At 39.6% G+C, this 144,179-nt stretch overlaps 1 protein-coding gene and 1 pseudogene across 1 annotated transcript; both read left to right on the top strand.

Moving 5' to 3' along the window:
• Positions 1-8,443: 8,443 nt before the first annotated feature.
• Positions 8,444-8,562, top strand: LOC118607091 (annotated as a pseudogene).
• A 31,032-nt stretch (positions 8,563-39,594) lies between these two features.
• Positions 39,595-136,726, top strand: PRDM6 (PR/SET domain 6). The gene is made up of 8 exons (XM_016145290.2): positions 39,595-39,901; positions 40,398-41,010; positions 50,157-50,464; positions 103,202-103,329; positions 106,866-106,990; positions 118,073-118,415; positions 126,591-126,767; positions 133,561-136,726. Exons 2-8 carry the CDS (start codon positions 40,413-40,415, stop codon positions 133,673-133,675), a joined length of 1,794 nt encoding a protein of 597 aa, XP_016000776.2. The 5' UTR covers positions 39,595-39,901; positions 40,398-40,412; the 3' UTR covers positions 133,676-136,726.
• Positions 136,727-144,179: the final 7,453 nt, after the last annotated feature.

The raw sequence follows: 144,179 nt of genomic DNA, 5'->3' as shown, positions 1-144,179 counted from the left end.
TATGACATAAAATCTAATCATTTTTTGAAGCTGTTTCCTGTGTAATCAGTTAGAATTCTGCCCATGTTGTATCCAGTATCTATATATGTCCATTAGATTGTTTGTCAGTCCTGCATTTCATATCTCTATTCTTACTGAGTCTTTATCTGTTCGTTCTAAGAGTTACTGAGAGAAGCATATTAAATAAAACCTCTTGTTATGACTGTAGATTGTCTATTTCTTATAGGTGTACAAATTTTTCTTTACATATTTTCTCGATATGATTTGAGGCAGCTTTATTGAGTATAAACAAATCTAATATTATCTTTTGATGGATCAAATTATTTGTCATTATGAAGTGTCATTCTTTATTTCTAGTAATGCTTTTTGCCTTAAGGTCTGATACTATCTTTTTATTGTTGTTGTTACTGAATGTATTGGTTTATCTTTTTTATGATTCTACCTTTAGTCTTTCTGTCCTTGTATTTTACTATATCATAAATAGCATAAATTGTTTTTAATGAAGTTCAATCATCTTTATCTTAAATAGACTATGTAGCCTGTTTACATTTATGTATTTGTTGATATATTTAGATTTAAATCTAACATCTTAATATTTTCTTTCTATTCATACCTCGTGTTATGTTTTTGTTTCTTTTCTCACTTTGATTTGATAGAACAAATTTTAGCATTCTGTATTCCTCCTCTACTGATATGACAGTTACACATTTTGTTATTCCTCTTTCAGAGGTTATACTAAAGATTACATCATGATTCTTGAAATTTCAAAGCCTAATATTATCTGTTACTTTTACTCTCTTTCTCGATAATACAAAACCTCAGGACACTTTACTTCTATTTTCCATCTCTGGAATTTTATGTGATTGTTGTCATATCATGTTTTTTATCTTTATCCCCCAAGACATATAATCATTGCTGCCCAATAAAGTCATATAATTTAGATTTATCCACATATTTACATTATCATTGCTCTTCACTACTTCTAGTATTTCTGACTTTGTACCTGCCTGAAACACTCCATTTGGTTTTTTTTTTAAGTGCTAGTCTACTGGTGAGAAATGATTTTATTTTTGTTTGTCTGAAAATGTTATTCTTGATCAATATTCTGCCCAATATAAAATTATTTTCTTTTAGCAGTATATGTCATTTCTTTTGACTTCTAGCTTCTATTATTTCTATTTAGAAATCTGCTATTAGTCCAACTGTTACTCCTTTGAAGGTAATATGTCTTTTTTGAAATTTGGATTATTTTAATATTTTCTCTTTGTATTTAGTTTTTAAGCAGGATTATTAGAATTTGTTTAATTGTGTATTTCTTTCTGTTCATCCTACTTGGGATTCATCGGGCTTCTTGACTCTATGACTTGATATCTTTTATAATTTTGGAAAATTCTCAGTCATTAACTCTTCAAAAATCACTTATTATCAATTTCATGATCTGATACAGTTACTTTCATTTGTGTGCATTCCTGTATAGTCTCTTTCACATGTTTCAAAAAATGTTTAAAGTGATATAATCACTTTAGTGTAAAATTCTACAATTAAAATTAATGATAAAATATGACTAAATATTAAATGTATGAGCTATGTATTACATGTATGTAAATGTGTTGCATGTATAAATTAGAAAAAGGAGTGGATAATTTTTTGGCAGTTATCAAAATAAATATCAAAATATCGTAATAAATAAGGTAGGTATAAGATTTTCGTAGCTTGTTCCTTTTGTTGTTGTAGTTTTGATTTACCACAAAGACTGCTTGTGTTTTGTTTATTAATGAGTTATGAGTAGTAGAGAGTATAGTTTTATCATATTTAGTTTTTTTCTAGTTATCGGAGCTAGCTTTAGATTTCTGCTACTTACAAAATAAATGTGGCTCTCAAAGCTACATTTCAATGTCTTTCAAAACCCTTTACTATTTGCTCACTGCTAACTTTCCCCCTCATTTATGTGAATAACATCTTATTTGAGTCAAATATTACCTTTTCCTTAAACTACAATGGAAATGGCACAAACTTTTGTTAAATTAAGTTCACAGTTAGCAAATGAATGCTTTTTGGATATTAGCTATTTTGAATGGTGAGGTTTTGCCTAGGAAATTTCTTTCAAGCATTAGAACGCAGGAAGCATGCAGTAACCTTAGATCATCAGGAGACACTGGAGTCCACTGGCTAAGACTCAGGATCAGTTTGAAATTACTGAGACTTTCATATCGTCCTAGTCTTTAATGTACATAGCACATTTTTCTAGAGCTAGTCATTTACCCAAATAGTCTCTTCTTCTCAGTCTGCCCCTGCCAAACTTTCAGGGTTAAAGTCTTCAAGAAATTAAAAAGAAATCTTTCTTTTCTTTGCCAAACTGGATGAAATTTACCAACACTCAATGACAGGCAATGACCCCATTCTCAACCTCCCTAAGCTCCTTTACCAACCAGCACAGAAGCAGTCACATTGACATTTGCTGACACTTATCCATACTGGACACCGGGGTACAAAAATGAAGATGTGAAGATGCATGATTCCTGTCCTCAAGGAGCTTCAAAGGCAAGATGTGTACATGAAAGGGTTTAAACTATGTACAATGACATCTGTTGCATGCTAAGTGATGGCCTGAAGTGGGAGGTCCAGCTCTCTGAGAAAGATTGCGGAAGGGAAATCTAACCTTTATTGAGTTTCTATTATGTACACAGAGCCTTACATACAATATCCCCTTTACCCCTGTGAGGTAGGGTATTGTTAGAAACAGATAAAACTGTGGAATGAAAGTTCATCTGAAACTTTAATATGCTTCTGTGAAGTTCAAGTGTGATGGAAATTTCACAAATAGTAAGTGGTCAAAAATAGTTTATTTTGTGAACATGGAAGCATAGTTGGATTTGAGTATGATAATTAGGAAGTGATAAGAAATGACAAGGAAGTGTATGGTTCTTGTAATTTAGAATAATCAAATTACAAAGAGATTGATTAAACATTGGTCATAGTCCAAAAATTAGGGAAAATTTATTTATGCAAAGGAATTAAAATCTAGCTCTTTGAAACCCTAATGACTCCTACTTCATGCTGCATTGATCTGTGTTGGATGTGTCTACCCTGATGGTTCAGGCAACCTTTTAAAAAAATTCTTTGGAGACAATTTGTTATTAAATTGATCTGTATATTTATGTTCTCTCCTATTCACTGTTATTTACTATTCACCAAGGCTGCCAACTTTTAAACAGTCTTGGCATAAATGTTTCTAAACCTTTGCTGATAGATGTGTTGTATCTAACAGTTATGGAGTCCATTAACACGAAGCACTAAAACACAAAAAGAAACAAAGAAATTTATAAGCATATGAAATGCCCTCACCAGAGACAGTTGAAATAATAAATACAAAGTCAAAGGAATGTTTATGAAGTTACTATGAGCAGATTTATCTACTTCAAACAAACATGTTTTGTGGGACTGAATTATACTATATATTATGCTGAATTTAAAAGGTACAATACAAATTGACTTTCATTTATTGATGACTTCTCATCATGTTTAAAGGCACCCTAATATTGTAGAAAAAGAGACAAATTTTACTTTAACTACTTCTGTCATTTACATTCTTGGTAATATTAGTTACCTAGATAATTTTTCTTTAAAAATTAGAAATTTGGATAAGCTCAAACTATTAATATTTTTAAGTGACATTAAAAGACTTCCAGCATTACTGTTTTACAAAAACCCAATTCTGAGCTCAACTGCTGGTAGCAACAAAAGTCTAGAGGGCAATTTTTCCTTGGCTGCAACTTGAGATATAATTAGCATCCTCAGAAACAAACATCCCCCCACCAAAAAAAAAAAAAAAAAAAAAGTTGGCAAAGTCAAATGGTGGCATCTATCTCCTCGTTAAAACATCAGATTGACAAAGTCCATATGTGACTCTGTTTCAAAAAGTTCCAGCTCTTTTAAACAATGGCATTCTTATCATTTTGTGTGTTCAGTGCTGGCCATGAGCTAACAGTGTGTGTCAATTTCTCTTTCAATATCTTTCCTCCATCAACTGATAAGCCAGTCGCTTCTAGGATTTCTGGTCATGAGCATTGCTTAAGAAAGAAAGCTGATAATACGTATTTGAAATTGTTACAGAAAACTTTCCTTCTCATCTTGTTTTGTTTGTTTGCTTGTTTGTTTTTTTCCTGTTTGAAGGTAGGTCTAAAGGCCACCAAGCTTTCAGGTTGAGATGGCCGCCAGGACACTGGAGTGGCAGTTTAATATGCTTTCCTTGGAGAGAAAAGATACTGAAATTGTAAATCGAACCTGTATTCACTGTCATAGGGTTAATCCATGGCCATAAAATTAGAGTCAAATATAAGATAAACTGCAAGCCACTGTTTTCACATGTATCTATACAAACAAGCTAATGCATTATTTTAGGAGGGAAAACAAAATTCTTAATTGCTCCTTAAACATGTGGCTCTAAGTATGGGCCTATTAAAACAAATACTTTTGAGCAAACTAATTTTTCCCATATGGACTTTTTTTTTAATAAAAAAGTTAAAATTCAGGAAAATAAAAGGAAAAAAAGTCGGTCCTAATTCCCCAAAGTAAGTACTGTTTTTTAGTGTTTTAGTGTTTTGTTTTGTTTTGTTTCAGCCTTTTGGTTATTCTGTTTACCTAACTTTTCATTTTATTTTTTCATTAACAAATGATATGGGATGTCTTTTACGATGCTATGTAAGTTATGAGTTCAAAACATATTTCTTGAAGAAGTAAGATGATTTACAAAACTGAAAAAGCATTAAATCTTGTCTCTCCTGTAGCACAACAACAAAAAATTGTTAAAAAGAAAAGATTTTTCAAATCTTGTAAACCCCACAGTATAGTTTTCGAATGTAGTAAAATCAAATTTGAAAAGATAACAGAGAGAAGGAAAAAGAATCCCAGCCTAGGCAGGGAGGGTGCACGGAGACTGATTCCTGTCTCTGAAAGCACTCTGAGTCCCCCACCTGCTCTTAGGACTCCACCAGCATCTTGCAAACCTCTGCACGCCTCCTGCCTCCTCCTGCTGCTGCCGCCAGCCAGGCCAGGATGGAATGTGGCAGGGGTCTGGCAGAAATGCCCTGCCCCATCAACCCTGCTTCTAGAATCTTGCGATATCAGAACAGGAAGGGCTTTAATCCAGCGCCTCTCACTTGACAGATAAGAATGCAGAGGTCTAGGGAAGCGAAATAACTCCATACAGGGGTGGCTTAGTCACCAGCAGCAATCTTCCCTCCCCCAGAGTCTGAAGGGGAGCAGGCCACTTCTCCACTTCTCTATGGCTGGTCTGTGCGCCAGGCTGCCAGCAGAGGACTTCCCAGCAGCGGTGGCCACGGTTGACCTATTTTCAAGCATAAGCCCAGATGGAAGTTTTTAAATAGGGAATAAAGAGAATTTTTACCTCTCTTTCTGGCAAGGGCACATCATAAACTGATTTGAATGATTGTGAAAAGCCTCTATGGGTTCCATTCAATGAGAGAACATGCCAGAGACAATAAAATCTTTCAAAGCTTGAAGTAAATCTTAGCTTGTAGACTCTTGTGCCTTGAAGAGGCTTTATAAAGGTGATATTTTGTTATAAGTAGATGATTTTTAAGCTACAATTTAAAAACATGACATTACTAATTTCATTCAAGAGTTTACTAAAAATTCCTGCCTTCCACTGCAGTTATAAAAATAGTTTTTCAATTTTTCTGAACTGCCAATAAAAATGTGGGAAATTATTAGTCATAATGATGGTTGTGTTTGCCTTGTGAAGATCGGTATTGAATGTGGAATTTCTGTATAATTACTGGATGTGGAATTTCTGTATAATTGCCTAACTGCATCAGTTCTGAATTTACCTCATTCCAGTTTGCAGTCCCTTTTGTAATGTGGCTTTGCAGCTCATTTTATCCAGAAGTAGTATTCATTCCTCCACCCCTTGAACTTGGGCTGGCCTCGCTTGCTTTGACCAATAGACTGTGATGGAAGTGAAGTGGTTTGAGTTCCTCAGCCTTGGCCTCAAGTGGCTTCACAGCTCAGCTTTCATTTCTTGGAGCACTGAGAAAGACTGCCACATAAGGCCGTGGGTCTAGCCTGCAGGAGACTGAGAGGCCACATGGACTAGACTTGGCACCAAAGCCAGCACCAACTGCCACTGCCAGACGTGTGAGGGGGGGCAACTTAGACTTCCAGTTCAGCCCAGCAGCCAGCTGCATGCAGCAGTGTGGGTGGTGAAGGCCAGACTGGCAGAGGAACTGCCTAGTCAACTCAGGGAAGTGCAACAGATAATAGGTTGTTGTTTGAAGACACTGAGTTTTTTGGATGATCCATTATACGGTCATAGATAACAAGTACTCCCTGTCACAATCTTTTAATCTGTAATTACGATATAGGAGCTTATTTCCTTAAGGGAATTCTTGTGATTACTCTGCAATGTTCCATTGTTCTTCATGCAGAGAGACAGTCTCCTTGTTAGGAAAGCTGTTGACTTTCTTAATAAAAGAACACTTCAGTCTTCCAAGGGTAGTAGAGAGAGAGAACCTCAAATAGGAAGGGCTACTTCTCCCTCTCTCTGTCATCACTACTGCCACCCCAGCATGGATACACACTGGTCCCCAGAAGAAAATGGACCTACACACGTGTGTGTGCACACACACACACACCCCAAGGTCACACAGCTAATGATGGTGGAACCTGGACTCAGGCCCAGCATATTGGCTCCAGAGTCTATATAGTTAACAACTACACTCCACTGCCCAAAGAGTCACATATGGTGACTCCTAGATGCATCTATCTTAGGAGCCCTGAGTCCCAACCCATTCTAGTAGATTTCCTGCTGCACTTGCTCCTTATCTAACTCCCATCTCCCCTTCCTGGCCAGACACTGTTTTCCCTCCACCATCTAGAAACACCCACCTGTCTAGACTCCCAGAGTCCAGGCCGAAGGGTGGGAGCTTCTTCATCCCAGCTGAGTAATGTGGGGAATTCCTAGTCCCTTTAGGATGTGGCAGATATTGTAGCCTCACTCAACACATTTTCTAACTTTCCTCTAGTTGTCTCCTTGTACTGTGGAGTATGGAGCATTAGACCTACATTCCCCAGGACTTCCTTGTACTAGTCTCTACATGTGCGCTAACCTTCACCAAGAATACATGCTGTTTAGGATGAGGAGGCAGAGATGGCAAATATGATCAGTGTCTCAAGATCAGATCTGGCAAGTGCAGTGAGGGAGGCACCTGGATTTCCTGGTTCAGCTTTGTTGAAGATTTTGAAGTCCAGGGCATGTCCAGGGTGTTGCAGGTGACAGTGGAAGAGAACTTTTACTGGAATAATCTAATGGAGTAGTTGACTGTTTCTCCTGGCTGCTTTGAAACTGGCTGAGTAAAAACCAAGCCCAGTTCTTTTACCTTTGCAGAAATTCTATAAAGTACCTACTATTTTTAAGTAGCTAACATGGATTCTTCTGTCTGCGATCAAAAAACCTGACGAATACGAGGAGATACTGCCCCCTCAACCATAGGAGTCACCCCTACAAACAAAAAACATTGGAACAAGTAGCTCAACTTCCATATGAGTAGCTTCAAGGGCATTTCCCTTTGATTCCAATTTCTACCTGCCAGCTCCATCGAAAGAGTGGAAATTCAGAGGTGATACTGGGGATAACAGGAGTAAGGCCATCAAATCTGCTTCACGAAGCAAATGATGAGTCAGGGATAGGCCTAGCCAGCAACAAAGTCAACCCACAGACACCTCAGGTCTTATCGAAATGAGAAAGAGAATCCACATCTGAAAGCAAGATAGAGTTTCTTAGGGAAGGAAAGCCAGGATACCAGGTCCGAACCGAGCTCCATGGACAGCATTTGACAGGGTCAGGAACCCTTCATGAAGAACCCTAGCCCCCTCCCACAGGCTTGCATGTACTGATTTTTGTGGCACAATACATAGAACATGTCTTAAAATGTAATTGGTGACCTTTTCCCCTGTGACATGAGGAAATGAGGGAATGATATCTCCTACCCAGATATGAGACTTTTTAAAAATTGTGCTTTGGCTCTCTCATCCTAGGAATGAAATAACTTTTATACTGAATAAGCTAATATCAGCTCATGAATATATTTTGTTTTAAGACATAAAATGAATCGGAAGTAATTTTTCTCGGTCAACATAGCATAAAAAAATATGTGACACTGATTCTTTAGCAGGTCTTTTTCTGAAACTGAGAAGAGGAAATGCAGGATGTTACAAGAGATGTCAGTTTTTTGGCACTTTCAACATTTTAATTACTACTTCTTTAAAAAATAAGCGCTGAAAAAATCGTTCCTCTGAGTGACCATCTTCTTTTGCTTGTCCACATGAGGAGACACACATGCTAACTGCATGACCATAGATTGCAGCAGATTTCAGTTATGCTACAGAAATCTACAGATTAATGTTTATCTAAAATATCATAATAGTCTATGGCCATGCCACCCTGAATACGCCCGATCTCATCTGATCTCGGGAGCTAAGCAGGGTCGGGCCTGATTAGTACGTGGATGGGAGACCACCCAGGAAGACCAGGTTCTGTAGGTGAAAAAACTAAATAATAAATAAGTAAATAAAGATTTTGATTGTCTTACATAAAAATGCACAAGGCGATTGATCAGGGTTTGTCTACATCAAATGCACAATAAAGTATTGTCGACTGTTTTAAACTTTTATTACTACACATATCATGTCAGGTTTTGTTTCTGGAAGCTCCTTTCTCCTTATTGTTTAGTTCCCATTTAAAGGGAAATAGTCTACATTTACCTTTTTCTCTCCTAGTCATTTCCGTTTTCTCTGTTGGAAGTTAAAACCTAACACATTATACACAATACTAAATTAATTTTTCTTCTTCCTTTCTTTTTTCAATCACTTTTTCCTTTTAAAATTCAGAACTTCTAGTCGTTACCTCATGGTTTTATCTGATGTAGTTACTTTAGCTGATTAAGGTAGTTTTTAACATAAGTCTCATAGTTATATAATCTTAAATTATATGCTTCTCACAATTAGAAAAATATTTACAATGGAGTAGAAACACAGCACAATAGATCTCCCTCGATGATATGACACAATGAACACATTTGTCTAATTTTGCTCTTTTCTGAAACCGTGTAAAAACTAAAGAAAAAATATTTAAAATAAAAGATAAATTCACCAGGGCAGGGTGGATGCAACAGGAGACAAGAACGACATCTTGTAAATTGGAAAGCAGGTGGACAGGAGGCATCTTAGCAGGGGCAGGAAACCGAATTCTAAACCTGGAGTGGAAAAAGCTGAGAACAAACCCGACCGCCGTGCACGGTCCTCAGAAGGCTAGGGACTGGCAGCAGCAGGGACTTCTGGAACTGGAGGCGGAGGTTGGGGTGAATAGCAAACTAAGGAAACATGATGAGAGCTGTTGTGGAAGTGAGTAGACCCTCCTGTGAACCTGGCTGGCTGCCCCTCCACCCCGGAACATGCCCTTCTCCCAGCCCAGCAGGATACTGGAGGTTTATTTCCTTCACAGGGCAAACTGGTAGGTGTCAGGCAAGGCTACAAGTGGGGCGACCATATTAAAACAAGGAAATTAAGCCAATTTTGTGCAATGAATGATGAGTCTGTTCAGCCTTTTCTTCTATTTAACTCCCTCTATGCAGGAGAGATAGAAAGTATTCCAAGTGGAAACTGACTAGCCCTAGAGAATAGATGTAAAGCTACTGATATCATAAGTTCCCAGACAACCCAGACAGATCATCCTACAGTAAAGATCAACATGGATGAACCTAAACCAACCACCTCAAAACTTCCAATCAGCTTTCTTATTCTCCATATTAAACATAAGCAGACAGCCACTGGTTGCCAGATAACTGTAGAAAAAAGCTAAAATGAACCAACAGGGGAAAAAAAAAAAGAAAACAAACAAACAAACAAAAACAATGCGGAGAAATCAAAGAAGAAAATAAAATAATAAAACAAAACACCAACCAAAGAGATCATTAATATCCTTAGGGGGTTCTGAGGAGATACTGCATTTAGGGAACATAAACTACTGGCAAAAAAACAAACAAACGAACAAACAAAAACCCACTAAAACCACCAAATACACCAAAAAACAATAAAACAAAACCCCAAGAACTTTTAAAGGAAAATATTTTTTAGAAATTAAAAGCATAATAGCAGAAATGGTTTTAGACTTGGAATTAGAAAGATTGAATAAATTTTCTAAAAAATAAAACAAGATAAAGAAATGAAAACTAGGAGATTAAAGATAATAAAATTAGGTATTTAGTATAGAAGTTCCAATAATAAGAGTTTCTTTAAAAAGAGAGAGAATATAGAAAAAATAAGGGAAGGAAGCATCAAAAAATATTTCAAAAATATTTCCAGAACTGAAGAACATGAATCTCGATGGATGAGTCCACTATATGTCCAGCACCATGAATCAAAAGTGTTCTGCATCAAAACACATCACCTTAAAATTTCAAAATACCAGGAAAGTTCTACAAGTTTCAAAAAAAGGAAAAACAAGTCACATACAAAGGATCAGGAATCTGAATTATTTCAAACTTCTCAGCTATATTACTCGGAGCTGAAAAAGCAATAGAGGAGTGATTCCACATTCTGAAAGGAAGTTATTTCTAGCCTAGAATGCATTGGCAGCCCAAATATCGATCAGATGTAGAATAGAGACATATTCAAACATGAAATTTCTTTAAAAAAAAGTTTATTTTCCATGCACCCTTTCTATGGAGACTGTGACCACCAAAGCAAGGGAATAAATACAGCAATAAAAAGAGGACACAGTATATGGTATGTGGAGCTGGAACACAGCAGCATGGTGACAGGAATCCTCACGAAAGTTGGGAATAGGATGCCTGGGTGACAGCTGCAGGCCAGGTGAGGAGGGAAACCGGTCCTGATTGAAGCAGTATGACACAAGAGCTAGATGTAGTCTTTTATGCTGCTTTTTTTCTCCTCATGAATCTATTAAAGGCTGTGTCCCACCAAAATAAGAAAGTACACCAAGCAGGAGACCCGAAGACAGGGAATCCAAACAGAAATTGACAGTTCAAGGATGATAGCCAATGCAGAGTAAAGTTCTCTGGGAGGATGTCTTTAGAAAAAAAAGTGTCTGTCTGTGTGTGCACTGATAGATTAACTGATGAAATTGGTCCATGAATGAAATATTTTAATTAAAAGGCTTTTGGATGGTGTAGGAAGAATTAAGAAGAAACTAAGCAAAGAACATAAGCAAATGAAAAATCAAGGCAAGTATTAATTTCAGAAAAACAAAGAGTATATAACATTGAATTATTTAACCCAAAATTATACTATAACGATACTGGGAGGATGGGGGATGTGAAACAGATGGATAGTGGTGTAAGAAAATTAAATCTTCAACTCCCGCAACAGGAAGTCACGTGATAATGTCTAAAAGAGAAAGCAAAGATAACATCACTTTATATTTAGTATTAGTATATAGTATTTAGAAGTAAAGTATCAGGATATTTGCAACTTAACTTTTTAAAGAATTCCTCAAAAATATGTGTATAATTATATGTATTATATGCTTTCTGAAATTTTTATAATAAAAATTATAAATTAAAACTTACGATCTAGATGTGTAAATTCTGGAAGTAACAGCTCAAAGTGGGGCCCTCTGAAGACAGAGTCCAGAAGAGTGGCAGGGGTAAGTGAGAGACTGGGACTTTTGTGAGAAGCCTTTTAGTTGCTACTTTTTGATTTCTAAACTATGAGCATGACTCACCAAGATAAAAATAAAACATTTTTTTAGAAATTTTAAAAGGCTCGTGGTTCAATCACATTCTACCAAGACTTGTGGGCAAGTCCTTAATCACAGAATACCAGAGGATTCTGAACTATTATTTGAAGAAGGTTCATCTAGACCCTCTACTCGAAGTCAACATCACTGATTCTCTCATCAAACACAGGCTTATTTGTTTATTTAAACGTTGTCTTTCATCATTAAAAGTCCAAAACTGTTTCTGGATTATCAAATTGCATTGAATAGAAACAAGGATGAACGTTGCTGTTTTGTCACAGAAATTTGCACTTGCATTCAGGTTTATTCTCTTCGCAGTCAACTAACAAACCTGGTCTTCCTAGATTCCTAGTCTCTAACATGGAAAAAACATGGAGCATATGCAACAAAAATAGCTCAAATGTAGAATCACTTGGGGAATAATTTGGACTTACATAGTTAAATGAAAAATCTCCAAAGTCATATTCGCCAGAATTACATCCAAGAACAACGTTTTATTTAGCAACTAACTGAGATGAATAGCAGCTTCAGTAGCTCTAAGCAAAGGCTCTATTCATCAAATTTAAGGACACAGGCAAAGGAAATGGATTCATTTCTGGACCTGATTGAGTTTCCACGGTTAGATGCATTGGAGGGAGACACGGTCTGAATGCCCCAATTCTGTGGTCGTTGCCTGCATGCAATCTGGTCTGGAACACCCCACCCCTGTATCCTCAAGTCCAACCAGGCTCCCCACATGGAAGAGACTGTTATCTCTATAGCACTTTTAGAATAATCAGTGAGATCTTTAACAAATACCTGTGATCTTTCAATGGAAGTACGATTTTTCTTTTAGGAGATGCCTGTATGTATGAAATAGGAGATGCATAAAATATTGGCATACCTTATGAAAAAAGGGCCCACCTTGGTGCCTTGCATTTAGTTCGTGCTTTAGCCATGCTCGTTAAATCAGTCGAAGGTCTCATGTTAAACCTGTTATGTTTGACACAGTTATAAGATTTATTTTCACCTCCTCATCATCATCCTGAGTGTCTGCTTGGGAACTAGAGGCCCTTCTCCTATGACATCTTATCACTGCTATTTCTATAGTTCTTTTGAGTCACTGGTGCAGTTTCTTAACTCACTTCTAGAATGTAAACTCTGTGAAGGCAGTGACCACATCTGTCTCATTTGCCCCACACAATGCAAGGCATATAGCAAGCAGATGGAAAATACTTGTTATAGTAGCAGGTTTGAGTCTGGTTTTCTCTGAACACACAGGAAGCTTGTTTTATATCAGGATGCTAGGTTCCTTACTTAACTCATTAACTTGAGTGTGTAAGCCTTGTCTCTGGACTCAAAAGACCCTGGATTTGAGCCCCAATTTTCCCTATTAGCTATGAGACATCAGACTATTTATTTAATCTGTCTGAGCTTCAGTATCAAAATCTCTAAAGAAGAGGTGATAGTAACACCTTCTCAAGATTTTGGTAAGAGTTAATTGAGATTGTGCATGTGTGTGAGTGTGCGTGCACACACACATGCGTGTATATAGACACACATCTGTCTAGGCTATATAGAATCTAGTACTCAATACTGTTAGACCTTTACTGTTCACAGCCCGAGTTACTGATGTGTAGAACTACTTGAAAGTAGTAGTAAGAAGCTGCAAACTATTTTTAATGGCTCAAAAAGACTAATAGAATTGTTATATTTGCTTATAATGTTAACTAAAATGTTGAGCTCCTCTGAGAAATGTATCAACTTACTGTCTCATGCTAGTCAGCAATTTTTTTAGTACTACATGTCTAAGGTTAATTAAAACTGAGAAAATGAATTATTCATATATGCAACTTAATATATAAACTTGGTTACTTGGAACTGCAATGGACCCTTGGATATTCAGAACCACATGTTTTGGGCCTGGATCACAATTCCAGGATTATGATGGGCTTAGAGAATTTGAGGAACTGAAGTGTGCACTGCTGGACACTTCGAGTGTGTTTAATAATAAAACTAAACCAGTTAACAAATACCTGTGATCTTTCAATCATAATGAGAGCTTATATTCTGGTTATATGAAGCTATTATAATTTTGTCTAAACTCATAACAACTGCATATGGCTAGTTTGTGTTAGAGGATTTTATTGTAAATTACTAAATAGTAGATAATGAATAATTTTACCACAGCCTTTATTTCTAGATGACCAGAATCTCACAGTGGCATGAAATGTCTCTGGCATTCTAAAGAAAAATAGTTATATTTAAATAGTCCATACTATTTGTGAAATCCTATAAAACTCTCAACTCTCTTGTACTTTGTTCTTTAAAATGTTTTAAGAAATTATCAGCTAGTGCATTTTGGGGAGATACTATAGAGATGTAATAATAGAAAAGAGCAACTATTTGTCAGCCTCATAAAAATGCTAAAAATTCTAACAATTTCATCATACTTCACTTGTTTATTATGAAATTCCTATGGGACTGTTTATGGTACGAAAGAAAGAAAAAGAGGGAAGAAAAAAAGATATCTTTTAATCTTTTGGTAGTATTTCCTAACTCCTTTAATATGTAGATAATTTTTATGTTATTTTCTATTTTTAAGTCAAATGTCTCATTATCCTGATTTGAATTAGACTGAGGTCAAACTGAAATTTGAGGGAGGATATTTTTTACTATCAAAGCAATTAAACATTAAGCTATTGCAACCGTAAGGCCAATTTATGTTTTCTTAAACTAAAGATGTTTTTACTTGCCCCGCCCATATTTTTATCATTACACTGCTGAAAATATTGTGACAACCTGCTCCAAGGGAAACTGATATACCACAAGTACCTATGTGTCATTTGTGCCCGTTAGGCATATAAAATGGCTCATATATTTCTGTCACCTGTTCATAAAGAATTTGTGATGTATGTGTTATTGTTTTCCACCAGGGTCAATTCTATAATGAAACTCGATATTTTAGAATAAATTTGTAAGATGTTACATACTTATTTGGATAAGAATTGTCTATTTTAATCTTTTATTTTCAAAATAGAAACTAATTAAAAATCGAATGTTTTGTGTAAATTTACCACAACTTGGATCTCGTAAAAATATGAAAGGGAGGTCTAAATTTTCTTATGGAGTGTACATATATTTTAAGGACTATTACCTCAAAGTAATACTATCTAGCATTTTACATTACTGTTACATGATACAAAAATGTAATAAGCAACATTTCATTTTTGTTCCTACAATAATGCTATCGAGTAGGTGGTACAAATATTATTGATGGATTGATCTTACTTTATGGATGAAGAAACTGAAGCTCACAGGAGTTGAAGTTATTTGCTCATAGTGAAATGCCTAATCGGCATTAAAATCAAGACTCTATCCCTGGTCCTCTTACACATAGTTCTGTATTTCTTTTTCCTTTAAAAAAATGTTGTCAAATTTACATAACATGAAAATTAACAGTTTTGCGTGTTTACATCACCATGACTTATTTATTTTATTACTGGAACTCTATAACTTTTGACACCCTTCACCCATTTTGCCCAGCCCCCAACTACCACCTCTGGCAACCACCAATCTGTTCTCTGCCTCTATGCGCTTAATTTTTTTTTTTTAGATTCCACATATAAATGAGATATTTGTCTGTCTGACTTATTTCACCTATCATGATGCCCTCAAGGTCCACCCATGTTGTCACAAATAAAAAGATTTCTTCCTTTCTTATGGCTGAATCATATTCCATTGTCTATATATACCACAAAATTAATAATTTTAAAGTATACAATTCAGTAGCATTTAGTGCATTCACAATGTTGTGCAAGCATCACCTCCATCTAGTTTGAAAACATTTTCATCACCCCAAAAGAAACCTCCATAGCCATTAAGCAGTCTCTCCCGGTCCTGGGTCCCACCAACCTGCTTTCCATTTCTGTGGGTTTGTCTATTCTGGATATTCCATATAGATGAAGTCATACCTTATCTGACCTTTTGTGTCTGGCTTCTTTCACTTAACATGATGTTTTTGAGGTTCATCCACATCGTAGCATGTACCACCACTTTATTCTTTTTCATGGATTGTAATACTGCCTTTTATGACTATACTATAATTTCTTTATTCATTGATAGATATTGGGATTGTTTCCACTTTTTGGTTTTTGTCAACAGTGCTGCTAAAAACATTTGGACATTTGTTCAAATAATGCCTATTATTGCTAATTGGTATGTGGACTGTTTTCATTTTTTGACCATTATGAATAATGTTGCTATGAACATTCATGTACAGATTTTTGTGTGGGCACATGTTTTTAATTCTCTTGTGTGTATATCTCAGAGGGGAAATGCTGCGTCATAAGAGAATTCTATGACTAACTTTCTGAGGAACTGCCAAACTGTATTTCACTGCAGCTGTACCATTTTACATTCCCATCAGAAATGTATGAATGTTCTAATTTGTCCACATCCTCACTGACAGTTATTTTCTGTGTGTGTCTGTGTGTGTCTGTGTGTGTGTCTGTGTGTGTGTGTGTGTGTGTGTGTGTGTGTGTGTTTTAATTATATCCATCCTGGTTGGTTGGTATGAAGTGGTATCTTATTGTAGTTTTGATTTGTATTTCCCTAATGACTAATAATATTGAGCATCTTTTCATGGGCTTATTGGCCATTTGCATATTTTCTTTGGAGAAATGCCTCAGTCCCTTGCCCAATTTTAAAAACTGGTTTTCTTCTGTATTTCTTTTTTAAAAATGTAAATTATGCTTTCTCCACTAGAATTTCACATTTGCTCCTTTGGAAAATTTACCTTCCTGCTCCATAAGTGTGTAATTATGTAGGGAAAATATAGTTACACATTCTTGAAATATTTTTTATATTGTAGAGCTCTGTGTATGTTCGTAATAGGGGGTCATCTTTACCTGTGAATAAGATATATAAAATCCTCCACAGGTGGTGAGATTATCGGTTTGCCCATCACCATAGTGCTGTCCTCAGTCTGGGGGTGCCTTTCAGAAGAACCAGGGCTGCGTGGTAGGGTGGATGGCAGATTTGGGAGCATGGGTTTCTATTTAACTTGGACTAGGAAGAGGCAAAGTTGCCTGGTTTGCTGCCCTGTGTCAGAAGATAAACGGCACCTGCTCTGGAATGAAAGGTGAGGATGGGGGTGGTGGCAGGGGTGGACATGAAGGGAGAAAGCCAGATATTCTTCTGAGCTGGCTGTAACAGCCTCCGGGGCGAGCAGGTATTAATTATCATGGTCAGACAGTTGCTCCAAGGAGTCATGATAATTTTATACTGTTTGTATTTTGTGTAACTATTTCCTTTTTGTCTGTCTCATTACTGAGTATGTTGCTTTATGAAAGTGCCAGTCTGTCTCAGGTGTGCTAAGGAAAACATGGGCAAAAATTCTGCGCAGGTTTGGGCCAGTACTTTGAAGGGGAAGCAGGTCGCTCCTAGAGCCAAGTGAGGTGTGTGGTGGCTGCAGTGGAAATGAGGGTGCGAAGACACCCGAGCCAGGGAGAGTCTCAGGAGCCCAACTTCGGGCTGTTTCCTTTGCGACCCCTTCTGACATGCCTCTGTGTTTATCCCTCAGAAGGGTCTATGTTCTTTTGCAAATGTGACTAGATAATACTTTGACATATCAATTTACAGACATTTCTTGTATTTCCCCAGTTCACCTCCCTCCTTTTAATCAGATGCTTGGCAATCTCAGGAAAATGAGGTGACTAGCCAAAAAGCAGAAGCATGCTATAAATTACTTGTTCTTGTGCTCCAAAAGCCCAAACATTTAGGGGAGCTAAGAAGATTCTGGGTTTGGGCAAAATATTTGGGTGAGGGAGAGGTTTTCCTTTTACCTTCAAATTTGAAAAAAAAAAAAGTATTTTTCTGGTCTGGGGTTGGGATGGGGAAGCTAAGTAGGGTACAAGGGTATGGACATGTGACTGTGGGTCCCAGACAAGAGGGGACCTCTGCCCTGTCTTCCAGAAGAGCCTTGAGGGCTGTGAGGCCCCAGGGAGGGAAAATTTGTGTGGGGCGTGATGGGCTGAAGAATGCCTCCCACCAAATTTACACATTCTAAGTCCAGAATCTGTTAATATGTGACCTTGCAAGCCAAAAAGAACTTTGCAGTTGGATGAAGTCAAGGATTTTGAGATGGAGAGCATTAGCCTGGAGTACCCAGGCGGATGCAATATAACCACAAGATCCTCACTCGGGGGAGGCAGGTGAACAGAATCAGCCAAGGAGACGAGATTATCTTACGCCTCTGGTTCTGAAGAGGGAGGAAAGCTCCAGGAATCCAGGAGTGCAGGTGGCCTCCGGAAGGTGGCAAAAGAAAGTAAATGGATTCTCCCCCTCGAACTTCCAAGAGGAGCCAGTGCTGGTGACTCCTCGATTTGAGTTGGACTTCTGACCTCCAGAACTGTAAGGTAAGACGTTTGTGTTGTTCGTGGTAAGCCCCTGAGTTAGTGGTAATTTGTTACAGCAGCGCTTGGGAACTTAGAGGGGGAGAGATGAGATGACCAGAGACTGTGCCGTGCAGCTTCTGCACCCCAAGTGGGGCCCAACAGCAGCAGGAATCAGCAGGAGAGCTTAAGAAACTACACGCAGGGACAAGGACAGCCCCAACTCTGACTGTGTGGACTGGTGACCGAGGACCAATGGTCTCCCACACCCAGTGCCCTGGCATGACAGGAGCACCTCACAATATCCTGTCACAATCTTAGGGAAGGCTAGAAGCACCCTCCAAGTGAAATTACATTTCTGTCACCTGGCCTAAATGGGCACTTAAACTATAAATAAAGGAAGAGATCATTCTTGTACACCCAACTTGGGGGCTGAAAGTCCTACTCTTTACATAATGTTTTTATTTCAAGTTGAGGGGACAGAGCGTCCACTGTGTGCCATGTGTTTGACATGTGCTAGTTACTTTTCACAGCACAATGAAGTAAGTACCCCTCGTTATCAATTTAGTTTGCTCCGGAAAATGTGCCAGATAGAGGATTTTTGGAATATGAGAGACTATATTGCATTATCTTAAATGCAAAAAAAAATTGTAATGAGTTCCAGGGTTATCCAAAAATTGTAATCGATTTGCTTTGAATATCAGCAGACATTTTAAATATCTGTACAGAAATCCATCAAAGATTTCTGCATCATACGAAGCATTAAGAACACCACTCTTCTAATTATTAGACACATCAGTGGATATTTTGTGTTTGATACACAATACTATACAGTATCACATACCAACTACATTATCCTCTACAGAAGTGAACTAGAATGAAAATAAATAATATGCATATATGTTAAAGATGCGCAATGAATGAAAATAACAGAAAATGAGCAGGGGTCCCCAATACCTGGGCCACAAGTTGGTACCGTTCCGTGGCCTATTAGGAACTGGCTGCCCAGCAGGGGGTGAGTGGCGGGCAAGAGAGCAAAGCTTCACCTGTATTTGCAGCCGCTCCCCAGCACTAGCATCACCGCCTCAGCTCACCTCAGATCATCAGGCATTAGATTCTCATAGGGAGGGCCAGTCCCTGGTGCCAAAAAGGTTGGGGTCGGCTGCTCCAGGGTGATGGCTGAGGTATGACTGTGGTGCTCACTACAGCCACAAGCCCAGGCTCAGGTGTGCAACACAACTTTTCCCCTGCTGTGTCCATGAGAATTCCTCAAAACCCGGGTGACTATATACAATCCATGGTCAAGTGGAGACAGTTTTTATGAGTGAAAGAGGAGCTGTTAATAATTACACTGGGATAATAGCTGAAACTAGAACTATCTGGGGCAAAGTGGGACATATATGGTGAATCTTAGAGCCGTTCTGCAATTTGGAGGACGAATTTTACAGGTCTTTACGGTAAATACTTGAATAGTGTTCTCTTAATCCTGTTTTCCAGACAAGAGTAAGTGCTTACTCAAAGAGAGTAAGCACTTGCCCAAGGTTACAGTAATTCTGCAGTGGAAATTCAGACCCAGGTCTGTATGCTTCATGCTGTGGTTTTTGTGAGTGATTTCAAAGGCTCAACTTTGATCTCTTTTCTGAGACTGCAGAGAGCTTGTTCTAGCCCCACAACTGGCCAGTTCCCTAACTCACACCGCCAGTGCTGATTTTAAGGGGCCAATTCGAATGGTCCTTTATCTTGAGAGCCTGAGTCTGCTTTGGTAGTTGTGCTGCAGCAGGGGAGATGGAACATCATTCCACCGATAGAGTCATTGATCAGTTAACTCTTTCAACTGATATTTATTGCTTTTTCCTTCTAACCATGATTATTTTCATGACCCCTTTATTAGTTTCCTTAGGCTGCTATAATGAAGTGCCACAAAGTGAGTTGTTCAAAACAACAGAAAGTTATTCTCTCACAGTTCAGGGGCCTGAAATCTGAAATCAAGGTGTCCTGAGTCATGCTCCCTTCAGAGTTTCTTAGGGAGAATCCTTCATGGCCTCCTCCAGCTTCTTGTGGCTCCTGCTGTTCCCTGACGTGTAGAAGCATAACTCCAATCTCTGCCTCTGTCTTCACGCAGACTTCATTCCTGTGTGTCTGTATCTTCATGTGGCTCTTTTATAAGGATACCAGCCAATGGATTTAGGACCCACCCTAATCCAATAGGACCTTATCTTAATTTAAATACTAACATCTTTGAATACCCTATTTCTAAATAAGGTCACATTCTGAGGTTTCAAACGGACATGAATTTGAGGGGGACACTATTCAACTTCGCACAACCCCCCCCCCCCTTTACTTCTCACAAAATCACCACTTTTCTGCTCTTGCTAAGGCATGATTGAGAGTTAAACATCACCAGAATATCCGTATGGGAAAAATCTTGGGTGCCACAGTCTGGTGATAAAAGATGGGGTGGAGGCAGGGTTAGGGGGCTTGTTTTGAAGCTATGTTTGCATAGCTCTTTTTATGAGATTGGAGAAAAGTCCATTTCCTTTACGATAAATAAGGTTAAGGGTTAGGAGAGTCTGATAGAAATTCGAGAGCCTTAAAATCATCCAGAACCACTTCTTGCCATTACCACTATCAGAAGAGAATTTTAGAAAGAAAAAAAAAAATCTTTAAACAAATAGGTGAAGTTGAATAGATATGACTTGAGCAATTTGATTTTTAGAGTGAAGGAATTTGAAAAGTTACTCTTTGTATATTTTGCTCTCAACTTGTCTATGTCAGATCCTGAACTGAGGAGTCTTGTCTTATGCTTCTTCCTTCCCTTTTTATTTTACATTTTCTTGAATGTGTCATATTCTTGTCACATCCAGCTATCACATTGTCATGGGCCAGATACCTTGTGTATCATTTAGTTTTCCTGACTTGCTTCAGTGCCTCTGAAGGAATCCGCCAGGTACCTTGGTACAAGGCACCCTCAATAGTCACAAGACTATGTATACCTTGTGAGCAAGTACTGCCCCTATCCATCATGGCATGTCCTTTATTTTACAGTGGGCCTGGCATGGAGGTGGAACTCAACCACATGTTTGTCAAATGAGTGAATAGTCTATGTGAGAAAGAGACAAATTTTACCTCTTCTGCTAATAGGATGTGCTAGTTCACTTTTGAACGTTCCCCTCTTCTCTCTAGGTGGCTAGATGGAATTACACATTTGTTTCTGTTACTGCCTAGTAGCCTTGGCTGGTACCTTTGCTTTTATGTGAGCAGGTAATTCATCGCTCCATCTAATAGCTATTACTACTCTGTGGGCCTTGTAACAAAGAGAGCGTGAACTGCAAGTTAACTGTGATCTGAGTTGTCTAGATACCAGGTACATATTCAGATGTAAAGCCCCTCATAAGTGTGTAGAGGAGATGCCTTGACACATGCCAGATGAGATTCGGCTCAGATTCCATGCAGAATAGGCATATTGCCCTGCTGTCTTGTAAAATTATTCTGGTTTTTACAGTAAGAAAATAGTTTAATGAAGCTCATGTTCCATTAAGAGTGTAAATGTCTTCCATGAGGGGGGGGGATTATGGGTAATTCATGACCCAACCTAGGACAAATTATGAATCATTAAAACCAGCATACCTAATCTAAGTTTTCAATACTTAGAACTTTGGAATCACAAATCTCGAATTGTTATCATGATAATTAAGGCAGGCACACTTTGACCATTTCAAAATTTAGTTCTTCAGGGGAATTGTTCACAAAAAAAAACACTCTACTACCTTCACTGGATGTCTAGTCTAGAAAAACATTAATGATCATTCTCCTTTCTCAGGTGTCTCTTGTTTTGCCCACTATTAATTTAAGTTTGAAGGTAGAGGGATATCTTGAACATTATATATAACATGTATTGCATTTCAATCCAGACAGAGGTGAAGATTTTCAACCCACAGAAAATCAAATGAGATATCTAACTCCCTCCTCTCATTTTCCACATGATAAATGACATGACAACATTGAAGTGTGAGGGGTGGGCAACTTTGGTCCTTTATTTATCTAGATTCCCTTCTTGATCCTATATAACAACTATCTGAAGAGACTTCAGTAGGATTCAAACATCAAATGATGGTGTCTTCTGTCATTGTTACCACTTACCTTTTTACCACATTTTACAAAATTTGTATCAAATTGTATTGCTAAGGAACATAGCTGATCACTTAACCTAATTGATGAACTCTCCATTCAGTTTTGATCTCATTGATACAAATGCAATCATTGTACTGGGCCAGTCGAGGTCCTGCATGTGGCCCTCAACACTGCAGCACAGGACCTGAGCTGGGAACCTACTTGTTTGTTCCGAGGAACAGCAAAGATGTCCGTGTGCCTGGAGTTGAGCTGACAAGGGGGACTGTAGGAGATGAGATCTTTCAAAGACTTTAATAATAATGCACTCAATATTCCTAAGGAAATTTCGATTTCCATTATTTTTTAAAAATGTAAGAATTGTAAAGTATTTGGTGGAAAAAAGAATCGCTCTGACTTTATCAGTGATTGTATCAAGTTCCCTTTTCTTAGCTCAAGAGCAGGAATGTTCAAAAAGAAGAAGGGGGCAAGAATAAGAAGGAAGAGGAGAGGAAAGAAAGGAAAAGGAGCGAGTTCGCCCAGCCCGACCTGACTTTCCTGGTCTCTCCTCTCATCCCCCGCTAAGATCTCTGCCCCCCTTTACCCCCCTTTGCCCCCAGCAGCTAGATCTACACAAGACAGCCCCCCTTTGCCCCCAGCAGCTAGATCTACACAAGACAGGATGAAGCTGGAAACTTCTCTGAGACACACCTGCTGTTTGCCCTGCCTGTGGATTCACAGCTGTCAGCCAGCTGCTAGTGAGATGGCAGGGCTGAATCATATTTTTCTGACCCTAATGAAAAGAAGACATTATGGGGAGCTTTGTATCCAACTTTTTCTTATTGAACAAATATCTATCGAAGTCCTACTATGTAAGCATTAATAATAGAATAAGATACCCTTACTCCTGTGCCCAAGGAACTTACATGCCCACATCAAATAAAGGCTATATTCTTCAGGTGCTGGAGCTGCAGTTTTTCATCTGAAACTGAAATAAGCACAAGAAATGCTTCAACAGCCTCTGTGCACCCCAAAGACCCCAAGTGGAGAGTAACTATATAGTGTGTGCATTGGCACTTCAGGTGGAAAAGAAGAAGACTGACTCAGGAAGCCCTACCCCACTAAGGCTATGATGTTCTTTAAGAAACAATGCAACTTTAGAGAATGAGTCTTATTATTTCTACAACAACTGGCATCTTTCTATTCCTTGTTTCTCTCCTAGACTCAGATTCTTGCTCTCCTCTTCCAGAGAACTAGCTCTCACAGACCCAAAGACTATCGCAAATTCATACTACCCAAGAGAAAAGATCTAACTGGTTGGCCAATCCCCTCCAGATCTGTGCCTCTGGGCAGAGATCATGGACAAGTCCACTTAGGCCTGTGTAGATAGCTGTGATGGGGTCAGGCTCCCATTCTTGACCAAATTAGCAGTGGCCAGTGCACTGGTTCTTCAAGATACACTTACATAATACATCTACTGGGAACAAACTTTTCACAGAGGAGCATGGAAAGGGCAGGCACAATGAAAGTTTCCTAGAAGACTCCTAACTTAATTTTCGCAGCCACTGGCATTCTGTTCCTTCAGAGAAGTGAGAGGATTTCTCTATTCTTCACCTTCAACCCTTTATTTCTTTGTTAGATCTCTGTCGACCCTGGCCTACCACATTCTCCACTCTACCACAATAACAGAACAGTCAACTGTGCAGAGTTTTCCTTCTGAGTGTGTATGTTTGCTCACTTTTCACTCAGAAATCTAGAAATCGGGTGTAGATAATAAATGAAAGTTTTCCTCATTGTTCTAGGAGCTGATGTCGTGTTATTTCCAAACTCTGTATTCCACGCACAGTTCATGAGAGCCTTGTAGTTCAAAATTTGATTTCCTTTTCAGATTATTTGGGGCTTTGCTAGGACTGGCCAAGGTCCTGATTTGTTCCTCTGTGTCAGTTAGATCACATAATGTTTTGTATTTAGGTTTCTTCACACCATTATTATACCCAATGGACCTCATTTAGAATGTCACAGTATCAGCCCTGTGTGAGATATGAGTGCATTCTGCCAATCCACAGACATGTGCTGGCATTTCCTATTTAAAAGAAAATGGACCACACACTTCTTGCTTGTGTGAATCAGGTCTTAAATGGGAGTTATTAGACCATAGGGAAGATTTGTAAGAGATAATGATAGTGATAATTTCATCGGTTATTTCTTTGGAAGGGAGAAATCTCTTAATTTTCCTTCTTTCATTGGAAGAACTGTTTACAAAAGTGGAGTTCAACACGTCCAGAGGGCTGTGTGAGGGCCATGTGGAGATCTCGGGGGGCAAAGACCTTCTTCTTTAGGAAGGAATTAGGAATATAGACAGATGCTAAGGGGGAAATAATTCAGTTTGTTGTTATTTATGTCTGCCATTATAAAAGAGTGTGCGCTCTGTATACTTAGGGCACAAGAAAACTCTTGTGATACACAGAGGGGAGCTGACCTTGAACTTTCTTTCTAAGTCTGCTAACCTTATATTCTATCCCTGCCATAATCTCTGAACATCGTGAGCCATTTGCTGACTTTAACCCTTCTGGTTTTGCCTTTGACAAGCCTCCATGTGGTGGGGGCTTGGGAACAATTCATCCATTCATTTGTATGTTTATTTATGTATATACCCTTGTTCCTTCACACACTCATTCCACAGTGATTCAACAAGTATTTGATGAGAGCCTCTACATGTCTGCAGCATGTCAGGTGCTGAGTGGTATATAATAATAAAGATAAGTCACAATCCTTATTCTCCAGAAATTTATCATTTTATTAGAGAGACAAAGCTAGCACATATTTTGGAGCTTAGTATAACACATTGCAGTTCAGAATGTCAGTGCCAAAACAATGACCCAGATCGTAAGAACTATAGGAGCTTCCTGAAAGGTGAGTGTGAGTGGTTCTGGCTACCTGGGGAAAGTAAGACTTGAGTAGGACCCTAAAATATGAGGGCCTTTGAAATAGGGAGCAGCAACCTCAAATCAGGAAACAGAAAACGCAAATGCAGATCATACATGATAATGGTGCTTATAGGGGAGGGTGGAAAGACCGTTCTAGCAAGAAGAAAGGGGCCATATCTGAAGTTATGAGAGATGAATGACAAAGTAGATCGGGCCAGACTGATGAAGAGGTTTGAATGAAAAAAAACAGTGCATTTCAACTTTATTCGATATAGGTCTTAGGAAACACTGGCACTCGGAATAGAATGAGATGTTGCTGGAACCAGCTGAAGACAGTTAGTGATTTCACCTTACCCAACAGTCAGGTGATGAGCGGGAAAGTACGGGAGACCTTCCTTAAAAGGCAGTGGAAAGGGGGAGGGGGAAAGGGAGCTAAGAGTAATGACGTCTAATTTTCCTAACCCTATAAAATATTGAAGGACTTTCTGACACAAGTTTACATGGATAAGCTTTAATCAGACACCCTTAGCCATGAGAGAAAGCCTTGTGCGTAGTGGCTCATTTAGGAAGGAGAATGTATTGGCTCACATACCTAAACTGTAGGAAGGGCTAAGGACGTAGCTCAGGGCAAGAGGGAGGAGTTTTATTTACCACTCCGGTAATTTTACATAAAATTTAAAACAGTCACTTTTACTTGTTCTTTGATTAATATCCAAATAATTCACATATTTAATAAATTTCTGTATATCTTTATTAAACATTTAGCACCACTTACATATCTAAGTTCCCATAATTTCTAATAAGAACAAATTTACTGGAAATAGATATAATACTTAAAATGAAATCATAATAACAAAGACTTATATAGCACTTGCTATATGCCAGGCACTGTTGTAAATACTTCATATATATTATTCATATAATCCTGTGGAGAAAAAGGAACACTTGTACACTGGTGAGATTGTAAATTGGTGTAGTCACTACAGAAAACAGTGTGGCTGTTCCTTAAAAATAGAGCTACCATGTGACCCAGCAATTCCACTTCTGAGTATTTATCCAAAGAAAACAAAAACACTAATTTAAAAAGATATATGCACCCCTAGATATATTGCAGCATTACTTACAATGGCCAAGATATGGAAGTAACTGAGGTGTCCATCGACAGATGAATGGGTAAAGAAGATATGGTACATATATACAATGGAATATTACTCAGCAATAAAAAAGAATTAAATCTTGTCATTTATGACAATATGGAGGGAACTAGAGGGTATAATGTTAAGTGAAATAAGTTTGATAAAGGAAGACAAAAACCATATGAATTCTTTTACATGTGGAATCAAAAAATAACAAATAAAACAAAACAGACCCATAGATTTGGAGAACAAGATGATGGTTGTCAAAGGGACAGGGAGCGGGGAGACAAAGAAAAAGTATGAAGATGAAAATAAGAATGAATTTAGTATGCCAGATCCATTTTTCAGTGATTCTGTTGCTAATTAACATTTTCTTTCATGAGTTTTTGTTTCTCAAGATAGAAAATAATACATATAAAATTTAAAATCTTTTAAGAAAAGACATAAGGAACTCCTATACCAGAACAAGAGTTTCTCTCTTTAATATCATAGGAGATTTTACAAATAATGATAATAATTTTAAAAACCCTCACAATCTAAAGGAAGGAACTAAGCAAAGGATATGAATAGTTCATTTTATTAAAAAGAAATTTTAAAATACATAAAAAGATATTCATTTTCAATAACAAATGAAATAGGTATTGCAACCTCATTGACAAACCAATTTTACCCATCAAATTGGCAAAGATCATTAATTTTGGTAACAGTGTCTTGGTGAGAATTTAGGAATACATTGCTAGTAGAAATGTATGAAGGGCTCTCTCTCTCTCTCTCTCTCTCTCTCTCTCTCTATATATATAACAAATTTATATATAATAAAATATATATAACAAAATATATATATATAAAACAAATGCACATACCCTTTGATCCAGCAGTTCCACTACTGGGATTGTGTTCAGAGGAAGCTGTATATACTTAACAACCAACTCTCCCCCACCACACTCCCCCAAATAGAGGAATGGATCTTTCTTTCTTTCTTTCTTTCTTTCTTTCTTTCTTTCTTTCTTTCTTTCTTTCTTTCTTTCTTTCTTTCTTTCTTTCTTTCTTTCTTTCTTTCTTTTTTTCTCTTTCTTTCTTTCTTTCATAGACTTTGCCAATTTTAATGGCGTAAAATTTCAAGCTATTCTAATATTAACCAGCTTTGAAAATTCCTGAAATTTTAGCAAACGGCTCTTAAGAGCACATATGAACCTGCTTTTATACACCATTGAATACTCATCAGAAAAAATGAAAAGGTATATGTACCAACTTGTACCATTGTGTGTATAACAAAAGATTTTAAATGATTTGATGACCATCAGTTGATAATTGCTTAAATTAATGATTAGATCATAAAGTTATAAAAAAATTGAGAAAGCTCTTTATTTACAGATATGGAACAATCTCTAAGGTATATTTTTAAGAAAAAAACTAAGATTTAGAAGAACATATATCATAAAACATTTCAAGAAGGGGAACTATATATGCACAAAAGATCTCTGGAAGGATTTGTAAAACTAGAATCACTGATATCCTCAGGGGAGGAGAAATGGGTGAGTCACATGCATATGCTGATCAGTACTCTGCTGAACAGTCCAGGGGGCTTCTGCAGATCTCTGGAGTTCATGCTTTATGTAGCTCTCTCTTGAGTCCTCTGTTCTACAAACTCTAGCTGCTTTGGACTCCCCAGAATCTTGGCTCTGTCTCCTCAACTCAGGAAATCTGCTAATCTCCACCTGATTTCCTCCCCCTACCCCACCCTCCTGCCCCCTGCCATGTCCTGGAGACTGTCTCAAGGCAGCAAGCTAGGGTGCTTAGAGAGCTCACGTCATTTGCTTTACACTTCTCAGGGATCACTGTCTTTCATTGCCTGATGTTCAATGTTTTGACAACTATTGTTTTATATATTTTGTTCAATTTCTTAGTTGTTTTGGACAGGAAGTTCAATCTGGTCCAGGCTCTGTTATTCCATCTTGGCTGGAAATGGAAGTTCAACAATTTTTTTTTAGAAAAAAATAGAATATATTCAAGTCCTCAGTATAGAAAAGGATTTCTTATTGAAACATTGAACATTGATGAAACAAAATCGATTAACATTTTATATTAAAATTAAGAGCCCATGAAAAGAGTAAAATTATAGTCACAGAAGGGGAGAAGATACCTACAATGTATGTAATTGACAAACAACTTATGAAGAGGCCATAGGAAAACAACCCCTCCTTCTGCAAATTAGGTTCTAAGAAACTGAACACAAAATAAAAATTGTGCAAGAGTAATTAATAGGCACCACATGAAAGAGAAACTCTAAATAGACAATGACCATATGAATTGCTGTCCAACTTATTAGTGATTAGGGAAATGCAAATTACTGTAATGTCAAAATGTCAAAATTTGCCACCAGATAGATAAAAAAAAATTGAACTACTAATTCCAAGTGTTAACAAAGTACGGTATAGCAAGAACTCTCTCTTCCTTGCTTGTGGGAGTACAAATTAATGTACCAATTTTGGAAAACAGTTTGGCACTTTCTAGTAAAGTTTATACAAACCTCTGATTCAGCACCTGCACTCATGGGTCTATACCATACAGAACCTCATGCATAAGTGTAACAGGATACAGGTTTAGAAATGTCCACAGAAGAATTTTTCATAATAACCAAATAGTGAAAACAGTTCAAATGTCTATCAGGAGTAAAACAAACAACTTATATTATATTCTTACAATAGGTAACATTAAAAATGAATGAGCTGAGTCACATTAAACAATGTGGATGAATCTTACAAATATAATTTTGAGCCAAAGAAGCAAGATTCTAAAGAAAGCATTCAGTATGATTCTATTCATAAAGTTCAAAAACAGGTGAACTGGAATATGTTATTTAGACATACACTCTTAAGTAGTAAAACTATAAGGGAAAAATAAATGTTTTCCTTAAAAGGTAACTTATATCAAAGTGAGTATTACATGAAATAGTACATGAAAAGCACTTACCCCATGAGTTGGTACACAGCCTATACTCAATAAGTTTTAGCTGAAACTACTATATTCTGAAATGCAGTTCGTTTTCTGGCAAACAGCATGAACTTGGGCTGAGGGTGAGAGGACGTTAAGTTAACCAGTTAATTCCAAGATGAGTGTCCTAATGATCAGGATAGTGACCTGCCATTAAGCCTACTTGTTATGGACTCAAAATAAAATGTATTTTCCCTGAAGTATTTCTTTTTGTGTAAAATATATATGTTCTCAATCATAATTATTGATTTCATATCCAGCTTTTTCTTACAGTCAGAGAAAATACATTTGGGCAAAGCAAATAAATGCGCATTTAAGAGATCAGCCCAGAATAAATATCTTGAGAGTGACTAGAACCAAGTTGCAAGAGAAAGGATGTGGTAAATGGTCAAGGGGAACTTGGAGATGGCACACTGAATGTCCTGACAACACAGGCTATATATGGTTGTGATTCCTAAACATTTAGAGGTAAAAATATAATCAACCTTGGTTTTTAGCTAGAATTGAATAAGGAAACTGGTGGCATAATTTTGGAAGTACCAACTGTCCGTGGGGCCAACTATCCCCACCCTATGGAAGTGGGAGGGGAAAACAAGAAGACAAGAAACGAACAATTAACCATCTGTGTCTACATGCCATGTGCTCACTGCTGAGCCATATGTGTTAATTGGAATTACCTCTAGGATACCAAAATGTAGGGTACACAAATTTTAAACAATTTTTAAAAGGTAATGTATATATTAGATACAGTGAGAGTGCTTTCTATGAATATTTTTCCCAGACTAAACATATTGGATGCTTATAACAACACTGGAGATGAGGTCTGTGGGGTACAGTAATGTTAAGTAACTTACATAAGGTCTATGTAATTTCCTTATGTAAGTTAACCGACTAATTTCTGTGTTGGAGCTAGGTTCAAATCCAAATGCTCTGATTTAGAGTTATATTTACTAACTATATCACTTAACTATTCTACCTCATTAACAGTATACATCTTCCTAAAGCATACAAACTATGAGTTTAGCACCTAGTTAGGAAGAATTATTAATAAAAATAGGGAGCCAGGAGGTGGTGTGCCTAATTAATAAAACCTTTCTGAAAACCACATCACAAATTACATAGATGATTTAGAGGTTTGTGTATTGGTTAAGATTGCATTTGGCTGCAAGCATGGGTTTGTCTTGCTCAATAAAAAATCTAGAGATAGACAGTCCAAGGCTAGGATCGTAGCTCCGTGATTCCGCAAGGGACCTGGGCTCTTTCTATATTCTGGCTCTTCCCTCTTTAGCCTGTAGCTTTCTTCCTCAGTATGGCAAGATGACTTCTGTACCTCTGCTTAGTGTGTTTGTGTTCCAGGATGAAATAAATAAGAGGTAAAAGACAAAAATCAAAAGTCTAAAGGGCATGACAGCTGAAATTATCTCTTCTTAAAATCTGTCTTAGAACTTTCACCCAAGAACTTATATTTATGTTTTATTGCTGCTTCTAAATCAATCCTAGAAAGTGAGTAGGGAAAAGAGGGTTGCAAATGGGAACTGCATCAGTCAACTCTTGGTGTGTGCTATAGGGTGATTTGCCCTCGGAGCCAAAATTGTTAGTTAAGGCTCTTCTCCTAAGACATGCTTATGGTGGATTCAGCAGGAAAGGCCAAGTATTGTTGCCCATTATCCAAGAAATGGTTTGAAATTTGCTATAAACAGCCTGAGGCTTGCCAATGGCAATATTCTGTATAAAGGAGGACTCGCAGCTCTCAGTAGGCAACATCTTTGTAGGGGAGGCGACATGTGCTACTCCCTTGTCAGCATTCATTCCCACTCTTCTAGCAATAGCACCCTGGTTTTCTTTTGAAAAACTATTCTTACCCAATCTCAGTCTATGTGGTTTGGTTAGGGCTAATATCCAGGCCTAGCCAGTCAATATACTGCATTTCCTTGGGTGCAATGATTAGTTTGGGGATAGCTGAATGACTCAAAATATCCTGTTAAGACTCAACTCCAGAACTTTTGTTGAAATAATTGGGAAACAAGTGATCTTTTCCCTGGGATTGCTATCTCGAAGAATAAGGTAAACTTGGAGCTGCTGGGGGACAGCCACATGGTAGATTTTGCCTGAGATTAAAGTCAGAACAGGGGAAGGCAGAACCAAGAGATAAAGAGAAAGACCGAGACTTCATGAAGTCGTTCGAATCTCTGAGTCCATCTCTACCTGAACCCCCATAACCTTGTTTTTCATATATATGTAAGCCATTGAATCTTTTTTTTAAAAGCTGTTACCAGTTTAATTTCTGTCACTTGCAGTTGCAAGAGTCCTCAGTAATATAAACAGATGATATCATCCCTGATTCTTCTTAACACGCTTCTTAGACCTTGAGGACACATCGTAGTGGTCCTGTATCTTCGCACACACATACACAGTTACTCAGAGACTCACACCAACTTGATCCTCTCTGTTGGGGAGAAGGGAGCAGAGAGTTCCTGCTACCCACTTCCACAACTCTAACTGGAAATGAGAAGACACATAGCGCCATTTGTGAGATCACAAGTAAAGTAACATCTACACAAATGAAATGAACATTTGTACATGTGCCCGCACTTCCGATCCATTTTTACCAAGAAAAAAAATCATTTGAGTATACTTGCATTCATCTTATAAAGCATTTGCGGTGGTGGGGGGGGCGGGGGGCGGGGGGCAGGGGAAGGGAGTGGGCAGGGGTTAGCTTTATAAAGCAACCCATGGAAATCTGTAAGAGAATGTGACCAATAGAAAATCTTGAAGGTGACAGAAGGTGATGAGCTTACATTAGAAGTTTACTAGAATGCTTGGCCTTCCCTACTGGCTCCAAGACAAATATTATGTTGAGGAAACAATTGTGAGAAATGCTTCTGTTTGAAAACATATGCTTTTGGAGCAAACACTTGATTTTGAAATCTGCACTTAAACTATTAGCTTGCTGCCAAATAAAATACTTGTCCACCCAAACATATGTTTCAACTGAAAAATGCTTGCCAATGTAGACAGACAAGAAGAAAATGCTTAACAATATTTTTAAAAGCCAAATTGTTAATTATTGAATGTTCAAAATGTTGATTTTTAACCAATGTTCCAGTGTCACTTGTCAATTACTGTATTATAAAAATAATGGACTAAGAATGTACTATATGATCATGAAAAGCCTTTTTAAAGTTCTTTTTTAGACTCTTCTTGTCTTGTCAATGAAAAAATGACTTTTTTCTTCGAGTCCAAAGATGTCATTTTTCTGTAATTTCTTTTGTTTTTATTTCTTTTGAAGGGGAATTAAACACAGTTCGTCTGTAAGTAAAAACCATATAGGAAATGTATCTGCCTATTTCAAAACATTTTCCTATATAGATTTTACTTTAGAAGGATCTGGTTCACTGGTCTTTTAAATTTCTCTCAGCTTTAGTCTATATAAATATATTTCATACTTCTTTACAGTTTAAAAAGAGCAGGTCAGAGAATCACAGCTTGTGCCATCCAGAGCCAGGAAATGGCATTACCAAGCTTATCAAATCATAGTCCAGTGCAATTTCTGCTGTACCAATGGCTTCATTTGTTTTCTTAGTTATCTTAGTAGTAAGCTCATGTTCAGACTTAAACTTGAACATATTGACTCAGGACATTCTCATGAAAACATCTTTCTGAATCTATGGACTATGCCCAAAGGGCCCCCAAGGAGATGGGGTTCTGGCTCTTAGGATGGCTAGCCATTCAACTGTTATTCTCACGAATGGAGGATGAAAAGTCACCTGGGCCTCCCAGTTTATTTGTGTAGAGTCATATCTTTGGGTCTTTGCTTAGGCCATTCCCCTGTCCTAGAGTGCCTTTCCTAAGGTCCTCTCTACCCACCGAAATGCAGAAAATCTCTATGGCCCACATCTTCTGTGAAGCTTTGCTTGATCATCTCCTAGCCCAAAGCTTAAAGAGATGGTTTCTTCTCCTGAACTCATGCCACTTGGGTCCGGATCCTGGAGAGGAAAGGCTGAGCTTCTGAAAGATGTCCCCAGTATAAAGGACTGAAGGCAGAGGTACTGAGCTGCACGCTCTTTTGGTTTTCCACCCAGCAACTTGCATAGTGTCTTTATTTTGGTCTAAGCTTTCCAGTTCAAAAAAGGAAAATGAGAATAGGTTCTTTTTGCTTTTTAAACTGAGGGGCTCTTAAAAAGAGAACATGAACTCACCAGAAATAATACAATAAAAACAAGCTTTAGTATCAATCTCTGACATCAACCCAATCAGGGGAGTTTAGGATGGGGGGCAGACAGGCTTCCCAGGGTTCCATAGGTGTATGTAAGACAGCATGTATATATGGGCGCATGGGATCTTGTTTCTTCAGGCTGGCCTGGGGGGAAGACCTTAGTGGCCCCTCATTTATGGGGCTCACTGGAAGCCATTCTGCCTCCTAGAGGCTGTGGCCAGGCACTGAGGGGAACCCACTATGCAGTAGGAACCACCAACCCTCAGAATGTGAACCAACCATGGCATATGTTCCTAATTTCAAACAGATGTACAGCAATATACTTGCCTCGCCCTGATTGCAACTTAAGGCCTACAGGCTTCAACTAATTTAGGCAACAATCTGGTAACCAAAGGAAGACTATTAGAACCAGGTAGCATTCGCTAGAACTTCAAAGGAGACTGTCCCAAAGATCCCTACCAATAATCTCTTGTACACAGTAGGCGCACATTAGATATTGTGTAGAGCTGTTAATTTGTAGGTAACTTCAGTTCAGCTTATCTATTCTTACAGATTCTTGGAAAAATGGAAGAGTAAATTCCTGGGGGAAGGGTGGGCATGAAGGAGATAGTGAAGGGAATAAACGAGTTTCTGAAGGGATAGTCAGTTCTCCTTGTCTAATTATTTCTTTCTTCCTTTACTTGTCAAGACTTAAAGAAAAAACAACAGCTGTTTTTCGCTCAATGGCTATTCATTAAATCTTTATGGGACCGAACTGCCCTGATATGTTTTAAACTTACAAGGCCTTTGCAAGTAATAATAGCTGATTTCCCTAGAAACGGAAAGGATATATTTAGAGGCTTTCCTGGGAGAATGAACTGGCCCCAGGAATTGGTAATGGACTGCAGAGCCTTTCACCTCGAGGTCAGTAGGTCAAATCCAAATCAGTCCTGGGGTGGCTGAGAGGCATTGTTTGAGTGACAGCTGTTGGGTGACCAGGGCGAAAGGAGCTGGAGGGTTCGGTTGCATTTCAAGTGAAGTGAACAGGTGCTGTCTGCAGTGATCCTGGCGGAGGATAAAAGAGAGCAGTCAGAAATAGGCTGAGCTTGGTCTCCTAGTCCCAGAGACTGCCTCTGACCTGGCAAAGTTAGGACCTCGCCTTCTCAGTACTGTTGTGACGGGAGGAAAGCTGAGGAGACGACATGTGTAAAACGTCAAGACCTCAGAAGAATGGCGAGGCTCATGCTGCACTGTCTAAGGAAACAGCAGACTTCGGCTTGCTAAGATTTCCAGTGCCTTCCACCCCATGCTCCGTATTCCCCACGCCCTTTCTTCTCATGGTAGCTGCCACTGTTTTCTGTCACTAATGACAAATAAATGAAGATGCAAAAAGATCAATGGGAAGATGGCAGTGATTACATTAAAAAGTTGTGGGTTTTCTTGTTTTCAGTTTCTCAATACATTTTACATACCACATACTTTAGACTCACAGCTTTCAAGAAGTAGAGCATAATGAGTGGTAGGGAAGGAGGTCAGAATTTGGTAGCTGCTTCATAAAAAGTTTAATATAGGAAGCCACATTAGTCCCATCCTTTCATTACGCTGTTGAAGACACTGAGGCCCAGACATTGGGGCGTAGGTCACTGTAAGGCTATAAGTCACCAGCAACAGACGTAACTTTAGCTGATATAAACAGTGAACAGATGTATTTGAAATGATATCAAGTAGCTCACAGAATCTTGTGGGAACCAGTAGGAGCAAAGGCAGCCAAGTGTAGCCAGGGGCTGACCTGACGAGGTAGAATCCTTACTCAGGGCCTTGGAGAGGCCTTTCTACTCCATTCATCCAGGGCCATTGGGAATGCCCTGGTCTAGGCACAAAACTGGCATTTTCTGGCTTTAAGTCTCTATCCAAATTTCACTGTATAAGAGAAGCCTACCCTGACTACTATATTTAAAATAGTAACATCCTCCACTTGCTATACTGTTTTCCTTTCTTTATTGTTTTTTGTAGCACTTACTACTATCTGACAATTACTTGATTATTGTTTACTTTTTGTTTCTACCCCACCCCCCACAAATGTAAACTTCATGAGGATGTAGACTTTATGGTTTTGTTTTAATGGCACCAAAGTCCCTTTCTGAGAGGATAGATGTCCACCAGAAGGCACCTGTGCTCTTAGGAATAGAGCTTCCTTTAGACTCGAGGTCTGGCAAGTTGCAAAGCTCCTCCTTTGGGAACTTCATGAGTGGTGGAGGGTAGTCTCTTTCCAGAGATTTCCCCCTTTGCCTGTGTTCATAGGTCTTCAGTTAGATGGCTCTTCCTGGAGCAAAGGAGTTTTCTGAATAAGTGAATGAAGAGATGTAGAAGTGGGGAAACAGGCTACTTACTGAGGCTAGGATCCCTGTGCAGTTTCCATGCCACATTTTTTCAACCAAGTTTTTGAGGGCAGGCTAGAGGGGACCTGTCCACGAATCTGGGTAAACAAAGATTCTTCCTAGCTGTATCGGGCCTCTTTTATTTTCCTTTTACTCCTCCACTCATTTCACCTGCAGCCCAGTCTCCTCCCCCCCCCCAACCCCCATCCATTTCCCAGGAAAATAAATCTCTGGGGGGAGGCTGGGAGAGTGGATCTCAAAGAACCCTTCTGAATAAATGTCTATATTAATGAATTATTAACTCAGCCACCCATGACCTTAAACCTAGAAGCAGGAGAGCTGAGGGCAGATAGGAGAGCTGTTGAATCCTTTATTGGAGTTCTGTCAGAGGAAACCGACCATTTGTTCCCCTCCTCCATCAGGAGAAAAAAAAATTAATATGAAAGGCAAATGTGAAAATTATGTGTCAAACGAAATCGGATAGAGGGGCTCTCAGACAGAATCCTGTTCTTGCTTTCCTGCCCCTTCCCGTCACCCCCTTTCTGCTCTGGCCTCGCACTCCCTTCCTCCCTCCCAACTAAGGGGTCCAATGGACTTCCTAAGGATAATTTTCGGGAAAAAATATCGCTCGAGAAAATGATGAATTTGGGTAGTTAATTTATCGATCCCGGCTCCTCTCCCCACTTGTTTTATTTTATAGGTCATTAATCAATGAAGAAAAACAGCATCGTGTCCCCCCCCCACCCCCATTTGCATTTAATACACTCACACTCCTTATTTATTCCTCTGGAACAAATTCCCAGCAAATATTCATCCATCGATTTGGGAGCGATGGATTTTTATAAAAGTTTGATCGTTTCCTGAGTGGTCGAAGTGATTTGTTTATGCATATGGCCTTCCTCTCAGTAATGAAGAGGAGGGCAGTGGGTTCGAGGGGTGCATGTCGGCGGCTCACTTTCCAAAAGCCCCCGAGACATGCCAGGGTGGTGGTAAGTGAGCGGGCCCAGGATGAGAAGGGCGAATGGGAAGCGGCCTCTACAGCTTGCTTAGTGCGGGGGCAGCCAGCTGTCCTGCCTACGCAGTTCCCAGCGGTGCTGGGGGGTGGGGGAGGTAGGACCGCACTGACCTCTGCCCCAGCCAAGCCCCGCCTGCCTCTTGGAGGTCACTGTACGAGCAGAGTCCCTGCTTGGCATTGTGGGCCCACCACACTCCCTTCAAGACGTGATTCCTACGCTGCTGGACTCCCAAGCCTCTGAGCACCCCTTTGAACTTTCGGCCACCTCCCACATGCGAGTTCCCTAAGGCCTCTGGGTCCTAGGGTCCCGTTACCTCCAGACCAGAGTACGCCAGGGACCGCTGGAAGTCCTAGAATCTGGCGGGTCTGGGACCCCACCATGCACACACGCATAGTGGGAAAGGGGGATTCCGCCACAGTTTCTGCTTCTCTCCCTGGCCCCCGTAGCAAGGGACGTCTAACCTCTCCCAAGGTGCGCCCCTCTGGTTTCGGTCTGGACAGTGAAGTAGAGGTTTGGCTAGAGTGAGCAAGAAAATGCACTTGGCGCCTCACTGACTCGGATTTGAATTTGCCGCCAGCACTCATTAATCACGTGACTTTAGACAACCTACCTAATCTTTCTGAGCCTCAGTGTCCCCATTTGTAAAGTGGCGGTTAATGATGATGCCTTCTCCGCATGGTTGCTGGGCGGACTAAATGTACTTGAAGCGCTTTACCCGCGCCTGGCAAGTGGAAAGCGCTCACTAACCCGTCCGCTAATCTTATTACTGACTCCCCTCGCCACCTGCCCACCCCCGGCTCCCCCGAGTGTGTGTGGCATAAGACCTCCAGAGCAGTTGCTGCAACCAGGGTCTCAATATCTCAAAAATTTCGAGTGTGTTTGGGGGACAGCCAGTCCTGGGGGCCGGTTGTTTATAAGTAGCCGGCTTCAGCAAAAACAAGAAGGCAGCGGAGCCGCTGCCACAGCGTACGGGATCCCATCCCCGCGCTCCCTGCCCCTGCTTGAGAAGAGAGACGTCTGTTCGTTTCTCAGCAATGAGCCTGGAGAGTGAGAGAGTTTGCTCTTTCTCTCCAGGCCCAGCAGCCGCTCCTCGGCAGTTCTGTGAGCAGATTAACAGAAACGGGCCTGAAACTTCATTCTCTCCTCAGTGGAATTATTCGAAGCCCGCGGAGGCTGCCTACTTAGCCTCGGCATCCACGGCTCCGTGGGTTTTCCCTGTGGTGTACTTGGGTACTATCAATCTATCCAGAGATGACCCGTGACCTTGTCACAACGATGCCAGTCAAAACATTTCGGTCTAACCCTGTTTCAAGCAGCATCGAAGCCTCCTGCGGGAGACCTGGACAAAGTCTAAACAGTGCACTTCCCAGGCTCAGATGTAAAGATTGGTGGGAAGACAAAAAGACACAAGCAGAAATCAGGAAAGAATGGCCAGTAATTGTTCAGAGCGATGGTGCTAATTAAGTTGGTTTCTTTGGGCAAAGACAAATGTCATTTTTTGCTCTTTGAAGTATGGACAGAACTCTGGTGAAGAGAAAGTGCCTGGGCGGATCAGTTTCACATACCCTATCTGTGCCCTCCCAATCGAGTAACTGCCTGAAGGAGCAGGGGGTGGGTGCCTAATTCATGGAAATGAGACAGAGCATGAAAGGGCGCGCCTGGCCCAAGGTGCTGGAGTGGACTAGGTGGTCGGTGGGGCTGCGTTCACACACTGTTCCTTGGACACCGAGTTTTGGGGCAAGAGACCTACCTATACATGATCACTCCTGGGCAGTCCTGGGCAGCCAAAGGCAAACAAGCCTCGCCAGGGTCCAGGAGCAGTTGTACTACCAGACGTAGCTCTGGATACTTGCCTGGGATGTCAACAAGGCGAAGGACCGAGCCCCCCAGGAAGACAACTAGAGAGTGAATGGGCTGAGCGCTGGGTGGTGTGAAGCTCCATTGCAGCCGCCTCCCAGGCGCCTGGCCAGGCTCGTGTCCTGCCAGGACCAGCTGCCCTTTAGAGACCCTCGGTCTTCCGTCTCCCAGCTCCACAAAGCCTGCCTCCTCCGCGGCTGACCCAGGGCTTCCTTCCAGAGCGCAAACCGCTCCGCCTGACTCCCCTCCCCCTACTCTCGCAGCCCCTTTACAGGCTTTATGTTAGACATTTCGTGGAGGGCTAGTTGACTCTGGTACCCAGCAGTTCCTCCTGGACAAACTGAGCCGAGCAAAAGCGCAAACTCAGTCCCGAGACTTCGTCCACTCGCTTGGCTGCGCGCGCCTGCCGATATGCGGACACTCGAGCGCGTGCGGAGATGCACTCCGCGTTTCCACGGCTTTCAGGATCAGTGCAGTGAGCCGGCGCCTAGAAAAGGCAGTATCATGAGCAGAAAGAGACAACAGGCGAGCGGGAGACGTCACGCCAAAAAAAAAAAAAAAATGGTGGGTGGGGTGGGACAGCAGAGGAGGTATTTGTGCGGGAGAGGCGCACGGGTAGTATGTGGATCCAAACGAGTTAGAACTTCCTTCTTCCCTCTCCCCTCCCCTTCGTTCTTCTGGCCTGCCTCCCCCCTTCCCCCAATCTCAGTCTCTCTCTCAAATCTCTCTCTCTCTCTCTCTCTCTCTCTCTCTCACACACACACACACACACACACACACACACACACTCACACACTTGTATTTTGTGCTGTCGTAAAACCCACGTGTCCAGCCGGGAGGCTGCCAGAGCGTGGAGCCAGGGAGCCGGGACGCGGTGGCGGCCCAGCGAAGCAACTCACAGCGGCTTCGTCCGGAGCTCGGGTCCGCCCGCGCTCGCGCGCGGCCGGCGGCACGGCCCTTGGGTTCTCCGCGGGCCTCCGTAGCGCTTGCTCGCTGCAGGGGTCCCGGTGGCAGGATCTTTAGCTCTCTGCTCCAGCGCTGCCTTAGGGGCATGTAGCGCACCCAGGGCGCACACGCTCCTGCACGGTCCCAGAGACACACGCACGCTCGCACGCACCCGCCAGCGGCTGGGAGTTTTCAGGTAAGGCGAGGCGGGTCTGGGGCAGTGGGTCTTGGGCCCCGGAGATGGGAGGCTGGAGATTCCGGGCTGGGGGCGGGGGGCGGGGGGCGAGACTGACCCGCCTCCTAGCGCCGGAGGCCAACGCGGCTCGGGCACTGCGCCACTCCGGCTCGGGTCGGCTCGCGCGCCGGCTAAGGGCGGGGGTAGCGTCCTGAAACCGAGTTCTGCGGGGCAGCACCCTCGCACCCAGCTCCGCGAGTACAGGGTGAGAGCTCGGAGCCTCCGGCTGCGAGGCCAAGCAGCGTGCACACAGCTTCCTCCGTGCGGCGCCGCGGCTTCAGAGTAAACTTTGGGTCCCAGTGGAGTTGAGAGTAGGGAGCCACCGAACCGGGCTGCCGCTGGCGAAGCCACGGGCTCTGGCTCCCGCTTCAGGGTCTCAGCGGCCGTCCTGCACGCTCCTCTCGCCAGGCCCTGGGCCCAGCTCACGCGCACCCTCCTCTCTGCTCTCTGCCATCAGCGTGAGGCGTCGGACATGCTGAAGCCCGGAGACCCCGGCGGCTCGGCTTTCCTCAAAGTGGATCCAGCCTATCTGCAGCACTGGCAGCAACTCTTCCCGCACAGCGGCGGCGGCGGCCCGCTCAAAGGCGGCGGCGCCGCGGGTCCCCTGGGCGCGCCGCAGCCTCTCCAGCCGCCGCCGCCGCCGCCGCGGCCGCCGCCCCCTGAGCGCGCTGAGCCTCCGCCGGACAGCCTGCGCCCGCGGCCCGCCTCGCTCTCCTCCGCCTCCTCCACCCCGGCTCCCTCCTCCACCTCAGCCTCCTCTGCCTCCTCCTGCGCTGCTGCCGCCGCCGCCGCCGCCGCCGCGCTGGCGGGTCTCTCGGCTCTGCCCGTGGCGCAGCTGCCCGTGTTCGCGCCTCTGGCCGCCACCGCCGTCGCCGCGGAACCACTGCCTCCTAAGGACCTGTGCCTCGGCGCCTCCTCCGGCCCGGGGCCCTCCAAATGCGGCGGTGGCGGGGATGGCCGGGGCGCCCCGCGTTTCCGCTGCAGCGCGGAGGAGCTGGACTATTACCTGTACGGCCAGCAGCGCATGGAGATCATCCCGCTCAACCAGCACACCAGCGACCCCAACAACCGTACGTAGCCGCAGCCCGCGCCCTCTCTCCAGCAGCGCTGGCGCCGTCCAGGGCGGGCGTCCGTCGGGGAGGCGGGTTGGACCAGAGGGACCCCTGGTAGTGGGTTGTTCCAAGCCGCCGGCCCGCACTTCTCAGAGCACTGTGGCAAAAGTTTTCTGACGTTAGAGAATGAAGGAGAACCGATGGGGTGGCCGAGTGGCACCTCGGGGTTACCTCTTCCTCTCCCCTCATGGTCTGCTTCGCAGCCCCTAGTCTTTAGGGCTCGACTTTCTCGCTGGCTGGGGCTTTCAGATCTCCATCCTCCTTCGGGACAGTGCCCTGGCGGGGCCTACAGGCAGCGCGCGAAGGAGAGTACGGACAACGGGCCGGCCAGGCCATAGCGGGGTCAAGAGAGAGGCTTAGAGTTTCTGGAAAGCGTGGATTCCAGGGGTTGTTTCTCCTTCCTACCTTCGTTTTGCACTTAACTGCGTCAGCTCATTTTCGAGCCGCGGGGTTGTTTGGAGGAACAGCCGAGAGCTTTTGGCTGGCCTGGCCTTGCAGGAGTAGTGTTGGATGATACCGGGTCAGTGTCTCCCCGCAGGCAGGCAATATTCTTGGGTCTAATATTTATTTTAAAAAGGAAGGAAAGAAAAAAATGCCTGCTGCTTAGTGAGAAAAAATTTCCGTCTTCAGGGTAGGGGCATTCCCTGCGGATCCCACATTCTCTGTTCACCCTTGACTCTGATACATTCGCAATCTGTAGCCACTCTTGCTAGCTAACTTACGTTAAAAAATTGGGCGACAGTAATTTAGTATAAGAAGCTTACTCTCCTTGTCTCCCAGGTAAATGGCAAATGCCTAATTAAACATCAGATCTCATCCAGCCTCGGTTTCTATATTCATAATTTCAAATGCTCATCACAAGTACAGTTCCATTTTGAGATTTCTGAGTAAAGACTAAATAAAGACTGAGAATGTGTATTGTCTTATATTTGCTTCTTTTTTGTAATTTCAAAAGCTATGACATGTTTACACATAACATGTTGGGAGTAAGTAATAAATATACTTCCAGAGACCCCTGTAGAGAATATTAAGCAGATTAAGAGAATCAACTTGAAAGCAATACAGGATTTGAAAGATCAGCGCTTGCTCACCATTTCCTTCCTTATATTTCTTCATCTAGCTTCTGTGCGAAGAATGCTGTTCATAAACATTTATTATTGTTCTATTTTGAAGTACCTTCTTGCAGAATGTTTACCACTCCGTGAACTTCTTAATTCGTTGTAAAAGCAAAATACATTCAGTTTATAGTTATTCGAAGGACTCCCAAAGTCATTACTTTGATGAAAAACACTAGACAAGAGCTTAGAGATTAAGGTGTATTCATCTTTTCATAATGGTGGGAGATAATTGTTCTGCTGGAGGTAATTATTACTAACGAAAAGAACAGTTGTATTTACTTTTTTCCTTTCTGAAATGTGAGGGTAAAGTGCTGGTTTAAAATGAGGGATTCCGCTTGAATTTGTTCTGCAGTTAAGAAGGCGATTGTATTTCAGAGTTTCAGAGAAAAAGTAAAAATTATGTTGTCGTAATGGATTTCAAAAAAGACTTACCTCCTACTGAATTTCTTGAGTGTGTTGCTTTCAGAGCAGTTCTTTTACAATGTGAAATAAAAAGAGAAGTGCTTTGGAAAAGGCATTTCTTACTGCTAAGTAAAGTTACAGTGGGCTGAGAGTGCTTCACCAAGTTTGCAGTTTCTCTTAATGAAATCGGTGCGGGAAAAGACACCAGCAGTGCACCCCAAAGCTCTGGATGTGTGTTTTGAACTCCCTTATACTCTTTACAAAGCGGTCTTGAGGCTCAATAGATTTTCACCAGAGAAAAATCTAGACTAATCAGAGAAAGAATTGGGGTAGATTCCTGATTATATGTGGCTATTCGAACCAGTTTATTGCCTAGGTAACTTTTTTCTTCTTGCTGCAGGAAATGAAGTATGATTTATTTAAATTATTCCTATTGTGTTAGTCTTCTGGTGTTTTCTTTTGAGTGAACGGACTGCTTCAATGTGCAACATGCAGGAGAAAAGACAGAGGGGAAAGGAAATCAGATTGTCCTATTAAAGTTACACTTCACCGTTGCTTCCTAATTAAAGGGCAGTTGAGAAAGAAAACAGAAAGCAGAGGTAGCTCTGTGTAATGCTGAAAGACAAGGTCTCCCATTCTTTCAGGAACTCTCTGGGCCAGCGTAGGCACTCATTTTAAACCACGGGGAGGTGTTTTGCAAAGATGAAGTGAGAAGTGATTGAGTTTAATCTAACTAGGAGTTCAAAAGAAATAAAAAATCCAAAGGGTGAGAAACTTTGTTTCCCTAGGCAGGGGAAGTTGGTATATTTGTTACTTGAAAGAAGGTAGAAACCAGAGCTTCTCCCCCTTCCCAGGTTGTGTGTGAGGGGAATGGGGAGGAGTGGGAAAGGCAGGGAAGGGAAGCATCTATTGATTTATTACATGTAGATTCACATATAGATTTCTCTCATTTTTCTTTTCGTCTTTTGCCATTTCCTTCTAAAAGAACTCAGAGAAGCGATCGCTTAGAATTGCTTCATTTTGTTACTTTGTATTGAGCCATTTTCTCTTTCTTACAAGGCAAAGAAAGGGGCCTCCTTCCCTAGTCCCTATAGAAGAGTAACTTTTTGCCTGGGATCAGCAACCCAGTAACACTTGTGAATCAGTAACAGTAGTTTCATCTTGAGATTTTATTGGCACTATGGTAAATGCCATAGTTAAGGGTCTTATTGCTCTTTCCCACAAAAAGATTTTAAAACAGTAGAAACTATACACTCTAGCCCGAGCGAGTTCTTTCAATATATTCTAGTTCGAGTGGGCTCTTCCAGTATATTTCTGTAGTCTAACTTCATGTATTCACTTTATTCAATGGTTGAAGTACATGTTCCACTGAAGCTCGGAATGCTTAGCTGCCTCTTCTTTCATTTCTTTAAAATCCAATGGGACAGTGTGTAATATAATCAGGGGATGGGGACCTTCCTCTTCTTGTATCACTGCCCTCATTTGCTGCCGGGTTGCCTAAACCATTGATTCCAATCAGGTTGTGTGGCAGTGGCCTCTTCGTGGGTGCTGGCATGTTGTTTGAGACCCTGTCACTAGTTTTGGAAAGTAGTGAGACGTGGCCATTAGGAGCACCTGACTTTTGTGTTTGTATGGAGAAGGCAGAGCCAATTTAGCATTTTCATACCTTTTTGTGAAGCTGTTCCTCCCCGGGTACCTGGCAGTGAGGCGGAAGCTAAACCCTAACCAAGTCTCTCTGCCAAGAGTCCGGACACTTAAAAACTGTCTCCTCTCGATCTAGGGGAGCCCTGCTACACAGGGAAAAGCCCCAGGAACAGCAACGGGCATTTGCACAGGTGTACCAGTAGGGCCGGAGGCTTTCCAGTTGGTAGCCACCACTCCAAGGGTTTGGAGAGAGAAGGAAATCTGGGCGCAAAGCTGATTGTCTGGTTGAGGGGTCAGGGAAAGAGATAAAGGAGAGCAAGTATTTCTGAACTTTCTTCATCTCTTCCCACCCAGCTGGAAAATGCAGGTCAATTTTGGGAAGCTGGGGAGAGAGCCCAGTGACCCACCAGCAGGCTTTTCTGCCACGGAGGCATTCGCTTCACTCCCGCCCAGTGTCCTCTGTAAAGGCCAGTGAGGAGGGACTTAGACTTCAGGTCTGGTCCCTGGTGGGAGGAAGGCTGGGCGTCAGTGTGTGGGCTTTTGTGTTGCTCTGTTTTTCTTTTTCTCTTTTCTCTCTTTTTGTGTGGAGACCCAGCCCTATCCCATAACACACATGATTAAGTTATTTTACATCATTCCTTATCTAGCGCCCTGAAACTGAACATAGAGCCATATATTAGATTGAGGTTAGAAGAGGTGGCGACTGTTTATTTAAGGTGATAAAATGGTCCATCAGCAGTAATCTCCATCGATATGTGCCACCAGGAGATGAAGGATGAGGGGACAAGCCACAATTAATTGCCCTATAGTTTTGTAGGAGCGAGTGGAGCCAGCTCAGGCCCGCTTCGATCTCCTCTCACGCCTCCTATTCATCATTTCCACATTGTATATGGTGGCCTCGCAGGGGCAGGGCCAGCGAGGTTTATCTCTGCGCAATATTCTCTCACCCGCACACACAGGCGCTCCCATTTAATTTATTAATACAGTCATCGGGAGACAAATAAAATCTACATTCCCTTCCCTCTCCTCTTTCTTTTCCTCCCCACTTCGTTCCTCCCTCTTGGTCCCAGGGCCCAGCCGGCAGCGAGGCCGCGCGGGGAAAATGCCTCTGCCTCCGGGATTTTCCAGGGGATTTAATCTCGCCTAGATAGAGTCTTAGATGAAGGTTCCGAGTGAGCCCGGTCTCCCAAGGTGTCCCAACCCTTTCCTGATGGTCGGGGTAGCCCGCCTCTCTTCTGGATCTGCTTGCAGACCCTATCCGAGGAGCCTAGAATACCGCTGCCAGGTGGAAGACCCCAGCCTGATAGGTGACAGGGCGCAGTGGGTGCTAAGGAGTGTGCTGGCAACGCCACGTTTGGCCTTGTGAAAAAGTCCTTCCTTGGCAGGGAGGGGCTGAGGCCTTCGAAATGTAGACTAGGTGCAGGGGCTGGCCGCCCATCCAGTACTTCACCCATTGCCGCCACGTCTAGTCAGTTGCGCTGGAGGGCTACGGAGAGAGTGCGTGCTAGATGCGGCGCGGGGGTGCGAGGGCGGGGAGGCGTGAACCCTAGTACGGGAGGTTCCCAGCTACTGGCTCTGCCTGCGTCTGCCTCTTCGCCCAGCTCCCTTCTACCCTGCAGCCTTTGCCTTGGTTGCGTGCCCCCTAAGCGAACTCAACGCTGCCAGCAGGCGGCACTCCTGGGGCAACGTCACCGGGCGGGGATCGATGGGCGCCGGCCCTGGCCCCTCAGGGTTCGACCTGCGGGACTGAGGGTCTGCGACCTTGGTGGCGGTTGTGGAGAATTTATTGCCCAACGGTTACTGCTGCCCAGGCGGGGAGGCAGGCTTTTTAGTAGCTGCTTGTTTCTCTTTCCAGAGGACAGGTGAAGGCCGCAAGGAGGCCTTGGGGACCCCAGACCGGGCCTGCCACTGGTGCTTCCCATGAATCCAAGCTCCGCCTGCACCCACACGCACCTGTTGGCCTCTTCAGAAACCAAAAAAGCCTGATAATGTTTTATATTTCACCTTTCCTAGCATGAGAAATTAAAATACCAGAAAAAAAAAAAACTTGGCCTGTTTTGTCCCCTTTACTTTAACATAGGTCCACTCTCAGTTATAAAAGTAGTATATGCACTTGCACAAACATTCAGCAATACAGAAAGATATAAAATGAAGAGTCAAAGTCTGCCCTTCACCCCACTTGGCCTGGCCTGCTGAAGTCAGTAGGTGAACAAGTCTCTCACTTAATGATACCTCCTCCTTCCCTTATTCAGAGACCCGGAAACAGGAGCATTAACAAGTCTGTTCAAGATAGAAAAGGAATCTTGATCCTTTGTATTCCTAAATATTTTGTAATGCTAAAATGGCATTGCAAAATATCTTGCTTGAAGAATATGATAATATTTCTCACAGATATAGAAAACCCTTTGTAAATAATAATTACAAATTTGTACAAAAACATACCCTGACTTTGAGAGAAAGTAGGAACAGTTATTTGCCTCCTTTTTATGAATACAAATAGACTTGTATTATGTATTATGTATTACTTGGCATGGAATGCTGTGTGTAATATATATATGTATTATATATAGTACATACATGTATAGTTTGGGTATTTAGTCCACTTTTTTCTCAGATCTTTTCATGTAGGTGTTTATAGCTTGCTGTCTAGAAAACACTCTGTTAGAATATGTTTGTCTACTTGTGCCACATTTGTCAACTCCGAGTAATCAGTTACTTGTTTTAAACATCCTCAAGCTCCTTTGGGACTCTAAGACATAAGTCGGAAGCCAAATGTTTTCAGTGTCAGAGGATTTTTATATTAAAAAACAATAACATTAGGATATAACTTGTATTTTGATGTAATTGGTCAACTTTTCTGACAGAATATTTTGATATAACATGAAGTGCTTTACAAATTAAGAAGATGCATGTTGGGTGGGCTAATTAAAGTGGATTGGCCTTGTCTGCTCTGCTGTGGACCTAACATGTATGTAGTCTTCCAAATATTGTGAGAACCTCAGCTTTTCACTCTGCAAAATGCAACTATTGAATTTATTCCAACACTTCGTGGAGACAAATGAAACTTAAGATGATAGTTTTAGAGAATTTCTTAGAGAAAGAGCTATCCATAGTGTTATCATGTATAACAAGTTTTGGGAGTATGCTTGCTGTCTGTGGCAGTAGTGGGTGAAATTGGTACTTTGCTCCTTATTTTATTACTAATGTGGTTGGTGTGATGTTCCATGGTGTGGAAATATCAGAACTTGACAGACTCTCTGGTATGAACTGTTAGGGGAGTGAATAATAAACACTATTGCTTCTCATCCTTTGTTTCATTAAGCCAATCAGAAAGGGAAAGTCAGTTAAGCAAAAACGTGGGGTGATTTATTTTTATTTTTAAGGGCATATTGCCTTTGCTTATTGTCATTTGTTTTTAAGCTATTTTTGCTGAGGTGCTGAAAAGACGTCTTTGAGGTTAGGTACTAAAATTCAAAATTATGGACATTATTTATTTTTCAATTTATTCTCTTACTGTAACCCCAAATTCAAGAGTATGGGAAAGGGAAAGAGAGAGAGAGAGAGAGAGAGAGAGAGAGAGAGAGAGAGAGAGAGAGAGAGAGAGAGAGAGAGAGATCCATAATTCAATCATGCTACAGCAATTTTTGGCTCCCAAATAGTGAATTCAGTGAAATATTTCAATTCTATTGATTGAGTTATAAGTTTGGAAATAAAATTCTCCCAGTTCTCATTAATCTTCCTAGATCTCTAGGTTTGGAGGCTCTGGAGTCAGGCAGACCTGACAATCTTTCTCCATCACTTTCTAGTTTTTGCTCCTTGGTCAAGTTACACAGTTTATGAAGCCTCAATTACCTCATCTGCAAAATGGGAATCATGACACTTGGATAATATGGAGATTGAGTCAAGGAAGGTGCCTACCACATAATGGGCACTTGGCGATTATGAGTTTTTGTTGTCTTCCTTTCCATTCCCCCTTTGTCTTAAAGTTTTTATTTTCAAAGTCTGAAGCTTGAACAGGCTGAAGTGTATGTATTCTGGTAGGGTTGATGTGCAAATAGGCTGGGAACATGTTCTACCTAGGCCCTAGGGTCAAAAGCAGAGCCTGGCACAGTTTTTACTGGAAGTCAGTGTTACTGAAAGAGGGCGAGCCTTTGTATGATAAAGGTTCAGGGGCATGGACACTCTACTACCTACAGAAACAGGTTGTCACTTTTCACTTGAAAAGCCCGAAGATCAAAGATCGTCTAAGAAGCAGTCAGAAGGTCTTCTCATTCCATGGGCTCTCTTGGGAGGAGTTGAGATAGGGTGCTCACAAAGTTGACCCTCAACCCTTTGTGAAGCAAATGGCAAAATGAAGGTTCCAGCTTTCATTTACTGTGCTGGGTTGCGATTAGGTGTTCCTTTGGAAAAGTTCCTAAATAACTTACTTTATCACAAGTTCCTTGCGCAATTCATCTATTTTAGCATGAATAGGGCACATCCTGGGTGACCCACCAGGACTGGCTGGGACTAAGGGCAGGCAGAGGTGACCCGAGCGCCCCCGAGGGCAACACTCCTCCCCCAGTTCCCTCAGCACTGGCGCATCCACCAGTACCTAGCGCTCACCATCTCTGCCTGTTGGGATTTGCTTGATAACGCGCTCAGTGCCGCAGGGCTCCTTTGCGTGAGGGCACCGCTGCTACCCAGGGAGGCTGGGCCAGGGAGACCAGGTCGGGCAGGCGGCGCCAAGAAGGTCTCCCTGAGGCAGGTCCGGCAGCCCGGGCGCAGACACAGCGGCTCCGCCAGGCCCATTAATAACCCGGAGGGCGCTGCAATCCGACAGCGCGGTTGCCGCAGGCCCTGCTTCCTGGGGCCGGCTGGCCTCTTACCCCGAGTCTGAGCCTAGGCACGCTGGGCGTCCACAGCCTGGCCTGGAAGGTGGGGGTTCCCTTGAGCGCTAGGTACTCTCGAACGTGGCGGAAAGAGACCGCTTTACGTCAACGCTCAGTTTATAAGACAAGATCTCATTTACCCTGGGCATCAACCGCCTGCGCTGGAGTTGGGACCCTCTCTATTGAACCATTATCCTGATCATTAAAGACCCATAACTTTCTCCTCCTCCCCCCTCCCCCACCATTTCTCCACCATCATTAAATTTGCTATTCGTTTCCTTTTGGCTTGTGGGAAGAGCTGGCAGCAAGCATAGCCAGTGAACAGCCCCCATTCCCACCTGTCCCCACCTGGCTGGAGTGCCCAGCGTGGGCGCTGCGGGGACACTCGAGAACCTCCAGCGCTCCCTGGGTGATCGGTGTTTGGGGCGCTCTCCGGCGCTGCGGGAGTGGATCCAGAGGAATATGGAATGGTGCTTCGTGACAGATGGGTCACCCACCTGCCCTGGTGATTTTTAAAGTCTCTTCTATAATTGTAAAAAGAGGACAACCAAATATATCCAGGCGGCCAATGTAGAATGTCTCCCGAGATATTAGATTGGTCAAGAGATGGGCTTTCTTTGTCGAGATTTCTTCATAGTACAACGATAAAGATAAACGGGCTTTGAAACACTCAGCAGAAAACCCTCGGGAACTGGGGCGAGGGTGACAGAGCCTAGAGACGGAAGGGAAGAGGGAGGGAGGGAGAGAGACAGAGGCTGGGAGAAGCTGCGAGCCGTTCGTTCTGCAGAGACAACAGCGACGCCATCCCCGCCCTGCTCTGAAGGCTTTTGGGGGCGCCCGGGGTTCCGACCCAATACCAGGAGGATTCGGATGCAGTGAATTACAAGAGACGAGTTCGGGTTCACCTCTTCCCCTACTCCCAGTGGCCTCGGAACCCTCACCTTGCCACCTCCCTAACAGGTGGCTTATCTGGGCGGGGATGCTATTATCTTAGGGGTTTACTCAAGGATGAGCCACCAGAGCGCCGGGTTAACCTCTGCCTTCCTTCCCTCCTGCGTGTCTCCGGCAGGTTGTGACATGTGCGCGGACAACCGCAACGGAGAGTGCCCAATGCATGGGCCATTGCACTCGCTGCGCCGGCTCGTGGGCACAAGCAGCGCCGCCGCCGCCGCACCCCCGCCGGAGCTGCCCGAGTGGTTGCGGGACCTGCCGCGGGAGGTGTGCCTGTGTACCAGCACCGTGCCGGGCCTGGCCTACGGCATCTGTGCAGCACAGAGGATCCAGCAGGGCACCTGGATTGGGCCCTTCCAGGGTGTACTCCTGCCCCCGGAGAAAGTGCAGGCCGGCGCCGTGAGGAATACGCAGCATCTCTGGGAGGTAAGTCACCCGCTGCCCAGCACCTGGCCACCCAGCCAGAGCTTTGGTCAGTAAAGAGTCTGGTCCCTGGAGGGTGGTGACTTCTGTGAGAGTCTCCCTTGTTTCCTAGAGAGTAATAGTGGAGAATAAATTTCTCTGGTCATGTAAATGCCTGGTGTCTGTAGCATCTGCTGTAAGGAGGTACAGAGCCTGGCACAACAGCAACCCAGGCAGAAAGACAGGGCCTACAGATTTCTGAAGGTGGAATCATTTTAATGAGCCTCTATTCCAGCTGGGATGAATTTGATCTTTGATCTCCCAGGGTCTTGAGAAAAAGAGAAACCAGATAGATGAGGAGATGGAACAGAAGAGGTTGGACATTGGGGGTGTGAGCTAAGTGAATTTTGTGTCCCATTCTAAGCTCATCTGACACGTTTTTGCACATTGGTCAAGAAGAAACATAAGTATAAATAGGAGTAAAGAGTCAGGCTCATTTTGTCAAATAAAAACAATTTTGTAAACACTGAATCTGAGAGACTGCAACATATTTCATAACTTTCGAAGTGCCTGAAGTGAGCAAATTATAGTATTGTGAATCAGAAATCACAAATTCTGGTTCTTCTCTGATAAAGTACAATGATGCAATCTTTAAGGAGATAGAAAATCAAGACAGGTAAACTCCGAGCACTTTGGAATAACCCAATCGATGACAGTATTCAATGGCACAATCTTACCTGACACCATTACTTTAAAATCAACAAGCTGTTTGAAAATGTTAACATGAGATTTCTCTCAAAACTTCATGGTTGATCATTGAGGTCTGTTCCTGAAGAGACTGACCCTTAGCTAGTAGGTAATACCCCCACTAATTACCTCCTACCTGTGGAGCTATTTATGAAACACAAGATTCTAGAAGTCTTATCCTTCAGGGCAGTATGTAAATCTGACTGAGGCTGGGCAATATAGTGGAGTGGGAATAGTCAGAAAAGAAAGCTTCTGTAATGCTAGCAACCAAGTTAGCATAGACTTAGGGCTTCATTACTGGGTTATTTCTGCAGCAGTTTGCCCCTCATCCTTCACTCAGTGGCCCATGAAGATAATTTTCAATGTGAGCTGCCTCATATTCACTAACTAAAACTCATGTGACTCAATAACCGACCCATGTTTTTGTGGAGCATTCAATCTAGCCAGCAGTATGTTAGGTCTTGGGGATTGTGTTGTTTTGTGAAAAACAGACCTACTCTCCAGAACCCTTATGTGACTATTGGCAATGGGGTGCTGAGGCCTGTGTCTGCACAGCCTCCTTTGATGGAGGAGGAACCAAGTGTAAGAGCTCACAGCCTAGCAGCCCCAGATGCCCACAGGGTGGATATGGGCTACCTACCTTACAGTTATCTGCCGGTACCCTGCATCCAGGCTCCCAACTTCCATTTCACTCCTAAACTATTGTTGGAAAATAATTATACATTTTCAGTCTTGAGGGAAAGGATTCTTGAATGAAGAAAAAAAGTCAGGCATATTTATTTTACTAAACAGTGCTTTAAAAAAAAAACCCAGAAAATTTTACAGGAAAACAAGACAGGAGAAAATGGCTTTGTACACAGTCAGGTTCGAAGTTAAAGCTTTTGGATAGGAAAAATGACAAGTGAGAAATAATCACAAAGAATCTGGTTTTGAAATATTTCCTAGTTGTTTTTTTTTTTATTTCTGACTAATTATTTGTAACCTCTAATGCGGTTTAAAGTTTATAAAACACTTCCTAGCACTTTTCATGTGCTAGTGGTATTATTAGGAGCTCTTAATATCATATATTTAAAGATCTGCCAATACTTTTCTAAGGAAATAAGAAAACAATTGTTCAGTAGTACAGATTTGCTCCATTTGAAACTGTTAAAACCTAACACCGTTGTCCACTGATGCCTCGGGGTTAGAGTGCCAGGGGACAAAGCCATGAATATGAAAAAAATCATTTAGTTTATTTATTTATTTATTTTTCTAAATGGCTTTGGATGATGGGGGTGTTGGCAGGAGACCACTACACATATAGAATGTAAATGATATACATTAATACTGAAAAATGGAGCCTTTATTTTACACTTTTATTTATACTTGATAAAGTTAAAATTCTTTTGTAGTAATTACTTTTTGTTGTTGTCGATACTTCGGTAGACATAAAGTGAGTTTTACCTGTTTGGCTGTGTGTTGGAGGTGGTGGTGTATAGAGTTGGTTCTGTGTTCTAAAAATGAGTTGCTAGATGTATGCTTGAATGACGTACAGGTTCCTTTTCCTAATTCAGGACAGTCTATTTGTTTTTATCATCTGTAAGGACAGTTAGAATAATACACGTTTAGGATATCGAAGGGATATTAAAATGCAACTGTGCAAAAATGTATCAGTCTCCTGGGAGATTATATAAAATACCACTAAGTGGGGCCAGGTAACTTAGTACTGATGTCTATTTGTAAGGTAAAACACTTACTTTAATAGGTTTCAGATTTTTATTACTATAATTATTTTTAAGATATGAAGTATAAGTTTATTTTTAAGCATTATGATTCATTTTTATGAAATGCGACTATTTGAATTAAGTTGTATTTATAATAGAAGATTCTAAATGTTGGATTGTTTCTTAAATTTTAGTCTTTCCTTTTAAACTTAAATTCTGTTGTGAAAAAATTTTAATCATTATTTATATTAGAAAGAATCAGTAATTGGAGTACATTGTAGGCCTATAGGAAACTTTTGGCAATAATTATTTAATGACTCATGTAGAAATTATCCATTTTTAAAACATACTCTTTTAGATATCTTCCAGATTATCAGATTGACATAAAGCAGATCTTTAAAAAATTAAAAGCAGTTGAACATGACTATTTCATTTTAAAAGTCAACTGTAATCGTTTCTCTTCCTCTCATTTTTTTCAAGTCACTTGCTGATGAAGAAATGTCTTTATATTTAGAGTTCGATACTCAGGTCCTGATGGATCTTACCAGGGTTACTTATCTTTATTTCAGTACAATAAATGGATTGCTAATCTTTTCCCGTCACAGTTTCCAAGTAGATGATGGATTTTTGTTTCAGTTTACAGTTCATTGTTTTTAGTATGGTTGTACTTTATTATACACATGAAGGCTTATTACAAAAAAAAAATCAGATTTACCATAGTTACTCCTTTTGTTTAACAATTAAAAGCTCTATTTTTTTTGCAGAAAAATGACTTTTTAATATTTAACATCCATCAGCTATGGAGAGCTTGTTTGATTGGTTTGTAAGTGTGCTATCATCTTTTAGTTAATATTTTCTTTGCATATAATCCTGGTTCTTAAAAACACAGCAATTTAAAGAAAGATAAATATTATTCAATATGTTTTGACTCTTTTGGGTGTTTATGGGAAGTTTTACAAGTTTTTCTTTCCTTTTATTTTTAGCAATAGTGAAGGTAATCTTTTTTTGTAGTTTAGGCAATCCACAAGCTAAAAGCCAAATTATTAGTCTTTGTTTTGGCCCACTTATTTTATGATCAGGATTTTAATATGTTTTACAAAAAATAATAAATTTGGATAGTTTAAAACAAAAACATTATAGGGTGGATTAAATAATCACTAGCCTTGCTTACATACATTCATTCCAGCAAGACTTGGGTGCATGATATATTTCCAGCTCTTTGGACATAATGGGAAAAATTTTTCTGAATGTTTTGCAAAGAAAATATAGTCTTTCTCAGCAATTAGGTCTTGTTGATGAGAGCGAGATAATTTTATCCTAATGTGTTTTCTAATAAAGAAGTGAAAAGGCACATTTAATTCCAACATTTATGAAAACATTATCTCAATTATTAATGTGCTCTTTTCCCTTGAGATAAATTAATCTAGTTGCACATGGTTTCCTCTTTCTGCTTAACATCAGAATTTAATATGACTGGACTCAAGGAATGTACACAGTGTATACTTAAATTCTACTGGAATAAAATACGGAAGTTTAAAATAAAGTCACCGTTTAAGATAGGCTAGGATTACTCAGGCCTTTCAACTCAAAGTCTGATTTGACAAGAAATTTTAGCAACAATGACAAAATAAATTACACTTATTTTCACCATAGAAAAATTATTCCGTGAATTGAAATAATGTAGTGACTTGTTAGGATTATAGTCAAGGTACTAGAAAGGGATTTAATTTTACAGAATCTGTCGTCTTTTTGCCTGAGTAAGTTTGAGTGTCTCATTTTCATCGGCACTATGTGGGAACTTTCATTATTTTTCTTCAGAAAATCAAGGGGGATAACATAATATGGTTCTTTTTGTGGTTTGATTTTGTGCCATACTATTTTAGGTTTAATAAAAGTTTTGCTTTTAAGCAAATGGTCTATTTTTCATCATTACCATTTAGCTTAGGTCAAAAGACATTAATGAAAACAAATATTAAAAATATATTACACGTTGCTAAATGTTTATATTTCAAAACCATCATAAGTAATTGGTGCTAGAAGGAAATGAATCGATTTTATATTTTAAATGTATTATGTATGTTTCTATAAATGGTTCAGTTCCATTTATAATACTGTATCCATTTGTATGTATTTAGAGGTCAAAATTATTTAAAATTAATTATCTTAAAATAATTTTTAAATTAAATTAAAATTATTTAAAAATTGTTTCAGTGATAGTACTATAACTATATACTCCATATTTTTCTTTATAGACTTTGGTTTATTTTGGCTTGATTCATCAAAAAACCAGGGGATAGGATTGTGTGGTTGTCACAGTAATATTGAACTAAAAATTGTGTTTCTTAGTAATTCATCATTTAATTTATTAGACTGATTGTCAGCTTGGTTTTAAATATGTCAATTTCATGAAAATCCAAATAATTTCTTCTGAAAAATAAACCATAGTAATGTTACTATTATGTTTTAAATTATGCAGGGTAGCAGCTGGTGTATCTCTTTGGCTTTGCCTCATTTGATTTGAGGATGTCTTTTATAGTGGTGCCCATTTGATAGAGTGTGAGCATTTTGTAGTTTTACATAAACTGTAAAACCATCTGCCACTTCTTGGAATGGTTTCCAGCTTTGTGTTAAAAAATCAAAACTGAATACTTAAAGTTAGCTTTGAAAAGGTCCATTCAAAGTCCTGGTCCTTTTGGCTTATGTATCCCTCTGTACAGTGCCACCTTGGTTTTCTATGTCCAAAAATGACCCTGCTTTGAAAAAAATTTTAATAGCCATTTGGATATTCTCATGTTAGTGTGGTTTAATCTAAGTATGCGTGTGACACTCTAGTGCGTTAGTTGTAAATGCTTTATAAAGAGCGATGTGTTCTGTATTTGCAGAACTATTTTTTCATTAGTTCAGTTGATATATTGTTTACAGAGTTCTTTTATTGTTAGCATTTGTCCATGTAAAGAAAATAATTCAAAGTATTTCTTGGTTTATAACTGCATGTTTTCTTACATCATATAATTTTTCTCTTTTTTCACACTGACTTAAAAGTGGCATTAAAAAATTCAAATCGGAACCTCAGAGGTTCCTGGACAGATGAAATCTGCCCCCCTCCCATCCAATTACTGCACGACAGCAAGTGATCTGACGAAAATGTGATGATGGTAACGCTGGGCCTGAGAAGCCTGCGGGGGAACCTTTCTATTTCATTGTGTCAATTAAGGCAGTTTTAATTATTTGAGTAAATCTATTGTGTTACCCAGAAATAGTTGTAATATAATATTATGGATTTTAAAAATTGAATATGAAAACTATTATTTAGCTGAGAATTTATGTCCACAATATCAAAATCCTCTCTTCTCAGAGGATGGATGTGATATGTTTGTACTGTGGGAAAAACGTTTTGCCATTTTGAAGAATGTCACACATAGAACAGCTTTGAGACTGTCTCACTCTCTCTTTTTCTTTCTTTTTTTGAATCATATATACTCCAAGATTTCATGAGTTCAGACATTCCTTGTGTATTTACACAAGAAATACAGACTCTGGTATAACTACTTAGCATAAAGGCCAGAGAAACCAGAGCAGAATATGCTTTTCCTTGTAAGCATTTGCCACCTCACTCAGATAAGTTACAGAATTCCATTATCCAAATTGTTACACATGTGTGACAGAGGTTGACCTTTCGTCATGTCAATCCTTTTTGTGTAGGCCCCAGGCTCCAGCCTAATGGCTCAAACCCTGATTTACTCACTGTAATAAGGGCAGGAGGTCGAGCAATTGTCAGGCTGCCTGTTCGTACTCTTCTTGGAGCCTGGTTGAAGGCTGTTAACACAAAGCTTTTCAAAGTGAATTTACAACCAGCACCACTGACAGAGGCCAATCAGTGCACCATAAATGTCAGGTTAGTGAGATTGAGCAGTAAGTAAAGTACTGACAGCACACTATTGGCTGGAATCAATTGGCCAAGGTTTAACTGAGAAGAGCAATCTACGTGTGGCGGGCGTAGGGAAAGAGCTAAGTATAGTCTTGGTTTCCATGTGGAGTCTGTAGATTTACCTGTTAGTGGGAGCGTAAGGGACGCCACCCATTTGCTTTAGTACATCCAGAATTATTCGTGTTGATGTGCTTCACAATCTGGGAACTGAAAGTGGCCGAGCCTGCTGACTCTGAGGCTTGGTGGTAAAAAAAAATGGCCCAGCATTAGACAGAAAAGAGAGAAAAACTATTACAATATGGAAGTTGTCAGTACTGGGTACACATCAGTACATTACATTTCAGTGAAAGGTAATTTGTTCAAATTCCAAAACTAAAACAGGGATTTACATGAAGGCACAGACACAAATAAGCCCATTCTTTTGCTCTTCTCGAGGCTTAGCAGTACACAACTTTCATGAAAGTCACTAATGAGTGATTATGGGTCGAGGGTCTGAATATCCATGAGATGTGGTTTCCCCACCAGACGGAATGTTTTTATCATTTTGTGTAATGACAGCCTGGACAACAATTCATTCAGCTTTGAAGGCATCAGCATTAAAATGGAGGAATCCATTAAGATGCTGTATGCAAGGATTTATAAATTAGGCAATTTCCTTGATTATTGCAATCATTTACAGAATTGATTGTTCCAGTGTGGTATAGACAGATTTCAGCAACAATCATTGACAACAAGCACATTCTCTGATATCTATAGCTACTGGTCACTTAACCAGGTCACTATTCCTCATCCTCCCTGCTGTTCTTCGTCTCAAGGTCAGGCAGATTTTCAAAGATGCTTCATAATTATGATGTTTCACTTGTCTTCAGAGGAGACTCACCTAGACCGTGAAGGTAGGTGCAGGTTGCTCTAAAGGTTATAGAATTGTTTTTAATCTTAATTTTGGAGGAGGGTGTTGATGATCCAGTTGTGCTTCAGTTCAGTAGCACAGATTTTGAGATGATGCCAACTTCAAAGGAAGTAATTTTTGCAAATTGCAGCTGTAAATACTCGTTTGATTGAAGATTTAAAAGTCAATAATGTGTTTTATTTGTTGGTCCTTAGAGTTCTAATTATCTAATAGATATATCTTAGAGCCACTGGATTTTAGATCAATTAATTCTGGAAGCCGTAATAAAGACATTGTTACAAGTATGAAATGCTCAGAATGCTGCAGATTTTCCTATACAAGAACACACACAAGTTCACTTGGTGCTTAATCACTAACCACAAACCACAAAGTTGCCTTTATTTCTGAAATATCAGAGACAGACATGCAAAATGTGTCTATAGAGCTCTTTCCAATGAAAGCTAGCCATGAGGTTTATGCTTAGTACAAAATGACTGACTTTAGACATTTATTTTTAATCATGATTTTGTTTTCTAATCACAATTTTCCTTTTTTGAAGCTCTCACACAAGCTGGAGCTTGAAATAATAACACTTTAAAAAATTGTTTAACACTGTTGAGAAGGCCAGAACTTTTCGTTTGTCCTGATTTGCATACATAATAGTTTGATCTCAAGGTAGTTCTTTGGTTAAAAGGGGAAATGTTATGTTTCAGGAAATCCTGTGGCTTGGTGGCACCTTGAATTTTTATTTGGCTGTGGTTACTTAATAAGTAAAAAGTTCATTTTCATTTTTAATTAGTTGTAAAATTCCCTGCTTAAAAATTCAGTGAAAAGACAATATTTTCAGTTCTCTTGATATTATCTCCTCATTTTTATTTAAAACATTTTACAGTATTTCTGGTTTCTGTTAAGATTTGAAAGCCATGCGACTAGGTCTCCCTTGGATGAACTATGAATGAGGCACTTTGTATTATAGATGTTTTTGGCAGTGTCCTTGTACATTTATTTAATAAACAAAAATCTGCATACGATTGTGAAATAATGATATAGGATTAAGCCCATTTTATTAAAATGAACAGTGTTTTTTATTCTCTGTGATCCTTTTAAATTAAAGCTGCCCCAGATAACAAAGTGTCTTCTATAGAAACGTTCAGTGTAATCTAGTTTAGTAGAAACTTAAGTGTTTTTAAATTAGAATCAAATTAAATGTAATCAAATCATGTTTTCAGGGTCTTATAAAGCACTAAGAGCTTAGTGTTGTTAGCGTGCTTGGGAATATTAATGTTTATCACAAAAGTAATGTAACTACATTCTCAGATATTCATGCAAACTCCAAAATGGTAGATAACCCATAAGTAAATTTTAGGTTAGAGTACAATGCTTTCAGAATCTGTTGTGTTTGCCCCAAACTAATATTAAAATTCATTCGTGATGTAAAAAAATGCACAAATAGTTCCTGGGGGAGAGAGTCCTGCAACATATTGGGCTACTGAGGAAGGCACTTAATTTCAATTTATTGCAATTAATTGCAATTTAAAATTTGACCTGCGTAATCTATAAAGTGGAAAATCTAATCATTAGGCTTTCAAGTGGTGGAAATGAACTTTTCTATTAAAAGTAATTAATGTTCGTCATAAGAAATTCAAACTATTTAGAAGTAGAAAGGAGCCGTAACCATTCTTGATGACTAATATAATATGCATTTATTTCTTGAATTATAGTTTTGGTAAAATACTTACTTGCACTATCTCCTTGATACATTTAAAAATGCAAAACACATTTTTAAAGCAGCACCCGTGGCACTGTTTTCATAGGTTTTCCCGCAAATTTTTAAATTTGGCTCACCCATGAATAGATTTGGTTTTTGTGTCTAGTCCTATTCTCCCCTCTCTGTATCTTTCCTGGTGGGAAATTTCATTTACAGTCTGCAGAGCCTATTGATATTATAGAAACATTCCTAATGATGTTTTCACATATTTTATAGCACATGTCTTTAATAAGACCAGAGCCTTTTGGGGGTCTATATGGAGATTTTAATGGTACTTAGAGAGGAAAGAGAAAATTTTTGTTTTCCATTTTTACACATGAAGGTGTTAGCAAAAAAAAGATTAGATCCTTTTGAAATGCTTTTCTAAGTAGGAAAACTAATTTATCCAGCCGTATGTGATACTTCAGTGAAACCCTTGTTCCTCTATTTCTCTATTTGTAAAAGAGAGTCATACTGGACTATTATGCAAATTAAGAAGATGATATTTATGACTTTTATACACAAAAGAGATTTTCCCTTTTCAATTGGAATTTTAATAGTAATTTTGAAGTCTCTAGTGGACTCTGCACATAGTTATAAAAAAATCTCAAAAGATTATATGCAGTAGACCATGACACACAGTTTGCATTTAATCACTTTCTGCAAAATCAGGCTTAAATAAAATTTAAATGCAAATTTATTTAGTACTGCTTATAAGTAAAACAAATTATATATTAAAGGGATACCATATAACATGGATGTAAAGAATATTGGGTGACTTTATTTTCTAAAATTGTGTTCCTAATGGAGGACAACAAGGGTAACCACAAATATCAGGCACGTGGAGGACATTTCTTGGATGTACATGATTTCAGTAAGTGAAATCGCTCTTAATCCTCATGACAGAACTGACTTACACTATGAAAGTGTAAGGGGAATGATTGAGTCATAGAGAGAAAAATCGCAAGGAATCCCCTAAACCTGAAGGGCTTTTGACCGTGGACCTCAAATCAGGGGCAATTCGTTATGTAGGTTTGACACTGGATATTGAATTCTAAATAGAAGAACATCTCGATGCCTAGCATATTGCGGCTTGCCAGTAAATATTAAATGACAACAAATCAACATAATGGCACATTTGCTACTGTCCATAAAAAGGTGTGTGCAGCTGTGTATGTACCAGTGAATGCTAATGTAACAGCACATCCTGCAAATTCTGAATGTGTCGATGTTGACTCCATGGGAAGCAAGAATTCCAAGTGACCCTGCAGTTAGAAATTTTTAGGTGAAAAAGTAAGCATAAATACTAAAACATATAAAGAACAAAAATTTAGACTAAATTTAATATTTTTCCTAATATATGTTTATTTTATAGTAATCACTTCTATTATGGTATCTGAAGCTTTTACTTAGATGGTCATCTAAGCAGGGATGGTAGCCAAAATAAGTGACAAACAATTCAGCTTAGACCTTGCCCCATAAACCTGGATACTTGCAGTCATATCTGAGCTCTACAGGCAACACATCAGCTCCAAATCTAGGATAGCTAGTTGAGCTTTAACAAAGCTATTAAACAAATAAACAGTAAGAATAATAATCTATCATGGGTATAAAGTTTTGAGAGATGAAAAGCTTCTGGACATTGCACAACAATGTGAATATACTTAACGCTACTAAACTTTTCAAATGGTTAAAATCATAAATTTTATGTTGTATTATTTTATCACAATTAAAATAATAATTTACATTTTCAGTCATTTTTTCCTCTAGCTCAGTAATTCTATAACACACAGGTGCAGGTAGCTGAGCAAAATTCAATCTGGGCACCTGCCCCTAAAATATTCTGATTCGTAGTCCTGTACTGGGGCCTGGGAATCTATTAACAAATGTCCCTTGTGGTCCTGGAACTACATTTTAAGAAACAAAATGCCAGTCTCCACCTTTCTCCACCTTATTCCTGTGGTTGTTGGCCTCCCTTCCTGCTTTTTTCCTTGTTTTGGCTACTCTTGAGCTCACTTGGCCTTTCTTCTGCTTCAGTTCTACACCTGGTCTAGTCTTGTTCCTGTGTTAATTGTAGTCTCAACCATGCTTTCATTCCTTGTCTAATCTTAATCTCCATCCATTTCAGGTCTGTTCCCTTACTACCTGCCCTTCAGATAGGTAGGTAGGTAGATAGATGGATAGATAGATGGATAGATAGATAGATAGATAGATAGATAGATAGATAGATAATAAATGAAATATAAACATTAAAGAACTGCTAACAGCAAAATCAACTCCCATTGCTTCCACTTTTTCTGTATTTCAGAAGTTTATCTGGCTAAGTGTAAGGAAGTAGCCAAAAAGACAGAAAGCTTTACACTGTGTGTAAACGGCAGTATGTAATTAGCCACTGGGTAATCAAGGTGTGCTTCAGGAGGAGGAGGAGGCCTACTGCAAGGCATCTGGTCTTCACAGGCCCTGAGTTCTAGCTCTCACTGGGTCTGAGATATGTGACTGCAAGCAGACAGCTTTACTCCCTCAGTTCTTAGGAGCACTGCATCCGACTACACAGCCCTTTCCATTTCTCCTGCCAGCCCCTTCTGTGTAGTCCTATATCATATAGAGAGGCCATATGCTCCTTTCATGACATTTGAGTTTGCAGTCTGTAAATTTTCCATGTGCCAACTTTATCTGCAAGTTTGCTGATCTTTTTCTGTTTTCCTCCTTGGCTTCACATTTCTGCCATGGACAGAGGTAATCTGTGAGCATGAAGCCTATTGTCTGATTTTACCTTCTCACCCTCAGACAGCTCACCTGCTCTTGCTGTTCCCGTTGCTCCTAGCGAGGGATGGCTCTCAGACTCCATTTCCTGCACTGTAAATCCTATATTCTCAGTTGTCTGCGGGACATCTCTATTTGGCTATCCTGACGTTGTTTCAAATTGAATTCACTAACCACTCCCACCCCACATCTCCTCAAATAGGTGTCTCTTTCTCCTTAACTTACAAGTGCTCTCATAGACCTCTTTGGTCTCTAAGCCTAACATTTTGGAGTTATTATAATGACTTTTAAAATATGTTTATCCTGGCAACTAACAGAGAGTCTAGCAAATAAAAGGCACTAAATAAACACTGTTGATCTGATAGAAATTATAAGAACTAATACAATTAGGCTAAGACTATGAGCCAGGCACTCTGCTAAGAACTTTACAGGGATTATCTTAATTCATCTTCAGAATAACCCACCGAAGTGAAGAATACTGTTGTCATTTTTCAGATAAAGAAACTTTTCAGATGAAGACATGAAGAAGATAAGTAACTTGCCCAGGTTGTAATGTAGTAAAGGTAGCATTCCCACAAAGGTGCTATGGGCTGCAGAGTCCTTGCTTTTAACCATTCTGTTACTGTGCTGCCTTTCCCCTTCCACTATCCAACCACGGCTCCCATTACATCACAGGCCTCCCGTCTCTGCCATAGACTTCTCATGCAGTTGACCCTGGCTCTGGACCTGGATGTGAGCTCTCCCTCCTTGGTAGATGCTGCTTTGGTTCTCAAGACACAGCCCAACCAGAGCTTCACAGAGGCCCATAGCTCAGGCCTTTGACATGATTAGTCTACCTTGTGGTCTAGGACCAGGCTCCATACTCATCATCCCAGAAAGTTCAGAGTCTCCAGCATTCAAAGAAGCACATTCATTGAGAAGCTGCTGTGCACGAGGCATTGTGCAGGTCACGGAGATGGGCAAGACCAATTCTGCCCTCAAGGACTGTAGGGTTGTAGGACCATGAATGATTCTAGTCGGAAACAGTGTGCAGTAGGACTTTTAGAGGAGGTTCACAATAGGAAGAGGTGACTTCCTGCTGGGAAGATCAGGGAAAGAGAAGGAATTTGACCTGAGGACATAAATGATCGATACAGGGAGATGGGAGGAAAGATGCTCTTGGCAAGATCAGCCCCACATTGCTGGAGCACCACAGCCCTTCCAAGTCCAGCTTCAGGCCTGTCCACTCCTTCACTCTAAGTGAACTGCTTTCTGCTCTTTTCCAATGTCTTGCTAATTTCCAGTGCTGTGATTTAGCCCAAGCTGTTGCTGTACATGGAAGGCTCTTCCTTCTTATTCTGATCAACCTGTATCTTTAACTTTTTTAGAGTTACATCTCCCAAGAATTTGTGGTGAACCAATCCCAGGTTCCCATCACTCTTCTCCGCATGCTCTTTCCTTCCACCATCCCCCCGACAGCTGTGGAAGTTTTGCTTTATCACCTAATATTGCATCCCTGGTTATTTTGATCAGCTCATATTTGGAACATACTTAGACTAAAAAATTATTTGTTGTTTATTTATAATTCATTCATGAGTGGATATCCTGTATTTTTATTGGCTAAATTTGCCAGTCCTATTGAGGAGACAATCGAGGAGAAACCAGATGGAAAAAGAAATGAACCTTGCTACTGTCTGGGAGGTCAGTGTGCTGAAAGCCAGGTGAGTTCAGACGAGCATGCTGGGAGATGAGGTCAGAGGTAGCTGGGCTTAGATAAATTAGACTATGGGAAAAACTTTGCCTTTATTGTGAACAAAGTAGATAACGAGCGAGAAGTAGCACAAACTGATCACTGTGGGTGCTGTGTGGGAGCAGTCTGTGGTGGGGCAAGGCTGGGTGCTGTTAGGAGGAACTCTGAGGACAGGATGTGCTGGAGAAATAAATTAGGAGTCGTGAGCCTATACCTGTTATTTAAATCCATAGGATGTCTTGAGGTCAGCTGGGGGCATTTGGGTAGGCAGAGCTTTGACTAGAGGAGGTCTCAGGTGTCTCCAGTTCTATAAATCTTCGTGAACTGGATCTGTAGGTCAAATGTGGATTAAGGACCATGTAGTTAGGCACAGTTTGGATGCCTCATCTTGTTTTCCTCTTCTGCAAGTAACGTGAACCGTCTTCACTGTTGCCTGTATGATTGACATGACAGTGAGGCAGTATCATGTTGCCACTCCTAAATGTGTTGGAATCTGTGAACCATGAGGTCATTATATGTTCCAGTCGGGGTCTGTGCTGGAATCCTTCCCCAGAGAGTGGGGTGCTCAATCCCACTCACCTAAGTTTTCTACTAAAAAAAAAAAAAAATCTCATTTATCTCCTCTACACAGGCTGCGACTTCTCTTGCATTTTTCATGTGGTTCTTGTGAAGTCTTTATTTATTTTTTTCAGGGTTACAAAGGTTAAACGTATTAATGAAAGGGCATTTAGATAATGCAGAAAATATTTTTAAATATTTTCTTATTGCACTCAGTGTTTTCTTTTAATATATAGATGAAAACATACTGTTTGCCCCATAAAATTATAAGCATTTTCCCCATATTGAAAATCCTTTGACTATACAGCCAATAAAAATCATTGGCTGTATACTATAAAAATGTATTGGCTACATACTTTTAATATGGTTGAATCTAACTGTTGGATATTTGTGTTAATCCTTCCTCTGTCCATCCCTCCCTTCCTCCTTCCCTCTTTCCCTCCTTTTCTTACTTTGAAAATATTACTAAGCATTTGATATTCTCAGTGTATTGGATCACATCTTCCAAAATACCTGCAGGAAAAACCACACAGAGAAACTCCCTTTATACCAACAACAAGAATATTAGAAACAACAGCAAACATTTGTCCATCACTTTCTAACTTGTAGGAGATTTCACGACCGGCTCCCGGATTTTGTTGCTGCAGCCTTTCAAATGCAGGGAGCGCTCTGTCCCGCCTGGTGCTAGTGGAATGGGGAGGCTGGATCCAGGAGGCTGCCTGCTCTTCCTCAGAAGGCCTGGAGCTGGCTCTTTTGACCTGTAATGCTGCAGGGGAGCTTTCCATCTGTCCAAATGTTAGCCTGGAACTAAACGCCTCCACACGGTGATGAAATCCCTAACAAATGTAGTGACAACACTGAACATAAGGCCTTAATTTTTTTCCAATTGCTCGCATTTACAGTTAATTCAATTTGAATTAAAAGTCACCTCCCTGCGAATGACTCATGCACTCGTTATTGTGAGCTTTGTTTTCTAAAATGTACAAAACAGAGAGAAATTGGTTTGTAAACTGGGCACAGCCAAGGTAATCTTGAACTGGCTTCCAACTGAGAAAGTTGTTTCATATCTTTGCACATCTCATATTCCAGGACTGGAGTTCTAGGAGAAAATGGAAATGTCTTTAAAAAGCACCTTTGGCTATTTGAGGGAATAAATATGTAAATCAAACTTAATCATATAGCAAAGTGAGACAAAAATTTTCCTTTATTCCGGGACCTTTTGCTCCAGGCCAGCCGAAACCCTTATCCAAGTGCAACCTCTGGGCCTAGAGGGGCAGGTAGCTTGGGGCTTGCAGGTTGTGATGAAAGTGAAGAAACTGTTTCCAGTGCAGATCACTTTTACCCTGTGTAAAAGACTGGAGAGAAACAGTAAGGAAATACCCAGAAAACAACCATATAAATAGATAATTGCTGAAATATTTGGATAATTTTGAGAATAAATGTAGGCTAACATTTTTGGACAGTGAAATCAGCTTTTCATAATCTCTGTCTCCCAGCCAGTAATTTCCTTGTTCTCCCTAATTTACTTCACTTCTCTGTAGCTGGCAAATTCCTATGTTCCGTACCTCACACAAACTAGCTTCCCAGCTACCACGTTCTGCAGTGAGACTCTTGTCTTGCCCTCGGCTTTTAGGCACAACTGGTTCTCGCCACCCAGCCAGGGAGCTCAGGAGCCCTAAAAGGGCCTTGGGCTTTCTAATGACATTTCCCATGAGGCCTCCAGGGATGCTCAGTATCCCAACAGTTGATTTAATTTCGGACCCATGTCTAGAGTGACTCTAGAGTTTTGCAACTTTGAAGTGGGTTAGGACTGCGGGAGAGCAGTGAGTATACCCAGGCAGTCTCTGCTTGGAGGCTATGGCTAAAGTGGCCACAGCCAAGGAGGGGCTGCCCTAGAAGGCAGTGGGTCATTTGAGGTGTCTCTGGTTTTTGAAATTTTTTTCCTGGTCGAGGGAGAGGAGCAGCAGTGACTTCTGCTTCTGAAAACTCTGTCTAGTGGCCTGGCATGATGGACATTTTCATGTTTTTGACTTTGGATGGCAGCAAGTTTGTGCCTAGAAAGTTTAAAATGGGTGCTTTAGGGACACATTAGAAAGGACTAAATAACTAGTCGGAAGTAATGTGGGTTTCATTTCTGTGTCCCATCACCTTTCCTGTTTGGCTAGAGTCGCCAATGGATTTTTCTCAGTCACTCTGCTGACATAGGATCTCTAATGATAGAAGTTCTATTTAAATCTTGCTGATGTTGCCAGAGTGTGAATTTCGTTCATAGCAACTGTGGAGCATGTTGCATAGGGATGGATGTAAAGTCCTGGCAGCATTTGCTTTGCATGCATGGTGACTATCAAACAGAACTGGACCAGAAATTGCGGAGATGTGTAAAGTGTTAACGGACGCGGCCCTGTTCTGGAGGTGTTTACAGTGTGACTGAGGAGAGCCATTCATCCAGTCATTCAACATATATTTGATAAGCTTTTCCTATGTGCCAAGCACTGTACAAAGTCATTGGAGGATAGTGTTGTGCTAGAAAGACAGTCTGTGCCTGGGAGAAGCTTACAATCTATAAGAAAGATATCGAGTATCTGACAAAGATATTTAAATAAAACAAGGTAAGGTGAGTATGATAGAGTACCTGATTGTGAAAATCCAGAGGGATAACTGAAGAGTGAATGAGGGATCAGTGGGGAGGAGAGTCAGCTAAGCCTCTATAGGAGGGTGTGCACTCAAGTTTTTCAGGGATCAGTGTGCATGGAATAGTAACCAAGAGGAGACATGGAATTTAGGACGGGAAGAATAGTGAGAGCAAAAACCCAAAGGTGGAGTAAGCAGGTCGTTTTTGTTCAAAAGGTTGACTCGGTCCATGGGTCTCTCTCTCTCAGTGGGGTCATGGTAAGAAATGAGGCTGAAGAATCAGGGAGGCACATCAGTGAGCTTCATGAAAACCAATTAGAGACTTGAGCGCTGAGGTGTGACTAGAAAACTACAGTGTAATCTTTCCGAGGATGACTTGAAGAAGGCAGGTTGCAGATGATGCAGATGAAGAGGACATGGTTTTAACTCAAAAGATAATATTTCAGTTGGTATAACTATAGGTAATGGAGATCTCACTGACATTTGAGATCGTCCCTTCATTCAAACTGAAAAAGATTATGATAAAGCAAAGGACATCTCTGAATCCCAGAGAATTTCAGTGACTAAAGCACAGTTTATCTTATACATGAGTTGTCAGTCAGGGTGCACAGCACTTTTTTAGGGCACTTAAACGTCATCCTGTCTTAGGTTTGGTATGTAACTCCAAGTAATGAGTAATTAGATGGATGAAGTAGTAGGGACATATGGTGTTTGAAAGGGGAATAGAAACCTCTTTAAGGTAGATAACAAGTTTGAGTTAGAAAGGTTTTCCTTTTTTTCTGATGATGATTGTGGTAGGGTCACACACAATTTTATTATCTTCTGTTGGAACAAAGAAGAATATCTTATGTTTTGTGATGAATGCATTTTGTTAGAGTTGGGATCTAATTGTTTCTGCCCTTACACAATCCTTCAACAAACAGCACTGAGCTATGCCAATGTAGAAGGAAAAAAAACAAAGAGAAAACCAGAACAGGGGTCCCCAACCAATGAGGGCGACCTGTTAGGAACCTGGCCGCACAGCGGGAGGTGAGTGGCAGGAGAGTGAGCGAAGCTTCATCTGTATTTGCAGCCTCTCCCAGCACTAGCATCACCGCCTCAGCTCCACCTCAGATCATCAGGCATTAGATTCTCATAGGAGCACCAGTTCCTAATGCCACTAGTGCCAGAAAGGTTGGGGACTGCTGAAAAGCCCAGCTATCTAGGAACACGGAGTAGGAAGATTGGGGTGGAGGGTGTTCATATGACACTTGCAGAAAAATTTAGATAATACACTGAGTGGCTAATGTGTAGTGGGTAGCATTAACTGTTATTATTTCTGACACACCAAGAAACAACAAAAAGAGAAGATAACCTAAATCCTAAACTAATCTCCAGACTAACAACACTAAGGAATGCAAATTTTGAAGTGAGTTGAGATTGGGGTAGGGAAAAGCAAGATGAGAGAGTTAAAAAAAAAAAAAAAAAAAAAAAGAAAAGAAAAATGAAAGAATGAGAACAAAATGAGTGATAAAGGTTGGGAATTGAGAAGAGGACATGGGCAAAAGGTTGATAGCATATGAGAAGATGAAGAAAGAACCGCGAGAGGAGAATGGCACTGACAGCAGCTGGAGCAGCTGGAGCTCTGGTGCACTTTACAGGTGGGGTTTACAGTCCTGCCACCTTCAGGGCCACCATGCTCCTTCCTCAGCTGCGTCATCTCTCCTGTGCTACAGTGACCAGAAGCTTCTGCCAGTGATACCTAGCCCTGCCCCCTCTTGGAATTAGAGGAATGCATCTGTTTGTGGGCTGGAGATTAGAGTTTTGGACTAGGGGACTGCAAGGAAATCTGTCTTTTTGGGTGGCCTTTCAAGGCATTCTTCAAACCTTAAGCTGATACTTCTAAACTTCCTTCTCTGATAATCTATAATTTTCTGTTTTTAGAACTACATTGTCAGCCGTGTCAGAGAGACCCTTCTCAGATGATTCATCTATTTAAGACTAGCAGTAATATATATCCCTTGTTTGAAAATTAAGCAACAGAAAGGAATGCAAGGGGCAAGCTAAGTAAAGAGATTTAAATTAAAACAAAACTATGGTTATACTACCAAGTTAAGTCAGCTCAGTTTTATTCCAGAGCTTTATAGAATATTAAAAATTATATTTTAATATATATTTCAAAATTTTTTAATTTGGAAATTTTAAGTTGAGTTAAATATTATTTAAAAAAACTTTTCCCTCACCATTTCTTCTAATATGTCAATACACATTAGTTATCTTATAAAGAGTTATTGATTAGTTTTGAATATCTTTCATTTTATTAAAGGGATTTGTTTATTCACAATTCACCTTGTTCCAAAAAAGACTTAAAGTGGCTCTTAGAAAGTCTTAGTTTGGAGATGGAGAAATGTTTTGAGAAGATGAAATTGGAAAATTCTAAATAGAAACAAATATGCATTGTTTAAAATTCTAGATATTGTTTTGATGCTGTAATGTGTTATGTCCAAATAGTATTGTCTTGACATGGTTACCCAGTGCAGTTTTCCAGGTGTTCTGTTATTTGTAGAATGGATGTGATGTTGCCATGATGTGATGTGATATTTTGCTTCATTCAGAGGACGGAGTGATATTCATAGAGTCGCGAAGCCACAGTCTCGGTCTATGGCAGTGTAGCTGACTAGTAGTGCCATGCTGGATTTGTTAAATTGTTTTTTTCTTATTCAACAACTAATTGGTGTTTATTGTGAAAACAAATTCAGAAATTACAGAAATTATTTCTGTAATTTATTTCTAAATTAAAATTTTTTATAACTCACCACCCAGAGATAAACTCTAAAATTTTAAATATTTTTCTAAAAAATTACATATATGTAATGTATATATTATGCTGAAAATTTTTTTGCTTAAAATTATTACCTAGATGTGGCCTAGTATTGTTAAAATTCTTTGTAATCATTCTTTTTAATATATTGTCCATCAAATGAATGAGTCAGAATTTGCTTAAGTGTTTGTTTCATTATTGTTAGACATTTAGCATCTATGTTGTTTGTAGCTTTTCATTATTTTAGTGAACATATTTAGACATGTTAATCATTTGGAGCCATAATTTTAACATCTATATATTGGGAATTATTTCTTTTATCAAGTTATGGTAATAATGAATAAAATAACATCATAAACAGTAGGTGCTTATTAAATATGGACCCCATTTTCTTTACCTTTTGGCTTAGTATGGCTGTGTTAAGAATCTGTGAGTTGATGTTTATAAATATTAACTCACTGATGTTTTGAAAATGATAATTTTAAAATATGAAATTTTTTATGTAAGAGAAAAGATCCTGGAAAGTTGTTTTAGGTCCAGTTTTACAAACTGAATATCTTTAAACCACTAGGGCAGGGGTTTCCAAACCACTGGAATATTTTTTTTTCTAACTTTTTATAGAATTTAAAATATACACAGTAGAATAAAATAGAGAGAAATAGTATAATAAATCCTCTTGTATCCAGCAAGCATTTCGAATAATTTTTCTTTCATTTTTGTTTCCTCTCTTTTCTCCTGCTTTAAAAAGTTTTTATTTTGTATTTCTTTGTTAGACTATTTTAAAGTAAATCCAAGATATTGTAAAATTTTATCTACAGATATATCAGATTAAAAAAATACCACATAACCACAATATTATCATCATACTCAGTATATTAACAATGGTAATATCTAATTTCCATTTACCTTCATTTCCCCCCAAAGTCTTTTAACAATTGACTTGTTTAAATAAGAATCAAAACATGATCTTTATGTTGCATTTTGTTGAAATATCTCGTGTCTTTTTAAGTCAATAAGTTTAATAGTTGAGAGTTTTTCTTTTTTCTTATTTTTAAATGAGAATTCTTGACTCTCACCTCTTAACTTCCAGACCAGAATCAGCAGGGATGTAGTCTGATGGTCTGCATTTCATAAAAGCTCAAGTGCTGATTCTGATGGACAGTGCTGAGAACCTCTTTACAAAGAATCATACTTAAGACTCTTTCGGAATGAAATTTTTAGTAGAGGAATAACTTTTTCGAAATATAAATAATCACCCCTGGTTCCTTAGTTTATTTATTTCATAAATGTGAACACTTTATTTATTGGATGTCCCCCAATGGGACTCACTTCTTGTATGGATGATGACTGAGGTGATTTCTTTCCATGATGGCTTCTTTTTCTCCCAGTGATTATTCCTTGTTAAGGGTGTTTTCATTGCTTTCTGTTGAAAACTCTATACTAAGCTTTCTCTGTTTGCAGCTTATCTGTAGTTATCTTTCTTTTCTTGGCAAAAAAAAAAAAAAAAAAAAAAAATTAAAACTGAGACTATGTTGGGAAGTAGGAAGAAATTACCTATAATCTCTCTGCTTAGAAGTATTCACTGTTAGTATTTCGTTCTAGTCTTTTCATATGACACTAAACTTTTTAAAAGACAGAATCTAAAATTCTATTATGAACATATCTGTAACTTTCTAACGTAATATATTGTAAATGTTTTTTTCAATGACTAAACATTCTTTGCTATCAGTTTAGTGACTACCTAAGGTTTCAGCATACAGGCACACTCTAATTTTGGTATTTGTTTTCTTTAAATTTTTCCTTGGTATGGATAATATTCTACTAGAACCCCTATTGTTTTTTTGTTTTGTTTTGTTTTGTTTTTGCCTACATATGACTGTTTTCTCGGTTTAATTTCTATATTTCTGAGTTAAAATGTCTATACAGCTTTAATTTTGCCTAATTTACCTTCAGGAAGGTTATATGTATCAGTTTACACTCCACTGAGTGGATGTTTCCCTAATCCCTTGTCTACACTTTTCTATTATAAACTATTAATGTGTTCTTTCCTCTTTCATATTAGTGGTTTTTAATATAAAACCTAAGTTGTGCTTTCTGAGGCACATCACACCTGATGATTCAGTATTTGGCACCTTTGACTCTTTGAGTGTTAGGAGGACATGCTTTGGAAGTCTGGCAAGTCACTGTGGTCAGTTCCGAAGCCCTCGGCTCTCATTACAGGAATAAAGGATGATGGGAACCATGTAACTGGCTATTGAATTTTTTTCATGTAGTTTGCACATTTTAGATATTACATTAATGACAGAGACAATGAAATGTCTAGGTTCTACGGGTAGTTGCATTTCATGGGTAAGCAAAAATAAATCCAAAATAAATAAACTTTGCCAATTAACTTTAAGATCCTTGGGGTACAAGTTTGCAGAAAAAAAATGTGTTATAATTGGTTGTATTATTTTTATTGTTATTGCCCTTTGTTCTCTTTCCACATTTATATTGATGCTGTAATAGGCATATGTTCACTCTTTTATCCCATGTAAACTCTGATACCACTGTGATAAAATTCGAAACTTTAGGCCCATTTGATACAGACCCTTAGATGTGCCCCATGATTTCTTATCTGGCTTTTCTGGCTGCCTTTAGCCTAGTCTCTCATCTCAGATGAGATCTCATTACAGAGTGACTGAAAAAGGAATCACATGAAGAAGCAAGGGAGAGATAGCTGAGATTTGGGTGGAGAAGGAGAGAGCTGGGATATTTGAATATTTTGACAAACTGGAGAAATCTATGGTTTGGAATGGGTTATAGCCTTTAAGCAAAGCTCACTAGAGTGGAATGAGCAAGGTCAGAGAAGACAGGATCCCTGGCAAATTTCGACCTGGCTCCAGGCAGGCCATCTTTGGAAACTGACCTGTGATGCTGGGCAGCGGCTCCTTCTGTGTTGAAGGCCAGTTGGATTTTACATCTGTTTTGTACTGCAGTTTTCCTGCACAACCATACCAAAATTCTTTGCGTTTGTGACTGTTTATGCAGCAAAACAGGAAGAGCTGATTGTTGGTTTTCTAAATAATTATTTCAGTGTAGATGGCCAGCAAGATAATTCAGACTTAAATGGAAATGATTTTATCTTAAATTGTCCACTTTAGCCAACCACATTGGTAGGATGACTATTGCCAAACTTCAGTTTACTTTTGTGCTGTTTAGACACACTTCATATGGTGCTTTGTTTTAAAAGACCTCAAAGTATTTTTATGGAAGTATTTACAGGAAGTTTGGTTCTCAAGGGCTAAGGCAAAAATATTATTTTTCCATTGGTAAATGGATTTAACCAAATCTGCCTTCGAAGACAATAGCCCAACTTAGGCCAGGCATTCAATGGAATGTTTGAGTCTTTCACAGATACAGCGTCTAATTCAGAAACTGCTGTTTTTGGCAATCACACTGCCTTGATTTAGGTGGGACAGGGATCAGGGATTAAAATGGCTCTACTCAGAAGGAAAGTAGAGAAGTTTGGCAGCAGTGAAAACCAAGACATTGCTGTATCGGGAAAATTTATGGCTAAGACCAAGGAAGTCTGGAGGGTTAGACAGCTCTGTCACCTATTAATTTACTGATTCTAGCACCGTGTTTTACTTTTGAAGACTGATCCATGACCTCTGAAAGGATATGTCTTCAAGTTCTGTATTTTTTTCTTCGTATAGAACAAAGATATTCTACTTACAGTTTACTTAAAGAGAAAAGTAAAATAAAGGGCAAAAATTAATCTATGCTTTTGCATCTGTATCTGTGAAGAAAATTTGTTCTCTGTTCCCATTTTGTGTACCCCAAAGGTTTGATACTAGAAACTTTTATCTGTAAATATCTTTACAGATATTTCCCTGGAGACTGAGTGTGGGCAACTTATAATATATGTATGTATGTATATATGTATGTATGTATGTGTATATGTGTATACAAAAACATACACACAAACACACACACACATATTAAACCTTATGTTGCATTTTCCTGAGAGCTTGCCCAGTATCCTGCTCAATCCTTATAACTACACACACACACACACACACACACACACACACACACACACACACACATACACACTGGGACTCTTCGCTTTGAATGTCTTTTGCCCTGCTAACCCAGCTGGGCTTATAGTACATTTTAGTTCTTGGGGACTCACAGTCTATTTGTTTTGTTGCCTCATTTAAATTGTAGTATCATAAATCACTCCATTTTTTAATCATTTGAGTGGCAAACACCCCAAAGCTTTAAAGTTAAACAATGTTAATGGGGATTTACTTTGGATGCCATTGTTTTAATATGACAAATGGCCATGCATCAAGCTGCGTAGCACAGTTTATTTATGCAGACATAATTAGGCCTTTGAAATGAAATATACAGTGAACCATTTGCCAGAAATTCAAAGCCTACTTGACATGGTCCCTCCTACAATCTTACTTCTTCTATGTGCTTAATAGATCTAAAGGAAAATGTAAGCTAGATGAATATTCTTGGTTGGGGGAAATTATAATTTGGTTTAGGGAAGAAGTTACCTGATATTCAGAATAAAATACTTCCTCCTGTATTTCTTTTTCTAGTAGGGGAGACCTGAAAGTTGGGAAGAATTTGGGGGTGAGTTTTACACATCAGAAAAAGAGGTTGTTTCCCGAAGTGGTCTCATTGAAGAGAGAGGAAGGTGTTTTGTTCTGTTTTGTTTTGTTTGTTTTGTTGTTGTTGTGAAGAGAGAAGAAGTTTCATGCTCCGAAAAACATTGAGAACCAAGATGCAGGTTCCAGAGAGAAATTATGAACGTCCTTTCTCAGAGATCTTGGAGAATAGCATACAAATGCTCATTTTCAGGATATTCTTGGGACTATAGAGTCCTTGTCCCTACTCCTGTATGTTTATTCTATTGTGCTTATGTGTGTGGAGGGAGAGAAAGGAGATGTAGTCACAGCTAGATAGAGATTTCCTAATGTCATCATTACTTACATTTCAATAGTTAGGAAGTACGGACTAATTTTGCACAGCATATAAGTTCTGGGAATGAGGAACCAACCTGCAAGGAATTCTCACAAATTCTTTTTAGCTTTTCACTCTTGTTCGAGCATAACTAGGCCCAATCTTCCTCCTTCATCTGAGAGGATGTAGGGTAGTATCAGTACAGGCTGAAAGAGGGACCAGGATTCCATGAATTATGTTACACTTGTGGCAATCACTATATCTCGTGCTTGGTGTGAAATGTCATAGGAGGTAGGTGACCGCTTAAAAATCTGAAAGTAGGGAGTTGTCAACTCTAATTGATGATAATGTTTCTGATAAAGTTTCAAATGTAGCTTCTCTGTAGTACTGGAGGTCCAAGACCCCTGCCAGTGACCAGCGGACCAGTACTGCTTGGGGGAGCTTGTTCTCTGGGCTTAGGTAATTAGTTATGCCTGCCACCACCATAACTGGGTTCTGACATACTCTCAGAACCAGCCCAGTGTTTTTCAAGATATTACCAGCTTCTTAAAATATAATTTTAATCAAGTTTTGTCTTTTTAAGCAAGATATATATCCTGGACAACAGATGATACAAAATTCTACATTATTTCTTGGAATGTAGGAAATAAGATTAATTTTAAGGAGACTCTTTATAGCCAGTAACAAGAATTTCCAAAAGTTTTATACTTGTCCCTACCTGTGTTTCCAAGAAAGAAATCATCCAACTACTAACATGATCCTAGCCTCCCAAGAGTTACTATCATGATTATAATCATTAGTAAGCTTTTTATAACACAAAGTATTTTATTCTGTTAGTGTAAAGAAAATTTACAAATGTTTATTGTTTTGATGTTTTGGTACACATGACTTAGAAGTAAATTTAACCAAAAACTCAGACTTTCAAAATTTAGGCAAAGACCTCACACTACTCACAATGCTTAATTTCTTTTACTCCCTTTTACCAGAAACATTGGGAAATCTGACAGTTGAGATAGAAGAAAAAAATCAAAAGGTTGGGGAAAAGTTCTCATGTCTCATTCTTAGAACTGTGGGTTTCGGGGTAAAAGGTCTGGTCTCTGCATGCAGCATCATTAAGAGAGTAAATGGAGAAGTAACTTCTTATTTGGGTTTGAAAAAATGAAAACATTGTTAGCTACAAGACATAACCCTTTTCCAGGTTTGTTAACTTTTAAATCTATGTCTGGAAAGATCTGTGGATGGAAACAAAGCAAAGGATTTTTATCCTAAAACAGACTTTTTAAAGAAATGGTATTCTAAGAGCTTTCTCAGCTAATGTGCTCCTATGAAGCAATTTAGGATCACATACCTTCAAATTTTTCTAAGTGCAGTAAAAATCCGCTGAGGTGTTCATTAAAGCTGTAGGTCGAATTAAAGCTGTCGAATTAAGGTGTCTGGAAAACACCTTGTACTGTAAACAAGCACAGCAACATTTGAGGACATTAAAAGAAAGGTTATTATGTGATCTTCCCATGCATCTTTCTCCCTTCTGGTGCTATGCGAAGAATGAGAATTTATGTGAAAGGAGCTCCATGAGATAGTATAATGAATAAGGCTTGAGAAATCATGCAGGTTGCTTCAAATTCTGACTGTACTTTGTGTGACTTCGGGCAAGTCATTTTTTAAAACTTTTCTTGGCTCCAGTTTTCTCATTTGTAAAATGAGGAATACCAATTTTAACTTCGATAAGAATTAAATAAAACTAAGTTACATAAATTTCCTAGCATGTTGATTGTCATGTAGTACAATCCCTATAAATGTTCTCTTCCCTTTATTTTATTAAAAAAATTTATAGTCTAAAGTTCTCTTCTACTTAGTGTCTAAACCAGAGAGAATCAGAAAATCCAGTATTTCAAACCTAAGCAATACCAGTTTATAAAAATAGCATCTGACCTGACCAGCAGCCTGTTTCCCTCCCTCCTTTTCTTCTTTCCTTCTCTCTCTCCCTTCCTTCCTTCTTTCCCTCCCTCCTCCCTCTCTCCTCCCTTCCTCCACTCTCTCTTATCTCTTTCTCAACAGCACTTAGCCCTGAAGCACATCTTGAAGAATCAGGAAATCCTCCAGCATGGGGATAAGTAATTTCTTAACACATATGGCAGTGCACGTATGTTTTTGGATTAGAATCAGGCATAGAGCATCTCTTTTTGTAATGGCTTTATTTAAATTCTCTCATTTATTTAGGGATATTTTTCAAATGACCAAGTCCATGTGTTCCATTAAAGTGTTTATAGTATTAAGAGATTAAAATTTGCATTTGAGCCAAATAATAGTCAATAAGCAGTCACTAATTCTCTCAAGAAATTGTCTGAGAAGTTTTACAGCTGTGGTTGCACTTGTATTTTTTCATTCTTAATAATGCATAGTATTCCCTGAGACTATACTCTGTTCATTATGTTAAAAAATTATTGTCAATATTAACAGCATTTATAATGTGCCAGGCATTGGTCTGTACACTTTGCACACATTATCCATCTTAATCTCTGAATCATTCCTTTGAGGGTAGTTTAATTATTTCCATTTTATACATCAAAAACTGAGGCCCCGGGAGTCTATATCCATAATAACACCATGATTCATTGTAGTCATAAATTTTAATATCTGTCTTTCTCAGGAGACTGAATGAAAGTAACTTGAGGTCAAAGATTATATCTCACTCAAATGTATATCTTCAAGTTTTGATAAATATTTGCTGAATGAACAATGATGGTAGGAGTTATTTATCCATATTGAGTGCTCGTTATGAGCCTGTTACACTGTCAGATGTTTTGTATCAAGAACGACTTAGGTTTATGTCTCAGCTTTGTTACCTAATAGAATTGTGTCCTAAAGTGAGTTGCTAAGCCTTTCTGCGTCTCATCCCTCAGAGGCAAAATGGGCATAATGATACTATGTTTTTCATGTGGCAGTTGAGGATTAAGTGAATTAACACATATAAATAACAGGACAGTGCCTGACACAGAGCAATCAGTCTATTAAGATTAGGTATTATTATTATTTCCACTCTAGGCGTGTCTCATTCCAAAGTATGTGCTCTTTTTATAATACCTGTCTTTCTTTATAAATATTTATTTGCATATTTTAAAATAAAAATTGTATATTTAATATGTACAAGGTGATAATTTAATATATGTATACATGATGAAATGATTACTATAGTCAAACCGATTCACATATTATCTCCCCACAGTTACCATTTTTCTGTGTGTGCAATGAGAGGACCCAAAATCCACTCTTCTAGCATATTTTCAGTGTTCAATACAGTATTATTAAGTATAGTCATCATGAGTATACATTAACTTTCTTGATATCATACTTAAAAATATTCATGCAGAGAGATCCAAATTTCCTTTGTCTGTTACTTGAAGTAACTTCCTACATTGTGGTCTTTTGAGTGCTGAGAATAACAGCCATTTACACGTGGGATGTGAAAATGTGGAGAAACACCTCGGGCCTTTTGGACTTAGAATTTTTGTCGGCTCAGTTGTCACATAAACAGGCTAAACAAATTCCTCTAAGTAACTAGTTGTATGGATTTTTGTTTGTTTGTTTGTTTGTTTGTTTCCTCTTCCTAATTTATAAAAGAGAAGTTCACAAATCTCAGATGTTTTGTAAGTACCTTCTAATGGGTTTCCTTGTTTAGTTTTTCACAAGAGTAGATATATCATCCCACATCTCTGGTTGAGCACTCTCAAAGTGTGTTGACATTTCAGGAAGCTTTGAATGTTTCTAAATGCATCAGAGTTTTGGGCTGAGTGGTTGGCCCAGATTCAGAGAAACGTGCCTACTCAAGATAGCTTCCAAGGATGATTTCTAATGAAAGAATTGTGGTTGTACACGCATATGTGTCTACATAGGTCAGTATCTCTTACATACTCTTGCCATTTTCTTCTTTTAGAGATTTTAATTATTTATTTAAAAGTTTTGCACCCAGATATAGTTATTAGTTTTTTTCCCTGTTTTGCCAAAATATAGATATTATGTCTTTACAGTTGTTGAGGTTTGATAAACTCTTACATGTTGTCTTTAACAAATATTATCTAGAAGATATTTTTTGACTAGTGGGACATTTTGTCTATTCAGTTCTCCTAGCTCATCAAGTGTACAATGTTCCTATAACTATCTTCCTAATAAAAGGCCTTGGAAAGAGAGAGGAAACATGAATATTGATAATACATTTTATGTTTTGGAAGGAAGATACAAAGTCAGTGACACCTAGTGTGAGATGGCTGTAAATACGGAAGTAAAAAGAAAATAATGAATTAATTGCAGAAATAGTTTATCTTCTTTGTCTTCATTTCCTTTTAAAACAAAGTATTCTCACTATCATAGGTTATGCATTTTGCCAAAATAAGGAGAAAGTAGTAGGAATCTGTACAAACGTGTTTCTCAAATAACTGAGAGATAATGACCTTCGATACTACTAGTAGTCTTCTTTTGAATAGAATCAGAGTCAAAGCTTCCATCATAGAAAAGGGCAAAAAAATAGTTCTGGTAGTTTATTGCACCTCCTCGAGGCGGGGAGGGGGGATGAAAAAGACAAAAAAAAAAATGAAATCTAAGCAAAATAGTCTTTTTCATTGAAAGTCAGAAATTTGTATTGCAAATACAATCCAGAATTTCAAAGCTGTCACTTAGGGTGAACCTTTTGATAAATTGGATCTTGATATTTACAAAATCTATTAAAATACAACCAATAGTATGTTTGTTTACATGTTGACAAGATGATATACACCCTGAAGGTCAAGGGTGATGTGAACTGTTTATGGTATTCTTGTCAAAGTAACTAAAAAAAAGGGGGGAGTGGAGGCTGTTTAAAGAGTTTTAATGGAATAATGGCTTCACCACAAGCGTGACAGCAAATGCAAGGATCATCTTGAAAAACTTCAATTGATTTGAAACAAAATCTGTGATGTTTATAATAAAAAAAAAAAGAGGTTTCTTTTTTTTCTGTAGCATGTTAAAAAATTGGCAGCTCAAATGGAAAAACAAATAGTGAAATTAAACAGAAAAGCATTGATTTAACTTCTTGGGTGGTTTATCAAATGCCACAACAAACTTTTCATTCTGTCTTGTCATTTATTAATTACCCTCTTTTAATCAAACTAGTTAAGGATCATTTTACAAACTTTTAGGTTACTTCTGTATAAATAGTTCCAGCAACTCAAAGTCACTTTGTCCTTTTACCAAATATCTTTCTCAAATTGTCAGCCAAGTTGTAATTCTTTTCCCCCTGTAAAAACTGAAAGTGTATCTGTGTAGTTTATGTATATTTTTTCCTGGCATGATTTTAGCACTGCATTTGTGTTCCTTGTTCTTTTTTTCTTAATGATTGGACTGGCCTTAATTATTGGAGACTTTAGCTTTAAAAGACTTGATGCATTCAAAGTCAGTTAAGTTTTTCAGTCAGGATCTTTATTTTAGTACTTCAAATTAGCATCTAGAAGAAACGGAATAAAAATTGTACATGTTAATTTCAAAATAATAGATTAAGTTTACACTTTAATGAAGTTACTTTAAACACTTTAATGAAGAGTATTGGGACAGTCTCTTGACAAAATATGAGTCGCTAGAAGTAGATGAATTTAGATGTTATGTCCCTGCTGTTTATTTAGAAAACATTTTAATTTTCATATATTTTAAATTGCAGTAGCACACACAGAAAGCTAATTTATGGACACACTTGAATTTATTTTTGTAAAGAACTGAATTTTTTCATATGTTGATATGAAATGGATTAAATGAAATTAAGTCAGAATAACTGTAAACAGACATAAAAATTAACTTCATATCTCCACCGATCATTTCCAGTATAAGATTTCTGCTAAATGGTACATAGTTTAGTTCCCACGAATTAATTCTTTGAGTACATTTTAATTAATTGGCTCATCTCCAGTTACTACTCAGCATGCAAAGATGTACGATAGAACATTATAGAAGACATCAGTGTTTTAAGAAGCTATCCACTTTGCAACACAGGATGCTTAATCTGCAGAAATTTATACATTCGGCTTCCACAAGTAATAAGGATAACCAGATCTCATCAAAATAAACACATGAAAGGGCAAGAATATTCTTTAAGAAAAAAATCACCAATCTTTGTTCTCCTTAAGTAATTAAAAAATTTTGCTGAAAACAAATCTCCATGGCTGATTTGCTTTTAAAAGATTATGGTCACCCCAGAATTAGCAATTGTTAAATGTTTACATAGGCTGGAAACCATAGTGAGGTAAAATAGGCGAAAGTATTTTGAAAGCAGTGAAGTGCTGTCACATGAACCACCTTTACCTATGTTCGTTTAAAACTTTTCCACCATCCTATTTGATGAAGACTTAGAAATCAGCAACTCAGTTAAAATTGTTAGTGGAAAATCCTTAAGGCAATATGGGGATTGTGAAACTCACCATGCTGAAAAAGCTAAGGCTGTTCCCCAAAACAAAAACAAAACAAAACAAAACAAAACAAAACAAAACAAAACAAAACAAAACAAAACAAAACAAAACACAGAAAGACATCCCTGGCTGCAAGAGTGAAAGTAGAGGCTTGTCCTCTGAAGTGGCTCCTCTCTGCACGCATGTCCAAGAACTGCGGTCAACTGCATACTAAAGACCTGTGTGTGGATTTCATAAAACTTTAGGCAGTGTTCGTGAATGGTTGCTATAGATGGGCTGTTAGTAACGCAATATTACCCTAAACCACCCTCAACTCCTTAATCCAGAGCCCCAGGAACTATTTCTAAGCCACTAACCTGTTACTCAAGCTGGCTAATCACTCCTGACTGCTTTATAATAAAACAAATGATTTAAGGATTAAAGTTTCTGTATCCCATGATCAAACTCATTAAGTCATCTCAAACTGCTGAATTTGGGATGAATTTCTGAATTCCTAAGAATTTATTCATGCACATTTCACCCCCTCCCAACACACACATATTTATCCAAGTTACACAAATATTAAAACAGACCCATCTATTTGGACAGCAGAGTTCAACATAATTATTTTAAAGTTTCATTAGTTTGTTTTGTTAACTGTCACACTGCCTTGGGATATTTTTTAAAAATTTCATTACTTTTTCACTCTCACTAAGTAAGGGAGATTAAAGTACTAAAATTATATTTGCAGATGGTCTAAGATCTTACAACAAAAATGAAACTGTCTTGTTTGTCCAAGTCCCACTGTTCTGCTAGACGTGCATGGGCTTTGCAGAGGTCTTTGTGAAGTGAGATTGACTAGGCTCCTTGTGAGAGTTTCAGGAAAGATTTAAATTATAAGGCTATCGTTTCCAGTCCCATCCCACTCTGAACTCAGACTTTTATCACCTTTTGGAAATCGTTCCATTTACAAGTTTTAAGACTATGATCATATGACTACGACTTCGAATGTATTTTTTGGCATGTCATATGGCATAACATGAACTACGCAAGCCTAAAGTGAACCACACCACTTCTATTTTATTTCTATCCTGTTTTAATGTGTTTAATGTGTTACATTGGCCGAGAATGATAGTGAGATATACGACATTATTAACCTAATACAGTAAACTGTTTTACAAAGTAGATACCCAAGAGGCTAGTCAAAGTGTTTCTGATTGTTATTATTTTCTGTTGTTCTGAAGAAAGAATGAAAATGTAAAAAGAAAAAGAAAAAAAACAACCTAATTAGAAACTATTTAAGTAGCTAGTAAATATAGCAGATTACAAATGTGTTCTAGTACATTAACTCTATTTTGGGACATTTTGGCCACAATTTTTCTTTTTAATTTTAAAATTTTCTGGGAATGGGTGAGAAGAGGCTAGGGATATAATATTATTTGGATTTTTTTCAGTTACTTGTAGTGCTATTAAAATGTTTACTCTTGCTGACCTTATACTACATTTAGACAAAAGAATACATGTTGTAGTGTATTTCTTTTCAGTTTCCTGATCATTTCCTAGCCATCATTCACGTTGATATTATTTTTTGGCATTTTCTCTTCAGCTGTTCCACTGGTCTCCTCTCATGCTCAGAGTTCTGCCAGCAAAGTATGCATGGGAACCTTAGTAACAGAGAGGCGCTCCAAATTTGTAGTGTGGTGTTGTGGCAAAGCCCACGCTCTGCAGCCAGGCTCCTTGGACTTCAGTTCCCAGCTACATCAGTTCCTAACTAACTGTATAATTTTGTGCAAGTTACTTTTCTTTGTGCCTCAGTTTTCTCTCTGTGAAATAGGTGAATGGACGCTTTTGAGGATTAAGGTATATAATATGTGGTGCATCCTTGTGTCCCTGGCACAAGGTGATCACTAGATACACATTTGCTGTCATTTCCCAATGTGCTCATGTCCCCATCATTTGCATGTTTGTGTGGACAGTGGGATGAGGACGAAGGAGCGCTGAATTGGGAGTTCGGAAATCCCCAAGTCTGGATCTGGTTCTGATGTACTGTGGAAGGTGACTGAAAATCACTCTAGGAGTTCTGAGAGCACAAAATTTTTGAGTTTAGGAGAGACTTTTGACATTACCCTGACACTTTACTTACAAACGAGCAAACCAGGAGAAACCACAGAGCTTGAAATTACTCGTGTCTAGTACAGCAAACCCACAATTTTATTAATATTATTGCTTAGAGTGAGGCTAATGTGAAAAATTGATTTAAAGTCATTTAAAGAAGAATATTAATTACATAATGGTACAGATAGTGTAAAGGTAAAGCAAAAATTACCCATGCTGCTGCTAAGGTATGGGAAATCCTACGTGCTCCAGGTTCACCCCAAACTATCCCTTTAAGATACTGATAGAGGCCAGAACTATATGACAGCCCACATGGTTTTCTATCATTTAAAAGTTTTTTCCATTCATGATTATGTGCTTCAAGAAACTTCTTAGGCCTGAGTTTCCCGTTTCCCCTATTCTAATAACTTTAAAACAACCAGAGCCCAAGTAAATATTGGTTAAACATATGACATACTGTTCTGGAATCCTAAGTGCAAAAAAAAGCAGTAGTTGTTGGCAGTTGCACTGAGTTGAGGAAAGTGTGAAACGCACTTTAGAAGGAAAAGGCTGACATGAGAACCCAAATGTCAGGAATGGTTCTGATAGTGGGCCGTGGGTTATCTTATCACACGCATATGAACATTTACTCATTCACTTTCTGCTAAGATTGTTAAGGGCCTGTGTCATCTCTTCTCTTTATCTGTGTATATACACAGGTAAACCCTACTTCACACAGTAGCTATATTTTTGAAATGTTATAAATACTTCAAATTTGTCTTATTCAAATCATACTTTAGAGCTCTGAGGAAGTTGGATGTTTTAAGGAAAACTAGTTAAGCCTTTTGTCAAACAAAAACACCCTTTATCTCTTATATATTTGGATTTTTATGTATCACAGTTTCTTAAAGCAAAGCAGACGTAATCGAAATATCAAGACTTGGGCATATTAGGCAACGAGTGTTTCGTTGTGTCTCAGTTGTCTGTGCTGTTGTTTGTTTCTGGGGACAGAAAGGGAAGCTGTCGGAAATGCCTGCTGCTCTCTGACTCCCCCTCCTTCGGTACTATGTGCCCTCCCCCCACTTTGTAAACTATTCTAGGCCATTTTTTAAGTGAATAAAAATTCTAAATTAAATTTGAAGTTCTTTGACATATAAGAAAAATAAGTTGTTTTTATTATCCCTCAAACTAAGGATCTAGCCTGGCTCAAATCAGCTTTAAAGTATAATATGGAATCTCTTGGTAGGTTCTAGAAGCCACCTTTTTTAGGTAGTCTGTGGACTGATTTCATGTGGACAATCCAGGAGTACATCTCGTAATTTACAGGTGATGTTTAGTGAAAATTAAGTCTTGCCCATTGTGTTATTAAATTAGCATCTTTTTAAAAAAATAATTTTGTTTTTTGCATGGTGAGCTTGAGAGAAAGGAGGGTGTGGGGAATATTGGCTATAGAGTCTTTGCTATTCTTAAAAGGATCTTTGAAGAATTGTTTCTTTATTGACATATGCTGAACCCATTGTTCGGCAATACAGACTTCACTCAATGTGTGCAGGCTGTCCCAGATCCTGGTGACTTATTTCTATAAAGACATTGTATCTGCTGTTTTGATTCTATTGGCTTAATCAACCAGTGCTTAAAATATGGGAATTTGGGGACTTATGGTTTATTTTAGGTGCAGAGTTGAATTGAAAGAAGACGGAGATTCTGGAACCGACATGAGTCGAACTAAATAGGAGAGAGAGAAGCACGAAGGTTGGGCTGGGCGATGGGGGACAATGACCTGGAAGGAGGAAGGAAGGGTGCCAAAGGATGCTGCAGGAATGGCCTTCATTTGATATAAATTACTCACAACCGGGTTATAAACTAAGGAAGCAAAATCATGAGAAGCTTCACAGGATTCGTGCTTTTCTCTACCTCAGTAGAAAGATTTAGTTTCTATAGTCGCTCTTGGAGCAGCTACCAGAATTAACCCTAAAAAATAATTGACTTTATTTTTACAATTTGTTTGTGAAAAGATGCTTACATAATAGTAGCACGTATTGCAAACTACAATAAGCCTTGCATTTGATTTTTTTAAAAAAAGAACTGTGTAATTGGCTGGCACCAAACCATTCAAAAAATATTCTAAGCACTATTGCAATCACATAGACTTCCTAAGTGACATCATAACTTCAGATTATAATTATGCCATAATTACTGTGGCTTATAAAAAATGGGTTAAGTTTCAGGATATAGTGACATCTTTAATCTGAAGTTATCTGTGCTTGGCCAAATCAGCTTGTCTGTATTTTCTATCACAAAACATTTGGTCTCAATTGTAGTTTTCTTTCTTAAAAAAAAAAAAGTTCAGAAAAAGTTCAAAATGACATGATGAAATGTAAATTTGTTTGGAAAAATGGTCTGGTTATTACCATGGCAGCTATCTTAAATTTTTAGGGTTATGTGATATAGTTTTTATATTAATACCATCTTTGAAATTTATTTACATTATGTAACAACTCCAATGGTTACATTACATCCTTGAGAGCAAAAATGTACAAACTAGCCAAGATTCATGCAGCTTCAAAGCAAGACAAAATTATTCAATTTAAAGGAAAAAAAATCAGTTTTAATTATGTCATTTAGAATTTGACATGTATTTAATTTATTGCAAAAGAAATGCCAAGATGGTTTATAGAAAAAAAATACTCTTTCTTACTTAATAAAAAATGACACCTATCTTGGTAAGGCTACATAATTTTGTTTTCTAATGAAAACAAAGATCTGAGAAATGGGTTTCATAAATGAGACAGAAGGATTGTATTCACTCTTCCCTCTGGTGCATGGAAATGTTATAAGTTTTATCCTTGCTGGGGCTTTGGTTTGGAAATAATTTACTGATTAAGAGAAGGCAAGTTTTTAATTCTTAACTAAATTATAGTTATGGTATTATAGTTTCGAAAGTTGTTTATTGATCTATTTCTTCATTAGACACGTCTACCCTTTTAAATTGAACATCATATTCTAAGTTAAATGCTTTTATAAAAATAAAGTTAGTTATTTTTTAGTGTTAATTCTGGTGGTTTTTATAAGTGTAATTATAGAAATTAAATATTTCTGTTGAGATAGAGAAAAGTATAAATTCTGTAAAGCTTCTCATGATTTCACTTCCTTAGTTTTATAAACCAGTTTTGAGTAATTATATATCAAGCTCAGAATTGTTCTATGAAATAAATATATCAAATTCTGATTGTTTTGAGGATATAGGAGTAATATTGTTTTTTCTTTAAATGATTATTTTAACTTAAAAAGAAATACACCATGATCCAATGAGATAAAACTAAAATGATTTGGAAATTTACTTTCAAGTTTGAATGTGTCTTAAATTTTTAAGCATTATCAAATACCTTGGCATTTTTTAATTCAAAACGATATCTAGAGGTTTTTCAAAATTTGTAATTATTTGGTACTTTTAGTATTAAAGATAACGGGATCACTGAACTACAGAAAAAAAATAATTTTTATTTCCTAGGAATACTCTTTTGTAGCTACATCTCAGTCACTATTCTCTGCCCTTTATATGCTTTATTTCTCTAAATCTTTGCACACCCTCTGGGGTTATTCTTTTCTTTTTACACATCAGAAAATGAATTGGAGATATTAAATAACTTGCTTAAAGTCACACAGCTGAGATTTGATTCCTGTTCTGCCCAATTCCACTTAACACATAATATCCAAGAATTGAAAATTCTGTATTATTTTCTTCTGTATTTAGTTTTCCAAATTTATCTTGGAAGGGAAAACCCCAAATCCAATCTTACTATGTGTCAGACTCATCCTGACAAAAACCTTTTGAAATTGCATTAACATCTTCCTCATCTTACAAGTGAGATACATGTTTTGCCCAGGATGACACAGGCTCCTAATTGGTGAATCCAAGATTCAAACCCAGGCTGGATGATTGTACTCCATTATGGTGTCTCCATTGCACTGAAATCTGAGTGTATCCATTATACATTTGTGCTATTGAGTTCACTTTCAATTACATGGAATTTAAAAAATATAGAAGCGCTTAACAGTTTATTCTTGACTTAGTTGTACTCTACAGCTTGGAAGGTATAAATTATAATTGAATTTGCACAGGTCTCATAAAAAAGTATGTTATTCTACCCCCTTATTAGGCATCAAAATATTTATATACATACTCAAAATGGTTATGTTATAGTTTTTATCCTTCTGGGTTCCAGCAGTGAAGTACTTATATTTAAGACACATTTACATAGTTTTTAATTCATAGGATCATAGAAGTTGGGCTGGAACATCTCAGAGATCATCTAACTTAATGTCCGCTCTTCACATTGGAGGACATGGAGACTTACCTACATCACAAAGTTAGGACTGCCCAAGTCAGAATTAGAACCCAAGATTTCTAATTTGTTGCTCATCTGCCAATGAATAAACTAGGAAATATAAAAGCATAAGCCAGAGAAAGATAAATAATGCATTAGTTTATGAAAAATTTATAGTTTACAAAGCTATAAAGTTCTGTTGTATGGGCTGATTTAATGTGATTATATGCTTCAGTAGGAAAAAATAGTGCCATCAAAAGGTTTGGTCAAAGCTGAAAGGGAATGTTTTGCAGTATTAATAACCATTGACTTACTAAATTCAGAATAGCCAGTGGTTGATGTCTACAAAGCTGAAACATTGAGCTGCCCGGTGTAATCTGGCCCACTCATATGATCCCTAACCTAAAAATATCTGTCATGAAATAAACCAACCAAAGGTCTCTATTTCAGTTTACTTTTCTAGTGGCCCTGGAATGTGGTCAAAGATTTAGGCAAAACCCATACATCAAAACATAATTGCAATCAAATGCAAAATGAAAATACGGTAAAAAGAACATAGGAAGACCAGGGTCTCTTGCTCCAGAGAGGAGGAAATAGGAATAAGATCAGGCAATTCAGAGACCGAAGAAACCTATCACTCACTGAAGAGTACCTCCTCAAATACACACAAGACACCCCAAGAATTCTAGCTCCTCCGCCCATGTTTTTATCTCCATTTCTTCATTCAATATTCTGCTTCTATCTGAATGTATGGAATTTGGCGGTAGTTTTCAGAGTGTGTGTATATGTATGTAAACATACCCCCTTTGAGAATCTACTAACATCTATGGACCTTCTTCCCAGAAGATTACTTATATGCAGACTCATTTTCTTGAGATTTCAGGGTGTTCGTAGCCTTGTCTGAAACCTTCCTCTGGACCCCAGTATAAGAGATTTCTTTCCAGTCTTTCTTTTCAGCCTGTAGATGCTTCCTGTGGAAAGAAGAGAATCCTAAGTCTTATCTAAGAATTAGAAAGCCTACAGGTTATAACAGGTGGTTGCTTTTCTTGGGTGTTGACATTAGTCATACCCCTTCTAACCAGAGGATTTGCAAACCGCATGTCCAGACATCAGGTTTACTGGATCTCTTTCTTGGTTGGGTTTCCGGGGAATCATGCTTTGTGGACCTGACAGCCTCTCCAGGAACACAGGACTGTTTCTCTGTGAGAAGGCACCGTGTCTCAGTGCTGTCTGCACACTTGCCAGCTCTCCCGCCCAGCCGTGTGAAAGGGGCATTATCAGCGAGCCCAAACCGCGGCTGTTGAGAGGCTTGGGCTACTTCCATTTTTTGAGGCCCTTGATATATGGAAAAATGAAAAAAATGCCAAAACAGGGTTAAAAAAACAGGGGTATACTTTAAATGTTTACCTTTAACAACTTAATGCTTTTAATACCAGAAGCATATAATTGTGCTATTCATAAGTTAATTACAGGATTTATAAAAATGTTAATTTATGGCTCACTACAGGCAGTGTGGTCTGGTCAAAGGACCCAAGTTTAGAGTGTGCAAAGAAGGACTCCTTTTAATCCTTTCAGTCTTTCTCCATGATTGCGTGTACAACCTCATTTGAAAATGACTTCAAAGGTCTATATTTGAGGGTCGTAGTGAATGTAAGGCATCTCCTGGAGAGGATCCACAGCAAACTGTTCTGCAGGAGGAGCTGGGGTTGCCCTTGTCACCAGAATCCCTGCCCTTCTCCTCTGAGCTGTGCACTCATCCTGGAGCTGCAGCAGCACAGTCAGCGGCCTCACGCCGCATCTCTACAAGGACCAAAACGGGCTCCCGATGCAATAGGAAGGGCTTCAGGGGACGGTCATTCGTCCTCCCCAGGATGACTTCAGCCCTTACTGTCGTACTTTGAATTTCTTCAAAAGGGCATTATGTCCCCTTTCAAGCCTCCCTTGAAGGCGAAGATCGAAATGTCAATATTCTTTCCAAGAGTAGCACATTGATCTAGGTTCACAGCTAGGAGTAAATCTCAGCTACAAGGATCACGATGTGAGTGAGCACTGGGTCCAGGAGAGAGAGAGACTGAAGCATGGTGAAGGATAGAAAAAAGAGTCACCTAAAGGGAAGACTACAGATAGTTACAGTAACCCTCAGCAGGGGACAGTTTGGGGGTTGGAATGGGAGGAGGGTCCAACATTGGCAGAGAGGCAAGTATACGCCAGCTCTGGGTAGCCTCTAGCCTCACCATGGACTCAAGTCTCCATTCAGCTGCTTTGCAGCAGCCTCAGCTCTTCAGAGACTGGTGTTTTTAAAAGAGCTTGAATGTTTTCACACACACACACAAAAAAGATGACGAATGTGTTAATTAACTATATGGGGAGGGATCCTTTCACTATATGTGTGTGTGTGTGTGTAATCACCACAATGTACACTTCAGGTATCTTCCAATTTTATTTGTCAATTATACTTCAATAAAGCTGAAAAAAAAAAAAACCTAAAGAACTAAGGGGAAAAATAATTTTTTAAAAATGTTAGCTTTAGCCAGTGATGTATAGCATACTTTTCCAGGTGACATCGCATTCCTTAAAATTCTCCTAGTTGGATATGTTCAGTTCTGCTCTAGCTGTGTTAGCCTGCCCAGAGAGCGAAGAGGCATTGTCCAGTTCTTAGTGTTGGGTACCTAGAGTTATCCTATCCTTTCATCTATATCCTTCTGGTTGTTCATCCTTTTATATCCGTATCTATTCATCTGTCCATCCAGCTAACCAACAACCAAGGCAACCAACCACCCAACCACTCACTCAACTAACCAACCAACTGACTGACCAGCAGACATATATTCAATACCAGGTACTACAGTATACTAAGCTGTGTTAATTACTAGGTGTACTGTGGCAAACAAGAGATTTTATCTTTGCCCTCAGTGAGGTTGTAGTCTGGCAGACTTCAATCAAATGTTTGCTTAATGCCACCTTCACAGTCCAGAATTTATTTACATAGCTAACTTTAACTCTGAGTTTCTTTTTGTAAAATTGTAATGGATGACCCTTCCCATATGTAGGAACCCCATTCTAGACATCAAATGTCCAAAGTTTGGAGGGGAAAATTTACAGATTGTGGTGCCAGAATAAATGTCTTCTGATTTGTTTATGTGTGCATCTCTCCTATTGAACTGTAAATCACTTGAGGGCATGGACCGGGTCTTAAGTTTTTAATGCCCTGCGTTAAACACAGTGGCTGGCACACAGTAGCTGCTTACTAAATGCTCGTTGAAAGAATGCTGCCCGGGAGATGAGAAGTCTGCCTTCGAGGCTCATGATTACTGCCATCACCTTCTCTCCTCAGTACCTCATCTGCTGCATCTTGATGGGGAGGAAACGTGTTCATTCAGTCCTCTGTATAGCTGTGCAACCCTTCAAGAAAAATGGCTCAAAGAAGCCAAACTCCATTCCTCTCCCACGTCTCTTGCTCCAGAACAAACTTGGAATTTCATTAGGTTTCTCCTGTAAGCAGTTATCTTGGGAGGGGAGCAACCCCAGGGGGCTCGCCTTCAGGATCATGTATGGTCTAGGCCACTTGTGACCCGTACGTTCTCACTTTATGGAGCACTGTGAATCCGATTTTGTCTTGGCCATCAGGGCAGGATGGTGTAAATTGAGAAATGAGTGCATGCTCAGCACTGTCTTAACTTGATGTGAAGAATGTCTCCTAAATTATTTAAGATCTGAGATTATGTTTTCTAATTTGCACACATGGTCACTTTCCCCTTAAAGTGCGTCTGACAATCACAGTTTATTGGTGTGGTTAGGAAAAGAATGTCGTAGACTTAGGAAAACATAATAATTTAAAGAGTGACACATTTCAGTGAAGAAATAAAGCTGTAGACTGCTCTGAGAAGAAGTAAAACCGTAGGAAACCATTACTTCATTGGGAAAACTATTTTGTGTCTTCAGAAAGTTCTTACTAAAAAATGCGGGTGAGTTCTAGGGCATGGTGTGTGTATGTCTATACATACATGGAAGTAGCCTGTCTGATTTTTTAGGGATATTCTCTACTTACTACCTTGTAAGTATTTAATACGATTGCTGTCTAACAGCAGTTTGCACCCAGGCTTTGGTCCAAGCTGCTTCTTGCAAATCATATTCTTTGTTAGCTACTGTGCTGAAGTGTAAAATCAGAAATAGTTTTCAGCAAGATCTATACAGTGTTACACCCACTAGAATTTATAAACCAGAAATTTAGGATTAAATAGTACTCCATAAGATATATTGCATGAATCAAATGGAGAATTCAAGTGTGTGCCGCGGTGTGTGCAATAGCTTGAGTTAGTTATTTTATGGTTATCAAGTGAAGAACTATTTGATATACTATTATGGATAATGTGCAAATCCAATAAGCTCATAGTAGTGACATTTCTAGGATTATTTTAACAAAATATTGGTCCCCTTTCCTGTTTGGTGGAAAACTAAGGCTTCGTTGTTCCAAGTGGAGGAGTGTGTTCATTCAGATCTCCCTGTGGTTTATTTTCCAAAATTGATACTTTTTCACATATAACATATTTTTGTTGTTATTGTGTGTTTTTTTCCACAACACACCTTAACTGATGCGAGGGAGGAGGGTGAAGAGCTGCGTATGTCAGCGAGTCATTCTGAGATCAGTCTCAAGCAGGATTCTCTGAGGCTAAGTGCTCAGATCCAGTTCCACTGATATCTTTCCACCTCGGCAAAAGTGAAAATGAGAGAAGAGTGAGCAAGGCCAGAATGGGAGGCTCACTGGAACTGTGGAGCTTTACTCATTCATCTCAGCGCGTGGGGAAAAAGGGGTGATAATGTGAGCTGCCCTTTGTTTATAATACACACAATTCATGGCAGCAGTCTTTATAAGCCCCCCAAAAATATGAGAAGATATGGGCTTTCTTGATTGCTGAGACCTAAATGTTTACTCAAACTTTCACGAGAGTTTTTCTTAGCTTACACAGAGTTCTCTCCACTGAACAAATGTCTATTTTTAAATGTGGACCCAGTACATATGAAATAAGTTTTCACAGGATCCAAATTCATTTCATTTGTAAATATATTTAATAGAGGTCAGGACTTCTTATTGGTTACTTTAATTAAAGCTGGATTTTTAATAAACTGGATTGAAGCAGTTTTTAAATGATGGATTATGTTGAATAATTTTACAGTTTTGAAAGACAATGCTGATACTCAAATTTAAAAAAAAAAAGAGAGAAAATAAATGAAAAAAATGACTGCATGAAAATATTCCTGAGGCTGTTCTTAGCAATGTAGGATTAGCAGTATTTTCCTTTTTAGTGTTGATATTATATGGACACTGGAGACAGTTGTGCGCTGTGGATATTATTGCTGCTACGGAGGAGAGGAAAAAAGATAGGTTTGCAGCAGAGCCTGTGGATGGCACCAAGCCAGTGCCCTGAAAAATGGCAAACATGTCACAGCTAACAGCTGGATACAGAAATATTTCTCTTTAATTTGGACGGATAAAATTTTTTTCACAGCAGGGCACTCTCAAAAGAGTACAACATCAAAGAGGGCGGGTCTCACCAGTCAGACATCAGCTGGCTCCAGGACGGAGCAAAATGAATGAACTGTCAGGACTTTTCCAGCATATATGCTTCTGCCAAGTGAAAAGTTAAAGGTTCAGTGGCTTGTTCAGATCACAGACAAAATCCTGATAATGGAAGCCTAATTCCCCAAAGTCTTTCTCTGATCAACAGACAGAGGATGTCTGAAGAGGACTTCAGATTGATGGATGGCAGGCTTTGTATCGATGGCCGCCGCCGTCCTTGGAGATAAGTAGGACTCACCAAGTGCTCAACAGCTCTCAGGAACTCCCGGATCTCTGTGCTGGAATCCCAAGTCACCCACCCCTTCTGCTAGCCTGACACTTAGCAGCAGCTGACCCATAGTGTGACCAAAATACCCGTTTTCATTTCTTCACATAGCCGGCTCTCTAATGCAGGCTTCGCAAACCCCACCATGGGTGTTTTACAGTTTATTGACACTTTTCAACTGTTTTTCTGATTACCATATTTCAGTCTTGACTTATATGTTACTATTATCTGCAAGCTCAACATAAACCTCTAATGATTTTCTAATATTTCTGGGACTTGATGAATGTGAATTGACAAAGTACAGTATATAGCTTTATGTCAGCATTACTGAAAATACAGCTACGGTGTATATAACCATTACTCATTTATTTTATGGGGCGTTTATTACTTGACCTTTGAAGCCTTGGGATTCCAAACATTCCAAAATATTCCAAACCAAAGTAAGAGGAAAGAGTTTTCTTACTAGAAATAACAAAAAAATAAGTTAATTTTTATAGAGGGGAGGGGAAATGATTGAAATGAAAAAAAAAAAAACCCAACAGTATTATATATTTGAAAAAAAGTTGAAAAACTGAACACAAATTAATATGGCCACACTAGCTAGTATTTGCTTTAATGAAGAAGCGTTCATTGTAAAATTTGCATCTTCATCCACAAACTTATGCCTTGCCTGTTTTTGGTTGCTGCTGGTCGTTACGGCACATTGCCAGTGGAGGGGGAGTGGTTTCACACTGCGTTGGGAGAGTTGTGTCTATATCCACTGCCTGGTTGCTTTGTATAAATTTTACTAACAGATTAAATAATTCTCGCTAAATTCACATTTGCTCTGAAAATAGGAATTTGTTTGATGAATAGCAGTATTAATAGTCGTGAACCTTTTTTTATGTCCCTCATTTTGAGAATTTTGATACTTTTAAAGAAAAAACTCTACTGTTTCTCCCCGATAGAACAAATAGAATGTGATGGAAAAAAAAAAAATCCAAACCAGTAACACAATGGCCTGTGATCCCAAATGGTTTTATTCTTGTCATACTCACCAGCTGTATGCCTGTGGGCTAGTCATTTAACCTCCTCAACCCAAGATTTCTTACCTGTAGAATGAAATAATACTATTGCCTACCTTTGAGTTATAATGCTCAACTAAGCTTGTGAAAGTATTTTATAAACTAAAATTCTATGCAAATGTGTATGACCTGGTCATTAGCTGCTGTCCTTTCTTTGTGTTAAGGAGGAGGCAGATCATTTCATTCATTTTTAAGGTACTGCTTTGGGTTCCATCTTCTCAATCTTTGATTAGGTTGATTTGACAGTTTAAAGAGGTTAGGAAGTCACAGTGGGGTGATTCTTGATGACCTCCTCTTTAGCTTGGGAAGCAGTACCTGGAAGCCTGGACTGGCAAGGCTCCCCGTTGATCGGGTACCCCAGACTGCCATCCACAGATGTCCCCTCCAGACCTTATCCAGGTACATTGGATTGCACAGACAGCTCACCTACCTTTGGCCAGAAATGTCATTGGCTTCAGAGGTCAAGCAATAAATCCTGCATATAAGGTGATGTTCAGTGAGAGGTTTGTTGTGGTCCTGATGCCACAGTTAATTAGAACACTTGTGATAACTACCTGTTAGTTATAGATATGCTCCAGGAGTGCTCTTAGAGGTGTGGTGGGTGCTTGGGTTTTTTGAATGACATTTTAATAACACTGTATTAAACTGAAGACTGATTAAATTTAGGGAATGGAAAATGTAGGACTGAAGAAATGCTTTTTTACTATTTTCTAGGTAGTATTCACATTCATCCAATATTTTAAATGTTTTGTGATTTTATAGAGTCATCTGGGAAGTAAAAACATAAATTAGAGTGATGGGTTTACCCCTATACTTCCTTCATGTCATCCCCAGATTTTTCTTCTCTCTCTCTCTCTCTCTCTCTCTCTCTCTCTCTCTCTCTCTCAATCTCTTTCTCTCCCACCCCACCTCTTTCTCTTTCAATAAAAGTTGATTTCCTGGTACATACATACCCTTGTGTAAGATACCTATGGGTAAAATTTTAAAATATTTAAAATGCATTACTGCCCTCATTGAGCTCACGATCTGGTAGCCTTAGCAATAATGAGTTCGCATATCTTGCCGCACTCAGTGCTGCTTTAAGTTCTTTACATATAAAAGCTCATTTGATTTTCGTATTATCTCTTTGTCTAAGGACTGTCATTACCACCTGTTTTTGTTGTAGTTGTTCTTTTTTTTTCAAAGAAGATCTAAGTAACTGCCTAAAGTCACATGGCCACCTGAGGCGGAGCCACAATTGTAATTCACAGGCATTAGAGCTGACACTGCCTGTGAGCTCGTTACCTTCTCTGGTCACATCCGTCGCATGTTTTCACTGGTAATACTTAAGAAAGTCTCCACTAACAAACAACCATACTGTTAAAATTAAAATCTTTTATTTAGCAACAGAGGGGACACTGGATTTTAACTTTCTTTCAGTCAAAATACTTTCGTAGCCTGTACCTATCTACAGGCCACAAAATATTGTACCTCTCCCTCCGGACACAGAGGAACTTCATAGTTAAAACATTTTTACCCATCTTGGCAAACAGTACACCTTTCAACTGAGTTTCTCAAATTACTAATATACTTGATTATTGAAGCCCTAATTTTATGAGTTTTACAGGTGGGATAGACCGTATAAAGGCACTGTGTGGAGAGAGAGTAGGTAGAGGAGACCGGAGTAACCGTCTTTAGTCCGTTCCTCCCTGGATCCTTCGCGTGCTGTGCTAGGACGGAAAACAGTGCTGGGTTCTCAGTTCTAAACCAGAAAACTCCCAAAGACCGTTTCTCAGCCCTTCCTGTAGTAATTGTTTAATGTATTTAATCATCATGTGAAATTCACCCCTGCATTTTGTAGAATTTGAAAGAAGTTAGGAGGATGTCATATTTTCCTTAAAAAGCCCTGTTGTTAGTGCTCAGAATGAAGTTTCTATTGTGTGTAGTGGTGATTTCTTCTCAAGCTTTGAATAAAATCTAAGCTCTTTAAGAAGCTATAGAATTATCATGAGGATTCAGCTCAATTCATTGCAGCATGTTTTGAATTCTTCCTATGCCCTGGGCCCTATGTTAGATGTTTGGGCATAAAATATACTCCCTCACATCAGCTGCTCAGCAAAAGCTGAAAGAGGCTGGCATTTTAGCACACGACCAAATGCTGGTGTCTGGGGCCTCAGCACAGGGACGTGTCAAGCTGTGGAAACGTAGGAGAGGGAGCCTGAGACGTCTCCCTACTCCCTTAAAATCAGCTCATTCTTTTCATATAAAACCTTTATGCCACCATGTCAAATTTCAGGGACCCAGGTTCTGGGAGGAACAGATTAAGGTTTCAGTTATAAGTCACGTTTCTTTTAAGATCATTAGCTCTCTTCTGGGTATTTGCAGGATTAAATGAGATGACGGTGGCTTCAGCACACTTCCAACGAACGGACAGGCAGAGGGATAGAAGGGGGATTAGGCCGCGTTTTGCCACTGACTAGTTGTCTCACTTTGTCTAAGTCACCAGCTTTTGGAGACCTTATTATCTTATGTATAAACTGGTCAGGTTGGAACAGATGGTCTCTGAGGTCCCTTCCAAATCTGATTTTTCTGGGCTCTAAATTTAGCCAAGGTACTCAGTGTTCTAGCAGAAGAATTGGTGACTGAACTCTTCATGGAGGTCTGTACACTGGAGGAAGGGTGCTGTCTGTGGTTTTCCTAACAGGGTCCCTTGGTTCACTGCGGGCCCTTGGTGATGGCCCAGGAACCGCCTTGGAGACAAAGGGTGAGGTTATTTGAGCTGGTCGGGCGTTCCTCGTGGACTTTCTTTTAATCCTTTTTTACAGTGGACCAGGAATCTTTTAAAAAAATTTTTTAAAAATCTGTTTTTATACTGGAATTGCATTTCAGACTCCTTGAATTGAAGGGGATCCTTTGCTTAAAAAGTTATCTTTGAAAGCCTCTGCTGGTAAGAATGAAAGAAATGAATGCTTCCCTCTGCTGTCCCACTCCCTGGAAAACTACAGCACGGGAAGCTTGGCTGTCGGTCGGATGATGGCTTCTGGGCACCGCAAGAGTGATGAATGCTTGCAATGTTTCCGGGCTGTCAGTTCAAACGGTTTTCCTTGAAAGTGCCCCCAGCTGTAACAGACTAATTTTCAGGGGGTGGCAATAATTCCTTTACAGCTGGGATTATAAACTTAAATGCTTAATGAGGCCAAGCAGGTAAGTAAATTAGTTCAGTAAGAAGCGCATAAGACCAATAGGGAATGGTAGGGATTATGGAGAGCTAAAGAAGCACATGGCCAATCTGAAAGGGGCCATCTTCATTTTTCTCAGCTTCTGTGGATTATTGCCAGAGATAGGTGACCCATCTTTTGATTTTTTTAAGAAAAATGAGAAAATAGGTAAAATATCCAAATTTTTAAAACACTGGAGGAAAACAATATTGGTCAATTGTCTGAATTCAGCCTGAAAGCCACTAGTTTGCAAGTCTTATTTAGAGAAACAGATTGCTCAGAGCCACAATGTACATCAGTTCTTATCATGCAGAAGATGGTTTTCTCGCTATTATGTTGCAATGTGCCCAAGTCAGTCTCTGACTTACATTATTTCTATGATGATTATTACTGTTAATGTAAGTTGGCAGCATTCATAAATGGCAAAGTTGCAGACAGGACAATCATGACCAGCATTTATAACTCACAACACTGGTGCATTTTTTACTCATGCTGTTCTCATTTAAAATAGATTCCTGTTCTAGGAAAATAAGATCGTGGGACGAGTAGTGCTTCCTAATATTTAAGACTGCAACAAAAAACACCATTTACATGGTGTTTTTTAGTTAGTACTATTCATGGTTTGTAATGGGAAAGAATTTGTGTGATCATTATTTCTACCACATATGTGGAAGCCTAACAAATATTATTGGATTGAAATCTGTAAAAATCCCCTTAAAAAGGTAAGAATTAGCTCTTTCCTTTACTTATCTTTCTGCTCCCATTGATACAAGATAAAAGAGAAAAAAAATAATGGTTTTAAAATAGCAACAACATAATTACAAAAGATTCAGTGACTGATAATATAGGGATACATATTACAACTATTTTCCCAGGGTTAAAACACAGATACAGTTTTTAAACTTGAGCAAAATAGTCAACTTCTCTATTTTAACAACACATGCAAAAACTAAACTACAAAGAACTAAATGATTAGGTTTTCTTTTTATTTTTTTTCTCTTTGATTTTTTGAAAAATAAATCAGGAAAGCACAAAGTATACAATATAAATAGTAACATGCTAATGTACAGGGTGCCAAATAAGTAAGCATTAATACTTTGCCTTATTTGCTTCAGATTTTTTTAAAAAGAAAAATGAAGCATTTCAGATAAAGTGTGAGTTTTCATTTTTTTTTTTCCCATTCCGTTCTTTCCCCAGGCCAGTACTGTGAGGAAATTATCCTCAATTCTTTAGTGTGCCTTTTTCAGAATATTACAATATGTACAGATATATACAGATAAATATATTGCTATTGTAAAATATACTAGTATAAGTGTCATTTTGTATATTTTGAAATGTTAACAAACAATATCTTATGCATCGATCTGCAACCTGATTTCCTCAATTAACATTATGCTTTGATATTTATATCAACTGGATCTTAATACACACAGATCTAGGTGTTTTATACTATTTTATTAAATAAACCACAATTTATTCTTTTGACGATTCTAATTATTTACTATCACAGACAATGCTACAGTGAATGCCCTTGAACTTGTCTCTTTAGGCACATGTATCAGAGTTTCAGTGGAATAATTTCCTAGAAGTGAAATTGCCGAGTCATAGGATATATACATTGTCAACTTTATTTTGGTATTGCCAAAATGTTCTTCAATGTGGCAGTGCCATTTTATATACCCTGTCAGCAGTGCTGAAACTGGCTTTTTAAAACAAATATGCCAAATATACTTTCTATAGTTTTGAGGGTTTTCCACTGCAGAATTTCACCCTTTTCCCACCAAGTGTCCTGTGTTCTTTACATTTATTTCCCCCTATATCCAGAGTGTTACTTTTTCAGCTCTGTTAGAAAGAACAGAACAAATATTAAAACTTTGGTGGTTCATGTATATTCAGGATGAAGTCTGCAATTTTCAGCAAAATTATGATATATTCAAGGGTTCTTTTGGAATGAATCTTTCCCTAATCTAAATTTAACTCTCTTGACTTCATTCTCCTTATTTGAATGAATAAAATTTCTTACCTTTTTAACATTTTCATAAATCCTGAGGGAACCATCAAAATACTTTGTGTATGATTTTAATATTTTTTTCTGCTTATTTTAAATCATCCGAAAGGTAATAAAAACAAAATAACTCTTGGTTTTGGCATTAATTTGTCTTCTTAAATTCCTTAAATTTTTAGACTAATTAGGTATCCAATTTAAAATTTCAGTTTAGTGTCACACAAATGAAGATGTTAATGCAACCTTCCAAGAACAACTTCCTGAACTCGAAATTGTTGCTGCTGCTCTAGACTGAAACCTGTTGAAACATTTCCACTGTGATTCCTGTATAGTTCAGCTACATGCATAATTTTACCTTCTTCTTCTTCCTTCTCCTTCTTCTCCTCCTCTTCTCCCTCCCCCTCATCTTCCCTTCTCCTCCCTTTTTAACTGAGCTCTTAAATATGAGCAAAGTTGAGCTAGTGTTGGAGAGTAATGATAGGGTCCAAATTAGTACCTATAGGTACTAATTCTGAGAGGTCGTCCTCAGTTCCTATTTAGCACTCACATTTGGGTATTCTGGTTTCCCCAGGTTTATTCTCTTCTACTATAGGAATGAACAGGAGTAGGCATCAGTGCCTTCTGATCCGTTGTTTCTCTTTTATGAAACACTGAGCTTAACAGCACAGACCAGAAAGGGCCCAGGATTATCTTGAGTCAGATGCAAAGACACACATATTTGGCCTTCCTAAATTTAACTGATAGGAGGCATGAGACCCCTTGAGGAAATCCCACATGTATGAGTATGTGTTGTTATGACTTGACGTTTTATGACATTTATGAAGTTTTTTATTTGGGGAGGGGGGTTGGGGAAATGGATGTAATCAGATTTGTGTTTTGAAAGATCACTCTGGCTGCAGTGTAGAGAATAGTTTGGAGGAGGCCTGGAGAAGCTGCAAGGAGATTAGTGAAGAGATGCGATACTTCAGGTGAGAAAGGAAACTGATTTGGGCTGGTGTTTTAACTGGAAAGAGAGAGATGGATTCACTTAAAAAGTTTAGGAAGCAAATTCAACTGGATTTGGTGGTGATCAGGCTCTGGAGACTGAGGAAGAGACAAGATCAAGGTTAAATGAGTTTCTTTAATTATGACTGGGTACATGATTATGGGCTCTAATTAGGTGTGTGGGGTTCTCATCACAGCTTCATGTAAAATAGTTTAATATCAGATTAACTGAAGCCAGGGAGGCTTAACCTCATGCCATGTGCTACATAATATGATAATTTGGAAAAAGCCTAACAAATAGCTATCCATTTTTCCTCAAGGCAAGTAGTAGTTTAATCAGGCAGACAAAAATTGTAGGATTCCTAGTCACAATACTTAGTTTAAAGAGATGATTGGCAAAAGAGTGCAGAAGGAAACACTTTTTATACTCATTTCCAAGACTGACTGGCTAGTGTTTGGTGTTCAAATGAGCTAACACTCAAGGTAGCACCCACTACATGTAAATGTTAGAGCATTTTCCTTGCAATTGAGGACATTGGCTAGAAGCACAGAGGAGAATTGTACTTCTCACAATCCTTCATAATTATCTTCACCAGCAGTCTTCAAGGAAGGTTTCTTCATGAGGAAAGGACAGGGCAGAGGGCTAGGTCATCGATATTTATCTATTATAGATAAATGATGGTGTTTAAGGAACTGTTGACTTTTTCAGTGTTGCATGGGCTGTCAACGTCAGGCTTAGGGTTGGTACTCTGAATCTTTGAACCACTTCTTAAAACAAAAACAACAACAAAATAGCTACAGTGTAATCTAACCTAAATATGACGTCTGTCATTAGCTTGCTCAGGCGGCAGATGTGTCCGTCACATGAAATGTTTCCATTCTCTGCCATCAGCCCCAAACTGGAAATTTAAAGAAGTCATTAATCTGAAATATAATGTAATCTAAGAATTTATTCATTCTTTTCAGGATATATTGATTATCAGCTGTGATCACTCTGGCATGCTACACAGTCATAACTTCTCAAACAATTGTCTTTATTAGATTGATGTCTATTTTTATTTGTAGGAGTTAGTGGAAAGGTTGGAGGTAGAGACAAATGAGTTCAGGAAAAGTAAGAAAAACAGCTGTTTTAAAATGATAATAATAAAAAGAAACTGTCATCAACAAGCCCTTTGGCCCCCCAGAATAGAAATACTGAGCTAAATTAATATAAATGACCATAGTAATTTTAGGGCCTAAATGTAACCAGTGAGGCTCTCTGTGAGACTTATTTTCCGTGTCTGTTTGGAAAGGAGAAGAGGGAAGGCTGATTAGCAGGAGTAAGAGGCATGAGTTCTCAGGGTGATCGGGGGAGCATCTCAGCAGCTACCGGGATCCTACTGCTGATTTTGTTTGGAAAGGTCCGGTCGCACCATGGGCCTTCTGAGAACTGTGTCCCTTGCTCCCTGGATGCCCCTTGGACTGGGGATGACCTTCCAGAACTGCTGTACATCTGTAACCCCTGATCTCCAGCTCCTCTAGATGCCACATCCTCCCAGATGCCCAGGGTTGACCTGGTTTCCGGAAGTGGAAGCCGACTGCGTCTGCTGTCGGCACTGACTCCATGGGTGCCGGGCTGGCTAGCAGTTTTGCATAAGACTTTTTGTCCCATGCTTCTTACCTGGTCTGAAGCAGATTTCATTTCCTTGAATATAATCTTGAAAGAAAATCTGTTTGAGATGACCTAAGGCATTTAAATCCATAGGAAACAGTTATTTTCCCCCCGTTTTTGAGGTTCTCTTTTTTTGATGACTCCTCTCCTAATAGTTTCAGTTCCTGACAGCTGAAGTGCTACATCTTCTGTGAGGTGAGAGCCCATTTATTTCATCCAATTCAGAGTTCGTTTTGCAAGTTCTATGCAGTTCCATTACCCTCCAACTGCCTTCTGCTAGGTGTCACCCAGCTTGTTGAACAGACAGTTATGCCTCTGAATGCCTTCAGACAGTTATGTGTTTGAGACTGGGGGGGCCTTTTATGTAGATGTTCCAGCCATGTCAGTGTGGCCTCTCCTTTCAGCTTGCTTTGTTTACCCAGCAGCTCATTACTTAAGAGTAGCCTGTCAAATTGGTTAAATATTCTTTGGGAAACATGCTCACTCACATCCTTGAGATACCACAAATATGTTTAATTCAGGGAAGATTGGCTTGATAAGAAAAACGTGATTGACTTGCATCACCCAAAAATATTTTCTTGTTATTCCGGTTGAGTTTCCACAACATCAATAAGCACTAGCAAACCTAAGGGCAATAAATTTCTGCAGCCGACACACAAAGACACCAAGGGAAGCAGGGAAAATGATTGCTGATGATTCGTTCTAACTACTTGACCTTCTGACCTCTTCTCTAGATATATGACCAAGATGGGACACTACAGCACTTTATTGATGGTGGGGAACCTAGTAAGTCAAGCTGGATGAGGTATATCCGATGTGCAAGGCACTGCGGAGAACAGAATCTAACAGTAGTTCAGTACAGGTAAAGTATATCTCGATTTACCACTTACAGAGCCAAAGCCCTTGGGCTTGCATATACAAATTCAGGCTTGCTGCTAGTTTTGAAAATCTTCTGCAGGAGTTATTGCAGAAACTCTTCAAGGACTGGCAGAATTTTTTTTTTTTCTTGGTTTCTGAAACCTTAGCAATTGCAATAGTAATTTCATGAGAATTCAGGAATAAAGATGCTAGTGGGCCTCTTTCAGTGCACGTGGTAAAGTTAACTTTTACATCTTCACCTAAACTTCCGCCATGGCCTGAGCGAGCCCAATGACTTGGGGTGGTTCCCCGCAGCAGACGTGTGCACATGCACACAAATGGGAGTGCAGAGATTCTGCCCCAGATCCCTTGCTTTCCGTCACCTTCAGGCTTTCTCCCTGGGGGAACAGTTTCATTTGCACAAAGGCCTGGGAAACCAAGGACTCTCAGCCTTCCCAAGGCTGCTTTTGCAAAACTGTTAAGCTCAGCAGCAGTATCTGAGCCAGAGTAACTGCTCCTGATCCCTGGAAAGGCGCCAAAGCATTGAGCTTTGGCCCATGAATGATTTAGAATATGCTTCAGGTGATGAGGTGGTTCCAGAAGCCCCAAGTTTCCTGAGATGTTGAGACAAAGCCCAAAGGGTAACAAAGGCAAGGTGGAGTCACCTCCATTTCCCAGAGTCTCCCGGGGATGCCTCTGAGGGCTGAGAGCAAGGTGGATTCCCAGATGCCAAGCCACATCTGCTCAGTGCACCTGTTGGTCCGGCTTTTCCATAGAGTGTTAAAGAAGCTTGGAGTGGGTACGGGAGGGCAGAAACCAATCACATAGGAAAAAGCCCTACCACTAAGCCCTCTTTTCTCTAAAATCCCTCGAAAACATGTGCCATATAAATATATGACCTCAGTTATAAACAGCCATGTTCCCTTTAGAATCAGAAGCAACTGTTTAGCTTTATTAGGCACCAAAGACACATCAAAGCAGAAGGCCCTGTGCTCGGCAACTTGGAGTCCTGCCTGTGGCTATTTATTTTCCTCCTCCCCACCCTTTTTCTAAATGAAGCCTTTAAAAATAGGGAAAAAAAAAAAAAAAAAAAAAGCTTTTTCCCCTTATAGGTTAAAGGCTGAACAAATCTGGCTTGCTCTCCGAAGGTCTCCCAACTCAAAAGGAACGTATTTGCGAAGCATGGGACTTTTCGCTGCCTTGGTTTTCTACGCAGTTATAGTTGATGAAATAATGGTTCAGATGAAATGGTGCACAGTGGTGTCTGGTTACACTGCTGTGTACAGGCTTCACTCACCTTGATTGCAGCTGCATTTCTGTCACGAAGTTTTTATGAAATTCGGAGCTCGAAAATTAGTAGAGAGTGTACTTGTTCATTCAGCAAGAGAACAGTTTGGCTGGTTCTGTAACAAGCACCCAGGGAGCTCTTGAGGCAAATCCGGAACTTGGGCAAACGAGAAACCCCTAAAAGGAAGGTGGGCATGAGTAAGTCATTACCTATCTGTCAATATTAAGTGGGTTTTATAGCTCCCCTTTCATGATGGCGCTTAAACTTCGAGTTCTCTCTGCCAATCTGTTTTCGATTACATGAGATCTTTATAAAATGAACTACAAAAACACAATTTAAAAAACTGGCATCCATCACCAGTGACCACGTCCAAGAGTAAGAAAATAGAAAAGTTGGATCCTGAAGAGCCAGCCTAATTTTTATTGTACATGAATGTCCTCTTCACAAAAAGTCAGCTGGTTTAGATTCATTCTGTTATGATTTGTAATATCTAAATGGAATTTTCTTCAAAGCGCTCTTGATTGATTGACCCTTAGTTGAACGTTTTGTTTTTATTTTGAGGCTGACAATAATGTTTGTTGGCATGTGTTCTGCTTCAACTGCGTTGGGACGCCATGAAGCTATCTTTATGAGTCATCCAACCACAATACTAAATACATGTCAGCAAAGGAAATATTATCTGAAAAGGGAAAAATCCCTTTGATGTGCTTCAACATGCAGAGATTTCTGCGAGTTTTGGAAGCTCTGCCCGCTTGTAAGGAACGGTGTACGCTTACACATTTTTTTTTTTCCTTTCGGCCTACTCCGTGCCTCAGAAGACCACCCATTGCTCGAAAACAGTTCTGCTCTTTCAGCGGCAAAGTGTGTCATTTGGTTTTAGCACATTCATTTGCCGGGCGCTGTGTTTATATTAAGGGAAGCCAAACCGAGAGATGAAATGTTACAAGGGTGAAGTACAAAGTAGACTCAATTTTTCTCAAGTTAGGAGATGCCAGTGATTTATAGCTCGGCTCCAATTTTGATTTTTTTTATGTAGCAGTGGAAAGAATTAATAAAATGCACAGCTCTTGGAGATGTGGAGGGAGGAAGGAGAGTGAGGTCCAGGACAACTGGCTGGAGTTTTTGTCAGATATTCATAGAATGTTGGGAAAAAAACATTCTGCTTAGCTAGCAGTGCCCTCATGAGACAGAATGGCAGCAAGTAAGGAAAATAACAAGATAAATGAAATTTTTGCAGCTGCAAGTAAAATATTGAGAATCTGCACTTTTTTATTGATCTTTATGATCCTATTGCCAAGAGCCACTTTGTGGTGACAAAATATGTTGACAAGTGCATATCTCACTGCCATGAAAAATGTGGTGAAGGATTCGCTTTCTGTCTGCAGTGTTGTACAAGGAACAAATTGCCCTGCTACAGCCAATTCCTTACAGAAAGGCTAAATTTAAGGCCCACCAAACCCTAAACACTTTTATCTTGAACTTGAGTCTAATATTTGTAACAATTCTTCATTGAGAAAACCAGTCATGGTCTCATTTTTTTTAATCCGTAGATTTTTTTTTTTTTCTTAACATCACCAAACCTGTTATAAAAAAAATGTTTATTTCTTGGTACCTTCACTCTATCTTTTCAGAGTGTAATCTTTCAGCCAGGGTAAAGTGCTCCTCTTGTATTTATTGAATTGCCATCCATCTCACGTAAGAGGGTTTTTCTCTTCTCTAGCATGAAACCTTAGAAGGAAGGCAATGAGGAAGATTTTTATTTCTCTCAATCCTTATATCACAAAGCTGTTTAATTTTGTTACAAATTTGAGAACTCCCAATGCCAAGTTGCAAGAATATACATAATGCTTTTCCTTCAAATAAGAAATCAATAGTGTTAATTTATATACGAAGTTGAGGCAACAGTGTCTGCCATTTGCCAAGAGAGAAAATTTTCTCATCAATGTGAGATGGAATTTTTTTTTTTTTTTTAAATGAACTCTTCCTTTCTGTTGTCTCCTGGGCCAAATATCTGTCACTTCAGCCAAGACGCTGTATGGTGGGACACTGTATAAATAAGCTATGAGCTATTTATCGTACTGGGTTACAGGCTCTAATCGGTTGCCGGGAACAATAAGGTGGGTGCAGATTTTATTACAAATAGAAACTGTTTAAGTGGAGTTGGGCAGAACATTTTTGGGGCAATAAAAATGTGGATGGGGGCACATGAGTCCTACCTATTACTAAGCCGGGTTTTCTTTTGTTTTGAATAGGTCGAATATATTCTACCGAGCCTGTATAGATATTCCCAGGGGTACCGAGCTTCTGGTGTGGTACAATGACAGCTATACGTCTTTCTTTGGGATCCCCTTACAATGCATTGCCCAGGATGAAAACTGTAAGAATTTATTTTAGCTCTGAATTCACATCTCAAAATATGATTTTAAGGCTAACTTTTTAAGAGTATTGCTTGAAACTCCTGAAATGCGGTTCACTCTAATAAGTCATGCACGTATGCACAAGTCTGTTCCATCATTTTCCTTTCTCTGTCTGTCCTTTGCTTTTTCACAGGGCATCTTGACTTGTACAATCCTATCCTTCTTAGCCTGTTTACAATCTCAAAACCTTTGTCAGAGTTTCAAAGAATTGCTGGCAGAAATGTAAGGCAGCATACATTTACTGAGTGCCTACTGCGTGTCTAGCTCTGTGCTTGCCGTTTTATAGGGTTAGAAGCATGGCAGAGCTACATCTTCTGCTCTGAAGGGATGTGCAGTCTTGCTGGAGTCACACTGTATGTGCAGATGAAGTAATGAGAAAACAATGCCCTCTAGTCAGGAGTAGCGCCCCTTGGTAGGTAGGGTGTCCTTCCCCCTATGTAGTCATGATAGTGAGAAATGGGAGTAAAAATTGTAGCCATGTGACTGAGGAATTTGTGTCCCTAAATTTCTTAGCCTATACGAACCATGTAATTTTCTTCTATCTTTCTTACTTTGGCAATCAGTATTTAAAAAAATAATCTAACAGCTAGGCAAATGCAAACTTTCAGCAATTTTCACTTAAACTTTATCTCTATATATATTTTATCAATTCTTTAGAAAATGTTTTAAGGTTATTTCCAGTATTTGGATCAGAATTAGGTAATTCCGATGTGCTTGAGTGAGAAATACTGGTTTCAATTATGCTATTTTTTTTGTGTGTCACAAAATAGATTAATCTATGAACTGATAATTTGGGGTTATGTAACAGAAAAAGAAGCAGAGAGAAAAGATTTACTTGAGAAACTTTATCTTGAAAAAAATGTGTTACATTACTTTATCCTTCTCCACTTACTTTCTCTCTCTTACACACACAAACTCTTAATAGAAAATGTTCATATTACTACTGCTTAAAATGCTGATGATCAGATATTTCTTTTTCATGTTGTCTTTATTTTCTTTGTAAAAAAAAAACAGAATCCTCAAAAAGTATATTACTATCTACTTTCTTTTTCTACTTTACTCTAAACCCAAACCAATCTCAAATTAGAACATGAATCTTTGGACATATAGTACATTCCTTTGACTTCCCAAGTTTCCATTGGAAAGTTTCTTTCATGAAGTGATACTCCTGTTCAAGGGAAGGTCTGTTTTCATAGGAGAAAATCTCAGTGTTGGACATGAGTGTGTGGTTCGTGCAAGAGGCAGATATGGACATGGCAGCCAGTATGCTTCGTCTTCCCAAAATGGCTTCCTGACCCAACTTTCCTTAAACTAGGTCCACAGACAGAAAAGCACTAGTATCAGCCACCCGGCCCCCTGCCTTGACCTCAATCTGCCAAAATGGGCCTGTCTGTACATTAGAACCTTGACATGACCTTACCTTCTGAAGTATGACGTTTGATCCAGAATGACTACAGAAATCCTTTAATATAACCTACCACAAACCCTGAAGTTGTTATTGTGGTGTGTTTGTTAATAAATATAGCAAAGACTAGAGTTCTGAAGTGCATAGCGCAAAGTACAAACAGTCTTTTGTTTGCTCATTTGTTCGTTTATTGCTCAGATATTTATTGAACACCTCCTGTGGGCCAGTGTCTTTGCTAGATGCTGCAAATATAGCAGTGAACAAAACAGACAAGAATTCCTACCCTCATGGAGCTTACATTCTGTGGAGGAAGAGGGATGATCAACAAATAGATGAGTAAATAAATAATAATTGGTCTGGCGATGTTGTATTGTAGAGATAACAGAGAAGGGGTAAGGCATGCCAGGAGTTGGATAGTTGCAGTTTTAGAGAGTGATCAGGGTAGGTCCTATTGGCAATGTGACCTTTGAGATAAGACATCAGGAGGTGAATGAACAAGCTATGTGTTATATGAGAGTGTTCCGGGCAGCCGGATTAGCAGTGCGAAGGCCCCAAGATGGGAATGTTCCTGGCTTGTTGGAAGAACATCACAGAGGTTGGCATAGATGTTTGGGAGTGAGTGGGATGGGGAAAAGTTAACTTAGATATTGGGAGGGTGGTGGTCAGGAATCTCGTAGGGCCCAGGAGGCTGCTGTCAGGACCTTGGCTTTTACTCCGTGGGGGCTGGGTGGAGGGGACTGTTGCAGAGTTTGAGCAGAAGGTAATGTGATTTGACTGAAGTTGTGATAATATTACTTTGGCTACTGAGTGGAAACTAGACAGTAAGGGTGAGGGCAAAGCAGAGAATCCAGGCAGAGGCTCTTGCAGGAATCCAGGGCAGAGAGATGGTATTTTGGATCAGTGTGGAAGTGGTGGAGCTGGTGAGAGTGGCTGGATTTGGATATATGTTGAAAGTAAAGCCAACAGCATTTGCTGACACACTGGATGGCTGGGTGAGAAAGAAAGTCAAGGATAACTCCAAGGTTTGGGTCTGAGCAACTGGAAGGACAGAATGGTCATATACTGAGTTATGAGTCACAGATGGAAACCACCATGGAATGATGACTTAAGGAACATGTTTTTTTACCCTTGACGTGAATCTTTGTGGTGGAAGTCACACACCTACAACATTGCTTCTACCTCATCGAGATGTTGTGTGATGAAAGGGATATAGGGGTGGGGCTGGAGGATTTTTGGGTGCTATTCACAGCCACCTGAGAATAGTTGTCTAAGAAAATACCATCTGGTCAAGTTCAATGCCATAATGCTATAAAAAAAAGTACTTTCTGGAAACATCACATGCTTTGCTTTTCAGTCCTTAACTTCTTCTAGAGTCCAACCTGGGTGAAGCTTTCTTGAGGTTGCTAAGTAGAGTATTGAATAAATTCTACCAGGGCATGTATTATATCATTTAGCACCTGAAATCCTCGAAAGAAAATTCACAAAGTCAAAGCAGCTTGCAGTATTGTGAATTCAATGCGTAAACTAAGGAGCTCTTTGTGGTTGAGTTCAGAGCTCTGCGCGAAGGTGGAGGGAAGTTTAAAAGGAATTAAGTCATTGACTGAAATGCTCAACAGTGACAATCCCTCTTCCCCCTACGGATATTATAGTAATTTTATTTCAGTTCCTGCCCCAAAGTCATATATCTGTTATGCGATTGGCCACCCAAGAAACCAGCAGAAAGCTTCATCGGATGGTGTGGGGGAGATATATGACCTTGACTCTAAGATGGATTCTCATTCCACATGATTCACCGAGTCCTGGTAATGCTTATAACGAGAGTTCTTTATTCTGTACCGAGAAATACTCTGTGTGATTTAAAAGCACAGAGGTATGAAAGGGCATGAGCAGATAATTTCGCAGATAGCCTCCCACAGTCTCGAATAATTTAAATCATCTCAACTGTATTACCCATTCTAAGACAATTTTTATCTTATTGAGCTAGCCACAAAATAAATGAGGTACCTTAAAAAAAAGCTTCTTGAGATCAAAGACTTACTTGATAAAATGTCTCCGCAGAGCCTCCTTATAGTACTATGTACACAGTAAACAATTAATAAATGCTCACTGGGTAAATATTGAGAATTTTATTGCCATTATTGGCAATAAAAACATTCATTTTGTATTGCCATTATTGGCAATAAAATATTTATATAATGGGATTAAATATTACAACCAGATTTCTTTTCATTAATGAAATTGATACATGGCCCAAGACATTCAAGGGAAAGATGATTTTGCTTAGTGAATAATACTTATTAAGCACTTTCATTTATAAAAATATCATTTTCTTCCCATGATTCTTTCAACATCAAAAGTACAGATTTCCTATTGAGCGTGTGTGGTGGGTTCAGGCTCCAGTAACTGCTCGCCTGTGGCAGCAGCCGCAAGGCTGTGGGGCACACTCACTGCCCAGACAAGGCATTGAAAGCCGCCTCCTCGCCTCAAAGAGAAGGCAGCGTTTCACACGGGCCTTTGGGTTCTGGAAGCAATTCCTATGTTATTTTCTTTTAAAAAGCCATAGTTACACATGTAATAGAGCTCCAAAGAGAGAGCCACTCCATCTACTGTGGGCCTTTCAGAGAGCCTGAAGGGACGCCTGTGTCGACAGATTGCATCCGCAAGGAGGAATGAGGTTCCCCAAAGCTTCCAGTGGGGGCTCAGCTCCCGCGGAGTGTAAAGACCATGGTGTATTCATATTAATTTCAGAGGAAATTAAAAAAAAAAACCTGGGAATAAATGTTAAACAAGTCTTCCTGCTGCTTTTTCTGTCTTGGCATAGGAAGCTGAGGTAGCAGAATGTGAAACCTGATGACTACACAGGAGTCGCTGCACTGGAGTGAGCTCTGCCTCCACGAGGCTCGCCTTTTTCTTTTGAGTTTAAAGAGCAGAAAAATAAAAAAGGGTCAACTCTGCTTGCTGCTCCTTGCCCCCACTAGCCCATCAATAATGAAAAACACTACTCAAGCGCTATATCCATGAACATTAAGGAGATTACGGTGTAGTTCAATCCAACAAGAAAATCTGTGTGCAAGGCCCTGTGGGAAGCGTCGTGTTGGGGTACAAACGTGCAGGCCCTGTCCTCAAGGAACTCAGTCTAAGAGAATGCACATAAGCCCACAACTACAGTGCAAAACACGATGCAGGTGACCTGTGAGATGGCCAGAGCAGTGAGCCTGAGCTGGGAGGGGTGTGAGGCTGAGGGCTGATGCAGCTGGACGGAGTCAAAGTTCCATGCCCCGTATAGAGAGTGAGAAGCTGAGATGGGACTCCTTACGTAGAACCAGGAACCCTGAATGAAGACTATAAAAATGCTACCCTCAAGCCACAGGCCAAGGAGCTGTCCTTCTTGAGCCATTGTGTAAAATCAGAATGTCACACTCTACGAACCAGCCTCCCCTATGGGATAGTGTGGGCTTGATTTCGTACTACCTGCCAGATATGGAAACCCTGGGACAAGAAGCTAATATAAAAATCAGTCCAGAAGTGGAGAAATCTGTAGGGTCCTAGAAGCAGCAAAGGAGAAGTCACCCCATAGGGATGCCTCTGTGTCTGCACAGGACCCCTAATGGAAGATAGCACTTGCTGAAAACGTATTCCCAGTGAGAAATGACTAGAGGCAGGGAAACCTGCTATCGTGAGAGGTTTGACCTTTCAGGTGCTCTGGGATGTTGCGGTCTGCTGCCCAGATCTTAACCTGGGCACAGGACTGAGGTACTTGTTCCACCAGGTCATGGGAGTGTAGGGGTTGACAGCTCTTGGGTGTGTTTGTCTCCAGGAATTACCTTTAGCCTGAGAGCCCTTTACCCTTGGTCATGCTCTCTCCCCATGATGTCCATGTCTCATGGAGGTCAATGTGGGGGACTGGTTCTCTTGTCCCAAAGCAGGACAACTCTGAAGGACCTTTCTGGCTCCAGAGTTGTTAGTGTCCTACTCAGTACGATTCTCTTGCCTCACCCCAGCAGGCGTCGATTCAGGAGCACGCCCCCGGAAGCCCACACACGAAACTCCACATCTCCACTTCAGAGTCTATTTCCCAGGGGACCTGACTTAAGCCAGGCACTCCCAGATTTATATTTCCAATCCAGACCTCTCCATGAGCCCTAGACTCCTATGCAACTGTCTGCTCCAGGTCTTCACTCGTATGTCTCACAGGCATCTCAAACTTGGCATGTAAAACTGAAACCATTCTACTCGCTGCCATACACTGCCTCTCCCCGCCGTTCAGTAACTCTCACTCCTAATCATCCAGTTGCTCTTTCTGGAAACCTGGACACCTTGCCCTTCTCTCCAATCAGTTATCAAGTCCTGTCGATCGCATATTCTTCAATGCACTTCTTTTCAGTTCTGCTGCCGCCACCCTGGTCCGTGTCACCATCAGCTTTGGTCTGGAGCGCTATGTAGCCTCCTGCTTGCCACTTTTTCCATCTTTTAGAATCACAGCAGCCAAAGCGAAGTTTCATTGATTTTCTTATTATTCACTGTTTTGTTAATAGGTAGTTCAGTTCCATAGATAAAATCCAGAAAGGGCTGTGGACATACATAATTCTCCTTCCAAGAGGCAATCAGCTGACAGATTCTCGGGTGTCCTTCCAGGCACATTTTTTTGCTCATTCATGCATTCAAGCATTTCTCCTGCTCCTTCTCCGGTTCTCGCTCTGCTCCCCTCCGCCTCTTATACAAATAATAGCGTACCATACACATTGCTGGGCACCTCGCTTTTTCACTCAACGATGTAGAGTGATGGTGCATTTAAAGCATAAATCTGATCACCTCATGCCCTAGCTTTAAACTCTTTTTTGGTTTGCCATGACTCTCACAATAAATTTCTAGTTCTTTAATATCGTAGCCTTTGGGCTACAGATAGTCTTCAGAAATACATTGTATGGCTCACATACGTTTTACAAAATTAGAATTCACACATGATAAGACCGGCCGTGCCCTATTCAGTTTGCTGCAGATGCCACCGTTTTCTGTCGTATTTGCCGGCCTTCCATCACTTATTTCTTTTACTTCCGTAGCTCCCACGGGACTGGCACTTGTGCCGCCTTCTCTCCAGCCTCAGCGGCAGCCCCTGCGCCCCTTCTTCCTCTGGCCACATAAGGTTTCTTTCAGTTTCTTCAGGGCCCTGAGTTCCCTTTCACCTCCGCACGACATACAGACTCTGTGGCAAAGCGGCCCGTGTTTCACTTCTTTGCGTCGCCTTTCTCTCTTTTCTCACCTGTTTGATCTGTGCACCCTTCTGGGCTCACATTCAAGGTCACTGCTTAGGGAAGCCATCCCTCACATCCCGAGTTATCTATCCTGGATATATGTTTTCCTGGCATCCCTTTGCTCTCTTTCCTTGCAGTTATCACACTTGTAGCGATTGTATTGTCGATTCTAAAATTCATGTATTTCTCACATTTTAATCCTTTTGAACCTGGCAGATGTCTTACAATTAATGGTACAACTTGCAATTTAGAGATCAATGGAATTTTAGATTTGACGCAACTGAGTAAATATTTATTTGTAGAAAACGTTTGTTCACTATCTGTCTCTCTCATTGGAGTTTAAGTGGCATGAGGGTGGGATCTGTGGCTTTCGCATTTCCCCTATATCTGCAGCACCTCACACAGTGTCAGGCATGCAACAGACACTCTTAAGTACTTGTGGGCTGATTGAATGGACAAGGGGGGAAAGCAGGACTTTGTTTTATGGAACCTTAATTTGCTTCTCTCAGGCAAATTTTTTAGGATTTGATGAGTTCATGCTCTTCTTTGACTATATTCTTTAGGGCTTTGAGAGTTTCCCCTCTTCCCCTTAATCTTTGTCTTATAGACCGAAGAGATTTTACCAGCTCAGTATGTCATGTAGAAACCACTTCATCTTTTTGGTCATTTTAGTTAGTCATCTTTGGGCCTTTTGCAGTCATCTTTACTGACTTGAGCCGGGAAGAAATAGTGTTTTCTGATTCATTTCCTGTCTTCTTTCTGATAGTTCTTTTTGTTTTGTTTATACTTTTGATTTTTGTAGCCAATCAGGCTGGTATTTAGGAAGAACAATCTTCTGTATCCTTTAGGTACTGCTTTAAAAAGATTATACTTTGTAAATCTCTAGGGTCCCGTGGAAGCGTGCAATCACTGCAAGACAGTTTAGAGATCAAATATAGTTGCCTTTGTGAAAATGACTCATTCCTGTTCTTACTTTTTCTCCTATATTATATGTTCATTTTATTCAGTAGAATTGGATTTGTTCCCAAGTAGAATAAAGGGCGATGTCAAAAGTAGAATATAGAGTGCAGGTGTTGCTACCTATATCTCAAAAACATATTACATTTGTTTAGGGGTGCACTGCAGTGGAAAATAATAAGACAGAGAATAATTTTGTTTCAGCCATATCCATTCTTGTTGCCTAAATGGTATTATTACCAATAAATCAGATCCACTGGATCCCAGATTATTGTACAATTATTAAACTTTTATATAAAATTTTCTTTATTACCATTTGGACATTGATCATTAAACTTAACAAAAATTCATTGGCCCACAAGTTCTTTAGTTTAATATAAAGGTTATATGACCTTAACGATTTTTGAAAATTAATTTATTAGGTTACTTTCCAGCAGCTTAAGTGAGAAGCCAGAATTTATCATCTATACTTAGAGGAGTATTTGTATCATTTCTCCCCAAAGGTGTCACTTCCCTCCTTCCACCAGTGAGGCCTCTGACCGGTTTTCCTGCTCTCGTGCATGTTGATGGCATCTTCGTTCCACAGTCTTCACACTGTGCCTTCTTCCTGTTCGTCTGGCGTTTCCCAGCCTGCAAGAGTTTAGTGTTGTGGGTTTCCCTGTGCTTTGTCTCTTCCAGATTAGTTATAAACGGGCTGAATATGATGGGTTCTACCCTGATCTCTGATGATGCTGCTGTTTTTATTTTTTATTTAAAAAGTGCCAAAACATGACAAAATATTCCTCCTTACCGTTCAATACCTATATTAAAAGAAGTCTGTGTGAAATCAAAGACTTTTTTGAAATTCTAAAGTGTGTGGACAAATTTCATATTAATTATACACTTTTGCCACAGAAGTTGAAATTATACACATGTATTTATACATAAAATATACATAGGTACATCAACATGTATCTGTGCGTATATAGGTGTACATAAAATTTATACGTATATGTGAAATATGTGTTCATGCATGTGACATGTATCTACATACACACACACAAAACACTGTACTAGCTGTAAAATGCCCTTTTTATTTTTGAAACACAGCTGGTGAGCAGAGATAATGTAGGAGTATGGTCAGAAAAAAATGCCCCGGGAGTCAGAAAGCGAAAGCTTCCAACTCACTTGTGTCCTTAACTGAATGTGTGACCCTGGGCAAGTTACTGGACCTTCCTGGGCTCGAGCTGTTTTTATTTGTAATAAGAGAGATTGGGATTAGATCACTGATTCTCAACCATGATTGTGCATTAGAAGCACTTGGGTCATATGCCCAGACTCTACCAAGTGATTCTGACTTAATTTTTAAACACTCTCCCCTGTGAGTCTCAGGGGACGTTGGAGTCAAGCACCACCAGCAGGAAAACTCTAGGCTCTCCGGGGCTGCGAGTTTCTTGCTTTATTTTTCCCTTCCCAGTGCAGGATGGGTCTTGATGACAGAGCCGTGTAGACTGAGTTATTCTTTTTGCTGGATTTGTCTAACACATGTGATTATACAGAACGCCGAGAGCTGAGGAGTCCTTGGTGGCAGCACCAGCCCCTCCAAGCCCCCACACGTGGCCTCTGCCTATCCCCTCAAGCACGGCGCCCCCTGCAGTTCTAGTCCTCTCCTGTTCTCTCTTTATGGTTGAGCATGCTTGAATTTTTGTGCTATGTAGGAATCCCGGTGGTGCTGGGAGCAGGAAAGGAGAACACTCAGTTCATGGGTTTCCTTCCATGTGGCCTTGAACCAGCGGCCAAGAGCCACAGTTTACTTCCTATTGCTAATTTATTTTATTTTTTTTTTTTTTGCCAGTAAACCTTTTCAGATTTTTTGGTCTGTAATTTCCTTCTCTTGAGCACCTTTAACCTTAAATCTCTTTGACCCATGAAATAACCAATAAATGCATTTACTGACACAGTAGTTACTTAAAAAGAAAAAAAGAATAGTTTTGAAGCATACTAAGTTCTAATCACCTCTGAACTTGTAGGTCGACCAGTGAATACATGATATATATTATTAACACAATAACAACTTAAAAACAAGAAAAAAAAAATTCAAGTATTTAGGTTTTTTTCCTCAAAGGTTCTTCCCCACCCTCCCTACCACCATTCCAGTGTAGGTCCACCTCCCTCCATTCCAGTCTCTTCTTCCATAATAAGAATCGGTATTGTCGATGGCAGGCCCTGTGATGAGTACTTTCATTATCTCATTTAAACCTCATAAAAGGGGGTTTAAAGATGAGGAAACCAGGGCTCATAGAGCTCAACATATACGAGTGATAACCATGGCACATACTAAATGTTATCTATGCCTTATCTTGCTCAGTCCTTCGGTAACCAGTTTACATTTTACCAAGGACTAAATGTGGATTTCGATATTTCGTACTTTTCCACAGTCACAAGGCCACGCTGCTGTTAAATAGCAGAGGTAAAACCCAGGCCATCTCGACCTCTAAGCCATGCCGCTGTGACCCTTAGGATTCTTACTGCCACTGTCCTCATTTTACAGATGGGGAAACTAAGTCAGAGAGAGACTGAATAACTTGCCTAAGATCCCCAAGCTAAAAAAAAGGCTGAGTCAGGATCTGAGCCTAGGTCTTTTTGATTCCAAAGCCTGAGGTGCAAGCACCATGCTCTGTTGTCTCCCATTCTTACTTTATCTAGTGCATCCTGTCTGTAAATAATGCCTCACTCAAGACTCCGCCGAACACTAATTTTTTTCCATGCTATTTCTGCTCAGAAACAGTCTGTGTCTATTTCTTAGGCCCGAAGTCTTTTGTTTATTTATTTCTTTGGACTTTAAAGGCCCTCTGAGGTCTTACTCCCTGCCCTCCACTGCTTTATCCCCACAGTGTCGAGAACCCACGTCCTGCTTGGTCAAACCATCCCCCTCACCATCCCACCAGCGTGCTGGACTTCTGTCTCCAGGCATCTTTCATATTTTCCTGTCTACGTCTTCAGCTGGTTTTTCTTGAATACCTGTCTTGTGCTGGCACGGTCTGGCAGAAGGCCTGAAATGTGTCCCTTCTCTGGGCAGCCCCTGCTGTTCTCTTCCCCCTTCTTGCTGTCCTTCCATCTGAACTTCCTCCAAGCCTAAGGTGTGACGTGGAGACTTATTATGGAGTCTTTATGTCTCAGGTCCTAAGCAAACTCTGTGAAGGCAAAGACCATGTACAAACAATCCCGAGCATACTGTAGTCGCTTAATAAATAGGCACTGAGTTACTAATTTGTGATAACAGTGCTTTCCCCCTCAAATCGAATTGTCTGCTATTATTGTAATTCTGAGTCCAGAAAAACAAAAATTTTAAACGTTGATTTATAGGAAATATTTTTTTTTTAGTGTATGTTATTGTGCTTATTTTAAGGGCTAATAAAACTGATCTTCTAAAACCGTTGTTCTCCCAGTAAATGTCCCCTCAACGGTAATGGAAGCCATGTGCAGACAGGACGCCCTGCAGCCCTTCAGCAAGAGCAGCAAGCTCTCCCCCGCCTCGCAGCCACGCTCCATCGTCTTCCCGCAGACTCCGTGCAGCAGGAGCTTCTCCCTCCTGGACAAATCTGGGCCCATTGAATCAGGATTTAACCAAATCAACGTGAAAAACCAGCGAGTCCTCGCGAGCCCGACTTCCACAAGCCAGCTGCACTCGGAGTTCAGTGACTGGCACCTTTGGAAATGTGGGCAGTGCTTTAAGACTTTCACACAGCGGATCCTGTTACAGATGCACGTGTGCACGCAGAACCCCGACAGGTAACCCCGATTCTCCCCGCTCGAGGTGTGTTTGCTTAGTGAGACCCACTGCTTGCCTTCCCGCCAGGTCCTGGGCGCCTCCTCCAGCTGCCCCTTGGGGAAAAACCCCCACCATGAGAGGTGTCTGAGTTCTGGAAGGTCAGAGGGTCATATTAGGCCACCCTAGACTTTGTTGTTCAGAAGAGCTACACAAATAGTGGCCGTAGAGAAGAATCTGCTCTTGCTTTCTAACCAGTTCTGTCCAACTTTAAAGGGGAACAGAATAGAAGGAACAGCCATGAATATCATAGAAGGAAAAATGAGGTCAAGATAATTAGAATCCTCTCTATCTTCCAAAGATAATATAGCTGGCTGCTCTGCTGCTGTCACAGTCGTTTCAGGGTTCACCTCCAGTGTGCCGTGTATGAACTTAATTAAGTACTAAGAGGTAATGAATTGGAATTTTTTGCTTAGTACTATTTTTCTTTAGAGCATGCAAACCCATAAATCCTGCAAAGCTGTCAAAAGGAAATACCTACTCTGCTAGTGATGTGGAGGAAAACAGATGCCACTTATTCAATAAACTAATATCCACACAGAAGAAAAATGTTGACTAGATACCTCAGAGTCAAAGTTGGTTTGAAAGTTTGTCAATAAGGAATTTTATGGCCATGAACTGAGGATGAAATTTAGCTGAACAAGTGAATTAAAATTTCAGGTACTCTGACGAGTGGCATAGTAGATATAATGGAACTATTATTTATGAATCAAAACCGGTTTATTTGACAGTCTCGATAGCTGGGAGCGCAAAAGACAAAAATCAATTTAATTCAATAAGAAAGGAGGGTGTTTTATCTCTCCTTCATGCCCTATGAAAATTTGATTAAACCCAAAATATCTAAGAATAGCATTGAAAATGCTCTTTGACTATAAAAGCAGAAAACAATGTTTGGAAGTAGGATGGGAGACTTGGACATAGGACTCTAGAATTATTTTCTTAATTTGGCCACTGATTAACCTGATGAACCTTAAGCCACTCAGCACTCCTTGCTTTATGGCGCGTGTACCCAGCACCCCCCTCCCAGCTCAGGAGGGTATGGCTGTGCCAGGAAACCCAAGCAGGGAGGATGGGGCTGTGGTGGAGAGGGGGTCTTTTCTAAACTAGTAATCCATTTTAGGGTCCATATGCACATTTAGATGTGTATATGTTTTTATTTGCTGCCATTCTAGAAACCACTCGCTTAGCCTTAAGCGTTGCGATATTAATTAATGTTGAAACGTTTGCTTTAGGGCCATTGAGGGCCATTGTCTTTATAATCCTTTGCTTTCAGTAGGAGAGACCTCTAGTAAAAATTAGTTCTATAGGCTTTAGAGCTGACACAAAGGTTTTGAAAATGTCTTCTTCACTCAGAAAGGATTTTTTGGGGGAAGTTTGCATTTCTTGCAAGTATACATGTTAGCATCAAGATATAGCTATTTAAAGTTTGCAGAGAGTTTCAGCAGTTTTTTTTTTAACTATATAAAAGATGGACTAAAATCTTGTTATAAACTTGCTTTTTAAATTGAGTTCAGCTGGATGAATCTGTTATTTGCAGTTTCACTGCTGTCATAGTAACTGAACACGCAAGGTGAGATAAAATGATAGCTACAAGTTTCTGGATTTCAAAGCTTAGCTTTGAGCATGATATGATTCCATGCTGAATGTCACATAAAGCAATGAAAATATGTCATAGTAAATAGGAAGATACTCAAACAGACTGTTTGGACTGACCCCAGTCACACTTAGAAAACCATGTGTGTATTATGGTTTAAGTCTTGATGTCAAATGATAGTGTCATGATTTGTAATACATCTTTGCAAACTATCAGAGAGGTATGTGATAAATTAGAAAACTTAACATGTACAAAATACGTTTCTGTGAGATTATTAGGTCATGCTGATACCAAGCTAATATAGAGTTCTTGGCACAAAATTCAAGTGTCATGAGACTTTCGTCCTATATTAGACCCTCGTGGGCTTACCTAACTCAGATCCCCAGGTGTGGTCTGGCCAGGCCTTCCCTTCCCAGGTGAGTTGAAGTAATGGGTGCTTGATATCCAGATAGTTAGGCAGAGTGGAATCCATTTACCCAAGCAGTGAGTTCCTATTTCTCCCTTTCCTTTAATTTTGTTGGTAAAGACTTGAGAGGTGGTCATCATCATTCATAATTTAAAATTAAGACTTAAAAAAATTAGTCCCTTTAGAGGCAAAGTAATAAAATATATGTTCCTTTGAAATGATGAGAAGATGCTTGAATTACTGAATCAAATACATGCTGATTGGAGATAAAGGGAGAATAGAAGAGATACCCAGTTACTTTAGTCCACTGTTTCATTCTAGGTGCAGAATTTGATTTAAGCATATAGGACTGTAATAGTTCTTTTCTGTCCAGAACCCAGAATGCTCTCTTTGTACCAGCAAGTTTGGAAGTAAAAGATACTTTTTATAATTTTTAATCATATAGATACTAAATAGGAGAAAAATACCCCAGACTAAAATGGAGCATCAAGTTTGTGCATGATGGCTGTGAAATTTGGAGCCTCTTTTTTTATCCATGTAGAGAATTACAACTGCTGAATATACATATTTTCTTTAGTGAGTGACCACAAATTGAATGACTTTTCGTCCTTGGCAGTTTGTGCCCATTCAGACACATATAGTGAAAAAAGTTTAGAACTTACCTGGCAGAAACCATTTTCCTTCAAACTTGAAAAATTCAAATGCTTTTATTTTGATACAAAAATCTTGCTAGAACCAGGGACAAGAAAGGGAGACACAGAAGACAAAATCAGAAAGTAAATAGGTTAGAGTTTCAAACAGGTCCAAATTTGAAACAGGCCCCTGAATCTTAGGTCCAAAAGATTTTTCACTCAACGAACTGGATATGTGGCCATGAAAAACTCAAGACATTTAAACCTTCATCAAAGAGACTTTATGTTTCTGTATTTGTGAGCTTTTCACATGAGGGACCATCGAAAAGTCTATGCGTTAATATAAAGGCAAGAGACCCAAAGATACCCAGGGTTGCCAGCATCACCATTTAAAAACAAACAAACAAACAAAAAAAACAAAAAACAAACAAACAAACAAAAAAAACTACTGTGTTATTTACATTGAACACAGAAAAAAGATTCCATTTGACCTGGTAAGGTAGGAATTAACACAAAAGGTAAAAATGTATCCATGAAGGTCCAGGAGCCACAGAATTATTATTTCTTGATTTCATTTTTTGAATGTTAATCAAACAAACCCCCAAATCTCTTCTTCCTTTTTCCCAGTCGACTGACTTTTTTAGTTTCCTGAGTGAATTCAAAGAGAAGAAGCTGTTGGAATCTAGATCAATCAAGGTTTTATTTAGGGACTTCATAACCTTTTGGAGTTTTGCATAAGCGTATGACCTAGGCCAGGGCAGCTTGACTCACTTTTGCTTGAACCAGGAGTTAGAAATCCCTTTTCTCTTCTGTTTTTCTGCTGCAGAAACTCTCAACAGTCCCATTGGGGGGGCTCCAGAAAGGGGTAAGCAAAGCCTTCAATCACAGTGGATTATTTTCTGATGAATATGTTCTCTTTTTATTTTCTGCAGAAAGTGTCTTTATAATGCTTATCTTCATTTTGCATCCTTTTCCTTTCTTTTCTCTTTTTTGGTTGTTTGTGCCACTTTGGGGAAGTTTGCCTTTAGCCTCCCGGGTGCACCGTCAGCTGCTCACATTTGTGTTTTGAGTATCATTGTTTGTAATTGAATGTGGTAGTACCAGAGGGGAAGATGACTCTGGAAGGTACTGCTTGGTGGGAGGAGCCTGAAGATAATCCATCACCATAACAGTTTCTTTGGAATGTGTCAGTGTTCTTGTGTCTCACTGTACCCCATCCCCCCAAGTGTGAAGGTTATCTTCTCTCTAGTGGTCCATGTTTTTCAGGTCCTTTGGCGCTGCACTTTTGCTGCTTTCCTGGAATCTTTTTTCTTCTTACATAGAACTAAGTTCTTTCCTCACTCCACACAGCCAACAGTGACCTAAGTAGCTCTCCCTTTGAAGTCTTGGGGGATTTGCACTTGGGTTGACTAACGTGGGGCAAGGAGAGAATACGGTCCCGAACGAACAACTTTTGTCCTGGAGGCTTTCATGCCATGAAAGAAAAATCAAAGAAGGTTTAATAATATTTTAAACCAAAGCACAGTTAATTTTGTTAAATGTTTCATTCTTTCCCTATGTGTACACCAAACCAATTACAGACTCAAAGTAAATGAATTGCACATTTTATTGGAGTAATCTCAGACAGAGGAGCTGCCAGTTACAGAGAATGCCAGGAGATGTGCAAAATTGTCTCGCTGCTTTCTTTCTGCTTAAACATTTACCAGCATTGATATGTGCTAACTAAATTGACCCAGGCTTTGTCTGCTTTTTAGTTATTTCATTAGTATGAAGCACCGTCTAGTTTTTTGTGAAGCTTGATATTTCTGTGGAAACTAGTCATACTAGGGTGTTAAAATTAAAATTGACCAAAATTAAGTCAAATAATGCTTTAGTTTCCAGTTTCCCTAGCCACATTTCAAGTGTATTAACAGCCTCACGTGGCAGGTGGCACCCACATCGGACAGCGTAGATATAGAACATTCCATCGTTGGACACACTGCTAGATGTCTTAAGTAGTAAAGCCATAAGCTTCTTCTGGTTGTGAGATATTATGTCTTTGTAAGAATGTTCGTTGTGTTTGTTTTGAAAATAATAAAGTGCTGTCTGTGTGTGATGGCTTGGGAAGAATCAAGGTGCTTTAGTAAAGAGATTCCCATTTAAGTTTTCAATGATAGGAGGTTATGGAAAGAGTAAAGCTGACCGCAGCACTTGATGATGTCAGTCCTCCCTGCTTCTTCTGGTATGATGCACCAAAGGGGTTAAACTTGATTATATCCAAAAGTTTAATAAATTAAGTCCTACCTTTGTCTAGACATTTGAAAAGTTGATGGGAATGTTAGTCATCAGAATAAAAAGCTGAGTAATGCCAGTTAATTCTGTGTCTCCGACACCCCTCAGCAGTAAATTAGGAGGTGAGGTGTCAGAGTGTGCTCATAGAAGCATGCATAGAGAGTCTTAACCCCTGTGTCCAGTTGTCCCAAAAGAAGTTGTGATGTTTGAGGTTTCTAAGCCCTGCTCTTGGGCTTGAAGATTTCATTGTCTCGAATGTATTCCTAGGTCCTTAGGTGAAATCCTGGGACATAATCAATATTAAAATTACTTTTTGATCATTTCCCTTTATTCATTTTTTAGGAAATACTGACAATCCAGGAAAAGAAGAATCTTGTCTACTTGCAGTATAACATCTATGCTTCCTCAGGGCTAGTTTTTATAAATTTTTAGGCTGAGAGATAATGTGTTATTATAGTGGCAGGTAGAATACACATTTTAGTTCTAAATTCTGCATGAAATAAGCTTCTGCAAAGGAGAATGTGACCTTATGGCCTAAAATCTCATTCTCCAAAGTACCTAAGAATGAAGGGCCATCACTTTGTTTTCTGCGATCAACTAAAATGAGGTTTGTTTTTACATATTGATATTAGATTTTCTTGTTGCTCTGATTCCCAAATGTGTACAAAAGAAATTTAAATGGTCCATACACACACACACACACACACACACACACACACACCCCATAGAAATTTCTACGTACAGGGAACTGGCTAGTACACATGATAGAAGGTGGTAGAAGTTATATTGTGTATGCTCTCTCTCGTGAGGCTGTGCTTGGATGTATCCTCAGGCAGCACACATTTATTGATCATCTGAAAGCAGCAACAGAGCATGACAGGATGCAGGAGAGCACCTATTTCAGTCCAGAGAGGTGAGAAAAGAGAGTCAGGGAAATTGAGAGACTTGTCCGAGTCCCCCAGCTAAATGGGACTTGTCAGAGGCTGAAGTAGGACTCGCCTCTCCTATCTTCCCTGTTCTGGACCCTTCCATTCAGTCAAGCTAAATTTGCAAAATTTTTAACAGCTGTGCCATAGGTCACTGGATACCTAGCAAACACCTCTCAAGCCAGTGCTGGGCAAGCGTGATGTGTTAGAATCCTATTTGCCTTTCATTGGTCTTACCTTGGTGTAAGAATTCAACCTACGCCTCTCTGTGGTCATTTCTGCCCTTCTGTGTGTAAATCTTCATGACTATTAACATAAAAAGGATGGATTGACTTCTGACTATAGGAAATAAATCATCCCAACTTTTGACATCAGAGTTAGAAAAAAAGAGAAAAGATTAATTGGTTTTATTTAGTGGCTTATTGTTTATTGTGATAGCTATTAAAAATAGATAACCAGAGGCTAATAAATGTTAATGGTCCCTTCACTATTATAAAAATCAATTGTCAGTGGATATAGCATATATTAATATATTATTTTGTTTGTACCCTTCAATAACATTTAGGAGAATGATAACTCCTGAGAATGATTTCTTGAGGATCTCTGTAAGGTTAACGGTTACTACAAAGAACAAATTCAGCAGGAGGACATTTTCATCTACATATAATTTTAATGGCTTTCAAAACATTATTTAATAATTATAATAAAATGCATGTGCAATTTGTCAAGATTGATAAACTCCTTATCAAGGACTCTTATATATTTCTTTGAAACCTGTTTGAGAGCAGTTAAATAGATTTCTAAATGTAAGTAATTAAAATTGTATAGTATTGAGTTATTGACCAATCCTGGACTATTAATCAAGCTAAAAAATTCTACGATCAGTGCTCAGTGTGCTGAAGCCTGGTAAAATAATAGTATTTGTGTTCAGTGAGGCAAGTAGCCACAATTAAGCAGCTCACTTGACAAATGAGAGGGTACACTTTATTTCGTACTTAATTGAATTGTTGTACATGCTCGGTCACCATTGTCTCCTAGCCCCTCATTTTGGTTTCTTATGCATTTGTTAAAGGTAGAGCAATTAAGTTCGCTTTTACCATTGGCTTTCTAAATGCAACCAGAAACGTCTGGCCACAAACCAGGGAGTGCTGTTAATATCCCTCATGACAGATTCTTAATTTTTCCAACAAAAATTTAGATAAACAAATTAGATCCCTGTCAAAGAATGATGTGAAATAGCTTCAAACAGGAAAAACTCCCCAGGTTTTACCTCACCCAGTAGATTCTGCTTAAGTAAGCAGAACTTTTGTAGAGAAGATAGAATTTTAATCTATTTTTTGAAAACCGAAAATCGATTTATTCCTCATGAGCTGGAAAGAATGTTCTCTGATAATCTTGCTAATTATCAGATATTTGTCACAACTTCCTTCCATTCGTTTTTGCATCACAGTCATCCTTCTGCAAGCACAGTGACATCCTGTCATTTTTGTGGTACTGTAAATCATTGCCTGCTACCAGATTAAACGGGGGAGCAGAAGTTCAAGAAAAAGGCCTAATGGATAAATATTATTCAGGGGTGGGGGAGACTAAGCAGAATTCAGGATTTATTTTACAAAGAAATAAATCTAGGTGCACACCTGTATTTATTTGTCTGTGTAATATCAGATGACTCCAAGTTGAGGTTGTGCTGTAGACAGATCCCAAGACAGTTTAGTATTTATTAACACACACCTACAGCCTGCCGACTTTCCTGCACGTTTACATGGCACTTAGAGTGAGGTCTAAATGCCTAGAGTGGCCTTGGCATCAAGAGCTTATTTCCTGTGAGGACAGTTTATCTTCAGTTTTTCAAACTGGTGGAGATAATAAGGACCACGTTCCCTCCCTCACGGGATTGTTGTAGATTAGACTAGATAATTGATTTTAAAGCACTTTTAAAAGTTCCAGGTGCCATGAAATTATGAGAGGAAATTACGTATTTTCTCTTGTACCATTCTGCTTAATCAAGTCTGTACTCTCCATGCTCCCCACAAATACACTAATATTTGTAGGGGGTGGGGTTAGAACCAAAAAAGTTGGGGTTCCTGAAATGGCAAGAGCGATACCAGAAAAAAATAATCATTTGGGAATTAATGTGTCAGCAGCTCTGTGAATTTTGTTTCTGTGGCAACAAGTGATGGGAACCCAGTGGCCGAAGTTCCATGCAGAACAAAAATGTCACCAAAAAGTTTTGGCCTGTGCCCCGTGATGCTGACTTCCGCTGGCTAACATAGAAAATAATGACCAGAGAGCTTCTTTATTTGTTTCAGACCTTACCAATGTGGTCACTGCTCCCAGTCCTTTTCCCAGCCTTCAGAACTGAGGAACCACGTGGTCACTCACTCCAGTGACCGGCCTTTCAAGTGCGGCTACTGTGGTCGCGCCTTTGCTGGGGCCACCACCCTCAACAACCACATCCGAACCCACACTGGAGAAAAGCCCTTCAAGTAAGTAGTGGCCGACCTTTCACCCCTGCTTTCTCTTAGCCTTCTCGGAGAGCCAGAAGATGAGGTAGCACGGTGCCGCCCAGCTCAGCCAGCTGGTGGAGAAGGCTCTGTGGAAGGTCAGTGTCCAGGCTGCAAAAAGACCTACTTTGTATAGTGGCTGATGTACGGAAAATGAAATCAGGGAACCTGTACATTAATCCTGGCTTGAGCCGTGCCATCTTGGACATGAAACAGCCTTTCTGGGTCTGTTTTCTCATCAGTAAAATAAGGAAGTGGGAGTAAGTCATTTTAAGATTCTTTCTAGTTCCCAACGATCTATGCTTTTAGAATTGGAGCTAGGAGCTTAGTTTCAGAGTACCATCTAATGGCCATCAGCAAACCCATGACCAGCAAGGTGGCCACAATTTAGGACATCTTTTGGGGAACTTGAACTCTTTAGGATTCCAGTGAATGATCTTCTCCTCTTTCCTGTGTCTTAAAAAGGTTTGAATCTCTGATAGCAGCCAACTTGTGACTTCTCAGTGTGCCTTTTGGATCTCAGGATTACCATGTTGGTGAAAAAAGAAAAACAAAACCAAACACAGGGCACATTTGAGATTTTGAAGATTTAAGAAATGTGGAAAGAGGTAGAATTGAATTCCAAGGGCTTTGGCCAGGTAAGGGCATCTGAGCAAGAGAGTACGTTCCTGGATATGGCACAGTCATCAGAACAGTGGACATCTGCATCATGCAAGACGGTCTGAGCATTCACTCGCTTATTCACTTATGGACGTGTTCGTTCATTCAGCAAATATTTATTGAGCACCTTCTTTTGAACTAGGCACCCTGAAGACACAAGAGATACAAAGGTGGGTGAGACTCAGTTCTCCAGCCTTTGAAGACCTCATAGTTTATGTGAACAGCAAACAAATATGACCATATGTGGTGAAAGGTGCAAAAGTGAAAAACAGTAAGACATGTATGTACGATGTTTCACTGTAGCACAGAGGTGCTATCTGGGAGAGAGGATGTCTAAGATGTGATTTGAAGGCTTAGTAGTTTTTCTAGACATACAAAGGAAATAGGCATTTCTGGTAGCCCCGACAGCATACAGAAGGCTTGGAAGTGTGAACCAGTGTGTGTGACTGGTCGATCATCTCGGCTGTGTAATCGACTCTTTTTTGTTCAACCCTCTTACATCAAACAAGAAAGGAAATGATTCAGGCAGTAGGAGGCAAACCCCCTTGCTCAGTCTCAGCTGAGGAGTCTTCCTAGAGCCTCATTAACCATGCATTTCCCTCGGGATCTGCAGGTGTGGCTGTTGCTGTGGTGCTCAGCCTGAGGCCAGGCTCAGCTCGAGGTGGCAGAGTCCTGCTGGTCTGGGTCCTGCACACCTCTGCCTCCAAATCTGTCAGCGGAGGGCAGAGCTCATAAAATACTGTTATCTTCACTCATGTCCTGATGATTTAGTTGCCTTTATTCATTATTCTTATCTATATGGTTTATATTTATAATATTAATAATAAAAAGCTTTAATTTTCATCTTTGTATGTAGGTACAGATTGTTCACTGCATATAGGCATCTGGCTAACGGGACTAGAGAGGGTCTAAAATGGAGCCTGCACTAATGTGAGGAAAACGGTGATCTCTGGGGCTGTGATAGCCCAAAGGGGTCACTTTTTTCTTTTCTTTCTTTTTAAGGTTTTTAGGTGAGGCAATCCTTAGTTGACCTCACAGATTGCATTGACTTTGTCAATTGACAATCCCTTATTTTTTATATTTTATGCCTACAGCACCTGGTTTTCCTAGGTGGTCTCCCATCCAAGTACTAGCCAGGCCTGACCCTGCTTAGCTTTACCAGATCAGATAGGATCAGGCCTATTCAGGTAGCATGGCCATAGACTGCACCTTTTTCTAATCTAACCTAAGGGCCAGGTGGATTAGCACAGTCCTAGAGTTCCTTAGTGCAGGTGTTTGTGTCCTGCACGGTGGACTTTGTCATCACCCTTAGGCCTGACCTTCAGTGGGCTAATGGGGTCACAGATTCTGGCTTTCCCACTGCTCTGGATGTGGAAGATGACAATGGCATGTTTCCCATGCTTTTGAGCACGGGAGTTTTTTCAAAGCAGAGATGCAGGAGGATGAGCCTTCTGGCCCCTTAGATTAGAGAGGGCAGCTAGACAGACACAGTGCCAGGGATCAGATTGATTTTTATCTTGTTGCTGTGTAAATAGATTTTAGTAATTAATTGAAGAGGTTTCAGGGTCAGAATGGGAAATAGATTTCTATTAATGTTAAGGTGTTACTTATGTGTAACCTTGTTGACTCCACTCAATTTTTTTCCTTTAACATCCTGTTTTTGTCATGTTTCCAATAGAGTTGCCATTTTAACTTACTTTTAATTCAACAGATTAATATTTTATGGAATTTAGCAATTATATCTTTTTTTCCCTCTTTCTAACAGTATGCTTTTGGTGACTATAACCTAATTTCATCTGGAAAAAAAATAAGCAAACCAGAGTTGGTTGGATTAGATTCTATGTGTTTTGAAGGCCGTGGGTCCTTTTTGCAGTTCCTTCTGCTTCTACTATTATTAAGATTAGCCAGCCACAGGCTGTAGGGATTTTTTTGAACTTAGCAAACACGTATTCCTGGGGAGAACTGAATGTACACTTATTTTATAAGTGCAAGATTTAAACATCTTCTAGGAAATGAAAAGCCAAATCCTTCAGTGTATACAACCAGATCGTTCAGGGTTGAACTATCCCAGGGGAGTTTTGGGAAGCTTCCAACCATAGCTCATACATATCCATCCCATGGACATTTGTAAATATTATGAAGATATCCTTTTACGAGTTTATAAAACAAACATTCAAAAAAAACTTTTAGTGCAGATTAGTCAATAAAATGGGTTTCACCACAACAGTTAATTTTACTACTTCAACTAATGGGGATTGGCTAAACAATGTTGCAAAGAAAGAAAAGAATCTTGTAAAGATGCACAACCCTAAACTGTACACCTTGGGCAGCTTCCAAATAGTTGCCCCAAATGGCTCAGTCCCCAAATTGTCCCACCCACTCAGGGTCCAGAATGCCTTCGCAGAATTCTCAGGGGCCGGGCAAGACTGAGCCTGGCATGTCTTCCCAACTTCTAAACCCCTGTGCTGAGATGTGGTGTTTGAAGGTCGATCCAGACGCTTATCATCCAGAGAAGGCTGAGAAGATCTGTCATTAAGAGATCCACATTCCATACCAGGCTTTGACTTACAGTCTGATTGGCTGAAATCCCACTGAAAGACTCCATCCCCCAAGCTTGAGGAAGATCATGGGCTTGTGGGGTAGCTAACCTGGCTATAGATTTAGAATTTCCAAGATAAAGGAGCACATATGAAAATAAATATTGAGGATCATATTAAAGGTTTGGGCTTTCAGTTTGTACTGTGAGACTGGAAGTCAAGGAGAATAAGGAGCAGAAGTAAGACATCATTTAGCAGCAACTGCCAAGCATTTTATTTTAGTGAAAAGAAGAAAGGAAGAAAAGGAAGGAAGGAAGGAAGGAAGGAAGGAAGGAAGGAAGGAAGGAAGGAAGGAAGGAAGGAAGGGTGGGAGGGAGGGAGAAACAAAAGGGAAGGAAGAAAAGAAGGATGGAAGGAAGAAAGAAAAAGAAAGAAAGAATTTGGTGGTTAAAATTTATTTTTTGCAATGAGGACCCCTATTTCCTTCTCTAAATGTAATCTCAAGATTTCAGGGAGGCTACCGTGCCTGGGAGGATCCATGTGAGCTGCTCGATGCTTGGCTTCTGTGCCTGGGAAGACCAGGACTTTCCATAGAAGAGGTTCTTCTCTTCATCTGTTAGAAGCAGGGAAACGTACTCATCTCTATGTTTTTTCCTTAAGTAAAGATAGCTTGGCTCCGTATGAAAAAAAATCAAAGGATATTTCCAAAAGCATCTAATATTTTGACAAGATCTAGACAAAATCATAGCAAATAAGAAGAGCACATCAGTAAATATGCATTGAGTACATCCCTGTGTAGTTTAGTTCATTTCAATAAGTATTTTGTGATAGGCCATTGAGCAACAGAAAGAAAGCTTGCAGGTTTTCTGTGTAATAGAACTTGACGTGGTTTTTCGTCTCTGTCAGTTTTAGATGGTAATTGTTAATCTCCCTGTATCTATAATCCAGTCAACTATCACAATAAGTAAAGAATGATCTCAAATCTAAAAGGAAATCAAGTCTAATTAAGATACCCACACTGGTAGAAAGTTGGGGACTTCCTCTTTACTGAAATATTTGGATGACTTTCTACTTCACTGTTCCTCTGAGGTTCCCTTCAAGGCTGTGATGTCATCACAAATGAGGAAGACCTTGTGTGCAAGAGCATTTCGTTGCTCCCGGCTCATAACCTGCATCTCTCTTCCCTGCTTATTCAGCTCCACTGCATGAGGTGCAGGTTTAGAGGTACCGATGCCCAGTCGCCTGTCTGGGATTGCCCTTCAGGGTTAATTAAATGCCAGCCCAGCTGAAGTTCTGCTCTGACCTGCCAGAACCTGGGTATTTGCATTGTCTGTCCTTCTGAAGAGTCTTATTAAGCTATGGAAATAACTTTTGAAGGAAAGTTTTCTAAAATTAAAGATGGTGAACATAAAACTGAGGTCTTTATGTAAAGATTATTTTTATATCTAGCTCTCTTCACTTCCTCAGTAAATACCCACATAGATATTATTACTAGTAGCCAGTTCCACGTGTTTTACTCACATTGGTAAGCAGATGGCACTAAAGATGGCTTTTCAGTGATAATCTCAGTTGACCTATAGATCAAACTTAATAAATTTTCTATTACAACAAATTATTCCATGAGTGTAAATATCTGTGAGACTTTTAGGCAAACACTTGAGAAAAATGTAACTCCTCTTAAAGTCTCTGTCCAATCTGGATATTTAAATATTACATATACACATACTCTTGTGCCTTCTCTGAAGAACTAAACTTCCCACTTTTGAATTCTTTATATTCTAATTTACAAGATGGAAAGTGCACAAGTGTGGCTCAGGCAAATTGTTATTTCTCATAATTGTTCAAGCTATTTCACTCTTGTCGAAATTGATCCTAGAGATTCAAAAAAAAAAAAAAGGAGAATATAATAATTTTAAAGTTTGTCAAGCAGTGAAAGGTAGTATATTTTGACACACTAATCTAGTAACTAATCAGTTTTCTAATAAACAATCAGCAATGCACTAACATGTCATCAGCACTTCAGGAGCTCTGGAGAGGGGATGAGCTGCCCATGGACGTTAATGAATACACCAAAAATCATTAGCTGATCAATACTTCTGAGTTATTTTCATTGAGCTGATAGGTCTGATACATTAAAGCTGACATTATACATTTGTCAAGATCACAGTGCAGTTTTTAACAGTGGAATGGGCTGCTAAAAATATTCCCTGAAAGACAAAGAAACACAACTTCTTCACCCTGACACACTCAGCTGGCACCAGAGCCCTGAAAAATCCAGGCGTGACAGTCAAGCTCTTAGCCTCCCAGCATTCAAAAATATGCAAGAATCTCCAGAGTGGACGGGTGTTCTATTTTTATAGGTAACCATTCCGTGGCAAGGGACTTTCTATAATTTACTAAAAAGGAGTGAGGACTGCTCACTAGATAACAAGACACATGGCACATGATAGGGCAGTTCAGACTTTCTTGTGATGGTGTTTGCCACAGTCCCAATAGTGCAGAGACCTGGGACTAAAGGTTGTGGCATTTGAAAGAGGGACCATAGTCTGCAGCCCTCCCGAATAGCTTTTCCTTCAGAGTTTTGAAGAGAGGAGTTAAGGGGACGGTTGAAATGGCTGCCGTGCCCCAAAGGGAGCTTTTCCAGTGCCCCAGGCAGCCCAGCTATGATGGCTTGCTGCCACAGTTTGTGAGTATAAATGTGTGTGTGTGTGTGTGTGTGTGTGTGATAGATTGAATAGCCATCAAGTCGGTAAGCCATCAAGCTTGTGTGGAAAATGGGTCAGCTCCAGGGTTTCTAGATTACAATCTTTTGTTTGCTTCTTTGTTTGCTTTTAAGTTAAGGAGAGAAGATAGTCTTGAGGTGTGAAACCAGTTTTTTCCTCATCAGATACAAGGGCCGTTAATTATGGCCCACAAGTACATTCTTTCGCTGTACTTTCTGGAGAGGTGAACTTCTTAAACCACACAAAATTGGTTTATTTCAGGTTTTTCTACCCTACCACAGACATTTTTTTAACCCTAAGTTGGTTAGGCTGTGGAACTATAACTAACTTTTGCACAAAAGCATCCCTTTCCCTCACACAGTCACTGCAAACTAATGTATCGCTTCCTTTAGTTTCCAAATTCAGAGATGATCGCTCCTTGGCTGCCGTGCTGAGGGGAGTAGAATTCCTGATTTTAAATTAGCAGCAGGTGAAATTCTATTTGTCATCAATTTCTTTTTGGGGTTACGGAGCAGAAAACTGCAGACAAGCTGCTGCTTTGATGGCTCACTCCTAAAAATCTCTTTTTGTTCTTTATCTATTTGAACTGACAGTGATCAGAGCTGTAGCAGGACAGGGCTCTCTGGAGAAATCACCTTCCCCCTGCCTATTGACAGATTCCTCTGTTCTGCATCAGACGGGCTTTGTCCCATCACAGGCATCCAGGCCTTAGAAGGAGCCACCAATTAAACCTCTTGAGCCGGGAAAATCTGAAGCCACTTTGGAGTGTCTGTTCTGATTAGGCAGGATGAGAGGAAGCCCATCACCCTGCAGGCCTTGCTCCCTGGTCTCAATTTTCTCTCTTGCCTCCACCAGGTGCGAGAGGTGTGAGAGGAGCTTCACGCAAGCCACCCAGCTGAGCCGGCACCAGCGGATGCCCAATGAGTGCAAGCCAATAACCGAGAGCCCAGAATCAATCGAAGTGGATTAACTGATTGACTGCTTGGAATTAAACTGCAAGGAAAGTCATGATTAAATGTCATGGACACTTAAGCAAAACCAAAGATTTCCTCTGAGCAACTTTCAATCAGTCCCAGAAAACCAAAAGCAGTAATAAAATAAGTAAGATGTTAAGAAATATTGATCCTGGCGTGGAAGTCAGACCAGGACAGAGATTATTTATTTATGACTAGGGATGAGACTTATTCAGTGGACAACTAGCCTGGGATGGCCAACATTTCCAGTCCCACCATGTATTTGCTTTGTTTCTGAAAAGCTTTTTAAAACTGTTATTTAATACCAAAGGGAGGAATCATGTGGGTTCTTCTGCCTACAGTTATGACTAAGAATGCACAGGGACTTGTTTCTCGTCGCACCTTTTTTTAGTAGCATGATTCAAGGGGACCCATTGTACAGCCCTTCGTCCTGCCGTTTCGGGGCGGCCTGGCCTGGCGCAGGCCGGCGGGCTGCCCCAGCGGCACTGCAGAAGCAGACGGAAGAGCCTTCGCTCGATGGCTGCCGTCCTCAGCCCCACGGGCATTCCATTTGTGCATTTTCCACGCTCACTTCTCATGCACTTTTCGCATGGCACCTTCCATCTAACAGCCCGGTGCTGATACGGAAGAGCCTGGAAGAGGAAGGAAACGGTTTCAATTTCAAAAGTCAAGGAAAAACTGGGGGACTGACTTTGTCCTGTCGGGATTTCAGAAACATTGAAAATGTACGGAGCTTCATAATGCAGTATATTGTTCTGAAGCAGCTAGTTGAGAAAATTTTGTTTTCGATAACATTTTAGCTTAAAAAAATTAATAAATAAATAAAAGTTCTTCGGTATGAGGCTGAATCTAAGGTATTAGGCTTCAAGCAGTTTCTTTGTTGTGCCTGTGAAAGTGTTGAACATGTGAGCAAAAAATAGTGCCAAGCCCCATTGTCAAGGCCCTTTGGGGCAGTTTCATCTTCCTTCCTCACATAGGTGAAGCCTGGGAGGCCCTCCTGAGTATAGGAGGAGCATTTCTGAAAACAAAAACAAAAGCAGGTGAAAGTAACCCAGATAAGGAGACATTGAGAGGGCTGTGCTTAGAACAGACTGCCCAGAAACCGCTAATTTTATCAGTAGGAATTACGTTTTCATCTCCTGTGGCCCTTGATAATATTCTTCCCTCAACACTGATCTATTTTGAAAGAGAAGGATTATGTACACAATTTCACTGTTCTTTGATCACTCGGAATGTGGGTGTAACTTCAGCGAGACTTTGCTAATCAACAATGATGCTCAATAAATTTGAGTCATGTTACATGAAATGATTGGACTTCAGGAAGAAACGATGGCTCTTGCACCATTGTCCATTATCAGAGATTGAGTTTACCTTGATGGCCAGTGTAGATAAAACTAATGAGTTTTATTTGGAATACTTAACAGCAACAATCTCTGTGGGTTTCTTGGTCACCTGATAACAGGATGTAGCCTTTTAAAGAATTCCTTGTCTTTTAGCCCTCCCATTGTCTTTCCTCAACAAAAATATGAGACATAACTGAACTGACCACTGAAAGGAAGTAGACTGAGTGGTTCAGTTTAATGGATCATCATGTATTCGGTTCTCAAAAAAAATCTTCCTTCCCTTTTAATTTTGCTTGTCCATCCCTTAGTGCTCAACTGCCACCTTTAAAATGAAGTAAAACAAGGCTTTGCTAATCGCGTTTATAATTTATGTATATAAGAGTATAAGCCTGAGAGAAACTTGGCTAATTTTGACCTCCATTGTCCAATTTCAAGTCATTCACCTAGAATTTTCCCCTGGTTCTTGCTGGCTTCTTGTCATGGAAATAGCAGTCTGTGCTGCTATGAAACTGTTGGCTGATTGAAAATATTCTCTCTGGTAGATAGGAATGTGTTCTGATTTTACAGTTCCTAGCCCTAAGTGATGGAGACATTTGCCAACAATGTGTGGCAATGGGAATGGTGGAAAGCGTATGTAGCCATATTTAGCTGAAACCTGCAAGACAGTGACAGATCACCTACACAGATGAGCAGGCTGTTCCATTTATTAAGGTTGAAACATTTGGTTGTACTTTTTGAAAATAATAGGGGACTCATCTATATGTTTCTGATATATTTTTTTCCTGTGAAAAAAATTCAGTTCAGCCATCTGCCTCATTTCACAATTGAACACAATGCACCACTCCATTTTCATCAGCTCCTCTCCATGTGAGAATGGGAAACCTCTTCGCTCTTGATGTCCGTCCGGCACGGGAAGAGTTCCCATAACAATGGTCATGGTCTCTGCCCCTGTAATGGCTTTGCCAGCTGATCCTAACTCCCACTTACTATGGCAGTAACTTCTATACCTAAAGATTCTTCTAGTCTTCTGGTCCATGTAAGTTTGTGTCTCTCCTTTATTTTAGTAAGGGAGATTTTTGGCATGCATTTTCCACCAAATTTGGTTAGAAAATATTTTCTACTTAACAGATAGAAAATCAGGGACATTCATGATTTTCACATTGCTGAGTCATTGCCAGCTTCTAGCAAATTGGTGTAGGCCCTCTGTCCCTAACGCAGGCCTACATTACAAATTGACTTGGAGTCTTGAAGCAGGTACTGAGATCATTTGAGAAGGGGTTTTGTCCTTAAAACTTCCCAACAATTTCTTTAGTTTTTCTATTTAAAATGGACACATATTCCCTTAGGATGCTGTAATGGGTGGTTGAAACTATAGTCAAAAAGATGTGCCAATTTCCTTATTAGCAACTTCCTAATAAATCATGGTGTAAAGAGAGCAAAAGGGGAAGAGAGCTAAGAGGAGAATGGGGGACTGTCAGAGCTGAGTCAGTGTTTGGCTCTTGAAGCAATCTCTCTTTGCCCTTTTCCATCAGCATAGACAGACTTTTCTCTCTTCAGAATAAGATGCGCCATCCTGCCACATGCCCAATGGTCTAGCTATGAATCTAAACCAAATGGTAATACCATGTAAAAGCCGTGGTACCGAAGGATGAGGGGTGGGGCCTCAGACATCACATTTCTGGAAAAATCTCAGTTAACCTTAGGGAAATCTAGGAATTTTCCCAGGAGATGCATATGATTTTTAAAAATAGGCTTTCTATTGTGGTTGTCTTTATCATTAAAAGTGACTTTTTTTTTCAGGGGATCTATGCTTTTATGGAATTATTGTGTGGGTAATTAAGGCTGTAAAACTAAATCTTGTGTAATTTATATAATTTGGTTCAATTAGTAAATATTTATTGAATGTCTATTCAAGTGTAGCCTTATGGGGTAAACTATTTTTCATAACAGAAAAAGATTATAATACCATTTCTGTCCTTACAAGGCTGATAGTTTATTGGATTATATCTTGGAAAAACATCTTTCTCTTTCAGATATGCAAAGATTTACAAACATGTACCAGCTTATCATTTTTTTAAATCAGTCGATTGGTTCATTGTTTTATTCATTTACTTGACCAACATTTACTGAACTCTTGTCTACGATCCCATTTCAGGTGCTCACCATAAGGCAGCATTATTTATGTGATTGTTGGTGAGAAAGCAATATTCTCATGAGTGGTGAGCCGGTGTTTTAGTTCTTCAAACAGTATCTCAGTAAAGTTACAGGGATAAGTGTCAATTGGAAGAATCAGAGGGCTGTAAACCCATCTGAGGACCAGAAAGCAGCATATTTTAAAACAAATTAAGATGCATAACTTGATCGTTTTGGTTGACCCACTAGGCTGTTGGTTCTTAGCAACAATATCAAGATACCAGGATTAGGGACTGGAGTCATAGGGGTTTTTATGACCCTATTCCAGTGATAAGGCAACACATGGGGGCAGAGCTGGAGCTGCTCAGAGAAGGAACTCTGCAGACCCTGCATGGATCCGAGGGGCTGCCTTAGTCGTAAGCCTTGGCAATGCAGCCCCCATCCCCATTGTGTGGCTGTGGAGCTCTCCAGAAGTGGGGACTCCTGAATTGCATTCAAGTGCTTCAGAGAGCTGTCAGAATGGGTATTCACCACTAGTTTAACAATCAAAGATTCTGGTTAAGTTTGTTTTTGAACTCCACCATTAAGCTCTTGTGCACTAAACCGGAAGGTTCTTCCTCTTCACTGGCATCTCCCTCCAAGGACCCAGGTCTCTGGCACATCATTGTACAACTCATTGCTAGTTATTGGTTTAAAGTATTGTTTATGTAAAAAACTAACTGAATTGCTTTTTGTGATAGAAGTAACATTACTGTATTTGTTTTGGATGCATTTAAAAAATGAAATGCGTGTGCCCGTTGAGTTGTTTAAAATGAGGAACATAGCATATCTCACAAAGTAGGCATTTCCAGAACAGCGTGGGGTCAGTAGTCATTCTGAGCAGACCCCAGCAGCCTTGTATTCAGAAGCAGATCTGTCATTCTCATATTAAGGTTGTGTATGCCTGCAGACACTGGGCCAAGAATAACAAATCACTAAATAAGCACATTTTTAAAAAAATTCGTTTTTATTTTCCTTCCTTGATGTGAATTTACTTTTATTTCACTTAGCCTTTACCAATTCCTGACACCCATTCCTGAAAGATACTAAGAAATATGCTTCTTTGAGTGATAACAGTAGGTTCCAGGAATGTCATTCATTTGTCAGGATCCTTTTACGGTGAAGAGGTTTGGAGACATTTTACGAAGTGACTAGATGTTTGGGTACATATCCACCCAAGAGTTTGAGGTTTTCCCATCACTAGCACTTATTTGAACTACCACAAAACAACAAATGGAGTCCCAGGAATAGCTACATATTTCAGGCCTTCTCAAGATTAAATTCTACAAACGCAATGATCAGCTGTCAGGTACAACTGGGGAAAGAGAGCCAAACGGGAAAGAATATTGCTTTATCTGTGGAAGGCTCACCACAGATGTTTAGCCTGTAACCCATGGTTGTGTTCAACTTTTAAAATATTTATTTAATTTCTCCTTTTAAGTAATGAATATCAGATATTTCATCAGATCAAAATGAAAAATGATAAAAAATGTCAGAAAACAAAGACAAAATTATTGAATTGTCTTTCCTATATATCAAGATGCTACCATTGTGTTTAGAATTGGAAAAGAATCTGTTGAGCAAATTTTAGTGGAAAAATAAAGTCTGAGCTTAGTCTCTCAGATGTAGATGGAGATGACAAAAAATGATAGCAACTTATATTGTTCAATGACTGTCAGGCATTGTTCTAACTGCTTAAAATGGATTATTTAATTTAATCCTCAGGTACTCCTTAACAAAGACACTATCATTATTCCTTTCTCATATATATTTAATCTTATCTGAGTCACTTCTTTACTTTTTTCCCTCTCCAAAGCCACATTACCATGATTTTTTAAAAGGGAAAATACTTCCTTATTTAAAGCTTCTTTGTTAGAACAAGAGCTTTTTAAAATAAACACACGTATAATTTATTTATAAAATGTGTTTGTGGAAACAATGCTAAATACTGTTCAAATATACGTCATTGTAGTTGTTGATTTTGATATCTCTGAATCTGTGCTGCTGAACAGCAGAATTTGGAATACACCATTTCTGGCAGGTAATGTTTTTGTTTTTCTACATATGCAACTAAAATTCCACATTAAAAGAAAAGAAATCCTCTCAAGTGTATGATATGCGTAAGGACAAATGGCAACAGGCAGGAAGGCAAGTGATGTTGAGCAGTGGCCAAAAAAAAAGATAAACTAGGCTTGAATACTACTGACAAGTAAAAACACATCTTGAACAGGGCTAAGTGAAATCTAGTTTTTCTTTGTTCTGACTAAATGCTAAGTGAGTTACTTTTCAGGTATCAATGGAGTAATTATGCAGTTGTGTCCATTAAGAATGTGAGCTTATGTGGTTAGCTTGTTGGTTTAAAGCTGCGAGGCAAAAGACTGGAGTCATCGTTTGGGTTTGTTAAAAAGCACAACTAATGTAGTTACATGCCTGAGGCACTCAAGGAACCAGTTCAAGGTCTTAGGCATCATCTATATGAGACTATTTGTAAGATGGGCTCAAAGTAAGTTTACAAAACTTCTTCAGGACCTAACTTTATTACAAGGCAATTCTTTACCGTGGTATTGAAGCTACAATGTATGCTACTTTTTTTCCAAATTCAGATTCTAGAAGGCACATTTGTTTATCAAAATGATGAACATGGTTTCCCTGTCAGTCAAACATGGTAGGCTCCAGTTGGTATTTCCTGTTTCCTGCCTTGCAAAGCAGCCCTGCTGCTGCCTTTCCCCCATAAAGCTTGACACATCACTCCTGACTGAAAACAATCTTTAAATATAAACTTCAACAAGTTGGAGATATGTTTCTACAGCAGAACTCTTTCGAGTTAAAAAAAAAAAAAGTTCTGTCACAGCAGGTGATCACCACATGTCCGGGAGAGCAGCCATTTTAGACTAAATGTCTACCAACTCACAGTCCTTGTCGGTCCCCTTTCGAGCATTATCTAATGCTAGAAAGCAACACTTGTAGACCTACTTTCTTCGAACAATCTAGTACACATACTCATGTTTGTCCCAACATGTAAAGAATAAAGTAGCAAAAATAGAGGCAAGATTCTTTTTTTGAGAAGTTATAAGTACTCTATGAAAGAAGCTTTCCCCTGCTCCAAATGCAAAAGCCAAGGTGGTGACTCAGACCCTAAGGCAACTTGGGTTCAGATAAGCAAAATTATTTTGGAAACCTGATGTCCCCAAGTTAATTCGTTTTGTTATATTAAAGGAAAGGCATCAAGCTTTGTAGTATGATAATAAAAGTGTGATATTTAGATGCTATCAAGGCATTGTGTGAATTTCCTTAATATGCTGATTTTAAATTTACTGTAAACATTTTCTATGGGAATAGAAATATATCTCTCTCCAACTTCCTGCCAAATAGAATGGTTATGGTTAGTGCTCAATTTCAGTTCTGCTTTTCTGAGGTTTGGAGAGTTTAAATAAGTCAGTCAAGAGAATGAGGAGAAGCTCACTGTGGGTGGTGAGGAGCATTAGCTATAAGGGCCATTGATATGACAAGAATGACTATCCTACAATTAGAATGGTAAACAATTCGCTTATATTTTTTAGGTTTATTAGACTCAATCTTAAAAAAATAAAAACTACAAAGGACCAATGAGATCATGCATGCAGCTGTACTCATGATAGAATCTACCAGGATTACATTGTTTAAATGAAAAACAGGTACACATTTAGAGATAATGACCAAGAAATGTAAATATATTTGATTAATAAAACATTCCTATGCTTATTTGATCTGCTGTATCTGTTTTTCCGTATTGGTTGTTTTTCCAACTGTTCAATTCTAGCATGCAGCTTAGATAGTAGGCAGTCAATAAACTCTTCTTGGGAAAGTATAAGTTGGAAAATAGAATACTTATAGCACTAGCTAAAAGAATGATTGTTAAAATTCAGTCCTGTGATTTATTGAGGTATGTTTGAGATTTTTTTTTCTCACTCCTGTGTTTGCATGCCATTTGCTCAGCTGAGTCAGGTTCATTATCCAGGAAACTTATAAGCAGAGGCCCAGCCAAAACTCTGTGGCAAGGTGTACTTTATCTTGATTTCTAGCCTCCATAAGACTTGGAAAAGAGCAAAAAGTTCTAGCTCTAAGGGTAGCTTGTGTCTGTGACTCTTCTGAATGTCCAAGGACATGGGGGTTTCAATCAGAAAGCCAAAGTCAGCTGTTTGATTTATGTCTTGTTTTGTTAGAAAATAAAATTCCACTCGACTCTGAGAAAAAGTACATGAGCTTCAAGGAACAGCAGGAAGGAGGCTGGAGTGGCTTGAGAGAGGGGGAGATTACAGGAGATAAGGTCAGAAAGGTCAAGTGAGGGGATCATGAGAGCCTCAAAGGCCATTGTGAGAACTTGGCTGTTTCCTCTGAGTGAGGTGGGGAGAACTGACTTTGAGCAGAGGTGGGACGTGATCTGATTGAAAAGGATCATTCTGGCTGCTTTGTTGAGAATAGACTGTAGGGGAATATGGGCTGAAGATGGGAGATTGGATGCTATCTCAATACAGGTGAGAGATGATGACATCTTCTGCAAGGCGGGTAGTGGTAATAGCAGCAGGAAGTGGTTAAATCTGCGCATATTTTGAAGATTCATAGAATTTGCTGATAGATCAGCTATGGGATATTAGATAGAGGAGTTAAGAATGACTCAATGTTTTTTGGCCTAAGCAACTGGAAGATGGAATTTTTCCATTTGAGGGTTTATTCTCCGTTTTTAGGTTGCTCATTCTTTCCATAAGCATCAGAATAATTCCAGTGTAATAAATATGAAAACAATCATACACAATGGGCCACTATCTGACAAGGATGCTGACTCCCCTAACCTGAAAATGAGGCGTCGAATTTTATCCTGCACCACATGAGTACTTCATTGTCCAGAAATGGCATGCAAATGTTCCTTGAGAAAAAGGTTACATCAGAAGTGAGGATCTCCTTTTGAAATGGTAGAACTCAACAGCCACAGGACACCTGCATCTCATTCTGGAGAACTTTTAAGGAAAGGATGCTCTGGGAATATGCATGGTACCATTTGCCTGTGTTGCTTATTTCTCTGGTAGGACTGTAGGCTCAGTTTACTGCCTCCTTGGGGCAGGGGAGGGCTGGGCCTGATAGGCAAGTGGTTCTGGTTTTCAGCCCCCTAGTTGGGACAGTTCTACAACTTCTAGTCCTCAGACAACTTGCATTTGCCATTCATCCATCCATTCATATATCTACTTAACAAATATTTTTAAAAGTCTATGTGCTAAAATGCTTAAGTACAAAAATGAATGGAACATGATGGGTAATGAAATTTGGGAGGGAGAGAAAGACATGTAATCAAGGAAAATATAGAGGTGGTAGGAGGAGACTGACCAGGAACCAGTGATGACAGAATTGAAGTTTTAGTTGGTTTTCCCTGGAGGAGGAGTTCAGGCAAGTCCAAGGAATTGCTTTTTGAGAAGAGACGAAATGAAGAGAGACAAGCATTTGAATTCCCTACTAAACACAAGCTACCACAAAGGATTATTGATATGGGCTCATTTGCTCTTTCCTGGGACAATTGTGTCATATTTGAATCAAAGTTTTTTTCATTGCTGTCATCTCCTGTAAGGGTAATAATTTTGCATGTGGAAACTAAAGAACTTGACAATGGTCAACAACAAACTGGTGGTTCATAGCATTGAGCCAACCTGTGGATATTCTTACCTTTTAGGGACGATGGACTCCTTTGAGAATGTGACTGCTCCACAGAAAAATTCACAAACATACCAAACTTTCCACTGATTTTTAGGGAAGAGGGCCTAGATCCCAAGAACCCCTGACTCTAAGATCTTGCATTTGGAATGGTACCTGTCAGTCATCAGTTAGATCTTTAAAAGACGGGGTGGAAATGAAAGCAAAAGACTCCCAGTAGATAATAAAGACATATGTATTTCTTCATTTTCTCCATGAAGATTCTAAGTAATGAGGATGAACAAGCAAAGCTGGTTGGCTCACTCTTCTGTCAAGAGTGACAAGGGCCTTGGGTGCCTACTTCTGAGACCAGGAGTGTCTCTTCCTATTTATGACTCGGCATGAGGCCCATAGAGACCCGGAAAGAAAACCAGGCCAGATCAACAAGTTAGACAGGTCATTTTGTTATCATTTAAAGGATTAACACAGCCAAGCATAGAATTTCTTCACTTATTGTTCCAGGTTATTCCCTTTTCCCATCCCCAAATTAAAACCATCCCCAAATTAAAACCAAATCTGTGTATGTAGAAATTACTCACAACATGCATACCAATGTAAGAGAATCCTAATTATTTGGAATCCCAGTCACAACCAAGATCAATTATTTAGTATCTATCAGAGCGGTTAAAACAGAACTTTTAGTCTCAACACATCATATAATAAAGTGAGGAATGCTCTTATAAGGCCTTTCCTTCAATTTTCTCTGTCTTCAGGTAGCCAGCACACGCACCACGCGCACACACACACACACACACGCACACACATGCACAGGCACACACATTTTATAAGAGATAACAATCTATTTTATCTTTAACATCTTTAATAAAAGAATTTCAAGTTTCTATTTGTGTTCTTTTCTGAGTTTTTACCATCCTCTTTCCCATTTGTAGTGGGTTAAATGGTAGCCCCACTGCACTCCCCCAAAAAGCTATGTCCACCCAGAACCCATGAATGTGACCTTATTTTGGAAAAGGGTCTTTGCAGATACAATTAAGGATCTCGAGGTCATCCTGGCTTATTTAGTTAGCTCCTAAATCCAGTGATGGAGACAAAGGAGGAGGCAGAAGAGGAGAAGACATATAGGAGAAGGCCATGTGAAGACAGAGGCAGAGATTGGGTGCTAAAGCCACAAGCCAAGGAATGCCCAGACCACCAGAAACTAAAAGAGGCAAAGAAAGATACTCCACTAGAGCCATTGGAAGGAGCATGGCCCTGCTAATATCTTGATTTCAAACCCCTGGATCCTCTAGATCTGTGAGATAATAAA

The sequence above is a fragment of the Rousettus aegyptiacus genome, unplaced genomic scaffold, assembly GCF_014176215.1.
Source record: "Rousettus aegyptiacus isolate mRouAeg1 unplaced genomic scaffold, mRouAeg1.p scaffold_m13_p_8, whole genome shotgun sequence".
Classification (NCBI taxonomy): Eukaryota; Metazoa; Chordata; class Mammalia; order Chiroptera; family Pteropodidae; genus Rousettus; species Rousettus aegyptiacus.
The sequence above is the reverse complement of the archived record's forward strand: the minus strand, read 5'-3'. Positions and strand labels throughout refer to the sequence as shown.

Bases quoted from the DNA above. Each gene is read 5' to 3' on its own strand.
- PRDM6 (XM_016145290.2), top strand. From the start codon at position 40,413: ATGCTGAAGCCCGGAGACCCCGGCGGCTCGGCTTTCCTCAAAGTGGAT. The intron at 103,330-106,865 runs GTAAAGTATATC...TGTTTTGAATAG, and splicing joins CTAACAGTAGTTCAGTACAG to GTCGAATATATTCTACCGAG. The intron at 118,416-126,590 runs GTAACCCCGATT...TATTTGTTTCAG, and splicing joins TGCACGCAGAACCCCGACAG to ACCTTACCAATGTGGTCACT.